At 42.8% G+C, this 144,179-nt stretch overlaps 4 protein-coding genes and 2 long non-coding RNA genes across 18 annotated transcripts; 4 read left to right on the top strand and 2 right to left on the bottom strand.

Annotated features, from left to right (window-relative positions):
• Positions 1-6,797: 6,797 nt before the first annotated feature.
• On the bottom strand, positions 6,798-90,839 carry SETD4 (SET domain containing 4). 13 transcript variants are annotated; one of them, XR_013368808.1, is made up of 12 exons: positions 90,126-90,276; positions 88,724-88,829; positions 81,882-81,977; positions 78,212-78,249; positions 76,014-76,102; positions 74,040-74,469; positions 71,935-72,109; positions 70,249-70,330; positions 69,091-69,171; positions 67,033-67,069; positions 66,058-66,181; positions 64,846-64,987 (listed from the first exon to the last, which is right to left on the bottom strand). XR_013368808.1 is itself a non-coding variant. In XM_077879136.1 (11 exons), exons 1-11 carry the CDS (start codon positions 90,138-90,140, stop codon positions 8,407-8,409), a joined length of 1,284 nt encoding a protein of 427 aa, XP_077735262.1. In that variant the 5' UTR covers positions 90,141-90,282; the 3' UTR covers positions 6,798-8,406. The 13 variants fall into 13 exon arrangements, 10 of the variants coding, with proteins under 10 accessions (XP_077735262.1, XP_077735260.1, XP_077735259.1 ...); XM_077879136.1 differs by lacking the exons at positions 64,846-64,987; positions 66,058-66,181; positions 67,033-67,069 and adding exons at positions 6,798-8,423; positions 17,256-17,410 and having other exon boundaries at positions 90,126-90,282; XM_077879132.1 differs by lacking the exon at positions 67,033-67,069 and having other exon boundaries at positions 64,724-64,987; positions 90,126-90,273.
• Positions 39,152-44,434, bottom strand: LOC144301904 (uncharacterized). Its single transcript, XR_013368807.1, has 2 exons — positions 42,958-44,434; positions 39,152-41,717 (listed from the first exon to the last, which is right to left on the bottom strand). It is a non-coding gene; the product is annotated as an uncharacterized LOC144301904 (long non-coding RNA).
• A 111-nt stretch (positions 90,840-90,950) lies between the features above and the next one.
• On the top strand, positions 90,951-93,210 carry LOC144301656 (uncharacterized). The gene is made up of 2 exons (XR_013368395.1): positions 90,951-91,161; positions 92,504-93,210. It is a non-coding gene; the product is annotated as an uncharacterized LOC144301656 (long non-coding RNA).
• A 5,056-nt stretch (positions 93,211-98,266) lies between these two features.
• On the top strand, positions 98,267-103,088 carry LOC144301906 (carbonyl reductase [NADPH] 1). Its single transcript, XM_077879142.1, has 3 exons — positions 98,267-98,608; positions 99,173-99,280; positions 102,365-103,088. The coding sequence occupies exons 1-3, from the start codon at positions 98,320-98,322 to the stop codon at positions 102,799-102,801; spliced, it is 834 nt and encodes a 277-aa protein (XP_077735268.1). The 5' UTR covers positions 98,267-98,319; the 3' UTR covers positions 102,802-103,088.
• A 1,337-nt stretch (positions 103,089-104,425) lies between these two features.
• LOC144301570 (carbonyl reductase [NADPH] 1-like) lies at positions 104,426-114,403 on the top strand (the record flags this gene model as incomplete). Its single annotated transcript, XM_077878684.1, has 3 exons — positions 104,426-104,999; positions 105,748-105,855; positions 113,495-114,403. Coding segments are annotated over 3 exons (984 nt in total), but the record flags the coding sequence as incomplete, so codon positions are not given.
• A 6,598-nt stretch (positions 114,404-121,001) lies between these two features.
• LOC144301907 (carbonyl reductase [NADPH] 1-like) lies at positions 121,002-133,802 on the top strand. The gene is made up of 3 exons (XM_077879143.1): positions 121,002-121,508; positions 122,050-122,157; positions 133,099-133,802. Exons 1-3 carry the CDS (start codon positions 121,220-121,222, stop codon positions 133,590-133,592), a joined length of 891 nt encoding a protein of 296 aa, XP_077735269.1. The 5' UTR covers positions 121,002-121,219; the 3' UTR covers positions 133,593-133,802.
• Positions 133,803-144,179: the final 10,377 nt, after the last annotated feature.

The raw sequence follows: 144,179 nt of genomic DNA on the forward strand, positions 1-144,179 counted from the left end.
TAACCAACTGCACCACCCAGGTGACCCACATCTCACTATTTTAATTACTATAAATTTAAATTCATTTTCACATCAAGGAAAGTACAAATATTCCCTATTTACTCTTTTTCAAAAGTTTTCTTGGCTCTTCTAGTGCATTTGCTTTTCCAGATTAACTTCAGAATCAAATCTAAAATAGTATCATCATATACATTCTACCTTAGAAGAATCCTTTCCCTCCTCCAACCAAAGTCCACAAAATATGCGTCTTCTTTATACTGCCCATGGTAGCTAGGGGCTCTTGCAATGGTCCCAAGCATCAGAGAACCCACGATCTAATAGATTATAAACTAATAATTAGTGAATTTCCACAGTATAATGTCATAGGGAAAATAAAGGATGCTGTGTATGCTCAAAGAAGTTCTAACCCCAACTTAAAGCTTCAGGAAAGGTTTCTACAGGAGGTACTACCTAAGCTTCAACATATATAATCACAGGAGTATCCAGAGAAAAACAAAAGAAGGAGAGTATATTAGGGAGGCAAAAGATCAAGAGAGTAGGTAAGAGAAGGCATGTTGAGTCAAAATACCCCAAAAATGTCTAATGTGACTGGACCATAGTCGTCAGGGAAAGAGGCCTAACATACTTTTTTCAGGAGTCTGTGTTTTTTCTCTAGACCATTGAGCTTCTGTCAAGTAGGTTTTGAATAGAAGAGAGTAAGAGAATGTGTCAGAGACGTTGAGTAATACTTAAGTACCTAAGCATCCCTCCCACTTCCTAGCCAAGTGGGGCACGTCATGTTGGGCAGTGCCATAGGATTAGTTCTGGCCAATGGGTTGGGAGTGGAAGTGATCTGTGACATAACATGCTGAAGCCTTTCAACACTGGTGCTTGACCTGGAAGCCCCATGCTAAAATGCTGGCTGCCCAAGGTGGAAGCAGGCTGGATCGCCAAGTCCTTATATGGGGGGCAACTGCCTTGAAGGCTCACCCAACCCATGTTGGAATTATCCCAAGCAAGAACGAAGTCTCTATGTGTAAGCTGTTGTGACCTTGAGACTTACTTATTGCTACAGTACAGCCTAGCACTAACCTGACTAGTAAAGTTTCCAAACATGATCCACCTTTTCAAAGCTCCACAACACCACTAAAAGTCCTTCTCTTCCATAGCTAAGCATACTCCTTCCTCTTTTGGAGAAAAAAGAGCTAATATAAACTCATGCCATTGCTATGCTTTCTCATGGGTTTACAAATTACTTCACTGATGAACACTTCGCTCTAGTGAACAGATGTGAGTTTCTTCCAACATAGGGAACTTTAATCTGTGGTTTTCCTCTCCCTTTCTTCATATTCTCACTTTCTTTTCTTAATTATTTGCCTCTTTGTTCTCTCAGCACTGGATTTTTTCCTATCTTTCTTCAGCAGTAGGATGGTTCTGGTTGATAACTCCAAGGTGACCATATGGTAGCTAGGGCCACACACAATGTCTTTGCTTCCGGCCTCCCTGTGCCTTCACAGGGAATAGACACACTCCATAGCATTGCTGATCTTGCTTCAGAGAAAACTTGCTTCCAACCCTGCCTGATCTCTCCTTCCTCATATGAACTTTGATAAGTCCCTTAACTCCTCTGAGATGTAGTTTCCTGTTCTGCAAAGTGAGGATACTAATTACTTACTTGAAAGTCTTATGGAGATTATGGGAAATACCAAAGATAAAGTTCTCAGCACAGTCCCTGGCACAGAGCATGAATTTCTTCAAAGTCTGTTTCTTTTTTTCTCTTTCCCTTGTTTCTGAAGGAGAAACTGGCTCCTCTCAGATCTTCACAATTTAATTCCACATTTATTTATCTAGGCCTTTTGATGGGCAAAATTCCATACTTAAGTCTGTGGAGGACACCAGTGACCAGACAAACTAGGCAGGGAGGCAAGATGTACTCCTGGGGGAAACTTAACAGGCTATAAATAAAATTTGTAAATACCCAGTGTTTAATATCAGGCATAAGCCCTAAAGAAATCCACAGAAGGAGCAAGTTGTCCAGGCTAAGGATTTAGCACAGGAGGTAGAAGACAGAAACTGCTCCTGCTTTCCCATCAGCCAGGACTCCCATGGCTCACTCAGGCACCGTCTCCAGTCCACAATCATCATCAGATTGACAGTTGTCCCAATGATGGCAGATGAAGAGAGATTTTTGGACAGGTTCTATCTACTCAAAGTAGATATTTAGATACTGTCTATTGGTTCAGGAAAATAAAACAAATATACTTCTGAATGAATGTGCCCACCCAACAAACCATCTTGGAAGGCGAGCTCTGGATAAGGCACAGAGTAGTTACCACAAAGGCTGTACTCAACACAGAAGGCTGAGGTTGTATCTGATGCCACTTTGCTTATCCTGAATCTAACACCAGAGAGCAGACACCAGCACCAGACACACAAAGGGTACTTACAGAAAGTCAGAAGATTATCCCACGGCCCTGTAAATATTGTCCACAAATGCTCTCAAACTTCTAACTGGGGCAGAGCCAGCTCCTTACTGAGATTAATGCCTTCAGCCTGTTGAACTGCTCGTGTGGCTGTGGCCTACACACACAGTCTGTTTCAAGTCTAACAAAGCTCCAGCCACCATTCCCAAAGGAGAACATGAACTTTATGTGATCCTATCACATTAAATACAAAAAAAAATATGCAAAGTTGCCTATCAACATAACATATCCACTTGCCTAAGACTCTAATATCAAATGTCCATTCAAAGGCCCTGATAAAAGCAAAACAAGTCAATAGTAACTAGGTCAACATTTTTGCTTCTGCTTCTTTCCAAACCCTCTGGTACATGGAAATGTAAATGAATAGGTGGTTGATTGCTCTTCAGACTTTAAGGTAAACGTGAGCCAATAGTGTGACACAGCTGCCAAAAAAATGAACAAGATCTTAGGATGGATGGATGAATAGAAGTATAGTGTCATGAACAAAGGAGTCAACAGATCCCCAAATATGAAGAACATATGTCTCCTCTCTTGATCAGAACTGGGGGACGCCTGCAGGAGGTGCCAGAGTGGTAACCAGTATTCTTTGAATCAGTGAGGACATTCAGACAGGGGACAATCAAACAGCAGAAACACTGTGTCATCTTTAAATGTTGCAAGAACCAGCGCAAAGACAGCTAGATTTTACCACATAGTCCCAAAAGCAGTGCCGAGACCAATAGAGAAAAGTGATGGAGATGGAATTTTTAACCAAATGTGAGGGAGAACTTTCAAACGATTAAAGCTTTTCAAAAACTGGAACAGTCCCATGATGTGGAGAGCATCCTGTCACTGATATATTCACACAATGGTGACTTTCCACTTTTCTTGGCTGTGTAGAACTTTAGAGGGGACATGAGGTTCTCTGGGCTTTATGTCAGGTTTTGTGGAAAGCGTCCCACAGGACACAGAGGTTAGGTTGGGTGGCCTCAAATGACTGCATATAAGGTAACCAGAAATTCTTGCTCCTCAGATATTTTCTCCTGTTACAAAGGTTAAAAATTTCCCAGGTCATATTCTGAATGGGCACCTAATCACATCAATAATGTTTCCAGTCCTTCTCTCCACCAGCAAGTCCCCTGCTCAGTGGCACCTGGGTGGCTTTCCCCCACTCCTCCTTAACCCCAAAGTCACACCCACACTCTTGCTAAAAGCGGTGGACTATATACACTTCATCATGTATAATGCAAAAAGGGAATCATTGATTTTGCTCTGATTAGTCATCATAATGCTTTTCTCTTCTATGTACTTAATCACCGTGGTTTCTCGGAGAATGGACAGCTTTCCTTTCTATAGAAGAATCTAAATAGCTCTCTAAACAGACACCAGCTGGGCAAACAGTGCAGAGAATTTCGGTGCAATGTGATGAGAACAACCACACCCACAGCCAAGGCCAAGAAGCCTCTCAACACAGCAGCCAAATTACAAAGAGCTGCAAAGGGGCTCTTTTTGATCTAACCGTAGGGCGCTTCCATTTCTTAAGAGAACCTTCCATCCAACTTTGTGGTTAGTCGCAAAGCCTGAAAATGATTAATGGACTGGAGCATCGGGCCAGTGTTTCCCTTCCAGGACTAGAACAGACTGGAGCCCGAGCAGCACCGGTGCAAGCAGGAAATAATAAGACAGCTGGTGGCCTGGCAGTGAGCCACACTGAAAGGCTTCCCTGTAGACCTCATTGCTCTGCAGCCTCCCCTTCCCGCCCTGCCCCTTCTCCTTGTGCCTGTCTCCACAGAGGGATAAGGCCTTCTGTGTCCATGTCTAAGGGCTGCTGGGGAAGTGAGCAATTCTAAACACATGAAACACAGAAGTTGGCATCCAAGAAAGTATGCTCTTCTCTACTCCAAAGGACAGTTCCCAGAAGTTAACAGGGCACAGACCCCACACCCCACCTACAGAATTGTTTGAGGCAGAATGAGATGGGGTGGGAAAAATGAATGACGAAACCATGAATTAATGACTTCTATAAGACTGCAGACTGTTAAAAAAAAAAACAGGTGGCAATCTCCCCTTAAGGAATGTTCTAGCAGGGAGAGGTAGGGACATGTGTAAGAAGCATAGCAGCCCACTCCTGTTCTAGGGGAACAGGAGAAAGGGGAAAGTCTCTCTCCTTTGAAGACAGGGCTAGTCAGGGCCTCTTGCAAAGAGAGAGGTCTCTTGAGGCTGGCTGGAGCTGGGAACTGTATCTCCAGCTAATGCACCAGGGGACATGGCAGCTGATGGAAGCGACAAACAGGAGGAGGGTCTTTAATGACTGACCCGAGACACAGTCATCCTCCAGGGTAGGCCGAATGAACTCCTTGGGCACAGGACCACCCAGCTTTTGCTCTGTTGGAAGAAGTATGAAGCCACATCTTCAATCTGTGTATCCTCATTAAGTGGAGTCAAGCCCTTTTGTATCCTCAGACTTTGTGGTTGCCTTGACTGGATAGCGTCCTTACATTGTGAATTTCCAAATTACCAGACACAAACACACTTTCATTTCTTTGCGATCTGTCTTCATACAACCTAGAAACACTCGGTGGAGGCTGAGCCACATCCTGAAAGAGCACACTGCCCCAGGTTGTGCCGAGCGCAGGCTACGGAACTGGACCACATTAGGAAAGTTGGCTCCACCTGGTCTGGGTCTCTACATTGAACATTGTCCAGGCTTTCCAATGCAAACTTGGGTGAAAAAGCTATTAGACCCTGCCTGTGAACTGAAAACTAAATTATATGTATGTTCATTGGCCTCAGAGTTGATGTGGGCATTAGTATGTCCACGTCTAAGAACTGTCATCAACAAGATGTTAATGTTAACAGGGTAAGGCCCAGGGTACTACTGATAGAACTATGTGCTCCTCCTCTCTCTCCTTTGAAGACAGGAAAGGCTCAGCCTAAGCTTGAGCAGTGTTCTGGAGAGACATGGGGAGGAAGAAAAGAAGGCAGGTGGAAGCTGTGCTACTGGTACAGAAAAGTGCATCCAAGCAGAGAGGGTGTCTGCCTGGAGCATGGGTGATGACTGTCCTATGCACACTGATGATGAAGGCAGCCTCCAGAATGAGCTCCTGCTCTCATGGGTGGGACTGTGGGCTCCGGCCTCACAGAACCCACTTCCCAGCTCCTCTCCATACTCTGCCCTCTTTCCCAACTTTATCTTCCTCTGGGAGCTTCCACTGAGAGGCAGCTGTGTTGCGGAGAGGTGTTGTAGCTCCTAGGGCCCGAGTCCCATCTCCAGATACAGGCTGGTGGCCTTTCTCTGCCCTGGGGCGAGGGCAAGCCTTGCGTGCCAGTTTTCACTTGCTCCACCCTGACAGCAGCCCCAGCACTCTGGACTGGATCTCTCCCCATGGTCTCTGCCCATCCTTTTCTGTGTTCTTGTTTCTGCAGGGCCTACATCCTACTAAGATGTCACTTTCTTTTTTTCAGGGACCTCACTCGGTGTCGTCTTATGAACTGCCCCAAGTTCCCTCTATATATTGATTACATACCTCCGTCAATGGTTTGGTTTTGTTTTGTTTTGTTTTGTTTTGTTTTGCAAAGCGTGGCTCTTCCTAAATTGATAAATGCTCACAGCCACTTTACTGAAGAACACAGGGGAAACATAGAACTCCCTGGCTCTAGTCTCTGTCCTCCACACTCTGTGGCAAGCACATTCTCTGCCACAGGGTGCTCCCTGCGTGTCACAGGCAAGGAACCCCTGACAAGAGGTGTTTCTCATTGGGTTCCAAGCACATGGAATCATGAACACCATGACACGTCCAGGACGACAAGTCAACAACAGCTGGTGATGAGATGTGAATTGGGGGAAGGATTCCTCAGTGACTCCCCAGCGATGAACGTGGATGACCAGGTAAATGGCAAATGAGGTGAGGAAGACCAAGCAGAAGGGGCATGGATGTGTATCCATGGTTAGATCTTCCCCCAAAGGTAACTGCTATCTGGAATGTTGCTCATCATCCCCTTGCTTTGTCATATATGCAGAGATGTGATGGTAAATGCTTAACAGCCACTCTCCCAAAATCAAATATCTGTGTGGGACCACATGTATATCCCTATATAAAATTTGTTAGACATTTTTCTTTTTTTTTTAATTTTTTTCTTTAATTATTTATGATAGTCACACAGAGAGAGAGAGAGAGAGAGAGAGAGAGGCAGAGACACAGGCAGAGGGAGAAGCAGGCTCCATGCACTGGGAGCCCGACGTGGGATTCGATCCCGGGTCTCCGGGATCGCGCCCTGGGCCAAAGGCAGGCGCCAAACCGCTGCGCCACCCAGGGATCCTGACATTTTTCGATACAAAGGACATCTAGCACACAATTTACAAACAATGATAAAATACATAATATCCTTTATTGTAAATCTGTGCAGTTAATTGATTCATACAGAACTTTTTTGTTGAATTTTGTCACACTTTCATAATTGTAGCCAACCCATGGTTTCAGTGAAGTTCCAGGATTAATGTTGGTAAATACTTTTGTTTACATTAACATGCAAGAAGAAAGTAAAATGACAAAAGTATATGGTAAAGAGTTACTTTCTCATCAATCACGTGAGCAACCTCTTTGTTGAATCAGACAATAGTTTTCAAATACTGGAAGACTATTTCCTCAATTCCTACGCTATTCACAATGTAATAGCCACAGACATGACCAACGTTTTAAGTTTAATCTGTTGATCATTATTAACATCTTTTTATGCCCACATGTGTATGTTGATATAAAATGATCAAGCCCTAGTTTGTAGCATTAGCCAATCTCTTTCATTTAAGTTATAAACTTACCCATTATGGCCTATTTCAAGCTTCCAAGGTGATGCCACCAAACACAGAGTTTGAAAGAGATCATAGTAGTAATATTGACAGTATATAGGATTTTCACCATACAGATATAATAGATATAAATAACCTCAAAAACATAAATAATAGTAAAATTCAGTAAAATAACTAGGTGATGAGTTTAGCATATTCATTAACATTGTCTTTAGTATAATTCATTTCATTGTAAATTTATATAATTTAATTTTTAATGTTGGCTATGCTTAACGACTGGCTTGCAAAGTTTCTGAAAATTTAATTATTGGATCTCACAAGCCAGGTCAAGCCAGGTCTAACACATCATTGTATACAAATGAGATCATGCTATATGGGATCTTCAGGAAGCTGTCTTATCAGATATCCTGTTATTCTTGTCTTTGACCCCCAGCATCATTCTACCCCTTCTTTGTTCTCAGCTCTGACACAGGATGTCAAGGCCTGAGAACAACTCACAGAATCCCTTGCCAACAAGGTTTCTATTCTATAATCAATGAGAGGTGGATGGAAGGACAAAGGCAAAGTTCATCATCCTCAGACAGTGATGGTATCAGAATCACATGGGCTCTGCAGTAGCAATAGGACTGCCTGCCACTTCTTGATCTGCAAGAAGCACCCCCACTCTTGGGTTTTGCCTCTTCCTCATTCATTTCAATATTTTTGTAGAACCTGATTTCCTGCATTCAACCGTTCCTGCTAAAAATATAAAGAATGGTTTCTGGTTTTCTAAATATAAGACGGGGATTTATCCATGTTCATGCAGGGAGCACAGTCCCACAATTTTCACTATGGTATAATATTCTACTCCAGGATAGTATAACATAGGATTCCCCACAATTAGGCTCCATTTATACCCTGCCTGCCCAGCCTTTGGTGCTTTGAATACAGCCAGTCTACCCAGATTATACTACCATGAGCAACAAGACGCTGTTCTGGTGCTTACCCAAATGGCTTTCATGCTTACCCATTAGACTAGTCATTCCTTGTTCTTATCACCTCTGCAGTGCCTTCTGGAGATGATCCAGCAGGGTTTCCTAGTCCATCAACTTTGGCCTAACATACTCTTCTAGTGCTGAAGAAGAGTCTACTGGGAGTAGAGAGACTTGTTCCTATGGGTCAGTATAAGCCCACAGCTGCAGCATGGGAAAAAATAATATAACAAAAATGTAGTTCACTGTCTCACAGCAAATTAAGGTTAAATGTAAATTTACAATATTGTAACATAATTGGCAACAGTCCACATATGCTCACTAGTTGATCAAATTCAGCCAGGACTTTTCTAGAATGTCCCCTGTCCTCACACAACCTGTGCTGAGATATGTACAGGAGAGAAGTTAATTTATTGTAAGGAAGAAAAGAGAAAACTTTTCTCCCATTGTCTGCAGGCTGAAGCCCTATTCACCCTTCAAAACCCAGTTCATATATCTCCTCCTCCATGAAGTCTTCTCAAACACTACCAATCTGAAATACCTTACTCTACATCCTCTGTGTCTTATACATAATTCTTTATACCCTTGAGGGATGAGGTAATGTCTTCCCCCCAAAGAAGAGATTTGCTTACCACTATTGTTAAGAGCATTGGAATACCTGAGTTCTGTGTTCTTCAGCTGTGATGCAAACCCACTGCATGCTTAATATCCACCTAGGCACCTTCATGTTGCCCGGCAAGGCTTAGGGGATAAAGGAAATCCATGCCAACAGGATACTCATTCCACTTGCTATACCATAAATAAAAAGTCCTTTGTCTCTGACCCAGGAGCCTTGTGCCTTTTGCTGGCATCCATAAAACAGTAACAGGCAAGTACTAGCTTGTAAGTAGAGCACAACCCCAGACCCTCCCGGACAGAGTCTGTGTCTTTTCATCCATTGAAACTCCAGAGTATAGCACAGGTCCTGATTAGTAGATGTTTGGAATTTAATCAAGTTGAATTGACTAAACCAAAGACAAGGAACTTTTCCTCTACTGAGAATCCTATAGCCCAGTGTTTCTCAACCTTGGTGCTACTGACATTGGGGCTAGATTATTCTTTGTTGTGGGGTACTGTCCTGTGCATTAGAGGATGTTTAGCAACATCCCTAGCCCCTACGCAGTTGATGCCACTTAACACCCACATTCCAATTGTGGCAACCAACAGTATCTCCAGATATTGCCAACTGTTCCCTGGGAAGGCAGTATCACTACCTCCAAGAACCACTGGAGTGGCCTATCCCTAGGATGCTGGTGACAGTTGGAAGAGCCAGGAAAAGGGCCATAATTAAATGATAATTTAGCATTAGTCTGAAATTTTAACTCATTTGGGAAAGATATAAAATATTGCATAGTCTATTATATCTCATAAAACTGGGGAGGAAATATTGTACTTAACTGTCTTTTCATAGCTAACAGTAAACATAGCTGTTGTAAGCACCTGTGGCATAGGTGCCATGCAGGGCCCATCAGGTAGATCACCTCATTTATACCCTCCAGCAATGCGGTGAAATAAGCATTTCACATTATAAGAAACTGGGGGACGGAGTGAGTAAGTGGCTCACCGAAGTGGAATAGTTTAGACTTGAATACAGAGCTATGAATCTCCAACACTCTTGCTCCTAATTATTAACCTTGTGTTATGATCCCACAAAGAAAGGAGGTGTCAGCCTGTCATGCCTGGAAGTCATGAAATAAGAAATCAAAAATCTATCTTCAGAAAAAAAAAAAATCAAACTCACATGTCAATACCAGTCTCTTAAGGGTTAAAAATACATAACTCTTTAGATATTTTAAGTGGGCGCATAAGTGCCAAAATCTGTAATAACATGTACTTTCATTCCTACATAAAATGCTAAAATACAGGCCCTCATATGTTGCTCTCTTTTCTGCATCCAAAAAAATGCCAACCATCCAATCCAGAAAGGAGAAAAGTGCCAAAACTTGTTTCAAGTCAAGGCCAACATGACTCTACTTCAGTGGAGTACCTTCTCCATCTGGTGGTGAGTTAAAGAATTGTTAAAGTCACCCAGTACTTGCCATGAATGCTCTGAATGAGTGCCCACCTCACTCCTAACTGAGTCAGACACATAGTGATGCGCCAAACTGACTGCTGGTCAATATCAGATTTTGGAAATTTGGAGAGCATAAAAATTACTAAATACCTATGGAATTACAAAGCTGAGTAACTCCTAAAGAAAAACACTGTTTCAACTTGATTTAAGTTTCCCTGAGAAGATAACAAACTCAAACACCTCACATCTTTACATAAATTTGGTCCACTCCAATGGATTTGGTCCATGAAGATTATTCTCTACATTCTTAATGCTCAGAAATATTTTAAATGCACTGTTGTGTTTCATCTTGGAGGCAGAGAGAGACAGCAAGGAAGAAAGAGGGTAAGAGAAAGAATGGAAGAGAGAGGAAATCTTATCTATATTCCAGAGGAACCAAAAACCATAATTCTATTAAAATATATACGGAGGGGGTTCTGGGGGACACAGTCATTTAAGCATCCAATTCTTGGTTTTCACTTGGGTTGAAATCTTAGGATCGTGGGATCAAGCCCCTCATCAGGCTCTACACTCAGCATGGAGTCTGCTTGAGATGTTCTCTCCCTCCCACTCATGCTCCCTCTCCCTCTCTCTCTAAAATAAAAAAAAAAAACTTTAAAAAAATATATATGTATATATATAAACATACAGGGACATTGATAACTCATTTGTTTCCAATATTATCTCATACCACCATTTCTCAAATCTTTAAACTGTTCTCTTTCTCTTTGCAGTAATATCACAGGAAAATCTATAATGCATTTTCATTAATCTGATAAATCTTTTATTGAGAACCTACTATATGCCAGGCATGGGGATATAACAGGGAACAGCTATGTCCTTTCCCCCAGGGGGCTTACACTCTAATGGGGGAACAGGCAATCCACAGGCTCCATACCAAGTGTGAGGCACCTTCTCATTTCATTTTCATAGCTCTGTGTAGTGGGTCTTATTATCCCTATCTCACACATGAGGAAACGGGCCTCAGAAAGGTGGAGCGATTTACCCAAAGACTCAGAGAAAAAGAGGCAGGAGCAGGATTCAAAATCATATATCTTCTCCAAATCCCAGCCCTTAAGCCCCATACCATCTGGCTACAAGTTTTCAACAGCAAAGCAGGCAGCATGCAGCACAAGCTGATATGTGTGGGGCACAATGCCAGGCCCTGGGAGGTATAGGGAGACTTGGCCCTGCCTCCAGGAACTGGAGCAGCATCTACCTGTAATGCTGCCAGGCCCAAGAACACACCCACCCATCCACCCACCAGCATTTGTGAACCATAACGAATTCCCCCAAACTTAAAAATTATAAAGTGAAATTCAACAAAAAGACTAACATCACAAGGATCATCAACAGATCCTGTGACTTCCCCATAGAGTTGGAGGATTGTTAAGTTGGGACAATAGATTTCATGGGGCCTTACCCTCCCCCCACTTATTCAATGATGGAGGCCAGTTACTGGAATTCTCAGGTGGCCAAATACAGAGATTGAAGGGGAGATCTTGCTTCTATAGAGTGTATTTTGAATGGCTCAGTGATGCAGAACATAGAATGAGGGATAAAAACTTACAAAGGACACTCCACTTGACCAGATGGAAAGTCTGTATATCATGTACCTCTTGATATCCTAATTCGAGACTGCATCTAACAAAAACCAGAGTTGACATCAGAGGAAAAACTCCATTGTAAACCCCACTGCTAAGACCCATTACTCCTGGCCCTTTCTGGCAAATCTTTGTTTCCCAATTCCTGTCTAAGCCACACTGTTTGCTTGGCAAAAGCCAGGAGACATGAGAACCTCCTACAGCAAATGTTGATATAAAGAAAATGTCCTAAGTGACCAGTGGTGTTTATCCAGGTATTATTTCTGCCACCTGTACCAAGTTTACCAAGTAGGTGCGGAGGGTCACTCTCTTGTGTGAGTTCAGCTTGAGTTGCCCAGCTACCACTTCTTGGATTTAACAGAGAATATAAATCTAATTGTCCCCGTCTTCACTTATACCATAAGGATCCCAAAGTAGGTCATTGTCTGTGAACCACATGAATGAACCTTGTACATTTGAACTCTCTATGTGGCTTGCCAAAGTGGCCCTCAGAAGTCAGAGGCAGCAAGTTTTACAATCAAGATGTTCTTGGGTCTTGTCAAACACAGCCAACACTCCAGAATTCTTCCCCTTGGCAGGCGTCCGTTTCTGCGTGCTCACTCCTACTTGCTGACAATACCAACGGGCAGGTCTCTGAGTTCTAATTCCCATTCTGCAGCCAAATTGCTGACTTCCATTAAAAACACCCTCATAAACTGCCATTTGTGGGCACAGCTGTCAGTGTCCATTCATCCCAGGACATACTTGGCTTCCACAGACCGCGGGGGGGGGCGGGGGGGAGCAAGAAATTTAACAAAAATAAGCCCAGAAAAGGACACAATTATAAATATATATAGGAGCAAACTTTAAAGCTGTAGCTACTCCAGAATCCTAGGCAAATCTTAGTATAAGATTTCTAAACATCATGGAAATTGTTAAGATTTCTCTCATGAAATCAACTTTTTTTTTTCATTTGGCTCTATTTTCTTTTCATAGCACTTATCACAGCTGTCATTAATGAATCATCTGCATAATTTCTAATTTAACGTCATTCTTCCTGGTTATTCTGTAACTCCCTCAGGGAAGGACCCAAGACTGATTTGTCTGCATTCCAGCTGCCCTGTGTATTGACTGGCACATAGCTCAAAAAAAATGTCAACACTATCTTTGCAATAGTGCCATGATTTCATTATTTCAATGTATCACCTGTTTCAAAAACACTAGGCTTCAGGTCCTAGTTTTGTCACCATGCTATAGTTATCAAGATGGTACGGAGGTGACAGGTATATATGGGACTTCCCTGTATATTTTTTTTTTGCAACTTCCTATGAATCTATGATTATTCAAAGTCTTCGATTTCACCTAAACAGTGAGACTTCCATTTTCCCTCATGTCCACACACCACATGATGCTCTTGGCTTGCTGGACTTCCCCAGTGTCTTCTCTGTCTTTTACCAGCTCTACTTCTAACAATCTGACTTCCTGTATCATAGGTCAGAAGCTCATCCTTTTTTCCCTTCCACCCTTGATAGAGCAGATCACTTTGTACAACAGTGACCCTCCTGAGACAGCCAGCTAAAATGCCAAGTATGAAGGCAATCTTCATACAATGTATCCCTCTGTCTTCTTCACAGGGACACCACCATGAGTTGTCACATGGCAGTAATTTTCAGCAAGAACTAGCTGGAATACCAAGGGTCAGGGATAGATGTTACGTTGATGAGCCAATCATTCCCTCAAGATGGTTGGTTGGCAATAAAATCCAGAATATGCGTCTCCAGGTTCACAGTCGATGAACCACACTCCAAAGTACTGTGTAACCACATCTGTGGCAGCCTCATATTACACAAAGAATCAGGCCAGCACCGGGCTGCCAAGAGCCTCAGAAAACTGCACAAAGTACATTAAAATCGACAGAAAGGCTGCCCATGTCACAATATTTGGATAACTTCCACCTCTCCCCCCCAAAAGCCACCACTGGCTGAGGTTTGACACTACTGGCTTGAATCACACAATCAGATTCAAACTTTTAAACAAACCACTGAACAGATATTAACTTCCCTGTAGGCCTGGGAATACAGCCCAGCCCTGCTGGACATAAAGAAAGATTCGGTCAGTAGGAGCAGAGTGGAATCAGGATTGCAGAGTGTTCTCAGAAAGTGAGTTTACCAGCGGCCCATACCATCCCCACACTCAGCCCACTCCTATGGTTCTTTGTCCTTCTAGTTGATGACCTCCTCCAGGGGAAAAAAATCCCCACTTTAACATTGACATCCGTCTCTGTAAGTCAGAACACAAGAGCTGTCTGGCTTCCTGATACTTTCACTGGCTCCCAGCATTACCTGCAGTGTACTCTTTTGTAAACATGAGGGTAAAAAGCAGAAATTCAAAGGGAAACAACTCTGAGAGCCTCTCTAAACAGTGAAGCTGGGCTACCAGGAAAGAGAAAAAGAAAAGAAAACTAATCTTCATTACCTCCTGGACAAAAGTGGCAGGGAGGGAGAGAGCCAAGAAAAGAGAAATGGTCTTCATTTAAAATGTTTTAATATAGCAACATGATCAAGACTTATTTTCCCACTGCCAGGCAGTGAGTCCAGAGAGAGCCAAATGGCCCATTCTCCCACACACTTTTTAGCAGAAAAGTAATGGCCCTTTGTATAGCATTTATGAGTCAATAAGGTACTTTTGCATATGGAAACTCAAAGTGACAGCAACCCTGAACGATTATACCTACTTCACAGATGACAAAACTAAGACTCATAGAAAGATAGTCAACTGGAAGTGGCAGAGACAGGAGTACATGCTCAACAGACACATGGAAGAAGCAGGGGAGAACCGCTATATTGTTCTTTGAGGAAAAGGAACAAAGCATAATCCCCACAGTTTATTTTTGCTTTTGCTTCCCTTGCCTTAGGAGACATATCTAGAAGAATGTTGCCACAGCCAATGTCAGAGAAAATATTGCCTTGTGCACTCTTCTAGGATTTTTGTGGTTTCATGTCTTTAATCCCTTCTGAATTTTATTTTTGTGTATAGTGCAAGAAAGTGGTCCATTTTCATTCTTTTGCATATTGCTGTCTAGTTTTTCTTGAATTGTTTTTTGAAGAGACTATCTTTCCCTCATCGTATATTCTTCCCTCCTTTGCCAAAGATTAGTTGACCATATCAACATGGGTTTATTTCTGGGCTCTTTGATTGATTCCATTGATCTATGTGTCTATTTTTGTGCAGTAATGGTACTGTTTTGGTTACTACATATTTGTAGTATATCCTGAAATCTGGAATTGTGACACCTCCAGGTTTGTTCTTCATTCTCAAGATCATTTTGGTTATTTGGGATTTTTTGCGGCACATAGAAATTTTAGTGTTAATTGTTCTAAGTTCTGGAAAATTGCTGTTGGCATTTTGATAGGGATTGTATTGAATCTGTAGATTGCATTGGATAGTATGGACATTTTAACAATATTGATTCTCCCAATCTGTGAGCAAGGAATATTTTTCCATTTGTTTGTGTCATCTTCAGTTTCTTTCATCAGTGTTTCATAGTCTTCTGAGTACAGGTCTTCTACCTCCTTGGTTAAGTTTATTCCTAGGTATTTTATTCTTTTTGATACAATCATAAGTGGAATTGTTTTTAAAATTTCTCTTTCTGCTACTTCATTATTAGTGCATAGAAAAGCTACCAATTTCTGAGTATTAATTTTGATGTATAGCAAAGGAAACCATAACAAACATAACAACATAACAAAAAGGCAACTTACTGAATAGGAGAAGATATTTACAAATTATATGTACAATAAGGAGTTAATTTCCAAAATATATAAGGAGTTTATAAAATTCAACACCAAACAAACAATCTGATTATAAAATAGGCAGATAAACTGAATAGACATTTTTCAAAGAAAGACATAGATAGCCAAGAGATACATAAAGAGATGTTCAAAATCACTAGTCATTGGGGAAATGCAAATCAAAGCCACAATGAGATATCACTTCATACATTTCAGAATGGCTAAAAACAAAGACAAGAAATAATAAGTATTGATCAGGATATGGAGAAAAAGGAATCCTGGTGCCCTGTTGGTGGGAATGTAAATTAGTACAACCATTGTGGGAAACAGTATGGAGGTTCCTCAAAATATTAAAAATGGAAATATCATATGATCCAACAATCTACTACTAGGTATCTACCCAAAGAAAGCAAAAACACAAATTCAAAATGATATATGCACCCCTGTGTTTATTGCAGCATTATTTATAATAGCCAAAATATGGAAGCAACTAGGTATCCAACAATAAACATACAAATAAGGAAGATGTGGTGTGTATACACATACACAAACACACACACTTGATGGAATATTGCACAGCCATAAAAAAGGATGGGATCTTGTCATTTGTGACAACATGGGTGGTCCTACAGGGTATTATGCTAAATGAAATAAATCAGACTGAGAAAGACAAGTAGCATATTATTTTACTCATATGTAGAATCTAAAAAAAATGAATAAACAAGCAAAAGGCAGAATCAGACCTACAAATACTGAAAACAAACTGATGGCTGCCAGAGGGAAAGGGATGGGAGGATGGGAGAAGTGGGTGAAGGGGAGTCAGAGGTACAGGCTCCCAGTTATAGAATGATAAGTCACAGGGATAAAAGGCACGGCATAGGAAATATAAGCAATGATATCCTAACAATGTTGCATGGTGACAGTCAGTAATTACACTTGTAGTGTCTATATCGACTTATCAAATTACTATATTCTACACTTGAAACTAATGCAACATTGTGTGTCAACACTCAAATGAAAATTTTTTTAAATAAAAAGTAAAAAAATAAAAAGAAAGCACAGTCCCAGGGATGTGAGGATTCCTGTCCATCTTTGTGGTGGGCCTAGGAAACTGCACTTCAGGGAGTTAACTTTTATTCTTATTCTGACAATTCAAAGAGAACAGTCCGTAAGCTAATAAATTCTCATTTCAAAGGTGATTCGTAGAACATTATCTCTAAAAAGAAATCCACTCAGAAACGTGAGATGAGAGAGCTGTAAACAAAGGGCTCCAGCTGTTAATTGAATCTGTCGGTGCCTCAAACGGGACAGCAGCTTAAGCCAAATATCAAAGGCGAGCAGCTCACCTTGAAGTCACTGTGCAATATGACCCCAGCGGCAGATGGAGACACTGGATCTGAGAGGCCAGGCCCACTGTGGCAGCAAGAGGTCAGGTCCACGACTCAAACTCCTGACTGCTTCTGACTCTGTGACAAGGCAGGCCAAGCAAAGCCACCCCCTCTGGTGCTGCCAGAGGCTCTCCCAAAGGCTTCACAGAGTCCCTGCATTTTGAAGACAGACACACACTCACCTGATTTCCACAGGTGGCCTTGGAGGCAGAGCAGTGAGGAGGGGAGTGAATGGTGCTGACCAGCGCTCCGCCCTCCAAGAGCATCCTTTCCCGTCGCCGCTGGGAAGAGAAGTGCTTGGCCTTGCTGCTGTGCCATTCCAACCCTCACCAGCACTCTGTGAATATATAAAGGTAAAAGCCTAGTGCCTGACCCCTGGGGGAAATGAGTTTGTGGTGAAACTCAACCTACTGTTGCATTTGGGATTCTTTGAGGAAGAAACCCTTTGCTTCATTTGGTGGAGCCACCTGCAGCCATGCGGTGTCTCTACAGGCCATTCCAGAGGTGGGCACCCTGCTCCGTTCAATTGTGCTGAAGCAGGTTGAGGCTTCCCCAGTGCTGCACCCGCGTGGCTGCATTTTTCCTCCCATTAGAGGATCCAGGAGCATCTATCTCATCCTGGGCAGACGCTGAGCAGAACAGAGTGTGTGCTCCCCAAGTGTTAGGACCTGAAATAAATCATGAGGCTGAAGAGAAGGGACTGGAGCAAGACCCAATCCACCAGCCAGGTCCCAGGGAGATCCCACCAAGCTTCCATCACTTAAGTGCTTCTCACTGCTCCCATTCCTGTTCAGTGCACCCCACACATGATCCTGGACCCCCACCATAAGGCCTAAGTGATCACAAAACCCCACTCTCACACACCGCAGCCCTCACACACTCCCAGCCCTCCCACACCAGCCCTCCCACACCCCAGCCTTCACATGCCCCAGCCCCACACCCGAACCCTCATACACCCCAACCTCCACACATCCCAGCCTTCACACACCCCAGCCCTCACATACCCCAGCCCTCACACACCCCACAACTCATACACCCTAATGCTCACACCCCAATCCTCACACCCCAGCCATTATACACCTTAACCATCACACACCCCAGCCCTCACACAGCCCAGACTTCACATACCCTAGACCCGTCAAAACCCCTTTTCTCTAGGGACTTCATGGAATGGCCTCCAGCATACACACAAAAACTGCAGCTACTTCTCAGCCTCAGGACATCATTCAGAGAGCTCCAGCATTTCCATTTCTGTCTCCCACCCTCTCTTAAGGGGCCATATACTTTTGAAAGCAAAATGCCTCCCACCTCTGCTGCCTCTACCATGTGAGCAAGGGCAGCTCCAGTTCTCAAGGACACAAAGCCCTACTCTCACTTTGGACAATGGAAGCAGGAAAAAACAAAAATTCCTGTAAATCATCCTGCACTATAAAGGTATAAAGGTTTTTGTGGAATAAAAGAAGGTGGGGGCACCTAAGTGGCTCAGTCAGTTAAGCATCTGACTCTTGCCTTTAGCTCAGCTTATGATCTCAAGGTTGTGGGATCGAGGGCTGAGCATAGAGCCTGCTTAGGAATTTCTTTCTGCTCCTTCCCCCTCTCCATCTCTAAAAAAAATAAATAAATAATAAAGGTTTTTACGTACTAACTCCAGCCTCTTTGGTCCTATTTTTATCACATTATTATTCACTTTGCATCCAAAAGGAGGACTAAAGTAGAAAAACACATTTGAAATATCCTAAGATTTTCCTGCTGTCTCTGGGGCATAGATGGTACAGAAAGCCTATGGAAAGAGCTTTTAGGGAAGGAAATGCGTTTGGAAACTGTTCTGTGGATTAGGCGGAAACAGGCTGTGCAAGTCTCATTCATGGCTGTATCCCCAGTAAAGACTGCAGGTATATTGTTGGTGCCTGACCAGTAACTATAAAATGAGTAAGTGAAGGAAAATTTAAAGTCAATGGGAAGTGAAGAGAGAGAATGGGTGCCCCTTTAGTACCCATCTTCACCTTAAATCAGTAAGGATAAAAAGGCTGCTTAGCAGAGGGAGCTTCAGGGAAACCTGGAATCGAGCCCAGTAGCTGTTTGCTCCTGGCTCGTCATAAGAGGTTGGGCTGAAGTGAAATTCACAGGCAGAGGACTCTGGGTGCACTGGCCTGGTTCACGGAGCTTACCCAGCATTCCTCTAAGCTGTGGCCAAAAGTAAGGACAACTTTAAAAGGACAAAAGTAATGAGAATTGCACAGATGCTCATTAACCAGGAAGGGCAGTCCAGTCTTTCTGGATTCTCTTGACAATGGGATACCTGCTGGAACAATAACAGAAAGTTGCTGCAAAGGTCAACCTTCCTGCTTTCCTGTTTCTGAGCTCTAGCCATCCCGCCAGGTGAATTCACCACTCACTGTGCCAGTAGGTAACCACTTCCTACTCAGGCAGTTCAAGAATCAGATGGTCAAAGTGGGAAAAAGAATGCTTTCCCATACCTTTTCAGGAAGACTAAGGAAAAAAAAATTTTCTACTGACAACATACATGTATTGACTGACTGTGTATTGACTGATTTTACAAAGCCTATGAATAGGTACAGCCACAGATTTGGACAAGATTTGGACACAAAACAAAATGACCCAGCTTCTGAGATCAGAGCTGCTTCTTATCAGGGCATTGAGGAACTCAAGTACCAATCAAGTTGATGATGAAGAAACCTGGCCAGACAAAAGACACGAACAGAAATCTCACAGAGGAACACATAGACATGGCCAACAAGCACATGAGAAAATGCTCTGCATCACTTGCCATCATGGAAATACAAATCAAAACCACAATGAGATACCACCTCACACCAGTGAGAATGGGGAAAATTAACAAGACAGGAAACAACAAATGTTGGAGAGGATGTGGAGAAAGAGGAACCCTCTTGCACTGTTGGTGGGAATGTGAACTGGTGCAGCCACTCTGGAAAACTGTGTGGAGGTTGCTCAAAGAGTTAAAAAATAGATCTGACCTATGCCCAGCAATTGCACTGCTGGGGATTTACCTCAAAGATACAGATGCAGTAAAACGTCGGGACACCTGCACCCCGATGTTTATAAGAGCAATGCACAATAGCCAAACTGTGGAAGGAGCCTCGGTGTCCATCGAAAGATGACTGGATAGAGAAGCTGTGGTCTATGTATACAATGGAATATTCCTCAGCCATTAGAAACGACAAAAACATTATATGGTCTCATTCATTTGGGGAATATAAAAAATAGTGAAAGGGAATAAAGGGGAAAGGAGAAAAAATGAGTGGGAAATATTAGAAAGGGAGACAGAACATGAGAGACTCCTAACTCTGGGAAATGAACTAGGGGTGGTGGAAGGGGAGGTGGGCGGGGGGTAAGGGTGACTGGGTGATGGGCACTGAGGGGGGCACTTGATGGGATGAGCACTGGGTGTTATTCTATATGTTGGCAAATTGAACACCAATAAAAAATAAATTTATATAAAAAAGAAAAAAAAAAAAGAAACCTGGTCAGAAACAGCAAAAAAGGTGTTCTCATTTGTCTCTGGTAGATGGACCCTTTTCTGCAACCAGTCTGCAGTTTTTGTCATTTGAACTAGTGCATTCAGTTATATCTCAAAAGAGCCCCACTCTGGATCCAGTGTACTTGAGCTTGATAAAGGAAGACTAGAACCCATCCTACCAAGAACCAAGAGATAATCTATAAGGAACACAAAGTTGTTGACTCATCTCATGTAGAAAGGGTCACTCTCAGTTTATTTAAAACACTAGAGGGATCCCTGGGTGGTGCAGCGGTTTAGCGCCTGCCTTTGGCCCGGGGCGTGATCCTGGAGACCCGGGATCGAATCCCACGTCGGGCTCCCGGTGCATGGAGCCTGCTTCTCCCTCTGCCTGTGTCTCTGCCTCTCTCTCTCTCTGTGACTAACATAAATAAATTAAAAAAATTAAAAAAAAAAGATTTCAAAAATAAATAAATAAATAAAATAAAAAATAAAACACTAGAGCAACTGTGGAAATAATTAAATGTAGTAAATATACTACTCCTCAGTTCAAACAACCTCTTCACAGCAACTGAGACTAGTAAAATCTGTCACTAAGGTTCATAAAGAAAAGAAAGGCATATCAGCATCAAGGCTTTGTGGTGAGCTGAGATGAAGTCTCCCTGGAGTTTGCTGGTTCTATCTCACCAAGCTACTTTCTCCCAACATGACTGTGGTTTGGTCTTCAAACAATCTGAAAGATAAGCAAATACCTTTCCTTCCAGCTTACATTTGACTGCCCTTGGTATCCAGTGTGTTTCACGAATGCCAACAATACAGTAGAAAGCCACAATTCACTCACACTCAACCACAGAACTCTCATCTAGAATACACCAGAACTGGGGCAGAGGAACCCATCCAAAGAACAGAATCAAATTTGATTGTAGGTGATGGAGTCTGCCTTTTTCAGCCACTGATCATTTTGAAGTGGGAGTGAAAGTTAGGGAAATCAGAGGAGTGATTCAAACCACTATAAAATCACAAATGATATCTTAGAACCAGAAACAAAAACTTTAGCATGGATTCACAGACTAAACACTACACTATCCAATTCAGTATCACTAGTGACATGTAGCTATTTAAATTTAATTTTCAACTAATTAAAATGAAATAAAATTTAAAATTCAGCTCTTCAGTCACACTAACCACACATTTCAAGGGCTCAGTTGCCACATGTGGTTAGTGGCCACCATATTGAACAGCACAGATACAGAATACTTCATCTTAGCAGAATGTTCTATTAGACAAAACAGGACTAAACACTAACAAAGGAAGAGGAAAGGGAGTTTAAAAAGAAATAAAAGAGTTCTTATCTAAAAAAAAAAAAAGAATCAGAAACCTAAGCATCAACCATGTACCTATCTTAATGCTTCCTGAAGATGTACTCAAACACAATGAACACGTAGATGACTCGATATGAGATTCTAGGACTGCATATACCAACGTTGTTCCATAAAAGGTAGTAATTGTATATGCACCATGGGTAATTATTATTACCATGGGTAATTATTTTTGTGACTTTCATAAATAAACTGAGAGCAACTCTTTCAACAAAAGCTTGGTTGGTGGCCCCATGCTCATTTTGGTGATCTATTCTTCTGATTTCTAGTGGAACAAGGTTTGATCTTTCTAAAATGGAACAGAAAAACATCCCACTTCCCACTTTTAAAACATATATATTTACTGGCTACCTTCTTTCCATAAATGCTCATCATAGATTAGGGGTTTGTTTGTTTGTTTCTTTGTTTCTTTGTTTTCAGGAATTTTCTTAGCAGAAGCTTTTGTTCCAAGACTGTACCAACTTTGTTCTGGAGCAATAGACATTGTTTTAGTAAAGGCTCTTTGCATAACAATAACAGAAATCAATCTGTGCTACCTTAATGAGAAAAGGAAATATGTCAGATGGAGTCCAGAATACTTCATGGAGCCTGAGGATACTGAGGCTTCATTGAGGACTTCTACCAATTCTTTCTGCCTCACATTTCTGCTTCCCTTTATCCAACTACATAATTGTTCACTCTCTTTAGACCTTCTTCCTTGTTATATTGCTCAAAAAAAAAAAGCAAATATTTTATAAGGAGATTAAAGTGTTAGCAGATGAATTGTTTCCAATATACTTTTTTTTATATATTTTTTCCTTTTTTTAATTTAAATTTAATTTGCCAACATATAGTAAACTTTAAAAGCTGAGATTGTTTATGCTTAAATTTCTGAATATATATACTTTCTTTGGAAAGGAAGTATAGTCATTTTTTATAGTTTATGTAATGTTTCTATAATAGTCTTTATTTTAGAGATATTCTATTAAGTTGCTTTTGTTACCAATTTTCTCCCTACATGTTTTCTCAGAGATACTAAATATTGGTATTCTTTGAAAGGTACTGAAGCAAAACAATAATAAAAGTCAAATTGTCATCTTTATATTTTCTCTGTGAAAAATTAAAAAAAAAAAGAAAGAAAGAAAGAAAGAAAGAAAGAAAGAAAGAAAGAAAGAAAGAAAGAAAGAAAGAAAGCTTATAGGTCAGCTCAGGTTTTTGGCAAACATTAACACTATACTTTAATTTTTGATAGTATTTGCCTAAATTTTTCATACCAAAAATTCATTTCTGAAGGACTACCTTTCCCTTGTATTGAAAAAAGGCATTTATTTCCATTTGTATCTTTTTATCAGATAATTTTTTTGTCCCTGGAGTTCCCAGAATAAAATAAAAATCAAGTCATTTAAAATGGAACTCATCATATCAGCCAGAATGGCCAAGGAAGTAGATGACAAGCTCAACCTGTATTTATTCCTTTGGCCCTTTATGTCTCATGTCCCATGCTTTCAAGATCTCCAGAAACCCACCCAGTTTTCCCTCTGTTCATAGCTAATGAGGTAACAGGAAAAACATATTTAAAGTCAAATACCATCAATAAGCTATATGATTTTGAGAAAATTATTTAATCACACAGAGCCTGGTTCCTCATCTGAAAATGAGATTAATAACAGAAATCTGATATGAAGATTGATATGAAGATTAAATAAATCAATGTGTGTGAAATATCTAACCTAGTCCTCAGCACACAATAATTATACCTATGTTAGTATTAGAATTATTATAGTTGTTGTCTTTCTCTCAGTGGCATGGGTTTTAATATGTACTATCTTCCTGAAAATGACCTTCTTTAGCTTGATCTTGAAAATCTCTCCTCTCCCATCCTCAGTTCCAGCCCTGGGATGCAGTTCAGTCTAGACACTGAAGCAAAGGAATAGCAAGACAAAAGCAGACTCAATTTATTTCAGAGTCTGAAACAAATATTGGTAAACCTCTGTAAGTCTGAATGAAGAAAAGAGAGAAGGCACGAATAAAAAGGATTGAGAATGAAAAACAAATAGAAATATGGATGCACAAATTAAAAAGAAAATTATGAACAACTCTTGCCAATAATCTGAGAACTTAATTGAAATAGGTAATTACCTAGAAAAATATTAATTCTCAAAAATGACTATAGAAGATATAGAAAACCTGAGTGGTCCTACACCATTTACAAAATTTAATCTCTAAAATTTTTCTCAGCTGAGTAAGTATGTGAGTTTATTATACTATCCATTTTTTATTATGAAAAATTTTAAGTATATGCAAAAGCAAAAATAATAACTTCTCATGTAAAAATGTTTTTGCAGGTAAGTTTTATCAAACATTCAGGGAAGAAGGATTCTAATACCTCATAAATTTTTTCAGAAATTAGGAAAAGAGAAAACAGTACAACTTACTTTTTATGCTAATATAATCTTGATGTCAAAACAGAATGAGATGAGAAAAGAAACCTTAGGCAAGAGAAAGCTATACTGGGAACTGGGGCATGTTGAACTTCATGGTGACTTTGCCTTTCAACTTAAAAAAAAAAAAAAAGGCTATATTTTACATAGAAAGTTTTTTATCGGGATCCCTGGGTGGCGCAGCGGTTTAGCGCCTGCCTTTGGCCCGGGGCGTGATCCTGGAGACCCAGGATCGAATCCCACGTTGGGCTCCCGGTGCATGGAGCCTGCTTCTCCCTCTGCCTATGTCTCTGCCTTTCCTCTCTCTCTGTGTGACTATCATAAATAAATTAAAAATTTAAAAAAAAAAAGAAAGTTTTTTATCAAAAAAAAAAGAAAGAAATTTTTTTTATCATCCTTCCCCTTTTATGTTGTAATTTATCTTAATTAAATCCCAATCCCTCCATTAATTTCTGATAAATCCACACACTTGCAGGGTGGTGTTGTACATGAATGTGAGGAATAAAGCCTGTCCTGTACCCACTGTCCTGGCTCCAAAGACCCAGAGAGTAGATGATAAGCCTCTAGTCCATGTGTCCCAGGAGAGAATCCTAAGAAGAGTGAACAGTGAGCATGTCTGTGACTCCTAATGATCTTGCTGCTCCCCTTCTCCAGGTGACTATTCCAAGAAATTATTTCATGTGACCAAATCTTATGAATCAGCCAGGTGTATCACACAGCACCCCTATGGCCACAGCTCAGGACAGGCTTATGCCTTTCTCCTGATCATGTCATTAGAAGTGAAGCTCATAACTTGATGCCCCTGTCCCTAAAGGTGTTACATCAAAAGCTGTCAGTTACTTTACTCCTATGGCCCTCCAGCCAGCAGTGTGGCCTCACTTGAGTCGTTAGCCCAACTATATACTATCTTGCTAAGTGAGACTAATTTTAGTAACTTCAGAAACTAAAATATTCTTACACCTGTCAACTTCACATTTTCTAAGGCTAGATCATTGCTAACAGAACCCAGTAAACAAGGATGGGTATGAAATATTGAAAAGACTATGAGATTATCTGCCTGATTGATGTGAAGAGTTCATTTGGAGAGTACTGAAAGGTAAGTTTGGTTATACCAAGCTAGACCAAGGTAAGAACGGTGTTACTTGTTTGAATAAATGGGAAGGGATGGAGGGTTCCAGCATTTCTTCAGCAGTAGAGTAATTTAAATGAATAAAATTGTATATAGTTCTTCAATATATAAAATTGATGAGATCAGAGCTGATCTTCTTATGGCCAGAGGATGGAGATTCAGAGGTTCATACACTTGACTTTCTCCTATCCTCTGAGTCAACCCCTATAGACCCTAGACCCCTCCTCTTCCACACTATGGGCCTTGGGCATACAACTCAAAATCTAATGCCATGTGACACTACAATTTCCACTTAAGTCCTGTGTCAGAGTCATCCATAATTCAGAGTTGGGAGGTTTATGTAAACCAAATCCTTTGTTTTGCTAATGAGATAACTGTGAGAGGAAGGGTCTTCCTTTTTTTAAAGATTTTATTTATTTATTCATGAGAGATAGAGAAAGGCAGAGACACAGGCAGAGGGAGAAGCAGGCTCCCTGTGGGGAGCCCGAAGGAAGGGTCTTCCTGACTAGTCCAAACTTCACATATATTCAAGGTGTGTGTGTGTGTGTGTGTGTGTGTGTATACCTTACATATATATATACCATATATATATATGTATATATATATATACCTTGATTCCTGCCTCCTATTTCCACCACACCCCACTGAAGTTTTCACCAATTAAATAGAATTAAATTATTGAACTTGCATCCACTACTGACTCCTGTATTATTAACTATTCCCATACTTCAATGACATGTGTACATATTTCTGCATGGTTCTAAGGATATGTGTAACAAAAGTCCTGGCTAGGGTATGGATGAGGCCTGCCACACACACATGGTATCCACTAAGTATCATGGTAGCCAGAAGCCTCCCAGGAATTACTTGAACATCTGTTGAGCCTGGGAGGCAGGTAGAACAGAGCCAAGTGAGAGGAATCAACATAAGGTAGGAATAGGGAGATTGTGGGGGTCCCTGGGAAAGAGCGTACTGTATGATATAAAAGAGTTGGATCTGATGAGTCAATCTCACCAACGGAACCTAAGGGATGGGAGAAACGGTGATTCCAGGTATGACAAATGCCTCCACCTAGATGCTTTCCCAAACTTGACCACATTGGCAGTGTGTACATAAGTTGGGAAAGAGAAGAGGTGTGGAATACAGACAATTTAAAAAGTTGTAAGCCCTATAGGAGCCAGCACCCAGCATCTCCACAGAGGATCCCCTTCCAAAAGAAATTAGAAAAGTATTTCCCTACAAGCAAGAGTAGGGGTAAAGCCTCAGGAGGCAACAGACACTGCCTTCTTCTCCCATTCCTACTCCCTATCCTCAAGCAAGTGTTAGCAGCCTAAAGGAATCTCAAAGCTCCAGGGGACTTGGGGGCTCCAAAAGCAAAGCAAGCCTTCCCTGTAAGTCCAATGCAGAAAACTACAGAAAATAACACTGAATGACCCTGCTTGTGTGACATGACAACTCCTGGGACCAATCACTACAGTAGGAAGGCTATGGTGCCATGAGTGGCATACCCAAGTCAGGCACCTATCCAGCCAGCCTCTCTTAACCATCCATGATGGGGGAGGAATGGCAGGACCCTAAAGGTGAAGAGAAGTGATGATACTGGAAGGAGGGGTCCTGAGCAGGGATCTACCACACTTGCTCAGCCCAAGAAATTTGTAAACTCTTACCTCAAAACAATCAAGAATAAAAAGGTTTTGGGGTACCTGAGTAGCTCAGTTGGTTAAATGTATCTGACTCTTGATTTCAGCTCAGGTCTTGATCTCAGGGTCATAAGTTCAAGCCCCAGTATGGAGCCTACCTAAAAAAAAATTTAAAAAATAAAAAAAAAATTAAAAAGAATAAAGGTGTGAATAAGCGGAAATCATTTTAGAGAGGAGTATCTGAAAAAGAAGGTGCAGAAGAGAATTTAGGAAGGTAACCATCATATCCAAGGGGATAATAAGGACAATGATAAGGAGCTAAGACAACCAAAGACTGAAGGATAAGAATGCAGAAGATAAAAGGAATAAAGTAATGATCAACAAAAGCTATCATACAGTCATGCCTCCCAGTGCTACATCTGTGGTTTCATTTTATCCTCCTCAACAGCCCTGCTTGACAAATTATCATCCCCCAGTAAGAGCTAAGAAATCTGGGTTTCACAAAATCAAATCAACCAAAGTCATTCATCTAGTTCCACATCAGAAATGGAAATCAAACCCAGGTTTGAAGGACCTCAAAACCTCTCCCACCCCTTCCATGTCTCTCTGCTCCCTCACCCCTACTCAGTCCCCTCCCACACCATACTGTCTCCCATGTTCCGCAGTTTTAAAGCCAAATCATTAGGATCGGAGCTGGTGCATTTTGAAACTATAAGAGCCATAATTAGAATTTAGTATATAAGAATTCAATACCTACTGAGAGTCTAACTGGAATGGAGAGAAGAGAATTGGAAAACCAATGAGGTATAAGGTCATGCTCCTTGGGTATTGATGCTGAAAGCATCTCTGGGTGCTTGTTAGAAGCACACTTCTAGGGGTGCCTGGCTGGCTCAGCCTCTGAAGCATGTGTCTCTTTATCTCAAGGTCATGAGTTCAAGCCCCACACTGGGTGTGGAGTCTACTAAAAATTTTTTAAAAATAATTTTTTTAATTACAGCTTCTAAGTTCTCATCCACAGAGATTCGGGGGGTTTTGGTGTGGGGTAAAGCCCAAGAATGGCAGCTCCAACAAGCATCAGTGATTCTGAGGTAGGCCACTGACAGACAAGCATTCAGAAACACTGGGGAGAAACCAAGACAATTAATAATAACAGGATGTGAAAAGAGTAGGAGAGGGGTGCCTGGGTGGCTCAGCGAGTTAAGTATTGAACTCTTGGTTTTGGCCCAGGTCATGCACTCAGGTCATGAGATCAAGCCCCATGTCAGGCTTCCACTTAGCAGGGAGTCTGTTTGGGATTCTCTCTCTCCCTCTCCGTCTGCCCCTCCCCCTGCTCATGCTCTCTCTCTCTCTCTCTCTCTCTCTCTCACACACACACACACACACAAATAAATAAATAAATCTTAAAAAAAAACAATAGGAGAGAGATGTATGTGCTCCAACATTGTGTGTACTGGAAAAGAGGAAAAAGAAATGTGTCAAAGGTGACCACTGAATCTACTTATCTACATTAGAGGAAGTTGTCTTTGTCTCAGAAAAAGAATATTCAGGAAAAACTAGGCAACTGGTAAAGGGGGAGGAGGGGGGAGTACCTCCTACATCACTAAGTGGCAAAGTACCAAACCTAAGCAAAGGCTTAAAATAATTATTAATACTTGATCTAAGGTTATAAAAGAGTAAGGAAAGAAAATAAGAGGAAAGAATGCACTAAGTCAATGTTATTGATTTACACTCTGAAAGAAATGCCAGAACTATTATTTAGATGTCAAAATAACTCCAAGAAGAGTACAAGGCTGTTTTGATCATTTGAAACCAAATACCTGCTTTCTCTGAGATGGGGCTTTCAGACATAGAGCCTCCTTAAATACCACTGCGATGCTCTGAACAGATCACATTTCCCCTTCAAAGGTTATACTATGTTAAATTATATGCAATTTCAAAAAGAACAAGTCGTTGTCCTACTTTGAGTCCCGTTCTCTTAAAAGCATGTTTTGACTAAGATTAATTTATAGCCCAAGGAGATTTGGGGAAAGGAAAGAAAAAAAAAAAAACAACCTTGAAATTGCAAGTAAAAATAACTAAGAATTCCGGTTGCTTCTTAAATATCAAGTGACGTTGTTTTGGGAATAGGAACAGATCTGCACAGAGCCACAGGTAAATGGACAGGCTTTGGGATTGGCAGGATCCAACAGACGCTTCAGGGGGAAAAAATCTAGCTGGATGCCACAGTTGTGGAGTAGCTATAATGGGAGTTCAACACAGGGCAATTTCCTCAGCTCCAACCAATGGAAAGTGGTACAGTAAGGAAAATGAGGGCAGAGATGCTCACCTACCTCACCACAGTGTTGTGAGGCTAATTAGTGAGTGCTCCTAAAGCACTGAACAGAGGATCCGCAAGGTGGCTCAGCACATTCAACTTCAGGTTTCTGTAAAACATGCTCATGTCGCATGACTGTGTCCTGACTATTCTATCACAATAGGTACAGACATGCTCATCTCTTTCTATGTTAAGACCTTTTATTTACTTAGCAATATTTCTCCATAATAATTTATCATTTGTGTTTCCTCTTTTTATTTTTATTTGTTAAGGTGGAGGAGGGGCAGCGGGAGAGAGAGAGAATCTTAAGCAGACTCCACGTCCCGCACAGAGCCCAACGTGAGGCTCCATCTCACAACCCTGAGATCATGACCTGAGCCAAAGTCAAGAGTCAGATGCTTAACCAACTGAGCCAACCAGGTATCTCATCTTCTTTTAAAAACAAACCAAAAAAAAAAAAAATCTCCTTGTGCTTTTTCATATTTTCTTCATATATGTTAGGAATATCTTTGTCAGTCATTTATATAACCTTTGCTCTATCAAATCAGTGTAACTCATCATTAACTGGATGGCCCCCAGGAGAGCCTAGGTGGCAGATAGTGCCAGGGTTCATTCACCCACCTAAGGAAGAAAAACTTCCTTATACTTCTCAGCTTTTGCATATAGTCACTTTGGTAATTACATTTCTGGCATTTTCTGGATTATTCAGATGCAATTTACCAAAGGGGAATGATATTTTCAATGTGATAGAGATTAAATATTTCCATTGTGGTTTTGATCTGTTGGGTATTTCCTGAGTCTTTGGATTTTAAACTCTGGCCCAATACTTACTTCCTTAGAGGATCTGTTAGTCTACTAGGACTACCAGGACGACATATCACAGGCCAACGAGCATCAACAGCAGACATTACTTCTCACCATCCTGGAGGCTGGAGTTCTAAGATCAAGGTGTCAGCTGGTCTGGTTTCTCCAGAGAGCTCTCTCCTTGGCTTGCATATGGATCTTCTCAATGAGTCCTCCCATGGCCTTTCTTCTGTGTGCACACATCTCTGGTGTCTTTACCTCTTCTTATAAGGAAACCAGTACTCTTGAAGTAGGGCCCCAGCCTCAGGGCTCCACTGTATTAGTTAGAATTCTCCAGAGAAGGAAACTTCCATAGGAATTGGTTCATGTGGTTTTGGAGGGCAGGAAGTCCCACAGTTTGCTGTCTGCAAGCTAGAGAACCAGGAAAGCCAGTGATAAATACAGTTCAAGGTCAAAGGCCTGAGAAACAGAGGCTGATGATCTAAATACCAAACTGAGTCTAAAAGCCTGAGAACCAGGACCATCATCAATGTTCAAGGGCTGGAGATGGATGTATCAGCTCCAGCAGAAGGAAAAGTCACCCTCGTCTGCCCTTTTGTTCTACTTGGGGCCTCAACAGATTGGATGATGCCCACTCACAATGGAGAGGGCCACCTGCCTTAGACAGTTCGCTAATTCGAACGTTAATCTCTTCCAAAAACACTCTCAAACACAGAAATAATGTTTTACCAACTATCTGGGAATCCTTTAACCCAGTCAAGTTCACATAAAATTCACCAATACTCTCATTTAAATCTAGTTAACTCTTCAAAGAGCCTGTCTCCAAATACAGTCACATTGAAGGTGAGAGCTCCAACACGAATTTGGAGGAACACAATTCAGGCCTTAACAGAGCATATGCCAGACACATTAACAGAACCAAATATAGAAACTCTGTAGAATGGTGAAGAAAGCTATTACTCTATTTTAACTTGACCCATAGCACCATCAGTATACAAATACTATGAGTTAAACCATCCTCCTGAAATAAATCAACTATCTATAGGATAAAAGCACTGGTTTAGGAGAAGGGTTTGGTCCTGCTGCTAATCTCTACCTTTTAATATGATTAAAAGGGGGTTCAACTCAACCAGAAACACTTAGACATTCTCTTCAGATCCAATGATGAAGTATGCCAAAATACAGATCTTGAAAACCATCTGTATTTAGCTTCTGGTGGGGGGAAAAACATGGTGGATATAGCCTTTAATAAATAAAAGAGGAGGGCTTTTTGCTCAATATCTTTAGGATCTGAGAAACTGGCACTGTTAAACTTAATAACCATTGCTATTTCAATAAACAGTGAGCACAACCCAGAAGGCACTTAATCCAAAATGTATAAAATCAATGCAAATCATCAAATGTGACTATTCAATGGGGGAGTTGGGCTTCTGGCACTTATTTACCACTGGCCCCTGGTATGTGTTCTTCTTCTTCACCCAAGATTCATGGCTCTACAAGTCCCTGAGCCCTGACAGATTATGTGTTGTGCATATCGTATAGCACGGCCAGGGGGCAGTTTATAACATGGGATCATTTAAAGGTAGGATAAGGTCCTGGAAACAGCCCTAGCTTATATTAAACAGCAGCTCCAAACAGATAAAACAAAAACCTACAAATAGATATTTCTGAACCTCAGAGTACCCAACCTTTTCTGGCAGCTCATGACATTTCTATCAGCTGCCCACACTTGACATCATCTAAGTGAAAATGTACTGGTGTCTTCTTGGCTCAACCAATACTATTAGCTCAAATTTCCAATTTATCTTTGCATTCTTTATCATTTTCTCCTTGTTTCCAGCACTGGGTTCTTCTTTTAAGCCCCAAATCCATACTACTTTAGATGCCTATATCTGTTTCCAGTGTGTCTGAACTCCCATGAAAGTTTTCTATTTAATTTTGCTAATGTTGGAGAGTTATGGCAATGAAGTCCTACTAATAATTATTAGCAAAGCATGATGGTAGGGGGGAAAGATGGAGTTGTGGGGGATACACAAGAATAAATAGCCCATAGAACAGACTTTCCTTTGCAGTAAATAAATCAGCATGTATATGGCATATTTTATCTTAAAGTGTCTGATTCAACACATCTATGGCTGGTAATGGCAGCAGGATTGGGAAAACACAGACAGGACCTATACTCTCCAAGTTCTTCTATGATTACTGTTCCCAAATTATGACCCCAAAAATAACATAGGAATAGTAGTTACATTGTCATGTTGCTATTCTACAGTAAATTGTATTTCACTTCAGGAAGGACTATTTTTTTTAAGTTTTATTTATTTATTCATGAGAGACACATAGAGAAGCAGAGATATAGGTAGAGGGAGAAGCAGGGTCCTTGTGGGGAGCCTAATGCAGGACTTGATCCCAGGACCTGGAATCATGACCTGAGCCAAAGGCAGACACTCAACCACTGAGCCACGTAAGTGCCCCAGGAAGGAGTAGAGTGAACAATATAAAAAACATTACAATCACATTAAATTCCCAAGAGGAAACCATCTAGTCACTTGGTTCAGAGTAACCAAGATGGCCTTAATGTTTGCCTCAACTTGACTAAACTTTAGACAGGTTTATTCCTGACCTTAGGCTCCCTTTCCTTAGAGCATTTTGTTTAGAATACTTGTAATTGTATATTCTCTGTCACTTTGAGGTCTATATAATCTTTTTTAAAGCTTCTTGCCAGTTTTATAGCCCAGGGATGTCTTTCTCAAGGACCTGGGAGCCTTTGCTTTAAATATAATCATCCAGACACCTGGGTGGCTCAGTGGTTAAGCATCTGCCTTTGGCCCAGGGCATGATCCTGGGGTTCTGGGATCATGTTCTGCATCGGGCTCCCTGTGAGGAGCCTGCTTCTCCCTCTGCCTATGTCTCTGCCTCTATCTCTGTCTCTCATGAATAAATAAATAAAATCTAAAATGTAGTCATCAAGGTAGATAGCACCCTTACCTCCCAGTCTCTGTGAGAAGGCAGGAGCCTCACATGATGACCAAATCACAGAGAAACATTTGCAAACTCAGGAAATAACCCAACGTGCTCTATACACCACATCAATCAATCTCCCACTAACATCCTCCACTAGCTCATTCCATCCCCTAAAAGCCCTTCTGCCCTTTGTTTCAGCAGAGTTGAGTTCAGACTCTATTCTAGTCTCTCCTCACTATTGTAACAGTCTTGAATAAGGTCATCCTTGACTATTTAACTTTGTTCACTGCAAGTTTTGCTTTGACAGGAGTTCATCATTCCTAGAACTCTGCTCTTCATAGAGAAAAGGGAAAAACTCCTTCTGTCTCAGGTTCAAAAAGTTACTTTCTTCACAATTAAGAGAAGGTCCATTATTTCTTCATGGTAAAATGTCTAGGAGACATCTGCTGTTAATTGCTGACACGCTGTTTGAGAATTCCATTTACATTTGTTGATAGGGAACTTTAAAGATATCATAGTTATCATCATTCATTCAACAAATATTTATTGGGTTTTGACCAAAAACTGTGCTTGGTCCTGGATAGGCACTGGCAAGCATGCAGACCCAGTCTCAACCTGCAAGAAACTTTAGTCCAACATCAGTGTTACAAGGGTAGCAGTTTGGAAAGCATTAATGTGCTTCTCTCTCTCTCTCTCTCTCTCTCTTGCCTTTCTCTTTGCTTTGATCTTTGGAGACATCCCTCTGTCTAGGCAGAAAATGAGGATTATAGAAGACATGCAAAGAGACAGACCAATGTAATGTTCACCTTATGTTCAAAGTGATGATTTTGCAGCAAGAGATGGCCCTTCAGGCTGGGCTATTGTCCCAAGAAAGGGCATCCAGCTTTCCTTGTCCCACCAATAGTATATCAGCAGCCAGGCTTGGAGGACTAAGCCATGGGGCCTTTATACTGGAGGCCTAAACAGGACCTGCTGCATTTTGGCCCTGGGTAAACTGGTGAAGAGAAGGAAGCCCAGAGGCAGGAGAACAAGACAAGTGCCTTCCTCCACTCTGGCTGCTATTTAAAAAATACCATATTGGGTGGCTTAGACAACACATTTTTCTCTTTTATAGTTCAGGAGGCTGGGTGGTCTGAGATCAGGGTGCCAGCTATGGTCAGGTTCTTGTGAGAGCTCTCTTCTTGCTGTGCAGATTTCCCACTCCTTGGTATATCCTCACATGGCAGAGGGAGACCAGGAGAAGGAGACCAGACTTCTTCTTCTTATAAGAGTACTAATCCGGGATCCCTGGGTGGCGCAGCGGTTTAGCGCCTGCCTTTGGCCCAGGGCGCTATCCTGGAGACCCGGGATCGAATCCAACGTCGGGCTCCCGGGGCATGGAGCCTGCTTCTCCCTCTGCCTATGTCTCTGCCTCTCTCTCTCTTTCTCTCTGTGACTATCATAAATAAATAAAAATTAAAAAACAAAAAACAAAAAAAAAAGGAAAGAGCTTCAACTTTCCATTTAAAAAAAAAAAAAAAGTACTAATCCTATTATAGGGGCTATACTCTCATGACCTCATCTAAACCTAACCACTTTTCAGAGGCCCCAAAACAATCACACTGGGGGGCTAAGGTTTCAACATACGAATGGGGGTGGGGGAGGAGAGAAACATGGAGTCTATAACAAAAGCCAACAGTGAACTATTTTTCAAGTGAGGCTATCCAGGACAGAGTGATGGCCATACTGTATGCAGCAGGTATAAAGGAGCTAGCTTACAGGCCATCCCACATTCCAGTTCACGAACAAGACATATCCTGCAAAATCTAGCAGCACAGAAAAGTATGGTCATTCCAGAGGATGCCTTGAAGATCAGCCATCCTGAGCGACATGGATTCCTGGCCTGGGACCAGGTAGAGAATCAGGCTCAGAAGTTTGCAGGTAGCAAACATCAGTAAGGGAGAAATAGTAGATGTGTCCTAGAGGCACTGCCTGGGACAGGCTGCAAGTTCACCAGTTACAGACAGAAAAATCAGCATGGGGAGGCTAGAACTATAAACATAAAACCCCTCCTCCCACCCATTGCCATTTTAGGGGAAGAAACATGGGAGGCTACTGGACCACATTTCTCTTTAGGCAATTGCCTAAAGAAGCTATTTAAATTCAATTGAGGCTTTTTAAATTAAATTGGATGAGATAAAATTTAAACTGAATGGGACTAAAAGCCAGATTTTACCCAGTAACCTGCGGGGTGGGCTCCGGGGAAAATTGGATCATGCAGCCACAAGGAAGGCATTACATTGTCTCTGTAGTATGAGTTAAATTCATGCCTCTGCAAAACAGCCAGCCTTGGTTGCATGCATGTTTTGAGGATGAGGGACATTTCATCCTCAAAACAGCCCCGGGAAATCAGTGTTCTGCTTGTCCCCATTTACAGATGAAGAAGGAGAGGCACAGGATGCATGATAAAAACTTTCCATGATCCCAGAACCAGTGAGTAATGTATCAGGACCCAAACCCAGATGAGATTTGGTCTAGAATCCATACTTATAACCCTTACCTTACACAGCCCCTGATCAGAAGACAGTTAAGCAGAAGGCCTCAATAATCAGGAAGGCCATTCAAGCAAACAGAAGATACCATATAAAACTTTCATCTCAAAGCATTAAGCAAAAATGCTCTACCAGCAAGCAAAGCCATGTGACTTCTTATGTCTTGTGTCTGGTGATACAATCTGCTCTCAAAATTAAAAAAAAAAAAAAAAAAAAGTTAAAAAGCAGCAGTAATAATTACAGATTAGATAAGAACAGTTAAGAGAAAGAAAAAGCGCAGTTGGAAGAGGTTCCCTGTGAGAGCTGTATTTTTAGGGAAAGAAAGACAGGAGAAGACTGATTTTTTTCTTCCCACGACTCTGGATCAAACTGAGGTTTGATTAAAGAATGACCTTGACCCAGAACAAGAATAATAAAAGACAATTTCCAGTAAGTATGCTAGCTCGAATTAATGATTTACTTTTTATTTTTAAACCAAATTCAGTAGAGATTTACATGCATTAGGTTACAATGATTAACATTTGAATTTTGACCTTGAAATAATCTTTACATTGTAAATTCTTAATGATCAAAACAATGTTCTCAGTGATTAAAACATATTAGTGATTAATTATTAAAGGAGAATAATTGCAAATACACATTCCTAAAATCTCAAGGCTTTTAAACTATTTGTACAAATGATTGGACATTTTTTTAAAATTTGCTTAAAAAAAAAAACCTCCATCTGATTCACATTTTCATCATCAATATAACACAAGAGAAAAGATACTTCTCACAAACTAGAAACATACACAACTACCTGTGATCCCATCAAAGCCAAAGAGAGAAAAGAAGATTGTTCTGTCAACCTGTTCTGTATCAACGAATTAATGTTAAGAAATAATCCAAGAACTTCTTAAATAAGGCTAATAAAAGGTCTGCAGTTTGATCATTTTTCTTTAAGAAATCATTTTATCAGTTTTGTTATCTATAACATAGAGTCAGACATGATCTTAGTGCTATACCTAACATGTCCAAGCTGAGAACATGACAAGTGATGCTACCGAGCAAACTAGATTTGCCTGAACAATTTTTACTGAGTAAGAAGGTTTCAATAAATGACTATACCCCATACCATAGAGAAATAATACTCAACCAGATGCTAGCCTCATGAATTTTAAGCCATCTTTCCCAATGCCATAGTTCTTCTTAACTTGGATGCACTTGCCTGGAGTAGGTTTCCTCTGGACAGAGGGAACCCCAGAGTATGTACAAGCTGGGGCTGACTATGGCGTCCCAGGGTTAAGGCTGTCCCAGGGCCAGGACAAGGACCTCTCAGGGGCACCAACCTCCTGACAACTGAACACAACTGGCCAACTCCTTGGGGAAAGACACAAAAGCATTCCCTACGATCTCCCCAAATCTGCCCCTTGTCTGTGGGATCCCATCAGAAGTGACAACATTTAATAGAAAAAGAGAAAAAAAAAGAAAAGGCAATTTGCTAAGGAATTGATCTATGTGATTTTCTGAGTGGTCAAACATTACTTTTCACAATTTATTCTATGTTGATCATTGATCTATTTTTTCAATATAAAGGAATGATATTTGAAATTTTACCTATATTAATTTTCTATTGCTGCATAACAAATTACCACAAACTTAGTGGCTTAAAGCAATAATACTACTTTATTAATTTCATAGTTTCTGGATGCTAGGACTCCAGCACATTTTTAACTGGGTTCCTTGTACTGGGTTTGGACTAAATGTTTGTATTACCCCAAATTCATATGCTGAAGCCCTAATCATCAATGTACTGGAAACTTTAGGAATTAATTAGCCTTGGATGAGGTCATGAGGGTGAGTCCCCACAATGAGAAAAGTGCCTTATAAGAAAAGGAAGAGACTGGAGTTCACTTGCTCTCTCTGCCATATGAAGACAGCAAGAACGCGGCCATCTGCAAATGAGGAAAAGGGTGCTCACCAGGCACCCAACCTGCCAGCACACTGATAAGATCTCAGAAAGGGAGAAATAAACGCCTGTTGGTTAAGCCACTTGGTCTATGGTACTTCTGTTATAGTAGCCTGAGAAGACTAAGACAGTCTCACAAGGCTGAAATCAACTTGTTAGCCAAGTACATCATCATTCAGAGGCTCAGTGAGGGAAGATCTACTTCCAAAGAGCTTCAAGTTAAAAAAATAATAGTAAAATAAAATAAAAAGAGCTTCAAGTTGTTGACAGATTTTATTTCCTTGGGGCTGAGGTATGACTAAGGTCCCTATTTTCTTGCTAGCTGTCACCTGGGGACCACTCTGAGCTACTAGAGGGTGCTTTCAAGCCCTTGCTCCATGGCCTTCCCCAGAGCCCCCTCACTCTTCAAACCTATCTCTTCAGAAGGCACTCAGTCCCTTTCAATGGCTCACCTGATTAGGCCAGGCCCACTTAAGATAACCTCTCATTTGATAAACTCAAATTCAAGTGATTTGGAACCTTAATTATATCTGAAAAACCCGTTCACTTATGCCCCTTAACTTACCTTAATCATTGTGTTCACAGTCCCATCACACTCAAGGAAAGGGAAGGACATAGGGTGTGTGTACCAGGGGGCAGAAATGTGGGGCCAGTTGTACTGACCTGGTTCCTCTCGGGAGCCCAGAATAATACACATGGTGATTCTCCAAGTTATAATTCAGGCTCCACTGTATGTCTCTCCAAACCCAATCTGTCCTTTATTTTACTTGCTTTCAGGCAAGGAGAAAAATGGTAAGCCTCTTAAGGATTTTGAATGTTCAGGGCAGCCTACAGGGTCCCAGCAAAGGTGTATTATTCCATGCAATCTTGAGGCTGTACTTGGTCTGCTTTACACAGAAGCCAATGACTGTCTAGTCCCCTTGATGCTACTTTTCTGCCGGCACAATTTGTATCCCCTTAGCCTAATGACATAGAAAGTGGGAGACAAAAAGAAAACAGTGAGTGTCTCCCTCTCTGATTTCTTCCCATTCAGTTTTCCCTCCCTTCCCCTATGATCCTCTCTCTTATATTCCATATAGGAGTAAAACCATATGCTAATTCTCTTTCTCTGACTGACTTATTTCACTCAGTATAATACCCTCCAGTTCCATCCATGTCGATGTAAATGGTAAGATTTCATCCTTTCTAATGGCTGAGTAATATTCCATTGTGTATATAGACCACATCTTCTTTATCCATTCCTTTGTCAATGGATATATGGGCTCTTTCCATAGTTTGGCTATTGTGGACATTGCTGCTATAAACATTGGGTTGCTGGAGGGGAGGTGGGTGGGAAGATGGGGAATTGGGTGATGGGCATTAGGAGGGAACATGTTATTATGAACACAGGGTGCTATGTGCAACTGATGAATTACTGAATTCTACATCTGAAACTAATGATTAGCTAACTACATGTTAGCTAATTGAATTTAAATTAAAAAAATAAAACAGGGAATACTCTTTTGCACAGGATTCAATAATCACTCAGATATTTTTAGCTGTACATAACTGAAAACTTAACAAAAAGGAGCTTAAACAATAATAAAGACATGAATTACTTCACATAGCAAGAGATCTGGGATCGGGGAGAGGGGAAAGAGAGAGAGGGAGGCTCCAGGGTTGATTATTCAGTTGCTCATAAAGAACTTTCCCCGTTTCTTCTTACCTTCTTTCTACTCTGTCATCCTCAGGGTATGGATTTAGGATGACTCCCCTCATAGTCCCAAAGAGGCTGCCAAAGGTCCGGGCATCACACAGAAATGACAACATCTAGAAGCACAAAGGTACTATTCCTTCTCACTTCCCTCTTTTTACATTACAGAATAGAGCATGAGGAGACCTACATTATGCTACAAAATACAGTGAAAAAACACCAATACTTCACAAACCCTTCCAAAGAAGAGGAAAAACTTCCAAACTTATTTCATGAGGTAAGATTATCTAATTACTCTAATACCAAAACCAGACAAGGCTATTAAAAGAAAAGCATAGACCAATATCCTTTATGAACATAGATGCAAAAATTAGCAACAACATATTAAGAAACCCAATCCAACAACATATAAAAAGGATTATGCTCCATGACCAAATGGGATTTGTCCCAGGATGCAACATTGGTTGATATGAAAATCAATCAGTGTAATATATTTTATTAAGAAAATAAAGGACAAAAACCACATGATAAGACACAGAAAAGGCATTTGGCAAACTCCTATACCCTTTTATGATTAAAAAAATTCAATAAAGTAGGAATAGAAGGGAACTTTTTCAATGTGATAAAGGGCATCTGCCAAAACCCATGGCTAACATTATACTTAATGTGAAAGACCAAAAGTTTTCCCACTAATAGCAGGAAGAAGACAAAAATAAGAGAGTTGACTGCACTTATTGAGGTGAGCACTGAGCAAAGGATAGAATTTGCAGATCCCTATGTTATACAGCTGAAACGAATATAACATTATATGTAGTACATGATTGCTAAATAATCTGTGGAATACAGAAGGGGAACAAAATCATTACTCCTTTAAGAAATAATTTATTCCTTACATTTTAAAAATATTTTCAGTGACTACATTAGCAATATTAATTTTATCTGTAAAATGACTATTTTTTGAGAACTTTACATGGCTGCTTCACTCAATAGGTGGATAAATGTGGTTATAAAAGTCACCAAAAAGAGCAGTGTCATTTGCCTTATTTCTCTACAAGATTGTTTCTATTTTCCAAAATTCTGAGTCCATTCCCAGGATATGTGTTTATGTTAGATGTATAAACATCTAACAGATGTACATGCAGCATGGTTGTAAATGCCATCCATTGTATGTTGTAGTGTGTTGAATGGAGTTGAAATGAATCAGAATATGCTACCCCAAAATATGTCACTTTAGCATAGGGCTTTTTGGGCTGCAGGCAATTGAGAAACAGTAGACGCAAAAGGAACACTCTGCCCTCTTTCCTGCTGACTAAAATCAGGGCATAAATTTCTATTTGTAAAGATGTTCCTCCCCCAGCCCCTATACGAAGAATTCTTAACCACCAAAGTCTCCTATCACTGGAGATTGCCAACTTTAGTCTGCATAACAACCCCTACTAAATGGCCCTTCTTTTCCCTTAGTTTCCCCATATATTTACTTTCCCAAAATTTACCCTCTTCCCAGAAGCCCAAACCCCTTTTCCTTTGTCACTTCTCTACATTTATTACCTTTTTAAAAATGGTATATAAAGTCTCAAGCCTAACTATTTCTTTGGATTCTGTTTTCTATGTAGCCCCTATGTGCATACAAAATAAATGTTTTCTCCTACTGATCTTTTGGAAGTTTAATTCACAGGCCCCTGTCACTGAACCTAAGAGAGTAGAGAAAAAAGTTTTTCCTCCCCAACAGTGTCCCCTCACCCACCTACTCACCACCAGAAGAAATGTCCAGGTCATCAGCCCCAGTACCTTTGAATGTAACCTTATTTGGAAATGAGGTTTCTACGGATGTAATTAAGTGAAGGATTTGAAGATGAGCTCATCCTAGATCAGCCAGATGCACCCTAAATCCAATGACAAGTCCTTTTTTAAAATATTTTATTTCTTTGAAAGAGAGGGAGAGAGAGAGACTTCGAGTGCAATCAGAGGCAGAGGGAGAAAATCTTGAGCAGACTCCATGCTGAGCACAGAGCCCATTGTGGGGACCAACCCCATGACCCCAAGATCATGACCAAGAGCTGGACACTTAACTAACTAAGCCCCCCCAGGGACCCCCCCAATGACAAGTCCTTTTAAGAGAAAAGGAAAAACATACAGAGAGAGACAGAAAGAAAGTGATGTGACCATGGAGGCAGAGATGATGCAGTCACAAGCCAAGGAATCCTAAGGACTGCCAGAAACTAGGAGGAAGGTGTGAGATGGATTCTTCCTTACAGCATCCAGAAGGAACCAACTTTGCTGACACCTTGATTGTAGACTTCCAGCCTCCAGGACTGCTATTGTTTTGCTGAATGAATGAATGAATGAATGAATGAATGAATGAATATATATTTATTTATTCATTTTAGAGTGAGCAAGAGAGTGTAAGCCAGGGGAGGGGCAGAGGAGGGGGAGAGAGAGACAGATAATCTCCAGCAGACTCTGCACTGAGCATGAGCCTGACACGGGACTTGATCTCACAACTCTGAGATCATGACTGAGCTAAAACCAAAAGTGTCACTTGACTGACTGAGCCACCCAGGTGCCCCTAAAATGCTTACTGTTCTAAGCCACCAAGTTTGTCATAATTTGTTATGGCAGCCCTAGGAAAGCAGTACATATGTGCTAAGGCAGGAAAAGAAAATGTTACCATAATACAGACCTGGTACTTCATCGTTGTCAGTCAAGCCCGTGGGAGGTGAGCAGATGTATTACAGCCAAAAAAATCTATGATTGGAGCATGCTGGGTGTGATTGCTTTGTGTATACCAAAACACCAGGCAAATAACTAGGCCCAATTCAAAGCCAGTGACCAAGAGAAGTAACTCTCCAACAGAACCACCAAAGAAAGTATATATTCCATTAGATCTAGAGCAGGAGTCAGCACACTTTTCCAGTAAAGATCCAGAGAGTTAATATTTTCAGATTTGTGAGCTGTATGATCTCTGTCAACAGCTACTCAACTCTCCTGTTGTGAGAGGAAATAGCCGTAGACATTGATAAACAAATAGACATGGGTGTATTACAATAAAACGTGATTTACACCCTTTGGGTATACACCCAAAGAAACTGAAAGCTAAGACTCAAACAGGGTTATTTGTACACCCATGTTCATAGCAGCATTATTCTCAATAGCCAAGAGGTAGAAACATCCCAAGTGTCCACCGTCTATGTTACATACATAGATGAGGATGTTATTCAGCCATAAAAGAGAAGGAAATCCTGTCACATGCTATGAAATGGATAAACCTTAAGGACATTATGCTAAGTGAAATAAGTCTGTCGGAAAAGGACAAATGCTATATGATTCCACCCCTGGGAGGTATCTAAAGGAGTCAAACTGTGAGAAGCAAAAAGTAGAATGGTAGTTCCCAGGGGCAAAGGGGAGAGGGGAGGTATTATTCAATGTATATCGAGTTTACGTTTTGCAAGATGAAAAAGTTCTAGAGATCTGTCATACAGCAGTATGAATATAGTTAAACTACTGAGCTGTACGTTTAAAAATGGTTAAGCTAAAAAAAATGGTTAAGATAGCAAATTTTAGGGTACCTGAGTAGCTCAGCAGTTGAGCCTCTGCCTCCAGCTCAAGTCATGATCCTGGGGTCCTGGGATCAAGTTCCGCATCGGGCTACCCACAGGAAGCCTGCTTCTCCCTCTGCCTATGTCTCTGCCTCTCTGTGTCTCTTGTGAATAAATAAATAAAATCTTTATTTAAAAAAGGTAACAAATTTTATGTTGTTTTTATCACAAAGGAAAAAAAAAGCAGCAATGTAAGAAGAGTAAATTCTGGAGATCTAATGTCCAATGCTTGCCTATAGTTAATAGTACGATTTTGTATACCCAAAATCTGCTAAGAGGGTAGATCTTAAGTGTTTTCATCACAAAGAAAAAAAAAAAATATATATATATATGGTAACTATGTGAGGTGATGAGTATGTTAATTAGCTTGATTGTCGTGATTATTTCATAATGTAAAAATGTCAGATCATCACATCATATACCTTAAATATATATCATGTTTAATTGTTAATTAAACTTCAACAAAGCCAAGAAGGAGCAATGAATCCATGATATGTGCCACATCATGGATGAACCTCAAAAACACAATGCTAAGTTAAATATTGGACAAAAAGAACACATAATATATGATTCCACCTTTCTGAAATATCTAGGATAGGCAAAATATAGAGACAGAAAGTAGAAGAGAAGCGACCAGGTGCTGCGGAATGGGGAGGAAAGGGGAGCTACTGATTAATGGACACAGAGTTTCCATTTGGGGTGATGAAGTTTTGGAAATAGACCATGATGATGTTTGCACAACAGCATACTCAATGCCACTAAACTGTACGCTTAAAAATGGTTAAGATGGCAAATTTTATGTTATGCATATTTTACCAAAATTTTTTTAAGATTTGCATTTAGAAAAAAACAACTTTATTTACAAAAATAGGGAGTGGCTATAGTTTGCTGACCATTGATCTAGAGTCTCTATCACACTGAGAGGACTCTATGGTCTTACTCCAGAGCTACCCCAGTGTAGTAGCTATAAGGTAGTAAGTACTTGCCAGGAGCTCTGAGATCCTGTGCTATTTCCTTATTAGGACATACATGTACACATCTGGAACACGGTGTGTTTCTGCTAGGATGGTGTGTTTCTATTAGGTTGTGTGATATGAAAAAGCTTCCAAACCCTGTCACATAACTGCGCTGTGTATCTAGAAGAAAAAATCGCAGAGGGACTGTCTGGCGGAGTGTGCAGACCAGTTCAGAACACCCAGTCCCAGTTTACTGCATTATTGTTAGTCACATCACTTCTGCTTGTGACCTCAATTTGATCCAATGATTCTAACTGGCTGGCTGTAGGATGTCCTGTATCCAAAAGCACGTCGCTTACAACCAAGACCAAGTGAGAGGACACTACACATTTGCAGATGGCTGCCACCATCCTTAGGTGTGTTTTCATCCAGAAGAATAAAGGTCCTCGTAGAAACAGACATGAAACGTGAGGCTCGAAGACATAATTCAATGTATAACAACCTGCAAACCAGCACAGGTTTATTAGACGGCTAATAAAAATAAATCATGGAGGTGTTTTTAAAATGACTTCCCATGTGTTGTGGTTACTTCTCGAGCATACTGTAAATTAACTGTGAAGTGCTACTTCCTGCAGGGATTTTTTTTCTTTCAGATATAAAGGGGTTATAAGGCTAAAGAATGCAGACACGCATCATGTCTGCAGAAATCATAAAAAAAGATCAAATGTAATATTTTCTTTCAACATGGGCGACTGCTTTGAGATTTTCCATTCAAGCAGCCTTGAACACAGCCTCCAGCGTTTGCCAATTACTCCTGACAAATACCATTTGGGCCTGAGTGATGTTGTAAGTGAAATAAAACAGTGGGAGGGAAAAACCAGAACATGATAAAAGGCATTTTTTTTTTGGTCTGCTGAGAACTTACTGTAAGTTATACATTCACGAGGGAAGGCCTTGCTTCCTGCCAGTGACGGACCCCATGTGATTTTGAGTTCTAAGGTGACTTTTGTTTGACAGTAATAGGAAGGGAAGACAAAACTCAGTTTTCATGTCCCTTAAAAGGGAGTCAGCTCTTTTTTTCCCCTCACAAAGAAAAAAAAAATGTATATAAACAAAAGAAGGGATACCAGGCACTGTTCCCCATCATTCCACATAAATATGAGCTAATGCGCGGAAACAATGCCGTGAAATCAGCCTGGCCAGAACGCCCTCGGCTGCCAGCAGCTCCGCCTGGCTCAATCTGTGAGCTAGGAGCATGTCAGAACCCGCTGAGGGTAACCAAAGCCACAAGAAAGGAAAGGCACAGCCAGGATTCAGTGTGTAGTTGTCTGCCCTCACCCCCACCCCCAGAAACCCATGGATGGCCTGAAGCAAATAAGTCTGCCCCCAACCCCACTGCCTCATTCTTTAAAAGTCCAACCAAACTCATCCCTACTCTTACTCTCAGTTTTACAGGAAACCAGGGAGCAGTCCACAGAAATGACCTGAAAGAAGTTGTGTGGCTATAAAGACCACAGGGCATCAAGCAGACCAGGGCTCGTTTCAGCCCAGTCTGCCTTCTTGGGCAAGGAAGGGACTTTACCTAGTGACCCTACTCAGCTGGGCCTTCTTCATCTATCAGAGAATAGTACATGGTGAGGATGGAATCAATTCACAGATGGCACCCATCTGGTACCGTGCAGGCCCCTCGTAGCTAGGTAGTAGCTGGCCCCTGGAAATGCTAAGTAAACACATGGCCACTCCAAAGGTCCCTGGATTCTTCCAGTTAAGGCCCACCAGTGATAATGCATCTATAGTAGCTCGGTGACTTCATAACAACACTGCTGCATTGGCATCTATTTTTTCCCTGTGAAGGTGAACCTCAGAAATGTGTTAAGGAGACTAGGGTTCCATAGCCAACCACCCAGCAGCTCCCCAGCATGGAGTGTAGATGAGAAACTGGCAGCAGCTGCTATGGGGTCACCAGGTACTGTGGAGGGAATGCGGAACAGCCATGGCCCAAAGTTAAAGGGGCAAAACCATGATAATTGCTCTCATAATCTGGCCTCGCAGCAGAACCCGCAGCTCTGCTCCACTCTCTACAGATGAGCCATCTCCAATGGCGCCTTTGTCAAGGACCAGCATCCCCCAGCTAAGCTATACAGATTGCTGAGGTCAGACAGACTGGCCCAGGAGACTGGTAATACTCAACGAAACCCAGTCCCTAGAGCTAGACACACTCCTGAGACACAGCTCTTCTATCTTTCATGGGAGCACAGGGCTTGTGACAGTGCAGACGCTGATTCAGTAAGGTCTGGCGGGTAGGGCCTGAGACTCTGCATTCCTAATAAATACTCCCAGGGGTATTGATACTATTGATCTGAGTTTCAACCTTTGAGGAGCAGTGTTCTATGTGACCCCAATAAAAGATGCTAACACCACTTAGCCTGCTGAGGGACAGCTTTTGATGGCCCTGGCCTCCCGTATAGACTCCTGCCACTAATAAACCATAAAAGAAAGAAGAGAGGTTCTAACAGTTGCCCATTGCCAGTGTTTGCTCCTACTGGTACCAGAGACACTGCCTTCTGAATAAAGAAACAATATTTCATCCTTCACGCAATTTCTGCTGATGACTGTGTCCATATGAGCCATGGCTCCCAACCTAGGCTTTGCTGTGGCTACCTGCTCTGAATATTGACCCACGACAATTAAAAAGAGCTTGTTATCCCAACCTGAGTACTCTTAAGCAAGATCTGTTTCCCAAACAGGCAGCCGCCATGAGTAAGGCAACTCCAATCAGATAAAGTCATTTGCAGTTTTCTCTACCCTTTCAATTATAGGGGGGAAAGTCAATACTGTAGTAAGGGCCTCCTCAATCAGGTCTTGCCAGCACACTCTAGATGAAATGCCAAAGAGGAAACAAGGATCCACTCAAAGCAAAGTCAGAGCATGTATCAAAAGCAAGAGGTATAGAAGAAGAGTAATCGAAAGGAAATAGACGTGACAGGAGCTCCCCCATTTGCAAGTTGATTTAGTCTTGATCTAAGGACAGGTAATGGAGGCACAAAGGAAGTACAACAGACCAAAGAAATCATTTAAAATAAGACCGCCTGCACAGTCACTATGTGATGCTGTGCTAGGTCACTTCACATCATCAGCAGTTTGGGATCTGGAGGCTGTCAGCTGCCTGTGGACGAGGAAACCCAAGGACACCCTGACATTTTCACTCTACTTGAAGCTCTGTCTTCAGATCAAACGCACATCTCTAAAGACAGTTGGGCCAGCCCTCCCATCAGACGAAAGAAATGGCTTCTTTCCAGCTCTCTCCACAAAATGCACCATTTTCTACTTCCAGAAACATCTGGCAAGAGACAAGTCAGAGAACTAGACCCCTTCCTTTGTGAAGGTGGTCATTTTAAACTCCTTTAAAAGTGACTCTTCCACTGTTTGCCTGCATGTCAGGACCTGAGTCTACCCGCTATCAATGCTGTTAGAAATGAAAACTGCTATCTGGTGGGAGAAATTGTTTCTTTCTCAAAAGAAAGTGGTAAGTATCTACATTTATTTATGGCTTGTCTGTGGGCAGAGACAGGGCAGTTTCTGCATCTTTTCAAACCCCCACCCCCACCCCAGACCCTTCCTCTGAACTCAACACACCTGGTCCCTTGTCTGGCAGCTGTCACCTTGAACTAATGTTTATCTGCCTGTGTTTCTCACCCAAGGAGACCCAACACCCCACAGAGAACATGAATCTCTGCATTTTATCCCAGTAGCAACACACAGAGTTGTTTTTGCCTTGTTTGGATCCTACAAACATCTGAAAAAAATGACACTCTGTTTGTTGCCTTATTTTGACAGTGCCTTGAGGACCGGAGTTAGCATCCTCAGCTTGGCCGGTCTTCTTGTGCCATCTAGTGTACAAAGATAGAAATGTCTCAACTCATGGCAAAGTCCCACGAAGATTCAGAGATCCACTTTGTATTTTTCAGGCATCAATCCAAACACTGGGACACTTACAGGCATAACTTGTATTTTTAAAAAGAGTTGCATGAGGGGCGCCTGGATGGCTCAGTTGGTTAAGTGTCTGCCTTCAAATCAGGTCAATCCCCAGGTCCTGGGATTGAACCCCATGTCTGGCTCCCCACTCAATGGGGAGTCAGCTTCTCCCTCTTCCTCTCCCCTTGTTCATGCTCTCTCTCTCTCAAATAAATAAGTAAAATCTTTAAAAAAAAGAGTTGCATGAAAAGAACTAAAATGCACTGAGCATCTGTTGTGCCTGGCCACCTATACTTAAAAGTACTCACTGAACAAAATGTTAAAGCATTTGAGCTTTGGATTAATCTGTATCAGTATGGATTGGAACCATTTAAAAGACTAATTTAAGTAGCACAAAGTTATGTAGCAATGGGCACTCTGTTTTCTGCCTCCCAAACTATTGTCATTGTAGGCACTGGAAAACCAGAGTGTTCCAGCTGGGACTAGTTAAAGCACCTTGTTCCTATAGTGCAGAGGCTCAGAAGGGGGACTGTGACATATATCAGAGTCACCTGGGAGGTTTTGGGCCCCCAATATCCTGGCACACCCCAGACCAACTAAATCAGAGCCTATGGGGTGAGACCCCAGGCTCAGTAGTTTTTAAAGCTCTGCCTTGTGCAAGGGAGGTGACATCAATCAGTAAGATGGAGGGCTAGGGGGTCCCAATGCTCATCTCTGCCCAGAAGAAAACAACAAAAATAGTTAATAAACAACTATAAACCAATGAAGATAACTCAGGGAAAGTTCTGGACTACAATTTAAAAAAAAGCAAAAACCCTGCAGAGCTTAAAATCCAAGAATGGTCACATAGAAGAAGACAGGAAGTATTTTACCCACATCTCCCCATCATCAAGTCAAAAGAAGCTTGGAGCACGAGGGATCCACTCAGGGGAAGCTCCTTTCAGGGGGTAAAGAAGATCAGAACCCCAGCAAGCCACAGCACTGTGGATGTTTGCAGCCTTTGCTACCGTGGCCTCCCACAGTCTACACCAATGCTGATCCCAGCTGATGGAACTCCCAGACTCCCCACCACTGAGTCCTCTTCTCATAGCTCAAGCTGTCATTGCAATAATATCTACCCTCAGGAACCCTGTCACTGCTGTGCCCAGCTCTTTGAGATCAAGACTTCAAGGTGTTTCACCATATACAAGATGAGAGCTGCCACTGCCCTGAGCCCTGCCCTCAACTAAGGTTGCTTTATCCCATTACAGGAGCTACTCTGAACCCCACCCCCAGGTCCCAGGTTGTGGCTGTGAACCTTCACTGATGGGGCTGTGCTGCCACTGCTCTGACCCTCCACCACCCAGGTTCCAGGTTGCTGCTCTGAACCATCATTGCCAGGTGACACTACCACTGCTCTGATCCCTATCCCTAGGTTCCAGATCAAAGCCCTGAACTGCCATTGTCAGGGGCACTGCTGTTGCCCTGAGTCTTGCTCCCTGGATATTAACATGTGGCTTTGACAGGCCATCACTAGAGATGTCCTTCTGCTACCCTGAAACTTCCCCTGAGGCCAAAGTTGGGACTTTGACTCATCACTATCCACAGGCTGTACTGCTACTGTACCCTGCCCCCTAGACCCAAGCCACTGCTATGCCTTGCCATCCTGGGGCCTGTGGCTCCATTATCTACCTGGCCAAAATCACTACATGACCCAGAGCCCCAGACCCTGGTTTCACAGGATTCTACACATACCCACACCTTCGACATGAGTGCCACTGCTACAGCAAGTGCACCTGTGCCCCCAGGACCCAGGCACTGTGGTAGTTCCACATGCACCTGAGTCCAAGATTCCAGTTCTATGAGTTCACTCATTGCTCTGAGCGCTAGCATTCCAGACTATATGCCAAGAGGGGATCCCCTTTGCTATAACTTTTTCCAACAGGCAAAAATAGAAGAACAGAAAATCCTGGCAACCTTCACCTTGAATATCCCAACAGCCTTAATTAGGCACCATGCCATCCACAGTCTTGGTCACAGAATAAAACCACAAATCTTTGCCTACACTGACCTCAGCTGATGGAGTTTCATGGAGATTACACGGCTGTGCCTTCCAAGAATGAAAGACGCAGCATCCTACTCAGCTGGTGCCCTTGCAGCCACCTTCCGGTGAGAGTCTTTCCCCACCAAAGCCAGTTCAGATGTCTGGAAGAAGTGAATGCACCATCGATTGTGCAAACATCAACACAAAGCCATCAGAAACATGAAAAGGCAAACATGACACTATCAAAGGAACATGATTTTCCAGGAACCAAATCCCAAAGAAATGCAGATCTGTGAGTTACCTGAAAAAGAATATAAAATAATCATTTTAAGGAAGCTCAGTGAGATTCAAGAGAACACAGACAATTTAATGAACTCAGGAAAACAATATATGAACAAAATGAGAAGTACAACAGAGACATAAATCATAGGAAAAAAACTGAGACTCTGAGCTGAAAGAATACAATGAATGAAATTAAAAATACAATAGAAAGCTTCACCTTAGGCTCAATCAGGCAGAAAAAAGAATCTGGAAACATGAAGACAGATCAAGTTGAAATTATCCATTCAGAGAAGAAAAATGAAATTAGAATGAAAAAAAATAAAGAAAATCCATGTGAATTATAGGATAGGATACAGCCAGTGAAATAGTATCTGCACTATGGATGACCCAGAAGGAGAAGAGACAGAGAAAGGAACAGAAAACGTAAGAATGGTTGAACACTTACTAAATCTGGGGAAAGTATGGCCATCCAAGTACATGAAGCTCAAAGGCCCCCAAACAGATACAACCCAAAGAGATCTTCACCAAGACTCAAAATCAAAGACAAAAAGATAATTTTGAAAATAACAAGAGAAAAAAAAAAGATTAATCACATACATGGGAATCCTAATAAGTCTATCAGCAGATTTCTAGCAGAAACCTTACAGGCTAGGAAAGGAGATAACATATTCAAAGTACTCAAGGAAAAAAAAAAACTGCCAACCAAGAATACTTTACACAGCAAAGTTGTCCTTAAGAAGTAAAGGAGAGGGCAGCCCAGTTGGCTCAGTGGTTTAGTGCCACCTTTGGCCCAGGGCCTGATCCTGGAGACCCGGAATTGGGTCCTGCATTGGGTTTCCTACATGGAGCCTGCTTCTCCCTCTGCCTGTGTCTCTGCCTCTCTCTCTCTCTCTCTCTGTCTCTCATGAATAAATAAAATCTTAAAAAAAAAGAAGTAAAGGAGAAATAAAAACTCTCACAAACAAATATTGAGGGAATTTGTCACCACCATACCTGCCTTACAAAAAATGCTAAAAGGAGTTATTGAGGCTGACACACCAAAAAACAGTAATTAGCAACATGAAAACAGATGGAAGTATAAATTCACTAGTAAAGGAAAACATATCATCAAATTCAAAATACTCTAATACTGCAAAGGTAGTATGTAAATCACTTTGAACTCCAACCTACAGATTAAGAGACAAAAATAGTAAAAATAACTCTAGCAACAATATTTTGTTAATGGATAGATAATATAAAAAGATGTAACTTGGGACATCAACAATATAAACTGTGTAAGCATGTAAATGTTTGGAAGATTTTTATGCAATTGAAGTTATCAGCTCAAAATAGTCATAATTAAAAAATGTATTCTAAAAGTTTCATGATAACCACAAAGCAAAAATCTGTAACAGATACACAAATGATAAAGAGAACAGTATCAAAGCATACTACTATAAAAAATCATCAGCTCACAAAAAAAGACAGCAAAAGAAGAAGAAAGCAAGAAAGGAACTACAAAAAAATCAGAAAAAGCATTTAACAGGATGGTGATAGTAAGTCCTTACCTATCAGTAATTATTCTAAATGTAAATGGTTTAAATTATCTAATTAAAAGAAAAGAATAGACAAAAAACACATTCAAAAAAAAACAAAACCCAACTAAATGCTACTTACAAGAGACTTGAGTTTTAAGGACACTTAGAAGCTGAGAGTAAAGGGAGGAAAGATATTCTGTGCAAATGAAAAACAAAAGAGGGCAGGGATAGAAATACTCAGATCAGACAAAATAGATTTTAAGTCAAAATCTGCAACAGAGACAAAGAAGCATTTATAATGATGAAGGGGTTGATTCACCAAAAGGATAAACATCTACATACCCAATATTGGAAAACCTATACATATTAAACAAGTATTAATAGATATGAAGGCAAAAATAGACAGCAATGCAACAATAGTAGGAAACTTCAATACCTCACTTTCAACAGATCATTCAGAGAGAAAATCAGTAAAATAATAACAATAATAATAATAATAATAATAATAATGGATTTGAATGACACTTTAGACCAAATGTACCTAACAGACATATACCGAGTACTCTATCCAACAGCAGGAGAAATCACATTCTTCTCAAGGACACATGAAACATTCTCCAGAATAAATCATATGTTAGGTCACAAGATAAGCATTAAGAAATTTAAGAACATTGAAATCCTATCAAGTATCTTTTCCGGGGATCCCTGGGTGGCGCAGCGGTTTGGCACCTGCCTTTGGCTCAGGGCGCGATCCTGGAGACCCGGGATTGAATCCCACATCGGGCTCCCGGTGCATGGAGCCTGCTTCTCTCTCTGCCTGTGTCTCTGCCTCTCTCTCTCTCTCTGTGTGTGACTATCGTAAATAAATAAATAAATAAATTTTTTTAAAAAAGTATCTTTTCCAACAGCAGTGATTTGAGACTGGAAATCAGTAACAAGAAGAAAGCTGGAAATTTACAAATATGTGCAAATTCAACCACACACTTAGCAACCAATGGATCAACAAAGAAATAAAAAAATATCTAGACACAAACAAAAATGGAAACACAACACACCAAAACTTATGGAATGCAGTCAAAGCAGTTCAAAGAGGAATATTTATAGTAATAAATGTTTACAATAAGAAAAAAAATCTCAAATAAACAACTTAACCTTATACCTCAAGGAACTGGATAAAGAAAAACAAAGCCCAAAATTAGCAGAAAGAAGGAAAGAATAAAGATTAGACCAGAAATAAATGAAATATAGAGAGGGGAATCTGGGTGGCTCAGTCAGATAAGCATCTGCCTTCGGCTCAGGATGTGATCTCAGAGTCCTGGGATCAAGCCTCAGGTCAGGCTCCCTGCTCAGTGAGGAGTCTGCTTCTCCTTCTTGTTCCTGCTTTCTATCACTCTCTCAAGCAGATAAATAAATAGTCTTTTTTTAAAAAAGACTAGGGAAACAATAGAAAATATGAACAAAAGTAGGAATGGGCTTTTTGAAAAAATAAACACAATTGACAAATATGTAGCTAGACTAAGCAGAAAAAGATGACTACATAAAAACAAATGAAAGAAGAGATATTACAAGTGATACCACAAAAATTCTAAAGATCATAAGAGACAGACAGCTATGGACCATTATATGCCAACAAATTATATAATTCAGAAGAAATTGATAAATTCATAGAAACACACAACTTACCAAGACTGATCATGAAATAATAGAAAATTTGAACAGACCAATAATAAGCAAGGAAATTGAATTAGTAATCAAAAATCTCCCAACAAATAAAAGCCCAGGACCAGATGGCTCCACAGGTGAATTCACCAAACATTTAAAGAAAAATTAATACCAATCTTTTATAAACTCTTCTAAAAAATTGCAAAGAAAGGAACACTTCCAAACACATTTTATGAAGCATTACCCTGGTAACTGAAGGCAGTCCAGGATACTACAGGCAATGAAAATTACAAGCCAGGGATCCCTGGGTGGCTCAGCACTTTGGTGCCTGCCTTCAGCCGAGGGCGTGGTCCTGGAGTCCCAGGATCGAGTCCCATATCGGGCTCCCTGCATGGAGCCTGCTTCTCCCTCTGCCTGTGTCTCTGCTTCTCTCTCTCTGTGTCTCTCATGAATAAATAAATAAAATCTTAAAAAAAAAAAGAAAGAAAGAAAATTACAAGCCAACATCCCTGGTGAACCCAAATGCAAAAATCCTCAACAAAATACTAGCAAACCAAATTCAAGAACACACTGAAATGATCACACACCAGGATCAAGACGGATTCATCCATAGGATGCAAGGATGTGATATACTACATTAATAAATGTGATTAACTAAATTAACAAGATAAAGGATAACAATCGTATGATCATTTTAACAGATGCAGAAAAAACATTTGAAAAAATTCAATGTCCTTTCATAATAAAATTCTCAACAAATTAGATATAGAGGAAATGTTCCTCAGAATAATAGAAGGGCAGCCCAAGTGGCTCAGCGGTTTAGCGCTGCCTTCAGCCTGGGGAGTGATCCTCGAGACCCAGGATCGAGTCCCATATTGGGCTCCCTGCATGGAGCCTGCTTCTCCCTCTGCCTGTGTCTCTGCCTCTCTCTCCCTCTCTCTCTCTCCTCTCTGTGTATTCTCATGAATAAATAAATAAAATCTTTAAAAAAAAAAGAATAATAGAAGTCATATACAACAAACCCACAGCTACATTATATATATTGGTGGAAAGTTAGAAGCCTTTCCTCTAAAATCAAGAGTAAGACAGGGATGCCCACTCCTACCATATCCATTCAATATAGTACCGGAAGTCCCAGCCACAGTAATTAGTTAAGAATAAGAAATAAAGGCATCCAAATCAGAAAGGAAGATGTGAATTACCTATTCATAAAGATGTTCATACTACCCAAAGTGATCTACAGATTCAATCCAATCTCTATCAAAATCCTAATGGCATCCTTCACAGAAATAGGAAAAAAAGTATTCGAAAATTTGTATGGAATTACAAAAGACCCCAAACAGCCAAAGTGATACTGGAAAAAAAAAAAAAAAAAAAGAACAAAGTTGGAGGCATCACACTCCTGATTTCAAGCTATATTTACAAAGCTAGAGTAATCAGAACAGTATGGTACTGGCATAAAAACCATCATATGGAAGAGAATAGAGAGCCCAGATGTAAACCCACACATACAAGGTCAACTAAATTTTGACAAGGGCCCCAACAACACACAATGGGGAAAGGATAATCTCTTCAATAAATGGTTCTGGGGAACCCAAATATCCACATGCAAAAGAGTAAAACTGGATCCCTATAGTACTGCCACTCACAAAAACTAACTCAAAAGAGATCAAAGATTTAAATATAAGACCTGAAACCATAAAACTCCTAGAAGAAAACATAGGGGAAAAGATCCTTGATAAAGGCCTTGGCAATGATTTCTTGGATAAGACATCAAAGGTACAGGTAAAAAAGTTGTAAATAAAAAATAAAAAAATAAACAAGTGGGACTGCATCAAACTAGAGAGCTTCTGTGCGGCATGGAAACAATGAGTTGAAAAGGCAGCCCACAGGATGGGTGAAAATATTTGCAAAATATATATATCGTAAGGGGTTGTTATACAAATGTACAAAGAACTCATACACTTCAATAGCAAGAAAAGCAAATAATACAATTTTAAAATGGGTGCAGGACCTGAATAGACATTAAAAAAAAAAAAAGACATAGGGACGCCTGAGCAGTGGAGCATCTGCCTTCAGCTCAGGGCATGATCCTGGAGTCCTGGAATTGAGTCCCACACCGGGCTCCCTGCATGGAGTCTGCCTCTCTCTGCCTACATCTCTGCCTCTGTGTGTGTGTGTGTCTTTCATGAATAAATAAATAAATAATCTTAAAAAAAAAAAGACATACAAGAGATATATGAAAAGATGCTTCACATCCCTGATCCTCAGGAAAGTGCAAATCAGAGCCACCATGAGATAACATCTAGTAAGATGGCTGTTGAAAAAATGAGAGATATCAATGTTGGTGAGGATGTGGAAAAAAGGACACTTAGACACTGTTGGTGGTAATATATATTGGTAAAGCCATTATGGAAAGCAGTATAATGGTTCCTCAAAAAAAAAAAACTTATAATTGATCCAAAGGAGTTGAAATCAGAATCTTGAAGAGATATCTGCACACTCATATTCATTACAGCATTAATCAAAATACCCAAGATACAGAAACAGTGTAAAGTGCCCTTCAACAGATGAATGAGTAAAGAAAACGTGGTACATACAAACAATGGAATATTATTCAGCCATAAAAAAGGAAATCCTGCCAATGCAATTGCATGGAGCAATTTGGAAGGCATTTTGCTAAGTGGAATAAGCCAGACTGAGAAAGACAAATGCTGTCTGATATCAGCTACATGGAATATTAAGGTGGAAAATAAGCCAGTTTCATAGAAACGGAGAATAGAACAGTGGTTGCCAGGGGCTGGAAATATGGGACAATGCTGCAGCATTGGTCAATGGGTGCAATTTTTCAGTTGTTAAGAAGAATAAGTTCAGAAGAACTACTGTACAGCATCATCAGTTAATACTACGGTATTGTTTACTTGAAAGTAAACTTGAAAGATTCGCTGAGAGCAAACCGTAAGCATTCCCAAAACAGAAAGAAATAAAAGTTAACTACGTTAACTATGTGAGCTAATGGTCGTGTTCATTATCTTGATCTCCGCAATCATTCTATAATGTAGAGGTATATCAAATCATCATGTGTACACTTTGCCTTTTTTTAAGATTGATTGATTGAAGAGAGAGAGAGAGAGAGAGAGAGGAAGAGAGAGCATGAGCAGGGGAAGAGGCAGAGGGAGAAGCAGACTCCTCGCTGAGCAGGGAGCCTGATGCAGGACTCGATCTCAGGACCCCAGAATCATGACCTGAATCTAAGGCAGATGCTTAACCAACTGACCCGCCCAGGTGCCCCTGTACACTTTAAGTCTATTCAAATATATTTGCTAATTACTCCTCAATAAAATTTTTAAAAATGCTTCGTCCGTGGTTCCCATAAACAGCTAAGGCTTGGAATGGCTGCTGCCACCCTTACTATCTGAGGCTTGGGAGGACCTGAGAAGCAAAGATCTATGCTGCCTGCAACAGACACAGCCTTACACTGGACCCCTGTCATGAACGACACCCTGAATTCCCTTTTATCTTAGACATTTTGAGGTCTCCCTAGGTGCCCCTGACAGGGACAAAGTTAGAGCTGGAATTATTTACTGTCCTCATAATTGCTAAGTAGACCCTGCACAGTCCTGGTTTTTTGCCTTATCTTCTGGCTCGAGGCAACAGCAGAAGGCTTTTAAATCCCTATGGCCAGAGCTGCGTAACCAGACAGGGACCCTTGAGATCGAAAGGAGAGTCCCCCACCTGCAGGACAAGTTCCTCTGAAACGGGACAAGGCTGCCTTTTGGGATCACTCGCCCCTGCTCGCCCCTCTGCCCTTTATGGGATGTATAGGTGTCACTGTGACAGGGAGGGAGCTTGGCCCACAGGGACCCCCTGGGAAGGCCCTCTTTCTCCTGGCACCTGGGTGCTGCTGGCTCTTTGTTGCCAGTCTGCACAATGATTTTGAGGAAGCTGCCTGTTAGAACATGAAAAGGAGACAAAACAAACAAACCGTGCTAAGGGGGCCTATCCCCACCCTGCACTGTAGGCTGCCCATCTTTGGAGGCAGAAATAGGTCTGATGAGTAATGGACTTGAATTTGGAGACTCCTGGGTTCTAATCTGAAATGTACAATGTGGGCAAGTGACTCAACCCCTCTATTCCTCCGTTTTTTCTTCATCTCTGGTAAAACATGGAATACTTGCCCCACAGAGCTGCTATGAAAATAAGATGGGAACACGGAATGAGAACAGAAAGGCCAAAGATGGGAGGGACTTGGTCCATGTTAGTGTCTTCTCCACCCTTCCCTGGGCTGGGGCTCCCACCTCCCTCTCTCCTCCAACTGCCTCACTCCCACTCTGATTTTTCTTCAGAAGAATACAGTCCAGAAAGTCCATTTGTGAGAACGTCTAGATGTTATACTACGGAAGGAGAATGCAGGACACTGTGACGTCCACAGGAATCAGAAAGAAAATGTGGATTCTGCTATGCCAGATCCAGGGTCCAGAGCAAGCTCCTCCATCTCTCAGGGTCTCAACCACAAAATGAAGGGGTCTGAGTGGACCATCTCAAGGACCTCTCACCCCAACCCTCTGACAGTACACGTATTCTGAGGCCTGATCTCAGAGTCACACAATCTGGGGTCTGCCTAATGCATCACATCAGGAGTCATGAAAGGACCCAACTACAACCCAGGGACCCTCAGAGGGCACTCCTCCATCGGAATCTCTAGATTGGTGGTTCACAAACAATGGGCACAGAAGTCACCCAGAGGCTCACTGAAAATACATATTCCTGCACCTACCTCCCAGAGATTGATTCTGTGGGCTTGGGATGAGCTCATAGTACCTGGCAGTTTCTGATGTCATGGTCAGGGGCCCACAGACTGACACACATGCTCTTAATAAAGGCTTCAACTACCTGTGACCAAAGGTAGCTCCACCTGTACCCTATGTGGCCCGGTGTTCACCTGCTGAATGCCCTCAGCCACATCACTTCCCTTCTCTGCACCTGTTTGCTCTTCTATACTATGTGGCTACTAACACCCTCTCTCAGGGAATGGGTTGTCATTTTTGAAGGTGGGTTCCTTGGGCCATGAGTCTGCTCTTCCATATATTAGGGAGTCTCTTTGCTCATCAAAAGGATTTTTTTTAAAGATTTTATTTATTCATGAGAGACAGAGAGAGAGGCAGAGACACAGGCAGAGGGAGAAGCAGGCTCCCTGCAGGGACCCCGATGCAGGACTTGATCCCGAAACTCCAGGATCACACCCTGGGCCCAAGGCAGGCGCTAAACCACTGAGCCACCCAGGGATCCCAAGAGAACAGATTTAAACAGGCAAGGCTGTGGTGTCTCAGCACTCCACATGTTCTTCCAAGGATGGCCAATCCAGCAGCACTTTAATTTTACAGAGTCCTGATCAGGTGAGATCAGATCAGGTGCCTCCCTAAGCCTGTCTGCACCTTTCACAAACACAATCTTTGTGGTATGAACATTATAAGCACAGCGTCTGGAGGATGACTGAGGTCTGAATCCTAGCTCTGCCACTTAGCAGCTATGGGACCTCAGCAATAAATAACTTCACATTTACAAAATCAAGAAAGCGTTACCTCAACATTTCATGGTAAGGATTAACAAGGTGATAAATGTAATGATGGGTACTTACTGATGTTGTCAGATTGATAGACTCTGGACCTTCCTGGAAAAAGTGTTAGCAGCAAGTGAGAAGAGACGTAGAATCCTCATTAATTAGGCACTAGCCTTACTTTAAAAAAAAAAGTTTCTTGCCATGTAACTCATAGGCCATACATACCACTGACCCATTTAAGTGCACAATCTGATGGGCTTCAGTATTTATGCAGAGCCACGTAGCCATCACGACTCGAGAGCACTTCTGTTGCCCCAAATGAGACCCTATGTTCTAGCCCTTGCCACCCAATCCCAGCAGCACCCCAGCCCGAAACACGGCAACCACTCGTCTACTTCCCATCGCTCTAGATTTGCCAATTCTGCACATTTCATATAAATACAGTTATATGTGGTCTCTTGTGATTGGGTTCTTTCATTTAGCATGTTTCTAAGGCTCATCCCTGTTGTCGCATATACGAGTACTTTGTTCCTTTCTGTGCCTAAATAATATTCCATTTTATGGCAAAATCTCATTTTATTTATCCATTCGCCCACAGATAACATTTGCATTGGGGCTGTTACGAGTAACTGTTATGCAAACTGCTACAAACATTCACATTCAAGTTTTTGCCTGGACATGTTTTCAAGTCTTGGGTAACGAACCTAGGAGGGAAACTGCTGGGTCAGAAAATCTATACTGTTGGAGGAAGGGCCAGACTGTTGATCAAAGCAGCTGCACCATTGGACTTCTCCCTCAGCGGTGTAAGAGGGCTCCAATTTCTCCGCATCCTTAACACTTTATCTTCTTGATTACAGCTGTCCTGGAGGGTGGGAAGTGGTGACTCTGCATTTTTATTAAATTCCATTATATTGTTGTTTTTAGAAATTTACTCACAGCCTAATGTTAAAACTATGGGATAGTTTAACCATGAATAGAAGGAAATTAAACAAGAAAATATCCCAAGGAAAGGTTATAACAGAATGATATAGAAAGGTGTCCTCTGAAAGGTGAAAGAGAACAGCACCAGAGAGTACACAGCATTGTTGTTATGTGGCACACAGGCATGTGGCATGCTGGAATGCTGTATGTGGTACACCGGTATTGTATTGACACACTAGCATGCTGTGTTGGCACACGGGCATGCTGTATTGGCACATTGGTATTGTACTGACACACTACCATGTTGTGTTGGCACACTGGCAGGTGGCACACTGGCATGTTGTATGTGGTACACTGGTATTGTATTGAGACACTAGCGTGTTGGCACACTGGCATGTGGCACACTGGCATGTTGTATGTGACACACCGGTATTGTATTGACACACTGGCATGTTGTGTTGGCACACTGGCATGTGGCACACTAGCATGTTGTACGTGGTACCGTTATTGTATTGACACACTGGCATGTTGTGTTGGCTCATGGGCATGCTGTATGTGGTACACCGGCATGCTGTATTGGCACACCGGCATGTTGCATGTGGCAAATGGGCATGCTGTATGTGGCACAGTGGTACTGTATTGACACAGTTGCATGTTGTGTTGGCACACTGGCATGCTGTGTTGGCAAATGGGCATGCTGTATGTGGCACACGGGATTGTATTGACACACTAGCCTGTTGTGTTGGCACACTGGCATGCGGCACACTGGCATGTTGTATGTGGTACACTGATATTGTGTTGACACACTGGCATGTTGTATGTGGCACAGTGGTATTGTATTGACACACTAGCATGTTGTGTTGGCACACGGGCATGCTGTGTTGGCATGTGGGCATGTTGTATGTGGCACACTGGTATTATATTGACCCACTAGCACGTTGTGTTGGCACACTGGCATGGGGCACGCTGGCATGTTGTATGTGGTACACTGGTATTGTATTGACACACTGGCATGTGTTGGCACACTGGCATGCTGTGTTGGCAAATGGGCATGCTGCATGTGGCACACTGGGATTGTATTGACACACTAGCCTGTTGTGTTGGCACACTGGCATGTGGCACACTGGCATGTTGTATGTGGTACACTGATATTGTGTTGACACACTGGCATGTTGTATGTGGCACAGTGGTATTGTATTGACACACTAGCATGTTGTGTTGGCACACTGGCATGGGGCACGCTGGCATGTTGTATGTGGTACACTGGTATTGTACTGACACACTGGCATGTTGTGTTGGCTCACTGGCATGTTGTATAAGGTTCTTGGCTTTGTTGTATGCAGTACGCTGGCAAAGTTATAGAAAGATGCTTCAGGCCCACTTCTTCCCTCTTAATGTTCCATTCCCTGTAATTTACAAATGACTCTCTGGATCTGTTCACAAAAAAGCCCTTTTCCAACTGAACCAACATGGCTGCATTCCTGACAAACCTCTACATTCAAATGTCAGCTGACAAACTGATTTTTGTTATACTTTAGTCCTCTGGACAAAACCTACTGCCCAACATTAATCTGTCACACCGAATGTGATTGCTGTTTGCCAAATGAAGAGCTATTATAGTAAGTTTCCTCCTATTTCTGTACCTTGATGGCTCTCAGGGTGGTGTCTAAGTGCTTCAGTGAAAGCTGTTTTCTTAGAATTAACAGCTCTGGTTTCCTGTGTCATTACCTGTCTCCACCTTCAGGCAGAAGCACTTAATGCCCCCAGTCTGAGGAGTGCCTTTTCTGTTTTTAGTTCGAAATATTTGAGGTATGCCTCAAATAGCCCTTAACTTCCAGGTGTCTGTCCTTCAGGCCAAGTCAGCCCTCGGGACACTTACCACCCACAAACTGTAACCAGAGAGCAACAAGGGGTGAGTGTGCTTGGAACCTCAGCCATGTCCAAGGTGCCAGTGAGGAGAAAACAGAAAAGGAAGAAGATGGAAATGGTGCGAGAGGAAAGAAGAGGGAAACAGTGGTGCTCAGAGATCAGCTCAGGCTGTCCCTCCTGTCTTGGCAGAGATGGGTTTTGCAGGTCCTTGCAAATCACTGCAAGGACAAGCCAAAGGAGGCCGCGTTGTCTCTATCGACAGTGGTTTACCCCGTGGGTCAGGCTGCCCTGCAGGAGCCACAGATTTCTCACATGCATTGTCTACGAATGGAAAAGTCTTATTCAGATGTTTTTCAAATATGCACAGATCGGGTGTGGATGATGAAACACTTCTCATTTGTAAATGTATAGACTTTTGTCACGTCTATTTTTTTTTCTAAGCACGGGACAACCGAAGCACAACTATTACCACACAGGTCTGTGAAGTTTTTCATGTTAAGGGAGAGGGGGGGCTTTTTTTTTCAAAGGTATATGGCACCTTCAAGTAGGAGCTCATGTCCTATGTATTATATATATATATATAATTATACATATATTAATATAGTTAGGTCCTAAATGTCCACAAATAGGGGACAGAAAAATAAGTATGGATTAGCACAAGGGTCAGTGAACCATGGCCCATGAACTGTCTCTGTAGTCTTACTGGAACACAGCCATGCAACTTGTTTGCATATTGTCTGTACACTGTACAATATGGTTGGGACAAAGACCGTATGGCTCAGAGAGCTTAAAATATTTACTATCTGCCTCTTTAAAGTTTGCAGATCCCTAGTACAGCATATCCTAAAACACACTGCAACTATTTAAAAACAAAGTCAACACCAACTATATACAGGAATGGGGAAAGCTGTCTAGACACTCTGCCTTCTGAAAAGAGCAGGCCCCATCTGCTTGTTTGGGTTGTATTCCACAAGAGCAGGATTTCCAGCACTGGGGAAGAATGCAAACCTGGGAGGGAAAACCAGACCTAGGCACCCATGCCCCTGTCCATCCCCAACCTTGCAGAGGCCCAGTGGTTCCTCCAAGACTCCACCCCCTGCATGGTTTATCCAGGGGGTCCCCTGAGGCCAAGGACTAGTGAGAGCTGAGGAGGGAGCATCCCTTCTTCCCTCCCTGGTTCTGAAAATGATAAAGAGGAAAAGAGCAAGAATGGAAGCTCACATATGACTGTGGCTTTAGGGCAGTTTATCTACATGGAGCCCTATAATCAAGCAGACCTCCCCACTGTGCTGCAGCTGCGCCAGGCTCCCTGACTGGCATGTGTGGATGCCCACTGAAATGGAGGTGACAGGCCCATACAGGTGTACTACATCCCTTTGTCAGGACAGCACAGTAAATCCTGAACACAAACACGCCCAAGCTGGGGACCCTGGGCCCTCTGAGGGCAGGGTGAGTGGGCATTTTTACTGTAGCACACACTGGGTATATAATGTTAGGCAAGTTCTCTTCCTTTTTATTTATAACAGGGTTAAGTATGAGGATTAAATAAAACACTGCATGCCAAGGCCTGAGCACAGTACCTCACATTCAGCAATGCTAATATTTAATAAATGTCTTGTGTTTCGACAGTAGTCCAGTTTTTATGACATGTCCCTATCTGCTTCTGTGATGTATAACACCTGCTAACTCCCTCGCAGTCGTTCTGATTGTTGACTGACAGGCATGAGAATGCTATGAAAACTGTAAATTCTGAGCCAAGAGTTTTAAAAAGTACGAATTAGGGAAGCCCAGGGTGGCTCGGTGGTTTAGCGCCCCCTTCAGCTGAGGGTGTGGTCCGGAGACCCGGGATCGAGTCCCATGTCAGGCTCCCTGCACAGAGCCTGCTTCTCCCTCTGCCTGTGTCTCTGCCTCTCTCTCCCTCGCTCTGTGTCTCTCTCATGAGTAAATAAATAAAATCTTTAAAAAATAAAAAAATAAAAAGTACTAATTAGTACACACTTTACATAAAAAACCATACTCACAGGGAAGTCTATAGTCTAAAATGCTTTTATTAAAAAAAAAAAAAAAAAGGAAGGTAAAGACTCAGAATTCAAAATCGCCAACTGAGCACATATATTTATCTCCTATTCCTCCCAAACCTCAGTCACTAAAATGACAAAAAAGCAGAATACAAGGGTTAAACACCCACCACAAAGAATGGAAAAGGGACATGTCTGACAAGAAATTCAAAATCCAAACACATTCCAGAAAACTGCAAACAGATGGTGGTCCTGTATTTAATGACCGAACTTCCATTCAATAAAAATCACAGACAGCACCCCAACCGTCTCTCCTACACCCAATTCCCTAGTTCCTAATGAGAAAGGCCAAGAAAGGGAGAGGCAGCAACACCTGGGGCCTCGGCCGGCCTCGTGTCCCAGTCCTTCTGTTGACCGGGGGCTCAGGGCTGATGCATTGGACATCCACCCCCATTCCAGCCCAACAATCTCCTTTTCAGATTGGAAATCAGAAGCAAAAAATGTGGCATGGTTTGCTCCAGCTCAGTGCAGCTCAGGGTGAAGGCCAGCAGAGACCTAGGCCTGCCCCACACTCCTCCACCCTCCCCACCCAAAGGCACCCACCACCAGCCCATCCCTAAACCCAAGGGTATCAGAACATGATCAAAGTACAACTTCTTGCCCTTCCTTTTACAAGTGCTGAGTCACAGGGGAAGTAGACAACCAGTGAAAGGCCACACACAGAGCCCCTCACAGCCCCTCTCTCCTTACAGTGCAGGGCTTTCCTCCTACTTCTTCCTGCAGGACTGTGGTCTATTTTGAGAATATCAGAGGTGCTGTGAGGATGGCACATCCAACTTCTACTTCTAGCTTCAGAATCCGCAGAGTCTGCCCTGCCCGCCCCCCAGATACCCTCCAGCGTCAGAGCAAGCCACCGCTCCATCCCATCAACAAAGAAAGCAAAAGGAGTAGGATTTGGTATACAACTGTTTAATAGAAACCATTCATTGACTGTAAATGCTTCTATACAAAATAAATCTTTGTTTAAACCTGTTTAAGAAGTCACACCCACCATAGGAGGTGATCAAATGCATTAGGTGAAGTTACCTAAAAGGTGTTTGCAAGCTGTTTAGAATCTCAGCAGAGGCCTGCAGAATCTTTAGCTCTTCTGTCCACAATGTTTCTACTAAAGTTAGTTGGTTTAGCAAAGTCACTTCTTCATCTTTCATATGAGAAATCTGGAAGGTATTTTAAAATTAATTTTGTTTTACTGTAGTAAAATATACATAAACATAAAATTTAACATTCTGGCCACTTTGCAGGGATAGTTCAATGGCATTAAGTTATGCTCACAGTGTCCTGTACCTGTAACCACTTTGTCTCCCCAGGATCCCTCCCTCCATCGTCTCTAACAGAAACTCTGCACCCATTACACAGGAACTCCCTGTTCCCCCCACCTCTAGCCCCTGGTAACCATAACTCTACTTTCTGTTTCGAGGAGTTTGCCTATGCTGGATAACTCATATAAGTGGAATTACACAATATTTGTCTTTTTGTATTCTGGATTATTTCACTTAGCATAATGTCTTGAAGGTTCATTAAAATTATTTTTCAATCCCAGTAATGTTTTCATTAAAGTGAGCTGATTTCTCAGGGCATCTGGGTGGCTCACGTGGTTAAGTTTCTGCCTGCCTTCAGCTCAGATCATGATCCTGGGGTCCTGGGATACAGCCTCACGTCAGGCTCCCTGCTCCATGGGGAAGTCTGCTTCTCCCTCTGTCCCTCCCCCTTGCTCATTCTCTCTCTCTCTCTTTCTCTCTCTCTCAAACAAATAAAATCTTTTTTTTTGTTTTTAAAGATTTTATTTATTTATTCACGAGAGACACAGAGAGAAAGGCAGAGACACAGGCAGAGGGAGGAGAAGCAGGCTCCATGCAGGGAGCCCAATGTAGGACTCGATCCCAGGACTCCAGGATCACACCCTGAGCCAAAGGCAGACGCTCAACCACTGAGCCACCCAGGCGTCCCAATAAAATCTTTTCTTAAAAAATGAGCTGATTTCCCATTTCACTAAAACATTTACTAAACAGAAATATTTTTAAAAGAGTACTTGAAAATTCATCCAATAATTTTACCTATCGAAAATATAAACACAATGTTAACAGACAAAAATCCCAGAAATTACATCAACATTCATCTATTTTAAGGCATCAAACAATGCCCTAACAAGGTGTAACATGTACAAAGCAAGTAACTTCTTAATCAAAATATGTCTTTAATAAAAGAATGCAATGTTCTAGAAACATACCTTTCGAAGCATAGCATTGGTCTCTTCTATGAAATACTGGCATATTTTCTGAGCTATGACCAAACTTGTCTTCTCATTTGTATCTGAAATGACTTCCCCAAGAAGTACTTTTTTCCAGCACGTACTAGAACCAAATTGTTCAGTAAGGTAATGTCAGCAGGCTCTCAAAAAGTAAAGAAGGCTTTTTACACTTCAATACAACAAACTCTTCTCCTATTTTTCCAGAAGCATTAATAAACTCACTCCACTAGCAGATTCCCTAAAACCTCCCACCACATGTAGTTCCTGTGCTGAAGCAGACAAGGTACAGAAGAAGGAGGAAGAGCTGAGAATAAGAATCAAGGGGACTGACGCTCTTTGCAGGGAGGGACTGAACTCTATTATCACTGCAATCCTGTGTCTGGCACATAAGTTGAGTCACGCCCACCAGCCATGGGAATAGGGAGGTGACTCGCAGCCCAAAGGACTAAGGGCTAAGGAGCAAAGGCAGTAGAACTTTCCTTCTCTTCAAGTGACAGTCTTTCCTAAACTATGGCAAACTGAACAGATCATGTTTCACAAGGTAAAATGCTCTGGAGATGGAAGGAGGAACCTATAGCGAAGCCCTTCTGTACAGGCAGGTCATTCCCATTTTATACAATGAAAATACATGGAAATGGGGCTCAAGGGGGCAAGTGGAGCCAACTTCCTGCAGGCAGAGAAGTGTAAGTGTTTCAGGATAAGCAAGAGGGAGCTACAGCAGGACGCTGAGCCGGAAGGTGGCAGAACCAAATCTCCATGACAGCAAGAAGCACTAAGCAGAAAGGAGGAGGGTGGAGGAACACTGTGGATGCAGAGAATCCAAAGCAGAATGGCTAAGGAGGGGAAAGGTAAAGTGACAACTGCCACATCAGAGTGTAAGTATACCGAAGTCACTGAGAAATTCAGAACAGCTGACAAGATTGTCACACGGAAGAAAGTCTTAAATGTCTTCACCTTTAGAGACAACCGAAACCTCAGGAATAGCCACAGTCTCAGGAAAGAAAAGAAAGAAGGAAATCACTACACACCAGGCACAGTGTTTCATATAAAACAATCTTCTAATCTAATCTAATCTTCACAATTTCCTAGCAAAGAAAGCATTTATTTTTTTTAATATTTTATTTATTTATTTATTCATGACTCACACACAGAGAGAGAGAGAGGCAGAGACACAGACACAGGCTCCCATGCGGGGAGCCTCATGTGGGACTTGATCCCAGGACCCCAGGATCACGCCCGGGGCTGAAGGCGGAGCTAAACTGCTGAGCCCCCCAGGGATCCCACAAAGAAAGCATTTAGTGTTCCCATGTTAGACATAAAGAAACTAAGATCAGGAACAGTAAAGAACTCACCCTATTGACAGCACTAATGAGAGACGGGAAGAGCATGCAAACATCCAGCTGGATCCCCACCACACACCACATCTGTCCTGCCACACCACCCAGACCATTAGGAACAACTCAAAGGGAGGAAAAAAGGCCTCAGGTGACCTCTGGGAAATAGCCTGTTTCATTTAATTTGAGGTACGTGCCTAAGAAGGACTCCTACCTTTTCTACAAAGGGCCTGAAGACACTTATATGGACACACATGAGATGAAATAAAAGGTAAGATGAATGGACAGTGAAAACAAGACAAGGGAAAGGTGAAAGGAGGAGGGATAAGATACAACCAGGATACATTGCATGCCTTAAAAATCCTGCACATTTGGACGGGCTACACATTTGTCCTGAGTTTTCTAGCAAACAATAAAGAGAAGGAAATGTATCAGATACAGAATCAACAGTGACTGTAAGATAAAAACACAACATGTGCTGAGAATAAACACATCTATTGGTGTTGAGATCAGGGAGTAATTTTTCCCCAGAGTCCCTACAGAAAAAGAAGTAAGCGATATCCTGACAGGAGTCACTGAATGAGCATCAACTACTTGAAGGCATCTCTATACATTATCCCCTTTAGTCTTCCCAACCACTCGCGGATGGGGTCACCATCTTAGGCAAGTCCACTCCTCATATGGTTTCTCTCATCTGAGCTTTTGCTAAGCTAAGCAGTGGATCCAGGCTGACAAAGGTCCCTGCACTGGACAGTCTTTTCCATGCTGGGCGGGGGGGGAGGGGGGACTGGCAGCCTCAAAGTAATGAGTCTACACCGAGGGCCCCTTCTACCTGCCTCCTCCATGAAATATCCAGGCCTCTCCTTTACCAAGCGGCTGGACGTGTGCCCCAGGATAGAACCAGGTGGGAAGAGTTGTTTGCCCCCAGGAAAAAACAATTCCTCAGGGACTTCAGGGACAATACTCAGGGACTTCACTATAAAGTGCCAATGCTCATATTTTTTAAAATATTTACTCTAAGGAGTGCCTGGATGGTTCAGCCAGTTGACCGTCTCTCAATTTTGGCTCAGGTCATGCATGATCTCAAGGTCCTGAGATGGACCCCCGTGTCAGGCTCCACGTGCAGCACAGTCTGCTTGAGATTCTCTCTTTCCCTCTCCTGCCCTTGTGACACTCACATGCACATGATCGCGTGCATGCGCACTCTCTTAAGTAAGTAAATAAATAAATAAATAAATAAATAAATAAATAAATAAATAAAATCTTTTAAAAACATACACAACTTGATGGGATGAACACTGGGTGTTATGCTATATGTTGGCGAATCAAACTCTAATAAAAAAATTTTTTTTAAAGATGAAAAAAATATATATATATATACACACACATACTCTAAACAACCAGCTGCAGGTCACCAGGGAAAAATACCTGAGAATAAAAAGTTCTCAGGCCCATGTACTCTGATTACAACTCTAAAACCAGAATTCCAGAAATGGTGAAAACTTAGTATTAAATCGCTCACAGCACGGGCAAGTTCCATAGAGGCTAAGCCTCCTGGTATACAATGTCATTCCTTCCTCCCCCTCCCAGAATGGGTATTTGAATGTAAGCCAGGAGAAGCCCCAAGGTTACCTCCAGGTTGTAACTACAGTTCACGACCAACATACATGAAACTTACAATTCTTCGGCTTCCAGACATAACAACTTAAGAGCTGTGAGCAACCTCCAAGATGGTCCATCCCATCCAAATGTCAAATTTCTAAAGCATAAAAACAAATAACAACACACCTGTCATTCCAATATTTCATGACCACGGCAAATGGCTGAAGAGCCAACTATTTTCTGAAGGGGCTAAACATTATGTAACTTGTATCTTGGTCACAAAGGCAAAAGAGAAAAATAAGTCTGCAAATACTTAAGAATAAAGCCAGAGTTTAAAAAAAAAAAAAATCTTACTTTCTGTTTAAAAAAAAATAGTAAAAGGGGCACGTGAGTGGCTCAGTTGGTTCAGCATCTGCTTTCGGCTCAGTTCAGGATCCCAGGGTTCTGGGATCGAGCCCCACATTAGGATCCCTGCTCACCAGGGAGTCTGCTTCTCCCTTCCTCTCTGACCCTCCCCCTTGCTCATGCTCTCTTTGCTCATTCTCTCCCCAAAATAAATAAATCATTAAAAAAAAAAAAAGGTAAAAAACTTTCCAATTAATTTTGATAAGGAACTGAATGTGGATGAGGAAGCCAGAGGAAAAGGGCCAGTGTCATGGGTCCTAGTGAGATGAAAGATGAAGAATCAGCATTTCCCTGGGCATCAAATGGCAGCCACAGCAGCCAGATTGCCCTCACACTGCTCCTGGACCACTTAAAACTTAGTTTTATTTACAGAAGAAAATCTGAAAGGAAGAGCCTCAAACCCTATTTATCCCACCTGGCGGAGAATCACCTGGCCAAAGCTCCTAGCCCGGTGCCCTAAGTGCTTGCGCCACATTGCTGGGTGACTGAGGCCAGCCTGGTCTGCAGTAGCTCAATGCCATTCCACTGCACCCTGTGTTGGAGACAAACACTGGACTACCAATCTAGATCAACAGGGCTTTCTGTTAGTATAATAACCCTTCCAGTTTGTATCTCATGTCCCCTAAAATAAGTTTCTTGAAAAGTATCTTATACCCCTTGTGAGCCCCACATCAAGCACAATTTACTACACACAGGAAATGCTTGATAAACACCTACCTGTCAACTTGTACAAGTCAGGAGGTATCCTGTACCTAGAGAAATGCAACCCTCAATCTTCTCATCAAAGTTTCCTGAAGGAATAGTTTTAAGAGACAGAGAAAACACTTACTCTATAAAGTCATGATCCTTCAAAATGGAAATCTTCTTGTTCATCTGTTTGTCTGTTGTTGGAAGGTATTTAACAAGTATATCTACATTAAAAAAAAAAAAAAGATAGGAATGAAATAAATTTAGGGTACCATAAGACAAAAGTGTGGACCTTCTACAGTTCCTCTCCCACCCATCAATGATCAAGACTTGTGTAAACAGTTTTACCTAATTCACACCAAAAAAGCACCACTTGGGTTCAATTCAATGAGATCTTTATTTAGCCCCTGAAAAGCTAGAGGAATTCCAGGGCAGGGGAGAAAATATCCACAACCTCAACACATGTCCCCACTAAGCAAATCAATTCACAGAACCAGGTAATTAAGACAGTGGCAGGAGGATGGAAGTTACAGCCACCAAAAGTACAGGAGCTGTACAAACATGAGGAATTGTTTATAACTGTGAATTTTCAAACGCCAGAATTCAAAACTGGGTATAAGGAATTGAAAGTCAACAGGTAAAAATTAGCAAAGCTTTTTGGGGTAGCAGTATAATGACTGATTTTTCTATTTTTAAAATTTCTTTTTTATAGTTCTATGTTTTGATTTTATTATATTTATAATATTTATTTTAAATGCAAAAATTACTAAAATGTAAATTTTGCTCAAACTGTTTGCAAATCAGTATTTCATGGTCATTAATATTGAAGTGATTCTGATAACAGGAGGCTAATCTCAAAGCTAGTTTTCTCAGAGACCCAGCAAGGCCCAGTTTTTGCTTTTTAATTTCTATGTTGAGAAGTAACATTATTATTCTGCCTATAGGATGGTGTAGTTTCATCTTGAACAAGTTCTATTTCCACTACAACTTATATTAAAACTACCCCAAATTATATAGTCGGTAAACCTCTGGCCACATTTCTTCATGGCCTACAAAACTATTTCTCTGCTGCTTCAGGAAGAGGGGGAAAGAACCATTTTTCTATGTACTGTTATTAATACTGTATTTGGAATTTCCATGGCATCAATTTAATAGCTAAATTATTTTTTTAAGAATTTATTTATTCATAAAAGAGAGAGGCAGAAACACAGGCAGAGGGAGAAGCAGGCTCCCTGCAGGGAGCCCGATTGGGACTCCATCCCATGACACCAGGATCACGAGCTGAGCCAAAGACAGACGCTCAACCACTGAGCCACCCAAGTGCCTCTAAATTATTATTTTTAAGAACAGTAATACCAATGATGGCTAGTTAGTAGGTCACAGAAAAAATAACTGAGATCAACATTTTATCATGGCATTAAACCCCCAAAACTATGTAATATTTGTATCCATTATTAGCACAGTGCCTCAGACAGTAGGTGCTTAAATATTTATTTTTTGTTCTCAAATCCATCCTGTATTTAGTAACAGTGACAAGGTCTCAGCACAAAAATTTCCATTTCTTCCCAACTTTTTAATATTCTATTCATTTACTTAGTGGCCTTACTATTTTTTCGGAGTTATTCCAATCCTCAGTACTGACCAGAGCTTTTGTTGTTTTTCACTTCAACACTCAAATCACATGGTCAGTGAGAGTATTTTCCCTTAGGTAGGGGAAAATAAATGATACACATTTTAAGGTTTTGCCACTTTTACTAAAACTTAAAAGAAACACACCCCCCGATGGGGAAAAGAAATTGTAAATTCTTAGAACAAAGTTGATTCCAACCTTCTGAGACATAAACACAAGCATGAGGATTATGGATGGAAACAAATCCATACTCCAGGAGCAGCCGTTGGTTATCATGAGGGCCATAGCAGATGAACACCTCTTCGTGTTTCCTACAATTTGAAGCCGTTCTAATTTCGTAACAGCGAGTTTCCTCATTAAATGCTCCTTTTACCTAGAAAAAAAAAATTAACGATTTTTTTGTTTAAAGCCAAGCGTGAAACTGCAAATATTAAGTTTACTGTATTAAAGTCAGGTGTAGCTTTCAAACACTCATCACTGAATTTAACTACGTGTGGGGAAAAAGCACTTGGGCCTGCACTTGGGCCTGTTTTGCCTCCACGTCATCCCTCGTGAGGGAAGGGGTCCTGCCTCGGGTTCTCAGGATGGCCAAAGTGGACAGGTATGACAGAGAACAGTTTTCTAGCTACATGTATACCCTGGTGGAAAGGACACCCCAGCCATGCAGGGGCTACACAGGAAGCAGGCTTTAGAGTAACAAGAGGTGAAACCCTGGTTCCTGTGGGGAGATGTGAGAGCTCGTTGGAAGAGGCTGGCAGGGAGCGGAAACCATCAGGCTATGGACCAGGCAGAGTGTCGCTAGTCCTGCTGATGGGGTCTTTCCCTCTGGGTGGGAGCATATCCAGTGAGAGCAGAGGAACTCACAGGCCCCTGGGGCCCTGCGAGACCTAAAGATGTCAAGGCAACACACGAATTTCAGGTCTCACCATACACAGCCTTAGAGCAGCAGGATGACCTACTGCTCTCCACACTAAGGCGTGTGTACAAGTGCTGAGGCTGCCACACTACACAGTAAACCCCAGCAATGACAGGGAAAGGATGAGTAACAGGGCTGAAATCCCCAGCTTGCACCACCAACAGATTATGGCCATGGTTTCGAGTTACATGCCAAGAGCCAGCTACAACACGCTTTAGACCAAGGATCAACAATCTTTTTTCCATAAAGGGCCAGAGAGCAAGTATTTTAGGTTTTGCCAGGGCCCTTGGTCACAGGCTGTAATTTGTGGGGCCTCTATGATGGCTGTAAAATCACTGGCTTAAAGCACAAAGGCACTAACAGCCCAATAAAAATAAAGTCACCCCAGTGAGGTTCCTGTGTCCAGCACCCTATTATATGTATGCCCCAAACATTACTTCAATATCAATCACAGAAACAGCCATAGAACTTCTAGCTCCTTTGCTTAATACTGTCACAAATGCATCTTTCTAAAAAAGTTACAAGCAGACAGACAAGAAGATTGCCTCTGCTTGAGAAAGCACAGTACAGGCTTTCCTATGCTGCCCTCTCACCAGCACGTGGGCTAGCCAAGTGTCAAGGATCCTCTCCAAGTGCGGTGGAGTATGAAGTGAACTACACGAGCAGAGGCCCAGCCAGTGTACCTCCCAGTGTACCCTGAACAGGTTACAGGTAAGCCAACATATGGACACCTTTGCCCTCAAAGTCAGGCACTTAGCCCACCATGCCTACAAGTATTGTCATCTGCTTTTTGTGCCATAGGGGAAAAAGGCTGGGGATGAGATCTAGGACTATCTCCCAAAGAGGGATTCTTTAATATTTCTCAGACTCCTTTTCCCCACAAATACCCATCCATTCAGTAAAGGTTTATCAAATGCCTACCATGTGACTGGCCCTGCACTGGGTTACAGGGAGAAATAAGGCATAGCCCACATCCTTAAACAGCTCAGAGAGGGAGAGAGCAAGTAAATCAAGGGATCACAGCAAAGATAAACACTGACAGCAATGCCACCAGGTGTCAGGAAAGCATTCTAGACTTTAGTCCCCATATTGGCAGGAGGAAAGAGGACTCTGACCCCAAGCTGGGAAATACAAGTGCTGCTGGTTAAGGCCACTCAGGGGGATAGAACACTAAGCTCTGAGGGCCTGGAGAGCAGGTAGGAAAACACAGAGGGGGTGGGGAACATACCAGGAAGGAAAAGGGGTCTGGGAGAAAAGATAAAAAATACCTGGTGGCAGGCAGGTTTACCTAAAGCCAGCAACACCTCTGTCTATAGTTTTAAAGTCATGTTCTATACATCACAGACATTCCTGTCAAAACAGAACATGTATGCTCTCAACTTCTCACCTGGACTTCGGGGCTATGATTCAGCAGATCCAAGTATGGGGCAAGAGCGTAGGTGTTTGGCTCCGTGGAGAAGCATTGCCTCTGCCTGTGCTTCACGTACACAGCTCTGGTGTTGACCGTGCACCAAGCCCACAGGAGGGCCCTGTAGCTAAAGATGCTCTCAACAGCCTCAGAAAACAGGGGCTGCAGGGAAGAGAAAAAGTCTCTGGAGGAAGAAAAGAACTCCTGCACACGGGCTCTTTGCTCTTCGGCCTTTGCTTTCAAAGGTTTGGGGAAAAGATTCACCACTTCCGGCTCCAAACACACAGGGCAGGTGTAGGCCTGCGGCAAAATCTCCAGGTAAGGCTTCCAGAGAGACTGGTCCCCAGCATGCTTTTCTGAAACTAAAAAGGTGCACAGAGCCAGCAGAGGAGATGGGGGAGGCTGCCACCTATTCAAAACACAAGCCAGATCAAAGAATTACTTTTATCTAATATAGAACAAGCCAGATAGATAAAAAGATATCCTAGTGGTTTGTTCTGCTCCCAGAGGGACTGTGGCCAATCTATCAGGATCCTCCAAGCTTATTCAAATGCAGCCAAGGTTTTGCTTCCTCAAGAATTTCCTCTGCAGAAAGTAAATGCTGATGTAAATGCTCTAAACAAGTCACACTGACTAGTGACGAGAACGGTCTCACTAACCCATGTTCCAGCTTTGCAACAGTCCTTTTGGCAAACAACCTCTGCTTCCAACTTGGTTCTCCAGTTTTAAAGCTGCTGCTCCAAGTTCACTTATTTCACTCGGATAAAGGTATCAAACTTGGTGGGGAGAAAACTAGTGGAAAGAACCTAGAGACTGGCCACATCCAATACAATAACCACTGGGTCCATATAATTATTTCAATTTTAGTTATTTAAAGTTAATATTTAAAATTCAATTCCTCAGTCATGTAGCCCACATTTCAAGCGCTCAATAGGCCTAAGTGGCTAACAACGACCATACTAAACAATGCAGAATGAAATATTTCTATCACTGCAGAAAGTTTTACTGTAGGACACTAACCTACACAGAAAACTACATCAGCTCATTATATATATTTGCTCAAGTTCTAAAAATTTAATCCCTAAATTTACCCAGTCTATTACAAACTATATATTGCAGTATTTTTATTTGTTAGCAATAAAAAGATCTCATGTTGTGTGAATGTATTTAGAGGTTTCATTAATCCTTCAAAATCCAGATCCCTATATTACCAAATATCCTACTCAAATTTTCAGAATGATATAGAAAATATTAATACTAAGAGCAACCCTGCTTCTACTCAGGCCAATAAAGATACATTTGCCCTCATAAAAACATGCCAAGGAGATTTAAGTCCAGAGCTCAGATCCTGAGTTAAGAAACAATACAATCATATAACCCTCATTATTTAGAAACCCCTTCTGCTACAGGTCCCATTCACTCTGTCCTCAGAAAGCCCACCCCAACAAAGGCCCACTATACCAACAGGCAGCAAACAGTCCTCTCCTAACTTGGCCTCCTCTCTTCTATGCTAAACAAACCACTCTTTCATAATGTCAACAGCTCTTTGCAGCTGAAGGAGAATTCAAGCAAGTACAGTAAGGGTAAAATTAAGAGTAACATCTGTCGAGACCTACTATCATAAAGAACAGGCTAGGAGGAGTCAAGGTCCTCAGAATGATGGATATCTGTTCTCCCGCTTTATCTTCATTTTCTAGTACGTGATAGGTCAGGATTCAAACCCATATCCCAGGCAGCCTACTAAAACCCTTAAAAATGCAGCTTAAAATGAATTAAGAACAAACTTCAAGAACAGAATAAACCCTTTCAATCATTTCAAATATGTAAAATATGTATTAGGCGTACACAGAGGCTGGTCCTAATGAACTATGCCTTAGAGGACATTATTCGCCAATGCTGCGGACTTTAAAAGACAAGCACCTGCACCGGACGAGCATGTGTGCGGTCACTTACTTAGCAATGTATGTCCCTAAGTAGCTTCTAATCACTGTGTCCGTGGTGATCAGGCAACTCTCAGGCAACGAAATAATCATCTGCCCCTCCTTACCAAAAAGAAAGTAAAGTTTAGAACACTCGTGCTCTGGGAAGGTCCTGTGTCCCTGGGTCCACAATCATCGTCCACTAAGAACCCAGGGTACCCCACTCACAGACCCAAAGTGCCCACCAATCATCTGGCTCCCTAGTCCCTGAGTCAGCGGGTGCAGGCAAGACTGCTCCAGTAGCAGGTACTACAACCCCAACAAGAATTAAAGGTGAATTATGTGACTGGCATCCACTAGCAGTTAGCCCTTCACCAGAAAGGAATGTGGAAACTGTCTGACAACTCAAATCATACTGCTCCTTCACATTCTTATACCGGGACACAGTGTTATGGGAAACGGGCAGAAACCGCTGAGAACAACTCTATCTGGTGAAATCCGTGTGTCTGGCGACTATTCCCAGTAATGGCCTCTTCTCCATACATATAACCTGTGGCAACCAGACTAAGAAAAGGGCAGCCCAGCCACCACAAGGGGTTCATCTTACCACCTGCAAAAGTATAGTTTTCAGTTCCTCCCACGGAGATAGAAATATAAAAAGAAAAAATTAGGATGTCAAGTCACAGACACCAGAAGCAAAGCACCAAGAAGCCTGATGTTAATTAAGATCCTGGCTTTCGTTGTAACTGGCATCTAAGCTGGTTAAAGATCTCAGGCCAAAAGCTTCTGGGTTCAATTTCTGGTTTTCTCATCTGTAAATCAAGATCAAGCTGGACAATCATGACAGTCCCTTCCTGTTCCAACATGCTACAATTTTCTGATTTAAAAAAAGCCCACTTAATAAAATGTTCTATATCTTGACAGAGTAAATCTCTTCATCAACACTTACGAAACTGGACACTTAAAAGTGCATTTCACTTAAGAGTGCATTTCACTCTGTGTAACTTATGTCCCAATTTTCAAAAAGTTTAACCAAAGGTTGTATTTGAAAGCAGAGGTGAAGAAATGGCCAATTATTATTTCGTAATCTAAACAAAGACTACCTACATTTACTGCCATATACATGAGAAGTGTATCTCTCCTCCCAAAATAGCAGAAACACAATTATATGTTCCTTTAAAACATAAAAAAATTGTGCAATGTGACTGCACTTAATATCACTGATCTATACTTAAAAACAGCTAAGATGGTAAATTCTGTCATATATATCTTACAATTAAAATTTTTTAAATAAAAAAAGTAGCAAAAGAGAATTACAACATTAAAAAGGACCATTCTTTAGGCTAAACGTGTATGCACGTAGGTGGATTTTATAATTAAGGAACTAAAAATAAACTAAGGAATTAATTTCTAGCTTCACAAAAAACCATGCATTAGATATCCTTTAAGTAACATGGAAAAAAATACAATAGACCCTAGAGATCCTCTGTGTCATTTACCTCCTCGTTGCCAGGTAAGGAGAGGAGCTAACCGGGTCCCACCACTAGCTGTAGGCAGTCCAGAGCCAGGCTCTGAGGCTCTGCCCTCTGCTGACTCACGCACCCTCTCAGACGAGAGCAGCTCCCTCCCCAGGTACATTTATCATACATACGGGCTGCTCTGTACAATTTGCTGTGGCAGAGATGGCTAGCTGCCAACCCAACACGTCCCTTCTCCTCCAGCCATTCGTGCAATCCTATCAGGAGGTCACTATGCCAGGGAAAGGACACAAATTGCCGCCCTCACAGCCAGCTAGGGCTGTGTACCTGGTCTATGGGAGAGGGCTAGAATTTTCTTAAAAGAAGGAAACCTGCCCTCCCTCACCCCCTTGTTCCATCTTGCTGCTCCAGCTCCAGGAACTATTCCCTGGACCTGAGGGTGAAGGGCTTCTCCGAGAATGTGGACAGAGAGCTGGAAGGAGTCTGAGCCTCTCACAGCTATGGGATCACCACACAAGCCCAGGTCTGCCCATCCAGGCCTGTTTACTTGAGAGCAAAATAAACTTCTGCTCTGTTACTTTGGGTTTGTCAGTCTATGCAGCAAACTTAAAGCTAACTGACACAATTACATTCAAACCTACCATTAGGTAAAAAATAGCTATGTGTCTGAAATATTTTTCATTCACCTGATTTGAACCACAAAAACAAAGGAACAAAATCTACATTAGGTTTCAAGGATAACAGAAATTCTTACCCGCAGGGATGTTTTGCTCATCAGCCCTCTTCCTGTACCTAAGACACAAAAAAGAAAAAAGGGTAAATCCTATGGTATCAAAACAAAACAACAACAACAACAACAAAATCCTGTGTCTTCAAGATATTAAGGATATCATTTTGAGTAGAAAATGCAATTGAACGGGGCACCTGAATGGCTCAGTCAGTAAGCATCCAACTCTTGGTTTCAGCTCAGGTCATGATCTCAGGGTCGTGGGATGCGCATCAAGCATCAGTTGGGCTCTGTGCTCAGTGGGGAGTCTGTTTGAAGATTCTCTCCCTTAGCAACCCCCCTCCTCTGGCTTGCTCATATGCCTGAGTTCTCTTTTGCTCTCTCTCCCAAATAAATAAATAAAGCTTTTTAAAAACATGCAAATAAACCTCAAAATTACACACACTGAAGTTCTCTCATCCTTTGACTCCCAGGGGAAACAGAGGATCAAGAAGCTCCTTCTAGATAATATCCTGACCTCCTTTTGGGTTTATGACCCTTGAAGAGCAGAGTCAAGATCTAAAGATCATCGACTTTATATGGATCTGCTCCTGGGTGTCTAATAGGACCCTTCAAGCTGGACCCTCTCCCCTGGGCCCTACCAGCTGTGCTGGGGGCCTACTCCTGAAGCCCACCCAACCAGAGAGGCTGGACCTTCAAGCCACTTTTACTCATTACCAGAGCCAGCCTTCCCAGTGAGGAGGCTTCTTTGACTGGCTGACCAATAAACCCATTCAGGTCCCACAAAGCCTTCAGACCACGCCCTACCCTCTCTGACCAGGAAAGTCATTAGACTCTCCTTGACTGGGTGAGCTCAACAGGGGAGATCCAGGGCCAGCTCCTCCTGATTAGCCAAGGCCTCGACCAGAGCAGTCACAGCAAGTAACTTCACCAGCTGCATGGTCAACACCACTACCACCCCGAAGTGTACCGTTCTAAGCCCAAGGCTCTGTCCCTCTAACAGTCAGTAGCTTTCCCAGCAGGCCTACATACACTCTGACCTATAACTACTACACAAGGTGTAGAATATTCATCTTTTCAAATTCATAATTCTTGATCTTTTTCTCTCAACTAGTAGGGAATATATTCAGCAAAGTCAATCCCTGCAGGACTAGTGGGAGCTCCTAGTTCATGGAGGGAACTCCTGCCTTGATCCTAGATCAGAAGTCTGGCAAGTCTTATTTGATGAGTCCTAACTCATCTCTCTACCCAGAAGCATACTGTGTGCTCAGACACATGGTTTTGGTTTCAAAAACTGATTTAATTTCTTCCATGTGTCTCATGGCAGAGTTAATTATCCCTGTGGGCCAGAACCCTGGAACCAACTACTAGTGGAAGGATTTTTTTCTATGGAGTCATCCTTTAAAAAATTATTTTGCTAAGCTAAGTGGAAATTTCTCTTCAAACTGCATATGTGAATAGAACTTAGTATATGGAATAACCCTGGAAAATACTTCACCTGTATTTCTACAATACAGTGTTCAGTATCAGAAAACAAACGACAGTAACCTGCACTTACTAAGGCAAGGTAGGAAGTGGCCATTAGGATCTTATAAAAGGAAAGCTTATTATAGGCTTCTCGGCACCTGAAAATTTCTGCTATCATTAAGTCCACCTAGGAGACTCATATGTGGCCAGTGCTTTTGGTGGCAAAAACAAATACTGGGGTCAATTCCCAAAGCATGAATCAGGTGAGAGTCTGAAGACTGTGAACCCTGCTTGCAACTTAGGAATCTTGTTCTTGCACCTCCACAAACTAAGATTAATTCCCCAGAATTTTGGACATTCTGATAGACTCCTATACACGTCCCCTCCTGTCAGATTAAGGTATATAAAGCACTTAGGGAAGGTATGTTGAAATCCCAACCCCCAGTGTGATGGCATTAGGAGGTGGGAAACGTTTGGTAAGTGCTTAGACCATGAGGACGGAGCCCTCATGAATGGGATTTAGTGCCTACTGCACCCCTAAGAAGAGACCAGAAAGCCGGTCCCGCTCTTGAATCTCCCGTCATGTGAGGACCCAACTAGAAGATGGCAATTTGCAAACCTGGCTTCACTCCACACCCGACCCTGAATCTGCGCCCACCATGATACTGGACTTCCCAGGCCCCAAGATTGTGAGGAGGGAATCAGTTATGTTACCCAGTCTACAGTAATTTGTTATAGCAGCTCGAACTGCCTAAGACAGAAGGCTCCTTGGCCCCAGAACTGTAAGTAGTGGGCTGTGACCATTACTGAACCATTCTGCTTCAGCCTCTCTGTGACAGTGAATCTGGAGATGAGCCCAGAAAGACTTGTTGCACTAAAACTGGTTCACTCTCCACTGTTCCAAATGATAGATTATTTTTCAGACATTCCACCTAAACATATGCCAATCCCTGCTTGATAATTTTAATCCTATCCTTCTCAAGGCCAAGTGACAGCTGAGGCACAGGTAGGCCAAAGGCACAGTCCACTCCTAACACTATTTTTTCTAGATCGTCTTGTAAAGAACTCCATCCAATAAAAAAAGTGTGTGGCTTTCCCTGTTTTTGTGCTTCTTCACACACAAAAACAGAAAGTTAAACCTGTCAGAAGTTGACAAAACTGGTTTACCATCTTCAAGAGGAGCAGCCCTAACAGGTAATGGCTCAAAGCAAATATTTTAGCCCAAAGCCATCCTGATGTGTAGGAAACAACTTTACACACATCACCTCATTCAAGCATGGCCACATCATTTATTTTGATGATGTATAAAGAAGTCAATTTGCTCAAAGTTAAATTACCTAGTGGGTATTTAATTATTTCAGTGTCCCAAAGGAGCACCCAGAGGCATATGATTTACTTTTCTGTACGGTAAAAAAAGATCTGCACCTGCTCTGTGATGTAGACTTTCAAGGCCCTGATTGTACAACTGTCTCTATTCTACAGCAGCTGAGCGTCTGCCTTTGGCTCAGATTGTGATCCCAGGATCCAGGGATCAAGTCCTGCATCAGGCTCCCCACAGAGAGCCTACCTCTCCTACCTCTCCGTCTGCCTATGTCTCTGCCTCTCTCTGAAGGTCTCTCAGAAATAAAATCTTTAAAAAAAAAAATCTATTTCAACTCACCTGAGCTATGGGATAATCTCATCAGCCTGCATGGTTTGAAAAATCCCACGAAACCACTATGAGTATGACGATAAGGACACCAGTCATATTATATAAACGTCTTCATTGGGAAGGTCTAAGTTCAGGAATACCTGCACTTTGCTGAGTAAACAAGTTAGTTTTGCTTACAGAACATAAAGACTCAGGTAACTGATCATATAAATTGGCCATTGGAAGGATAGTCAAATTTGTGGCTGAACAGGAATACAACAAGATTTTAGAATTATGGCTTTTATATGTATTATCCTTATGCCATCTTCATCTTATTTTTCTATTCTCACTTTCCCTTTTTTAATTTTTAGTATTATTTTTACCATTTTGGAATTTCTCCCAAGCCACTTCAATTTATTTTAAGAACAAAGTATAAATAAATATTAATAGCTACAAAGTAGGAAGTCTGACACACAACAGAAGATGTGCTCCAAAGGAGAATACAGCCCACCTTCAAGAACTGTCCCTGCTTTCCCATCACCTGGGCCCACATGTCTCTCATGTGAGCAAAGTCCTGAGAGATGATGCTAGAGACCTTACCTGGAAAACAAGCAGGTATTAAGTTTGTATCTTCAAACTTCCTATCTTTCAGCCACTTCTTAAGCTCTATAAATTCAGGCTTGTAACTCTCATTCACTAACCAGGAAAACAAAGATAAAATGGTGACAAAAATCACTATATAATCACAGTACCATTTATAAAAAATAACTGTCTCAGGGACACCTTGAGTGGCTCAGTCAGTTAAGCATCTGACTCCTGATTTCAGCTCAGGTCATGATCTCAAGGTCATGAGATCAAGCACCTCATCGGACTCCATCCCTGGCTTAAGATTTTTTTCTCTCTCCCCTCTGCCTGTCTCCCCAACCCATTCTTACTATCTCAAAAAAATAATAAAAAGTAACGTCTCAGACAGATGGTCATGTCATAAATGAGAATAAGTAGTACCTAAATAATGTAAACTAAGAGAAAAACCATATGATCAACTCAAAGATGAAGGAAAAGCATTTGATAAAACCTAACATTCATTCCTGATAAATAACACCAACAAGCAAGATAGAAGAGAACAAGATAGAAGAGAACTTCCTCAACCTGATAGACTAACAAAAAACCTACAACTGACATAATTATGAAAAATTGAGTGCTTTCCCTCTAAGATCAGGAACAAGACACTTGCAGTCAACCTTGCACTAGTGGTTCTAGCCAACATAAATGAAAGAAAAATAAATAAAAGGTACCAATGGGCTGAACTGTGTGCACCCAAAATTCTACGTTGAAGTCCTAACCCCAGTGCCTCAGAATATAACCTTATTCAGAAATAGGGTCTTCACCGAAGTAATCAAGTTAAAAGGTAGTTATTTAGGGTGGCCCCTATTCCAACAGGACTAGTGTCATAAAAAGGAAAAATTTGGACATGGGAATAGAGGGAAGATGACAGAAGAGACACTGGGGGAAGAGAGCCATCTACAAGCCAAGGAGAGAAGCCTGGAACAGATGGTTCCCTCACAGCCCTGGGAAGAAACCAATCCTGCTGACACCTTGATTTTGGACTTCTGGCTTCTACAACTGTGAGACAGGGAAATTTACAGCTATAAAGGCCTATATGAAAAAAGACCTAGGGCGTCTGGGTGGTTCAATCACTTGGGCATCTGCCTTTGGCTCAGGTTGTGATCCCAGGGTCCTGGGATCAAGCCCTGCATCAGGCTAGAGGCTGCTTCTCCCCTCCCTCTGCCGCTCCCCTGCTTGTGCTCTCTCACTCTTGTGCTATCTCAAATAAATGGATAAAATCTTAAAAAGAAAAGAAAGAAAAAGAAAAAAGAAGACCCAATTAAAAAAAAAAAAAACAAGCAAATAAATAAGTGAATAATAAATAATATAAAAAGCAAAAAACAGGCAAAGGACTTGAAGAGACATTTCCCCAACGATAGTATATAAATGGTAACCGAGTATGTTAAAAAAAAGCTCATCATTAACCGCTAGGAAAATGCAAATCAAGACTACAATGTGGGGGATCCCTGGGTGGCGCAGCGGTTTAGCGCCTGCCTTTGGCCCAGGGAGCGATCCTGGAGACCCGGGATCAAGTCCCACGTCGGGCTCCCGGTGCATGGAGCCTGCTTCTCCCTCTGCCTATGTCTCTGCCTCTCTCTCTGCGACTACCATAAATAAATAAAAATTAAAAAAAAAAAAAGACTACAATGTGTATCATCCCATATCCATTAGGATGGCTACTACCAAAAAAATACAAAATGAAGTGTTGCCAAAGGAAAAACTGAAACTCTTGAGCACTGCTGGTGGGAATGTAAAATGGTACAGCTACCATGGAAAACCATGGAAAACAGAAAACAGGTAAGTCCTCAAAAAATTAAGAAAAGAACTGACCCCGCAACTCCAGGATATATATCCAGAATAGAAAGCAAGATCTCAAAGAGACATTTGCCCATGTTCATAGCATTACTCAAAAATGGCCAAGAGGTAGCAAAAAAACTAAGTATCTATCAACAGACAAAGAAAATGTGGCATCTATATGATGGATTATTCAGCCTTAAAAAGGAAGGAAATTGTGACACATGCTACAACATAGATGAATCTTGTGGGCCTTATGCTAAGTGCCATAAGCCAGTCACAAAAAGACAAATACTGTATGACTCCATGACTCCATGACATGACTCCATGTATACAAGCTACCTAGAACGGTCAAATTCACCAAAAACAGAGAGCAAAATGGTATCTGCTAGGGGCTAGAGAAAGAGCGGAATGAGAAGTCACTATTTAATGGAAATAGAGTACCAGTTCTGCAAGATGAAAAGAGTTCCAGTGATTCGTTGGACAACAATGTGAATGTATTTAACGCTTCTGAACTACACTTAAAAATGTCACAATAGTTCAGTTTTACCTTATGTGTATTTTATCACAAAAAAATTTTTTAAAGATCTATAGTCAATAACCTGAATAAATGGAGAAATATGCTTGTTTAGGGGTTGGCAGATTCAACACTGTTAAGGCATCAAATTCTACCCAAAGGGATCTATAGATTCAATATGATCCAAATCAGAATTCAAGCAGACTTTTTGTAAAAAACTGACAAAATGATTCTAAAACCTATGTGGAAATGCAAAGGACCTACAATAGTCAAAACCACTTTGAAATACTGATTTCAGGGACACCTGGGTGGCTCAGAGGTTGAGCGTCTGCCTTTGGCCCAGGGCATGATCCTGAAGTCCTGGGATCAAGTCCCACATCGGGCTCCCTGCATGGAGACTGCTTCTCTCTCTGCCTGCGTCTCTGCCTCTCTCTCTCTCTCTCTATCATGAATAAATTTTTAAAAAATACTCATTTCAAAACTCATTATAAAGCTACAGTAACCAAGATTATGTAACACTGTCATCAAGACTAGCAAAAAGAAATCAATGGAACAGAGCAGAAAGTCCAAAAAAAGGACCCAGACACATATAAATAGTTGAGGGTTTTTGTTTTGTTTTGTTTTGTTTGTTGGTTGGATTTTTTTTTTTTTTTTTTTAAGAGTTGAGGTTTCTACAAAGGTCCAAAAGCAATTCAGTGGGAAAGGACAGTTTTTTCAATAAATGTTGCTAGGACAACTGGATCTACCTACGCAAAAAAAAAGAAAGAAAAAAAGTATTCCTATCTTGTACAACATATAAAAATTAATCCAAAATTGGGGTGCCTGCCTATGTCTCTGCCTCTCTCTCTCATGAATAAATATAATCTTTTTAAAAAAATTAATCACAGACTTAAATATAAAGTCTAAAACTATAAAGCTCCTAGAAGAAAACATAGAAAACCTTTGCAACCTTGAGTTATGCAAATTTCTTAGGTAACACCACCAAAAGGAAGATCTTTAAAACAACAAACTGACAAATAAGACTATCAAAATTTTAAATTTCTGTTCTTCAGAAGAAAGACACTGTTAAGGGCATGAAAAGAAAAGCCACGGAATGATTGAAAGTATTTGCAAAACACCTATCTTATAAAAGAATCAGTAAATCAAGAAAAATAAAGTTGTCAAGAAAAATAAAACAGACATTTTTTCAAAGATGAAAACACAGATGGCTAACAGACACATCAAAAGATGCTGAACAACTCATCATCAGAGAAATGCAAATCAAAACCATGATGAGATCAACTCACACCTGTCAGGCTACAATCAAAAACACAAGAAACAAGCATTGGCAAGGAATGGAGTGAAAGAAACCTTTATGCACCATTGGTGGGAATGCAAACTGGTACAGCCACTGTGGAAATCAGTAAGGAGCTTCCTCAAAAAATTAAAAATAGAATTACCATATTATCCAATAATTCCACTACTGGGTATTTATCCAAAGAATACAAAAACACTAATTCCAAAAGATATGTGTACCCCTATGTATATGGCAGTATTATTTACGATAACCAAGATATGAATGACAGGTATCGACAGATGAATAGAATATTAGTCAGCCAAAAAAAGGATGAAATCTTGCCATTTATATGGATGGATCCAGAAATTATAACGCTAAGTGAAATCAGTCAGAGAAAGACAAATACTATATGATTTTACTCATATATGGAATTTAAGAAACAAGCATAAAAAGAAAAAAAAGATAAAAAACAAATTCTCAAATAGAGAGAACAAACAATGGTTGCCAGAGGTGAAGTGGGTGGGGAGACAGATGAAAGAGGCAAAGAGTGAAGAGTTCACTTATCCTGATGAACACTGGGTAATGTAGAGAACTGCTCAATCACTGTATTTCACACGTGAATCTAGGAGAACACTGTATATTAACTGTACCGAAATTCTAAAAATTAAGTAAGTCATAAACAAATAAATAAGAATTAGCATTTTCAGCTCAAAAAAGTGCAAAAAACATATAGAAAAGAACTTACTAGGATAGTGCAGTAAAAAAACAGATGTGTAGAAATCAATAGCCAAAAGTACAAATAGAACCAGAAAGATGTAATTGAAAGTAATGTCTTGCTTACCATAACCACACAAAATTTAAAAAAAAGAAAAAAGAAAAAAGAAAACCGACTAATAAAAACATGGGCAAAAGATCTACACAGTCAACCACAGAAAACCTATATAAATGGCAAATAAGCACACCAATCATTAGGAAAATACAAATCAAAATCATAGTGAGATAGTACTTCACCCATTAAAATGGCTAGAGTCAAAAGGGCAATGAGAAGTCAGCAAAAATGTGGAGCAACTAGAACTCTCACAAACTGCTGGAAAAAATGTGAGATTATACAATCACTCCTGAAACACAGTTTGGCAGTTTATTTAAAAGCTTAACCTACACTGAAACTATGGTAAGTAAAAGAAGCCAAATACTATGTTATTATTATATCTTATGATACACTATAGGATCATATAATACTATGAAATGCAAATAAATCAATAGTGACAGAAAGCACGTCAGTGCTGGCCTGGATGGTGGGGGCGGGGGGCAGGATACAGTTAAAGAGAGGCAAAAGGAAAGGGTTACAAGGGGAAACAAGGAAACTTTTTGAGATGGATGGACATGTTCATTATCTTAATTGTGGTGATAGCTTCCTGTGTGAACATACATGTCAAAATCTATCAAATTAATACACTTTAATATTGACATTCATTGTATGACAATTATACCTCAATAAAACTTTTTTAAAAACATGACCCAAGATAATAAGGTTTCCAAAATATGTCACCATAAACTAGAGAATAGATTTTACAGTAGCAGCATTTAATCAGTGAGCATTTAATGAGCAACTACTATGCACACAGTACTATGTTTTTTATATTTTTTTTTATTTTTTTTTTTATTTATTTATGATAGTCACAGAAAGAGAGAGAGAGAGAGGCAGAGACACAGGCAGAGGGAGAAGCAGGCTCCACGCACCGGGAGCCCGACGTGGGACCCGATCCCGGGTCTCCAGGATCGCGCCCTGGGCCAAAGGCAGGCGCCAAACCGCTGCGCCACCCAGGGATCCCTCACACAGTACTATGTTAACCACAGTGGGGAATGTTCAACATGTTCTTCAACTTCAAAAGTTAACTTAGCTAGGAAATAACACTTCCATAAGAAACAACTAAAAAGTCATAGGTCCTTAAGAATAACACCCAAAAAGCATCATAACAAAGGATGACTTTAGTGAAAACTGAAAATGGCATTACCAAAAACACAAGACCTCAGCTCAGTTTTAAAGACCAGAGAAAAACTGAAAAGGCAGGGAGAAGGAAAACAGGTGTTCTAGATTGAAGGATCATCAGGAATGTGTGGGTTGCGCGCAGGGAACAGCATGGAGGGAACATGCTTCTGGTACAGGAGGGACAGGATGGAGCCCACAGATATCATGCAAAAGGGAATGAAAGAAAATCCCTGGAGGCTTTTAAACCGAAAAGGCAACATGTGAGCTGTCCCTTGGGAAAGTGAGACTCACAGCAACAAATGGAATAACAAGCAGGGAAGAAAAACAAGGGTGTAGGTAAACCAGCAGAGCCGCCTGAAATCATCTTCCAGTAGTAAAACAGACAGAGAAGCTTATGGAAGAAAAACTAGATGACATTTTGCAGGACACTGGCCACAGAGCGCAAAGAAGGAAATAGTAAGACAGCCTCAAATGGTGCTGACAGGCTTGGGGCCAACTAGGAGGAGTTTTATTAATTTTTCTTAAAAATAACAACTGCATTTACGTAGTACTTTCCCATTGGCCAAGCACTTCCACATACAATGTCTTGTTCAGACTCCGTTACACTGAATCTGAAATGACAAATTTATACCCAAACACTGATATTCTACAGGTAGCTGGAGGTCAGGAGAAAGATCAGGCCTGGAAGCAGAAACCTAGGAGTCATCCCAAGAGAAGACATAGTTGAAGCAATGAGAACTATATTCACAGTCCCACAAGGATTTAAAAAGACATAGTGACACTATTAAAAAGAGTATTTTTTTTTTTAATTTTCAAGTTTTTTTCCAACTCCAGTGAATTAAAATACAAAATTACCATTACTTTCAGGGGTAGAATTCAGTGATTCTACACTGCCCTACATTACATGGTGCTCATCACAACTGTCCTCTTTAGTCCCTGTCACACATTAGACCCGACCCCACGCCCATCTCCCCTCTACTAAACCTCGGTTTGGTCTCTGTAGTTAGGAGTCTTTTTGATGGTTTGCCCCACTTCCCCCCACTCTCCCGCCACGTTCATCAGTTTTGTTTTGTTTTTTATACTATATGTTGGCAAATTGAACTCTGATAAAAAAAAAATATAAAAAAGAGTATTCTTTAAGAAATATTCTCTTTGAACATCGCCCATCTGCCTTTGAGAAAAGCTATGTGTATCTGTTAACGCTACTCAACCAAGGATTCCTTTCTTTCATCACTGGCACCAAAAGATCAAAACTGTACCTCCTCTTGATACAGAACATCTGAAGAGTTTCCGTCTTCTGATCCGGCTCGTTCTTCCTCCACCCTTCTTCATCCTAAAATTGCAGTTTCTGTTCAGTTGCCCAACCTAAAACAAAAAAAGCATTTTCTTTGCCTTTCTTCCCATTTGTATGATAATCACCATTCTTCGTACCTACAAGGATTTAAAAACACAGACTCCTGTTATTTATTAAACCGTTTCTCTTAAGTGTCTTTGTACACAAGGCATTTATACTGTGAGCAAAGCCGTGATTCCTTGTGCAGGAAGGAAATATCCATTATACCGGTCCTTGTGAAATAGTTTTATCTTGAAGTCCTATTAAATGCTGATTAATCATCAAAATCCTCATAACTGACTTGACAACTGTGTGCTTTGGTGACTTACATAACTCAGTGCTAATCCACATTCACTAAGCACCAATATGCTTTAAAAGAACCAGAGCATCCCTGGTGGCTCAGCGGTTTAGGGCCGGCTTCAGCCCAGGGTGTGACCCTGGAGATCCAGGATCGAGTCCCACCTCAGGCTCCCTGCATGGAGCCTGCTTCTCCCTCTGCCTCTCTCTCTCTCTCATGAAAAAAATAAAATCTTTAAAAAGACAAAACCAACAAAAAAAAAAAAAACAAAAAAAACAACACAGTAGCCATGGAGCCCCCATCAGCTAGAAAGTCTTAGAAGAATAAAAATCCTTTTTTAATACGAAGGAAATACGGATTTGTTCTTAGAACCAGGATACTGAAATCAATGTAAGTAAATGGAGGTTTGCAACAGATTAGGGAGGGAATGAGAGCCAAGAAATCAGACAACACAAAAAGATGATCATAAAATTTAAAATTACTATCGTAGTCTCTAACCTGATGAGATCCGTGAACCACACCAGGGCGACAGACAATGGACATGAACCCACTATGCAGCCACTGACAGGAAGGAGGTACGTGCCAAGGTGTCCCCATGTTCAAGATATCTTTTTTTTTTTTAATTTTTATTTATTTATGATAGTCTCAGAGAGAGAGAGAGAGGCAGAGACACAGGCAGAGGGAGAAGCAGGCTCCATGCACCGGGAGCCCGACGTGGGATTCGATCCCGGGTCTCCAGGATCGCGCCCTGGGCCGAAGGCAGGCGCCAAACCGCTGCGCCACCCAGGGATCCCCCCCATGTTCAAGATATCTTAAGTGAAAAGGTTGCAGGACGTTTAATGATTCCTTTTGGGTTTGCTTTTGACATAGTCCGTTGTGTTCATAAAACAGAATTTAAGGCAGGATATTCAAACCCGTGCCTGAAGAGGAAGCTTTTACTATTACGTGTACGTACATCCTCCTATTCTGGGACTTATAAACGCAGGAGCGCGTAAGGGCCACAACACGGACATCCCGTAGGTGCACGTACCTGCATTCTGGCCATACTCCTGGCTTTAAAAATCCACTACTGATGAGCACTGGGCGGAAACGAGTGACAAGCCAGGCACCGTTACCACCCCGCTGCAGCCGCGGAAGCTCCGCGACCTACCCAAAGCCTGCGAGCCGGGTCCCCGAGGGCACGGACCCCGCCGGCATCCGGGGCCCCGGTGACAGCAGGTCGGACCCCCTCCCCCCGCCCCGGCCTCGCTCCCCCCTCCCTCCTCCCCCCTGCGGCTGAGCCTGAGCCTCGGTACCCCGGAGGGACCAACTCCCGGCCACAGGCTCCGGCGCATCCCCCGACCCCCGCGGCTCAGGGGCGACGTCCGCGGAAGGACGTGCGGGCCTCGGGACCCTGCGGCGCGCGGCCCACGGAGGGGGCGGTGCGGGCCGAGCGGTGCTGTTCACACCAACAGGGAAAGGGGAAGGAAAGCTCCGGGCCCCGGGCGGCCCGCGTCCCCAGCCGCCCTCACGCCGAAGCCCCTCTGGCTCACCTGGGCGCGGCGGCGGGCTAGCGCTCCAGGACACCCGGACTAGGGGCCCAGGTGACAGGGAGTTAAGGCGCCGGCCCACGCAGCGGAGGGACACGCGAATCATCAGTCGCGCCCGCCTCCACGCTTCACCAACCCCCGGCCTCGGCCGCCGGGCGGAAGCTTCGCTGTGCGGGGGCTTCCACTCCTGGCGTGCGTCTGCGCGTGCGTCTGCGTCTGCGCGTGCGTCTGCGCGTGCGTCTGCGCGTGCGTCTGCGCGTGCGCCTAGTTTCCCCGGAAGCGCTGCGCCGGCCCCCCCCCCCCCCCCACACACCCCCCACCGCCGGCGTCAGGGATAGATAAACGCAAGCTGCGCGGGAGACCAGGCTGCGCTCCCGGGACTGGCTCTGGGCGGTCTCTCCCAAACTGGAAGCAAGCGGGGAAGGGCCTTCTGGGCGCGCACCCCGGCTCCGCCTGGCCCCTGCAGCAGCCAGCTCCCCGCCTGCTCCCGCCAACCCCTGGCCTCCGCCTCGCCCTCGGGCCCAGCAGCCCTGGCAGGTAGCGTCCGGCCCTACCAGGCAACCTTTCCTTGCCCCCACTTCGTCCCACCTCCCCCCACCTCCCTCCGCCCCGTCCCACGTCTCCTCACCTTCCTCCACCTCGTCCCACCTCCCCCCACCTTCCTCCACCCCATCGCACGTCTCCCCACCTTCCTCCACCTCGTCCCACCTCCCCCCACCTCCCTCCGCCCCATCACACGTCTCCCCACCTTCCTCCACCTCGTCCCACGTCTCCCCACCTCGTCCCACCTCCCCCCACCTCCCTCCGCCCGGTCCCACGTCTCCCCACCTTCCTCCACCTCGTCCCACCTCCCCCCACCTCCCTCCGCCCGGTCCCACGTCTCCCCACCTTCCTCCACCTTGTCCCACCTCCCCCCACCTCCCTCCGCCCGGTCCCACGTCTCCCCACCTTCCTCCACCTTGTCCCACCTCCCCCCACCTCCCTCCGCCCCGTCCCACGTCTCCCCACCTTCCTCCACCTCGTCCCACCTCCCCCCACCTCCCTCCGCCCCGTCCCACGTCTCCCCACCTTCCTCCACCTCGTCCCACCTCCCCCCACCTCCCTCCGCCCGGTCCCACGTCTCCCCACCTTCCTCCACCTCGTCCCACCTCCCCCCACCTCCCTCCGCCCGGTCCCACGTCTCCCCACCTTCCTCCACCTCGTCCCACCTCCCCCCACCTCCCTCCGCCCGGTCCCACGTCTCCCCACCTTCCTCCACCTCGTCCCACCTCCCCCTACCTCCCTCCGCCCCGTCCCACGTCTCCCCACCTTCCTCCACCTCGTCCCACCTCCCCCCACCTCCCTCCGCCGGTCCCACGTCTCCCCACCTTCCTCCACCTCGTCCCACCTACCCCCACCTCCCTCCGCCCCGTCCCACGTCTCCCCACCTTCCTCCACCTCGTCCCACCTACCCCCACCTTCCTCCACCTCGTCCCACGTCTCCCCACCTCGTCCCACGTCCCCCCACCTCCCTCCGCTCCGTCGCACATCTCCTCACCTTCCTCCACCTCGTCCCACCTCCCCCCACCTTTCTCCACCCCATCGCACGTCTCCCCACCTTCCTCCACCTCGTCCCACGTCTCCCCACCTCGTCCCACCTCCCTCCACCTCCCCCCACCTTTGCCTCCACCCCATCTCCTCCCATCTTCTCTCACCTGTTCCTTGCCCCACCTCGCCCCTCCCCACCCCTCTCTTCTTCCGCAGGCCGGCCTCCACCCCTTTGCCCCATAACCCCCACCCCACTTCTCCTGCTGGAGCCTGGCTATCCCAGATCCCCAGAATTCCAAACCTCCCTGGATCTAAAGCTCAGCTTCTGCCCCCACCTCCCCACTCCACTTAGTGACTCGCTTCCAAAGTGTACAAGATGGAAGGGGGAGAAAGTCACCTCCAGCGGAGAAACCTGGCGGATACTGCCTTGGTCAGGTGATGAGGGTTAACGGTGATCGATGAAGTCCATAGCCTGTTACCCAGATACAAGAAGGGTTCGCCACCTCTATGGTCTTCTTCCCCAAAACCCGTAACTCCAGTTCTTATTGAAAAACATCAAGACAAACCGAAAAACACGTCGACCATGTACTTTGACAAAATCTGTCCCTAATTCATGGGGGAAAAAAAGCAAACTTAGAATCTCTCATAAACCATAGAAAACGAAGAAGATGTGACAGTTACGTGTAATGTGGTACTCTGGAAGGCATCCTGGAGTAGAAGAGAGATATTAGGGGGAAAGCTAGTAAAATCCAAATAAAGCATGGAGCTTAGTTAATACTAATGTTCCATGTTGCTTTTTTTTTTTTTTTTTTTTTTTTTTTTTTTACTTGTAACAGATAATAGTAAGTTGTTAATAATGGAATTTGAGGGGATCCCTGGATGGCTCAGTGGTTTAGCACCACCTTTGGCCCGGGGCTGGATCCTGGAGTGCCCAGATAGAGTCCCACGTCCGGCTCCTTGCATGGAGCCTGCTTCTCCCTCTACCTGTGTCTCTGCTTCTCTCTGTATTTGTCTCTCATGAATAAATAAAATCTTTTAAAAAATAATGGAATTTGATAAGGAGTATATGGGAATTCTCTATTGCAACTTTTCAGTAAATATATCCTAAAATTAAGTTTATTGAAAAGTAAAGGGGGGTAGGGGCCCCCCAGGAGGGAACTCCATTAAGCGTCTGACTCTTGATTTCCACGTAGGTCATGATCTCAGAGTGGTGAGATTAAGCCCTGCGTTGGGCTCTGCACTGAGCATGGAGCCTGCTTGAGATTCTCTCTCTCTCTCTCTGCCCACCTGCACCACTCCGGCACACTTTGCTCTCTAAAAGAAAAATAACAAGGGAAGAACGAAAAGTAAAGAGGGGGCTGGAAATAGTTGGTTCCAGATTTAGACCTATGATTCAATGCTGTTATGGAGGATCAAGGCTCTAATTTTCCACAATGTCATTCTTAGGGAGTTAGCTACTCACCTGTTAGTTTATTTCCTTATGGTGTTGCTGCGGCTCCAAGCCTCACATTCTCACACAAATGCATTCAAGACAAGAAGAAAAGGATAGGATGAAACAAGTATTTTCCTTTTATGAGGGAGGAAAATAAAGCATACTCCCATTTTCTAGATGGGAATTGACAAGGATTCTCTCCTTAAGCAAACTCTAATCAGGCTCTTCTGACCTTTCCTCTCAACTAGACCTCAGTCTTGGCCTGTAAAATATACAAACTCAGCATGACTGATTTCATCCTCTCCCCCCTACACACACACACACACACACAAATTATACTTTTAAAAAGCAAACACTAGGGACATCTGGGTGGCTCAGTCAGTTAAGCATCTGTCTTCAGCTCAGGTCATGATCCCAGGATCCTGGGATCAAGTCTCACCTAGGCTCCTCACTCAGTGGAGACTCTTGTCCCTCTCCCTCTGCCACTCCCTCTATTTGTTCTCTCTCTTTCTCTCTCTCTTTCTCTCTCTCTCTCTCTCTCTCACACACACACACACACACACACACACAAATAAGATCAGAAAGAAAGGAAGAAAAGAGAGAGAAAGGCAACTAACATAGTTCTGATAGCTCAAAGCTGCATCCCTAAGATGACCCTAGCTATCTTTAAAATACTCAAGGCTGCCAAAAAGAATTTAAAATTTGTTCTAGCCAACAACTGATAATAGGCCCTTCACCACCATTTGTTAGAGCATTTGCTAAAAGGGATTTACAATTTGTAAGTCCCTCCTCTCTGCAATTGAGGTGTGTATCTCCTATAAATCAGTAGAGTCTCAAGGACTTGAAAGCCATCCCTTTGAAATGTAATCATCAGAAAAAAATAGGAGTCTGTCTCCCCATCTCTGTGTAGCCCACACAGCTGGCCTAATAATTATACCGACCTGTCATTTTGTCATTTATCATTTCCCTGACTCATATTTCTGTCTTTTCATTCTCCCTCCCTACTCCCTCCTTCTCCCTTTAAAACACTCAGCCACCTCTGTACAAATTCAAGCTGAATTTGGTTCAGGCTGGACCCCTTCCCTAATTCAATAATATATTACCGATTAAAATCTGTTCTTAGCACCTTAAAATGTATCCAGCATTGCTTATCTTTGACAAACTTAAATAGATATAGCCTAGAGTTACATAACTACTAAACAGCTCAGCCACAATTTGATTCTGGGACTCTAAATCCATGCTCCACCTTGTTGACCGTTCCAAACAGGCATAATATGTCGGAAGAAAAGCCAGTGCCAAGTAGAATCAGATGAGTGTAAATAATCATGGGCAAGAGAAGACCCTGAGAACTTAATAATTTGTCATTCCACAGTACAGCTTTCCTACATCTTTTATGTTAACCAACACCATAGAACTGGGTACATTTGGGCAAGTAAAATAACTGCTTTGAACCAGTGGATAGTAAAGATGTGAGTTTATTCCACAAGTGAAAAGATGTGATAAAATTCTTTCTCCATTTAGCAGCCAGGATGATCTCAGAGTTCACTAATGACTAAGGAATATCTTCCAAGCTAGCCGGTACTAACAGAGATCTGGAGACTCCATCTTTACTCTTTTGTTTCATTTCTCAAGTTGTTCGGAAGTCAGACAAAGTGCTATGTATGGAAAATGATAGGGACCTCACAAACACCCAGCCAAGGTCAAGACCCAAATTTGACAGGGGAAATAATATATTAAAAATCATCCCAGAGTTAGGAGTCTTTCATGTTCTGTCTCCCTCCCTGATACTTCCCACTCATTCTCCTTTCCCCTTTATGGAAATATTAGAAAGGGAGACAGAACATGAGAGACTCCTAACTCTGGGAAACGAACTAGGGGTGGTGGAAGGGGAGGTGGGCAGGGGTGGGGGTGACTGGGTGACGGGCACTAAGAGGGGCACTTGATGGGATGAGCGCTGGGTGTTATTCTATATGTTGGCAAATTGAACACCAATAAAAAATAAATTTATTAAAAAAAACTATAAAACAATGACAGAAATTTTAAAAAAAATCATCCCAAAGAGCTTAATTCACTGACTTTAAATCAGCATGCTTTTCAAAAAACATTTCCCATACTCAAATCTGCCCTTTCCTTTGTGATTCTTCCCCTGATCTGCTTACAAAGTCTTTTTCCCACAAATTTTAGTTACATTTTCTTATACTTCTTTTATGGTTGCATATATAAAACTGTATAAGTGAGAAAGCACTTTTTTCTCTTTTTAGAAATTAATTGATGTGCATTATGCAATTATCACTCCCTTTCTCCAATACCATTTTTGGAATAATTCTTACTCCCATAATTGTTCATGCCACTTTCATCATATGCTAAATTCTTATTTCCATGTGATATTTTATGTATTGTATTTTCTTGAGCCTCCTGCCTTATTGACCTGTCCAGTCTTGCTCTGGGACCAGTTCTAAAAGGATAAAGAAATCACGCAGAAAACACGTTCATGGCCCTCCTGGAATGTGCTCTTTGAAATAGCCCTTCCCATGTCCAAAGTTTCCTGCATACCATGTGCTGTGAATGGCCCTCTTAATGAACTTAATTCATCCTACTTCCATATAACGCTGGTTCACCACAGCTATAGAAGAAAGTAGTGAAAAAAAAAGAAGAAGAAGAAAGTAGTGAGTGGTGTGGAGAGAGTTCAGCAAATGACAGACCAGGTATACACTTGGATAAAAGAGAAAAATCAAAACAAAGATCTTGGTCATCTCTAGTGAAAAAAAGAAAAATCCCCAGTGGTTACACTACACAACTCTATCTACCTAACATTTTTAAAACAATAAAATTTTTAAAATGAGGAACAGATTACTGGTTCCAAGGAAATGGAGAGGTGGTGGGCAAGAGAGAAATGTTTAGCTATAAAAAAGCAACACTGCAGGTCCTTGTGCTGATGGAAATGTTTTACATCTTGACTGCAGTGGTGGACAGAAAACCTTCACTTGATAAGATTGTATAGATCCAAATATATAAATAAGTAAAACTGAGGAAATCTGAATATGATTGGTGGATTGTTTTGATGTCAATATCTTCATTATTGATATTGTAATGTAGCAAAATATTACCATAGAGGATAACTGAGTAAAGTATAAGGAATCTCTCTGCTCTTCTTTTACTACTGCATGTAAATCTGCAATTATCTCAATAAAAATTTAGGTCAAAGAATGCTAAGGCCTTCCCAGATTGTTTTGTTTTGTTTTTTTGTAACTGCTTGGAAAGGCACCTTGAAATTGCAACATCATTGGAATCTCTCTAAAGCATTGCTTGTAACTTTCTGTTATGATGGAAATACTGTAGATCTGCACTGTCCAATACAGTGGCCACTAACACGTGACTCCTGAGCACTTGAAATATGGCTAATGCAACTAAACACTGAATTTTAAATTGTGTTATTTCAATTAAATTTACATTTAAATAGCTACTTGTGGTGTGGCTCCCATATGGGGACAGTACACAAATGAGATTCGCTTTTATAATCCCCTATTCCTCTGTTGTAAGTTGGAAATAAGAAGAAAAATCAATTTCCCAAAAATGAACTAATTTACAAACTTTGTGTGAGGACCCATTCCCTCACTTTAAAGTGTGGAAAATAGGGGGATCCCTGCGTGGCTCAGAGATTTAGCGCCTGCCTTCCGCCCAGGGCATGATCCTGGGGTCCCGGGATCCAGTCCCCCATCCCTGTATGGAGCCTGCTTCTCCCTCTGCCCGTGTCTCTCATGAATAAATAAATAAAATCTTTTAAAAATAATAAAAAATAATAAAATGTGGAAAATAAGATGCATCCTGACGAGTTAGAGTGTGAGCAAGGGCTTCAAAAACCTCCCTCCCACCTGTACACTGCAGTACCTGGATACAAGTAACCTGATGCCCCTGCAAGAGGCCACCCTGTGACATTTCAGTGAACTCTCCCCATTATGTAAAAACCAACCAAGGATTAGCCACTAGGTTTGCTTTCACATACTTAGGGAAGAAAACAACACACACTCAAACCCTTGCCATGTTACTGCCAGCTTATTCCACAACTAGAGTTACCAAGGCTTTAGTTCAAGAGATTTTTTTATTTTTATTTATTTATTTTTTTAGGGGCACCTGGGTGGCTGAGTTGGTTCCGCGTCTGCCTTCCACTCAGGTCATGATCTCAAAGGTCCTAGGATCAAGCCCCACGTTAGGCTCCCTGCTCTGCAGGGAGGGAGCCTGCTTCCCGCTCTCCTTCCGTTGCTCCCCCTGCTTCTGCGCTCTCACTATCACTGTCAAATAAATAAAATCTGTTTTATTTTTTTTTTCAAATAAAATCTGTTTTAATAGGGAGTTTAAAAAAAAAAAAAAAAAAAAAACACCGGAAAGCAAAACCTGTGCAAACACCCCATTCTTCGTCTGCACACGCCAACAGTTTAATAGTTGCGTAAATACGAGGGAAAAAAATCACGGAGAACCAAGGATAAAAGCTCCGTTTCGACATGCTGAGCGACACGGGCATTGGAGGACGGGGCAGCCGCGAGGTCAGGCCAGGCCACACCCCCGCGGGTGCCGCGGACCGGCCCAGGGCCCGGGACGACCTCCTCGGGAAGCCACGCCCAGGCCACGCCCCTAGCCACGCCCCTAGCCACGCCCCTGGCCACGCCCGCCCTGCGCCTGCGTAGAAAGGGCGCGGCGCGGAGCAAACACGCCCTTGCAGGTGCGCCCCGGCCGCAGCCATGTCTGCAGCCTCCCGCGTGGCGCTGGTGACCGGGGCCAACAAGGGCATCGGCTTCGCCATCGCGCGCGAGCTGTGCCGGCAGTTCTCGGGGGACGTGGTGCTCACGGCGCGGGACGAGGCGCGGGGCCGGGCGGCCGTGCAGCAGCTGCAGGCCGAGGGCCTGAGCCCGCGCTTCCACCTGCTGGACATCGACGACCTGCAGAGCATCCGCGCCCTGCGCGACTTCCTGCGCAAGGAGTACGGGGGCCTCGACGTGCTGGTCAACAACGCGGGCATCGCCTTCAAGAGTAAGGGGATGGGAGCTAGGAGGGGAGGTGCCCCCGGGCTCCTAAGCCAGCGTGGGCTGCATCCGTCGAGGGACCCCTGGGGTCAGGCCCGCAGCGCCCCGACATCCAGAATGGCTCCCTAATGTAGGACGAGGGGTGGAGGCCCGGGGAGGCGCTGGAGCAGAGCCCGGCAGCGGTTGCAGTGCTTTCCAACCAGAGAGACCGTTGTGATTCCTCTGATTCCTTGGGACACTTTTTCCAGATTATCAGAGTTTCTCTGGCATTGGACTTCAGGGCAGTTGGGTGGATTTTTATTGGTTTCGTAATAAGCAAGACAATCGCACACGTTGGTTGACCAGACTTCCCCTGTGAGCACCACCCTTCACCCAGCCTCCGCCAACCTGCCGTCCTGTAACACCACATAGTATCATAAGAGAATCGTGACTGATGCCGGTTTTACACAACATTCACTAGATTTCACATGCACCTTTGTGCTATGTATGGTTCTCTGGAATTTTACCAAATGGACGCTAGTAATGCTATTCTCTTTCTCTCCTCCCCCCACCAACCCCTCCCCCCCCCAAGCTAATGATCCCACGCCGTTTCACATTCAAGCAGAGGTGACCATGAAAACAAACTTCTTTGGAACCCGAGATGTGTGCACAGAACTGCTGCCTCTAATGAAACCCCAAGGTGAGCCTGATGAGGAACCCAAGCTGTCGTGTTTCTAGCAGGATCTGACCCCTGCCTCTCTGGTCTCATCTACGTGCCCTGGCCCCTTTCCCTGCTCAGCCACACTGGCCTCCTTGCTGTGCCTCCCCCGGGACTCTGTTGCTCTGCCTCATGACTCTTAAAATTACCTGTGAGTCAGCAGTGCCCTGTGTTATGCTTTCATCTGAGGCTCTGTCTTAACCTTCGTGTCTTCAGAACTCTCTTCAGGAGGCCATTTATTGGCTCCATGCCACTCACAGATGCAGTTGACTGAGAATTCCTTTCTGGACCCTTTCTTCACTCTCTCCTCTCTCTGAGCGATTTTATTCAGACCAGTGGACTCCACGACACAAACTTTTCTGGCTCCTCGAAAATCTTATCACCTGCCTAGAACATTTCCAGAGCTCCAGACACACATGGTTCTCTTCCTGTCTCTCCTCCTCACCATGCCCTCCCACGGCCTGTCCAGCTGGGTACAGACCCCTCCCCATGGCCTCCTGAAGACCTGCACACTCACATGTGGCCATAGCTGCTGATAACCAGTGGTGTGTCTCCAGCAGATGGGGCAGGTGTACTGCCCCGCCAGGCTGTTGCCACCCTCTGCAGGCCAGCCTGGGAGCTGCCATGGTAAAGCCAAGGCCACCAGGATGTGAGACGTGCCATCCTGGAGCTCGCCAATTCCACCCCAGGTATCCCTGTCCGGCCTTCCTGCCTATGTTTGGATTCTTTTCCATGACCATATGGACAACTGTACATATATTTTCTCTACCTTGTGATTTTCTTAGTGACATACACTGAGGGCCAGCTAAATCCACTTCTTCATCAGGGTAGTCATTTTCCATCAGGACTACATCCTGAGGAGGCTTGACTCAGTCTTCCATCAATATCACTATCAACATGAGATTCATGGATAAATGCTGGTTGAGTAGGGCTCATTAGCCTGGTGTGACACCTCATCACACTACCGTGGCACACCTAACCTGAAAACAAGAATCAAGAGATGCTGGCACATATCTAGAGTCCCACTCAGTGACTAACAGTATGTTCTGTTCGTCACCATATCACATGGCCATATCTCCCATAGTGGTGCCACTCAATTGCTCAGGCTTATGTTCAGCCTAGTCAGCTCCCAAAAACACAAGTGGGCTTGGCAACATGTAGGCTTCACCCTTTGGGGCATCTGGTAGAATTGAGCTAAGAGATGTTATCCTCTCCTCAGAGCAGTGAGTTTCTCGAGGCACCTGTGTATTGTTGGATGCCTCTTATTGCAAGACCCATTATTCGTGCCTTTACCCTCATTCCTCCTCCTCCTTGTTATCCCCATTCACCTTGAAGGAGACATAAAGGTCAACATCTGTGCTGGTCCCGATGACCTGCAATGATACTACTCAATCTAGTGCCTTCCCTCCTGCCCACTCCCATTCCTATAGGTCAGGGCTGCATAGGTCTAGACGAGTGGGCTGGCACAACCACTCTGCAATACAGCTATGTTGACTGTCAGTCCTGTTTTGCCACACAGGGGAAGGCACCGTCCACTCCATTATGTCCTTAGGAATTCTGACATCAAGATTTAAAGCTATAGCTACACAGTTTCTTGCTTAGACATTATCCTTGCTTCTTATTTCCACAGTTGCAGCCCTGGTCCCAGGACCATGGTGTGAGCAGGAAGCAAAGGAAGTTGAGATGGTGTGGGGAAGAATTGTAAGGTCAAGGCAGCATCCTCCCAAACCCCCTCTTCCCCACATTCCCCAGTGAAGCAGAAGAATCTGCCCAGTGGGGAAAGTCCCTTGCCCCCCGCCCATGTTGAGTGTGAATACATGCTCATGAATGTGTGTAAGCCCTACATACTTTTCATCTGGTGTTTGAGACAAGCAAGGATTGAGATGCCTGTTCCAGTTCTCTGTGGAACCACTCCATGCAGAGGAAAATGTGTTGCTTGGCCTGCAGAAATGTAACTCGTTAGGCTAAATTGTCGCACTATCTTCTGTTCTCATCCTCCTATACTGCTTGAACATTGGCATCTTCCTCTAGGTTTACTCAAAGTTTGGTCCAGAAATAGGGTCTTTACGTGTCTGGACCCATTTGGAACCTCCAGGGCTACTACCTTCCATGCAACTTGACAGCCATGTGCTTGGCCGCCCCTTTGGGAAATCACTCCCATAACCGCCTCCAGTCTTTGTCTCTTTTGCTGAGAAGTACAAGAGTCCTTCACATGTGTTTGACTCACAGGGTGCAAGAGTCTAAGTCGACAATAACCCCAGCTCTGCATTGCTGCCATGGCCCCATTTCCACTCATCTCAGGGACAGTAGGGCCATGTCATACAAGCACACCAGGATATCCACTTGCTGGTTCCAGTCCCACTCCAATCCTGAAAGTGGTTCTTCTGCTGGGCATTGACATATCCTACTTTATCCCTTAAATTGCCATAGTGGACTCCACAGGGCCACTATGCCCTATATGGAAGTCCTTCAGTCCTCCGGCTTTCCAGTGCCTCTCTTCATGTCTGTATTCTCAGGCCATAACATACTCCCAAGTTCATAAAATCCCTATCATAGACAAATCACCATGCAAGCCATGCAACCCTATTAATTTGTTTCTACCATCCTTGAACAGTAAAGCAGCCTTCCAAACCAGATGGAACTGCCCACCTTAAACCAATCAGCTCTCTGATGGTCAGTAGAGGCCTGTTTGTAGAGTACTCCCCCAGTGACCATAAGATCCTCAGTAGGTCCCAAAAGCAGCCTTAGGGAGAAGGAGGTAATCCACTCTTGAATACAATGAGTGTCTAACTCTCTCCTTAGCAGGTTCTTGTATAAACCATTTCCATTTTCCTATGGAACATCTCAGGGCCCACCTTGTAGAATGTTGGTAGACATCATCAGATACCTTAAGGGTGTAACAAGTTTCAAGACCTTATCATACCCTTCACTCATACAAGCAGTCTTTATTATGCTCCTTGTAAACTAAAAAGATCTCAAGAGGAAATTTTCTAGAACAAAATCTGAGTAAAATTGGTATCCATCAATCTTGTGCCTTTCTATGTAACATTTTGCCTTGTATTTTAGGCAGAGTGGTGAATGTGTCTAGCGTGGTGAGTGTCCGAGCCCTTAAAAGCTGCAGCCCAGAACTACAGCAGAAGTTTAGAAGTGAGGCCATCACAGAGGAGGAGTTGGTGGGGCTCATGAACAAGTTCGTGGAAGACACAAAGAAAGGCGTGCACAGAAATGAGGGCTGGCCTGATAATGCCTATGGAGTGACAAAAATCGGTGTCACTGTCCTGTCCAGAATCCATGCCAGGAAGCTGAGTGAGCAGAGGAGAGATGACAAGATCCTCCTGAATGCCTGCTGCCCTGGGTGGGTGAGAACAGACATGGCAGGACCTAGAGCCCCTAAGAGCCCAGAAGAAGGAGCAGAGACCCCTGTCTACTTGGCCCTGTTGCCCTCAGATGCTGAGGGGCCTCATGGAGAGTTTCTTATGGAGAAAAAAGTTGAACAATGGTGAGCTTAATTTAGGCCTTCATCCACGGAACCCTTTAGGATAACCCCCCTCCTTTGACCAAAAGGATTCTTCCATTTTCAATAATAAGCCTTTCCACAGCAAAAAAAAAAACAAAAACAAAAACAGAAAAGAAAGAAAGAAAAAGAAAATGTATAACATATCCCTATTAAGCATGGAGTTGTAATAGGCTACTAATTGTGTGAAGGTATTTTTGATTTCTTCTGTAATACAGGGACAGAAAACATGAAATCATGAACCTAGAGATGAATAAATATTCATTTATAAATGCCTCTTTGCAGCCTCTATATGGTGAACCGGCTGAGAAATCTGCTACACCTAAGATATCAAGAGATCTTGATCATGAGATCAAGAGAAGTTAGAATTTCACTCAAGGGTGAGCAAACATTATGCAAAGGGGCAGGGAGTAATATGTTTATCTTTGCAGGCCACACACTCCTCCCTGTTGCATTTACTCAGATCTGCTGCCGTAGCATGAAAGTAACCACAGACAGTATGCAAACCAATGAGCATGGCTGGGTGTGGCATGCAGCCTATTTTACCAGCCTGTAGAAGAGCATGGACAACACCATGAGGGGAAGACACCCCCTGTGGTCTCTGAATATCAGACTCCTTGGGAAAATAACAATTGCCAAGTGTGAAATGGCAGTGGCCATGTAAGATACATCTATTGGACAATTTGAGACAATGGGGAAGATTGAGTAGAGATTGGGTTCCGATAACAAGTCCCCGGGAGTGGGGCCCAAGACACCGGTGTGACCAAAGATTCTTACTGTCCCATCTAAGCCCTTGGTATCCCTGTGGGGCTGACTGAACATCCCCCACATGCTTCCCTTCACAGGAGCATGAATGTTGCAAAGATGCCTGTACTCTACTGATTACTCTTTACTCTTCACAGGGATTTTCAGGCTTACCCAAACCATAGGTGATACACCCTGAAAGCAAGGTTAGGGTCCTTATGTTAAAAGTATTTCACTTTTTCACATCAAAAGAGCTGAAAAATTACCATTATTTTTCATTTGTAAATGGACATATGAGGAATATTAATGTATAGGAAAAAACCATAGTATCCTACTACCAATTTCCAAAAATAACTGGTGCCACAAAGGTCTTTCCTTCTTTATACCTTAACATTGAATTATATAGAACATTTTTTAATTGTGACCTTAAACAAAAAATAGGCACTTTAGGGAAACGGAGTTATGTAACCATTAAACATCTAATCAATATACCTTGGCCCATAGATTCATAGACCTCCTGTCCCACGTGAGGATCCCTGGAATCACCCAAAGGGGGAACCCTGCCCACACCCAAGTCTGAGCACGGGACCCAACCCTCTTTCGCCCTCTTAAGTTTCTCCTAAGAAAGTAAGGGTTCCGGGTCCTCAGAAGCACTTTCCCTGTGCCAGCAATTTCACTGCATCTTAGAAGAACCCAAAGATTCCCATTCTACAGAGGGAGGACTCTTCCCAAGAAAATATCCAATACTCCTTTTTTTTTTTCTGTTGAGGTTTTCCCAAAATTTAGTTCAACTACCATGATTCTCTAGCTCCTTATACTCCATCACGAACCACCTTTCTTTTGGGGAACATGTCAGTCCAACCTGAACCATATCTGGGTTCAGAAAAGTGACCCTAAGAGGGCAGAGTCCTGTTTGTGTTCAGGGTTCACAGGAGACATACCTTGTACAGGTCATTAGGAAATCTGGAACATTTGGCTCCTCCTTTGATGGAGGGACTGAAGCTCCTCTAGGAGCCTACTGCTCGATAACAGACACATTTCTACTGGCATCTCTTGACTGTGGCCAAGGCTCTGGAACACCACCTCCCTCCCCGTGGCCAAAGCATCAATCATTCACCACACAGGCTGGTGCTTGCACTCCATGCAACCATGTCGTCATACCCCATGAGGCGGTAGTGACTGGAGCTAACAAGAGCCTTGACTTCGCCACCTCAAGGGACCTGTGCCGGAATTTCCCTGGGGACGTGGTGCTCACTGTGAGAGACCAGACACGGGGACGGGGACGGGCAGCCAGGCAGCATCTCAAAGCTGAGGGCCTGAGCCTGCACTTCCACCTGCTGGCCATTGACAACCTGCAGAGCATCCGCACCCTGCGTGACTTCCTGTGGGAGGAGTTTGGAGGCCTGGATGTACTGGTCAACAATGCAGGCATCACCTTCAAGTGTAAGAACATGGGAACACTTAGAACAGGGGATCTCCGTTAGGGAACCACACAGAGTGGGTTGGGGATGATGCCTGAGCCACTACTATGGGGTCTAGAAGGGCTTCCCTGGGGAAGGAGGTCAGACTGCAGGCACAGAGAGACAGAAGCCTCTGGGGGGTAAGTCTTAGAGTCACAGTGCCTTGGTATCCCCATGGAAAAATAAGGGACCTGACCTAGTTATTTGGGTGTTTTTTTTTTTTTTCCTCAATTTGGATCTGAGCCATTTGGTGAATACTTACCCCATTTTGTAAGAAACAACAAATTGCAAACAGAGGTAAACAGAAATCCCATTGTGCACACTTCCCTAGCCTCCCCAAATGATGCCAGCTTACACAGCTACACGGCATCAGCACAACCGATAAACCACCTTGAGACCATACAGTCCACTAACCTAGACGTTGCTGAGATTTCAATAGAATGAACATGAAAACTAAAAGAATGTATTTGTTGGGGATCCCTGGGTGGCGCAGCAGTTTAGCACCTGCCTTTGGCCCAGGGAAGAATCCTGGAGACCCGGGATCGAATCCCACGTCAGGCTACTGGTGCATGGAGCCTGCTTTTCCCTCTGCCTATGTCTCTGCCTCTCTCTCTCTCTCTCTGTGTGACTATCATAAATAAATAAAAACTTTTAAAAAATGTATTTGTCATATCCTGGAATCCTCTCAGATGGCTACTATTTATTAATCTTCTCTGCTTCTCCCCTAATAGCTGATGATCCCACACCCCTACATATTCAAGCAGAAGTGACCCTGAAGACAAACTTCTTTGGCACCCGAGATATATGCACAGAACTGCTGCCTCTAGTGAAACCCCAAGGTGAGCCTGATGAAGGGCCCAAGCTGTGCTGCTTCTGGCATGATCCGGCCCCTGAACTCTGGCCTCATCCAGAAGACCCTGGCCCTGCTCAGCCAGGGCCTGGCCTCCTTGCGGTACCTCCCCCGGGAGAGGTGTCCTCAGGACTCTGACACACTTGCCCTGCAGTCAGCAATGTCCTCTATCCCTCTACTCTTCCACTAGAGGCACTGACTGTCCTATCCTTCAAGTCTTCATTCAGAACTCTCCTCAGAGAAGCCCTTTGCTTCCTCCATGCCCCTCACAATGCACTTCCCTGGGATTCCTCTCTGGACCCTTTCTTCTCCCTCTCCCTCTCTCTGACAGATTTTATTCAGACCAATGGACTCTGCTATCCAAATGTCTCTGCTCCCCGCCAACATCTGTCGCCCCCTAGAACATTCCCAGAGCTCCACACACACATACTTCCACACCCAAATCCTGCCCCTCCAGCCCTCAACTCTCCCTCATTTAAACATCTACATTATCACAGCACTTACCATTTTCAAAAAAAAAAAAATCCTGCTCACATAGCCCACAATCCCCCAATCATGAATAATGTGGTCACTGTGCCCAGCTCCTGATTATCAGGGACCAGGTCTTAAGAGTGGTCCTATGGGTTTTGTCCTCTGCATTTTTCTGCAGGCCTCTCCTCCATCCCAGCTCTACAACAGATACTCAGCTATCATTTCTGGATCATTCCAACTTTCCTAAGAGACCCTACTTCTGAGTCTTTTACTCTGAGGTCATTCTCTGTACCTTCTGGGTGCTCACTGTCTCCCAAAATTCCTTCAGGAGCAAAGCCCAAGCTCTGAGCATCATTTGTAGGGATCTCTGTCATCAGACCTGCCAAAGACCAGGCCCATGGATTCCCCTTCACTTTCTGCAATGCTCTGCACAAGACAGACTGCCATCATTCCTTGGTTGTAAACTACTGTAATCCTTACCCCATGTGAATGTGATGGGGGAGCCACCACCCATGTACTACACTAATTAAGATAAGCTGATACTTTTAGAATGATTAGGATGTCTCCCTTGAAAAGAGTACATGCAGGTACATTTGACTCCCCGTTCTGCCCCCATTTCCTCTTCTGTCCTGGAAAGTTCTCGTACTTTTTGCGACACTTCCTTCACTGGCATGTGGCAGGGCAGCTCTCAGATGTCACCTGTCTCCTTTACTCACCACAAACCTTGAAGATGGGATGAATTTACTTGTGCCACCCCCACACATCATACAGGTGCTCCCCTTAGAAGGCAAAATGACTTCTGGCTGAGGTTGGATCTCACTTACCTCAACAGTGTTGCTTATTGCTGCCTTGTTGGCCTTGGACCAGAATGAGGAGTGAGTGCTCTCCTGGATTTGCTAAAGCAGGTTCTAATCAAACTCTACTGATCTTAACTTGGGGAACCTGGACTGCATGGACATGGACAGGCAAGCTCTATTCTCCTTGTGAAAGTAGGATTTTCTTGCCTATTGCAAGAGGAGACTTCTTCCCTTATTTGGGGGGATGGCAGCCACAGTGTTTCCTGTGACCAGCACTTTCTTTGGAGATTCTATTTGAGATAAATCTTAGCTAGGATAACCAAAAGCAAATATTGTCCCTCCTCTCCCATACTGCAGAAACTAGGATACAAAGAACAGTCTTGAATGACTTCACCAGATCTCTGTGGTTACAGAACAAATTCCAAAGACTGGTTTCTGCTCTATTGGCTCTGTTTTTTTGGCGTGAAAGAGCAAAACTAAAGAGAATTGTGACATTAAAGACATTGAGGAATAGGAGGTGCTGCTATTTCATATTTTTAATCCTTTCTTCAAAAAGAGTTTTACGGAAATAATTTAGCCATTAAAAAAAGATAAGAATCTACCCAACCAGGTGGCCACCACCGATCTTAACCAGGCAATCGGTATCTAGGCCATGAACATCCCTTCCCACATCCATTGCTTTTCCCTCCCATTCCCTTGAATTTGTATTCCTTTGAATCATTTGAATGATCCACTCTTTAAAGTGCTAAACTTCTATTCTTCTTTTTTTTCTCTTTTAATCTATATGTACTTATTTAAAAAAATATTAAGTTATACCCATGTTGAAGGAAGTGAGCAAAAGTTTGAAATTTGAAAACTCCTGTTCATCAGATATTAGCTAAAGTACTAGGAGAAAATACAGACTTGTAAGGCTACCCTTACGAAGGAAACCTTATCAAAAGGATTCATAATCTTCATTTGAGAAGATCTAGTATAAAAGGTAACTCTCCCTCAATCTTACATACACACACACACACTGACATACTGTTGTCCTTGAAAGGATTGGTGGCTAGATGGAATATTTATATATTATCCCCATTCAGAAATGGAAGAATAATGGCTCTCAAGGACACAATCACAGCTGATTGCAGACTGAGGTCATGTGGCATCCTAACTAATGATTTTTCAAACTACACAAGCACCTCAAATATTTGCCACTGGAGCACCTCTCCAAACGACGCCTTATCCAATAAGGCAAAACAAACAGAAAATCAAAGGACTCTGCTGATTGGGACCAAGGTCTTCCTCACTGCAGGCCTTCAGGCACCTCATGGAAAACAACTGGAGGCACATTTAAAACCCTGAAGTATTCTGTGAAAAATCCCTTATCACTCCAGACACTTAATACTGCTAACCTTGTTATGAAAAAAAGATGAATCCTCGAGGGAAAATGATGAATGTTGAATCATAAAAGGTCATGGGAATTGGCTGTGGACTTAATGCCCCTTGAATAGGCTTGAATATCAAGGAATACACTTGAAGTGGTGACCGCAGAGGAGAGGATGTCTAAACCGTGTTACACACTACGTCACACACACTGTCACACACTCATGCAGTCACACTCACATTCACATACAGTCCCTGTCTCTCACACACTCACCCACATCTCACACACTCAAATGCACTCACACACCCTTTGCACAAGGACATTCGGATGGCCCATATACTTCCTAGCCCATATACCTGCCATGTGTATTCAAGTTCAGAGTCTCTAAAATGACCCTCAAAATCCATGAATACACTTGAAGACAAAAACGTTTACATCAGAGTCCTTGCTATGGAAGCTCCACAAGTTCCTGCACCTGTGTTTCCTGTCCTGAGCTGTCAGACCACAAGGATCTACAGTCTCACTCAGTTCCTACGAGAAGCCCCCAAGTGGCCACCCTGTTCCCTTGGGGATGTGGTCAGTGGGTGGACAGGCCTGGGGAACAGTGACTAGCAGAGGCACCCACATCTAGCAATTTACCTACAAAACCATTCTACTGCCCGTCAGACCTCCTTCATTACACAGGTCAGTATTTTCATAGCTAATCCTAGACCCCCTGAGATGGACAACACAGAATAGAAAAGATGTCATCACTTCATTACAAACAGCCTACGGAAATTTAGTAGTTTCTCCTCCTGCTGTTAATGCTACAGGTATGTAAGAAAATGGTCCTGAGCCCCTGTGAGTAAAGACAGCTGCCTTTCTGGTATACCAGTTACCCCGTGTGGCTTCCTCAGGCTTTGTCTTCCCTTTGTCCTGCCCTTTATTGCACACACTTGTGTGTTTTTGCAATTTTGAATCATGAATATGTATTATTTCAATTGTGAAAAAGGCAGGTAATATTTTTAAAAATAAATTCTTTGAGGATTTTATCGATTTGAGAGAGAGTTGGAAAGTGAGAGAGAGAGATAGAGAAAGAAAGCAAGCATGAATGAGAACATGAGGAGGAGCAGGGGGAAGGGCATAGGGAGAGACAGGAGTAGACTCCCTGCTGAGCAGCGAGCCCCAGGCAGGGCTTAAGCCCAGGATCATGACCTGCGCTGAAGGTAGAAGCTTCACTTACTAAGCCACCCAGATGCCCCTGAAGGAAATTTAACTAGTTATAAGTAATATATATTTGAGAAGTACTCACTAAACTTTTTAAAAATTTATTTCACGTTAGTGTAGAATTAGTTTCAGGAATAGGATTCCATGTTTCATCAGTTACATATAACAATCAGGGCTCTTCCCAACAATTGCCCTCCTTAATGCCCATCCCTCATTGAGCCCACCTTCCACCGTCCTGCCCTCCAGCAACCCTCAGTTTGTTTCTACAATTAACGGTCTCTTATGCTCTGCCTCCCTCTCTTTTTTCATCTTATTTTATTTTTCCTTTCCTTCCCCTATGTTCATATGTGTCTTAAATTCCACATAGTGAAATCATACGATATTTCTATTTCTCTGGCTGACTCATTTGGTTTAGCATAATACACTCTAGCTCCATCCATGTTGTCGCAAATGGCAAGTTTCCATTCCTTTTGATAACTGAGTAATATTCCATTATATATGTATATATATCACATTCTCTTTATCCATTCATCAATCGATAGACACTTGGGCTGTGTCAATAATTTTGCTATTGTTAATAGTGCTACTCTAAGCATTGAGGGATACATGTGCCCCTTTGAATCACTATGTTTGTATCCTTTGGATAAATACCTAGTAGTGCAATTGCTGGGTCATAAGGTGGCTCTATTGTTAACATTTTAATGAACCTCCATACTGTTTCCTAGAGTGTCTGCACCAGTTTGCATTCCCAGCAGCAGTGCAAAAGAGGTCACGCCCCCTCCCCATCAATGACAACATCTGTGGTCTCATGAGTGGTTAATTTTAGAATTCCATACAGATATGAGGTGGTATCTCATTGTGGTTTTGATTTATATTTCACTGATGATGAGTGATGTTGAGCATCTTTTCGTGTATCTATTAGCCATCTGGATATCTTCTATGGAAAATCATCTTTTCACATCTCTGCCCATTTGTATGAACATATGTATTTTTTGGGTGTGGAGTTTAATACGGTCTCTCTAGATTTTAGATACTAACCGTTTATCAGATATGTCGTTTGCAAATATCTTTCCCTGCCCCATCATTGCCTTTTAGGTTTTTTTTTTTAAGATTTTATTTATTTATTCATGAGAGACACAGAGAGAGGCAAAGACACAGGCAGAGGAAGAAGCAGGCTCCATGTAAGGAGCACGATGTGGGACTTGATCCCAGGACCCCAGGATCACGCCCTGGGCGGGAGGCAGGGGCTAACCCGTTGAGCCACCCAGGGATACCTCCTTTTAGTTTTTTTATTGTTTCCTTTGATGTGTGAAAGTTTTATCTTGATGAGGTTCCAAAAGGTCATGTTTGCTTTTGTTTCCCCTGCCTCAGGAGATATATCCAGTAAGAAGTTGCTATGGCTCTGGTCAAAAAGTTTGCTGCCAACTTTCTCCTCTAGGATTTGGAGGATTTCCCATATCAAATGAGGGTCTTTCATCCTTTTTTACTTTATTTTTGTGTATGGTGTAGGAAAGTGGTCCAGTTTCATTCTTCTGCATGTGGCTGTCCAGGTGTCCCAATACCATTTATTGAAGAAAGTCCCTTATTTCCATTGGATATTCTTTCCTGTTTGGTTGAAGATTAGTTGACATACACTTGTGGGTCCATCTCTGGGTCCTCTATTCTGTTCCATTGATCTGTGTGTCCGGTTTTGTGCCTGTGCCTTACTGCTCGATGACTACAGCTTTACAATATAGTTTGAAGTCCAGAATGCTGTTGGCTCCTGCTTTGATTTCCTTTTTTCAGCATTACTTTGGCTATTCGTGATCTTTTCTGGTTCCATGCAAATTTTAGGATTGTTTCTTCTAGCTCTATGAAAAAGCTGGTATTATTTTGATAGGGAAATCATTGAATATGTCGATTCCTTGGGTAGTGCAGACATTTTAACAATATATGTTCTTCCAAACCTGAGCATGAAAGTTTTCCCATTTCTTTCTGTCTTCTTTGGTTTCTTCCATAAGTATTCTCCAGTTTTCAGCGGTACTCACTAAAACATTTGACAAATAGTTTCCACTAACATTACACTTAACATGTTATTGATGAAATAAAGTACTTGAGTAAAAGAGCCCTTTCTAAAAGGTATTCCTCTTAGAAGACTGACACATGAAGAACATAGTTTTTACAATTCATTTTAATTTTCTCTCAACTTAATTTTCTCTCAATTTCTCTCTATAAGAGTCAGAGTGCCATCCATGCATCATCTCTTCCACTGAACTTTTTTGGCCCTGCCATTCCTCAGTGGGAGGAAACTCAGATTTAAGTGGCAATGACTTTCATTCCAGGATATTTATATTAAGAAAAGAAAAGTTTCCTAATTTTCTTGATCTCCCACTGTAGGTATGATCTCATGACCTTTCTATAATGATAAAAAGACTCATTTAAATATAAAAATAGGGGTTCCTGGGTGGCTCAGTCCATTAAGCTAGTCAGTCCATTAAGTCAGTACATTACTGACTCTTGGTATCACCTGACTCAGGTCATGATCTCAGGGTTATGTGATGGAGCCCTGGGTCAGGCTCTGCAATCTGAGGGGAGTCTATTTGGGATTCTCTCTATTCCTCTCCCTCTTCTTTGGACGCTCATCTTTTCATATCTCCCACTTGCTAACGCCAGCTCATGAACTCTCACTCTTCCCTAAAATAAATAAAATTTTAAATAAATATAAAAATATGAGATTAATTACTTATAGATGTCTATTAAGTTCATTGTTTAAATACTAACTACTTTTTCAGAAAAGAGTTAGTGAGAAATATGTCAGTGCTTTATACTTCTAACAGCTTTATTGAGATACAATTCACCTATCGTACACTTCACCCATTTCAGGAATCCAACTCCGTAGATTTTAGCAAATGGGCAGTGTTGTGGAACCATCACTGAGTCAAGATTAGCACATTGTCATCACCCCAACAGTTTCTGGACCCTTATCTATGAGCCCTCTGTTCCCCACCTGCCCCAAGCAACCACCAATCTACTTTCTGTCCCTACTTTTTTTTCCCCTGGACATCCCATATATGGAGAATCATATAATGAGTGGTCTCCTGTGACTGGCTTCTTTATTTCAATGATGTTATCAAGGTTCATCCATGGTGTAGCATGGACCTCATTTCTTTTTAGAGCATCTCTTTATAACATGTCACTTTTCCACTGCCCCTTTCCATGACCATACGGCCAGGCATTTTGTCACTGCTCCTGAGAGGATGATATCCCAAACCTAGAGAAAACATCATACAACTCAGCCCACTGAGGTGATTTGCTTTTAGCTGGCCACAGCACAGTGAAAAGTAACTTATCCCAACGTAGTCTGTTCACCTTCAAAAGGCCATCTTTAAACTCAGAAACTGATTGTGAGCTACTAAACACTTGTTCATAGAGCACTGCTCAGGTGACTATAATAAGGTCTCCAGGCAGTCCCAGAGGGGACCTATGAGGAAAAGTGGCTCTCTACCCATGATGGCAGGGAGTGCCTTCTTACACTGTACTTGCCATGTTCCTGTATAGGGCACTCTCTCTTCTTTGTGGAACATCTGGGCACTACTCAGTCCCTTTAGATCATTTCTGTCACATCACCAGAGACATTATGGGTAAAACAAGGTTCAAGACTGCAGCATGTCCTCGAGTTACAGAGGCAGTCTTCATTAACCCTCATAGCAAACTAGAAATTGTCTCCCAAATGGACAAAATACTAGCAATATTGGTATTCACCATTCTCACGCATGCCATTCTTTGTGACTCTTTGTGTTGTATTTTAGGCAGAGTGGTGAATGTGTCTAGCGTAATGGGCTTCGTAACCCTTAAACAGTGCAGCCCAGAACTGCAACAGAAGTTTACAAGTGAGGCCATCACAGAGGAGGAGCTGGGGATGCTCATGGACAAGTTTGTGGAAGACGTAAAGAATGGAGTGCACAAGAAGGAGGGCTGGCCTGATATGAAACTAGTCACCTATGGAATATCAAAGATGGGTATCACCATTCTGTCCAGAATCCATGCCAGGAAACTGAGTGAGCAGAGGAGAGATGACAAGATCCTCCTGAATGCCTGCTGCCCTGGGTGAGTGAGAACAGACATGGGTGGAGCAGATGCCATCAAAAGCCCAGAAGATGGAGCAGAGACGCCTGTCTACTTAGCCCTTTTGCCCTCAGATGCTGAGGGGCCTCATGGCGAGTTTGTCATGGAAAAGCAAGTTGAACAATAGGGACTCCCCTTTCGGTGCCCTTTGTGGTTCCTTACTATAATCTCCTCATGACTGACCAAAAAGACTGCTATCCTGTCAGCAGTATTCTTATAAAAAAATGAAAGAGGGGCAGCCCTGGTGGTGCAGCGGTTTGGCGCTGCCTGCAGCCTGGGGTGTGATCCTGGGGACCGGGATCGAGTCCCACATGGGGCTCTCTGCATGGAGCCTGCTTCTCCCTCTGCCTGTGTCTCTGCCTCTCTCTTCTGTGTGTGTGTCTATGAATAAATAAATAAAAATCTTAAAAACAATAAAAATAAAAAATAAATAAAAGAGGGTTGAGGGAATCACTATTGCTATTGAGGACTCACACTGAATTGCCTACTAATTCTGTGAAGTTTCTGTGATTTCTTCTGTGATATGGAAGAAAAAATGGAGTGGATGACAATAATAAATGAACATTACATGCGAATAAACAATTCTAAGTCAATGTCTATGTGTGCAGATTGTTTCATGCCAACCAGCCCAAAACTCTAACAGACTCTGAACTAGGTCAAGAGAAAGGACAGTTAAACTCAAGGCTTGGTAAACATTAGTGAAAGAGCCAGAAAATTAGTATTTGCTTATTTGCATGCCAGTGGTCTCTGTTGGACCTACTCAAATCTGCCGTTATAGCTGAACCTTACCATGGGTCATATATAAATCCCTGAATTGGGCTGGGTTTCCCTTGCCAGCATACTTTAGCAGCCCCTACTTTGACATGGACAACCCCATGAATGTTAGATATCTTCTCTGGACTCTAAAAATATCAAATTCGGGATCCCTGGGTGGCGCAGCGGTTTAGCGCCTGCCTTTGGCCCAGGGCGCGATCCTGGAGACCCGGGATCGAATCCCACGTCAGGCTCCCGGTGCATGGAGCCTGCTTCTCCCTCTGCCTGTGTCTCTGCCTCTCTCTCTTTCTCTCTGTATGACTATCATAAATAAGTAATAATAAAAAAAATGTTTAAAAAAATAAAAAATAAAAATATCAAATTCACTGGGTAAAAAAGCAATTGTCCAGTGCGAAATGGGAGTGAGTGCTTATGACACATCCATAAGACTATCTGAGACAGGGGCACCTGGGTGGTCAGTGGTTGCCTTTGGCTCAGGTCGTGATCCCTGGATCCTGGGATATGGTCTTGCATCAGAGAGCCTGCTTCTCCCTCTGCCTATGTCTCCACCTCTCTCTCTCTCTCTCTCTCTCTCTCTCTCTCTCTCTGTGTGTGTGTGTAACTCATGAATAAATAAATAAAAATCTACCTTAAAAAAACCAACACAAGACTACTTGAGACAAAGAGGAAAAGTGAGTATGGATTGGCATCAATGGATATGAAAGAATTATTGTCAGATCTCCTCAAGGTGAATGTGTTACTCATGTACAGACAAAGGGTCACCGAGCGGTAACATGAACATGGTTCAGCAAAATACCGACAAAAGGTAAACACATACTAATAGTAAAGTTGTCATCATTGTGGAGCCTACCTTGGTGAATACATGAGTGTCCACAATACTTTTCTTTCCTATTTCCTCTTTCCTCTTTGAAAGCTCTCAACACAAACACCTGGGAAACAAAAGGCCCTGGCTCTGCCGCCTTACTGGATGACCTTAAGCAAAATCCTGCATGTTGCTGTATGTCAGTCTCCTCAAGCGTCCAATGGGGGAACCGTCATAGGATTCCTGTGACGAGGAAGTGAACTCATGCAGGGAGACAGGCTGAAAACAGTGATGGTGCTAAGTGTCCTCCACCATGAGTTCCTGTAGTGGGACCCGAGATACCCGCAGCCCCAAAGGGAAACTTCTTCTGCCCTGCCCCAAACCTGGCTCCCCATAGGCTCCATGAATGCCCACCACCTCCACACCCCCGCCCCCCTCCACCTCCACACAGAAGCATCCAGGTTGTACAGACTCTTCTCCTCTCATGACCATTTTCACTCTTCACCAGGGGTCTTCTACTGTCAGAAATGAAACCTGAAGGCCCATGCAAGAAAGGGTAGGGTCCATGCTTTAGAAGCTTCTCCCTTTGAAGGGGCTATTAATTTTCTCTCTGTTATTTGGCTTTTCTCAACTAACCTATGAAGACTTTCAATGTCTAGGACAAAGAAATACCATCTCTCCTTCTAGCTTGAACATAAAGTCAGTATTGGAAAGATCTTTTTTCCTTGATACTTTAAAAATAACACGTCATTAGGAGCACCTGGGGGTCTCAGTTGGTTAAGTGTCAGACCTTCATTTCAGCTAATTTCATGATATGGGGATTCTAAAATCAAGCTGAGATGGCTCCAGCTCAGTGGAGAATCCGCTTGAGATTATCTCTCACCCAATCCGAATGTCCCTTCCCAGGTCACATTCCTTTTGTCTCTGTCTTTTCTAAGTAAATAAATGAATAGATAAAATCATTTTTAAAAAATAGCACCCTGGAGCCCCTGGGTGGCTCATAAGTTAAGCCTCTGCATTCAGCTCAGGTCATGATCTCAGGGTCCTGGTACCAAGCCCAGTGTTGGTTTCCCTGCTACTTGGAGAGCCTGCTTCTCCCTCTACCTCTTTCCATCATCCTGCTCGCTCTCTCTCTCTCTCCCCCTCTCTCTCTCTTTCTCTCACTTTCAGATAAATAAAAGCTTGTTAAATAAATAGATAAAAGTTTAAAAAGCACCTATTGTATATAACACTTTAAATGTGTCCTTAAATGAAACGAAAAACTAAGCATTTTAACATACACTGGATAATGTAACCATCAAATGAAACATCCAATACCTTCACCCACAGTGAGCTTCATAAACATCTGTTGCACTCCGGGATCCCTGGAATCACACAGAGGGAGAGCCCTGCCCACAGCCAAGTCTCAGCAAGGACTGAATCTCTACTTCTCCCTCTTGAGTTTCTTCAAAGGAGGTAAGAGGATTTGTGTCCTCAGAAGCACTTCCCCTGTGCCAGCAATTTTTTACTATTTTTTAATTTTTATTTAAATACATGAGTTAAATTTCATTTGCCAACATATAACACCGAGTACTCATCCCATAAACTGCCCTTCTCCAACCTTTTCTTTGTTTTTCAAAGTTAGGAGTCTTTCATGGATCATCTTCCTCTCCAATGGTTCCCCATTCAGTTTCCCTCCTTTCCCTTGCACTCCCTTTCACTATTTTTCATATTCCACATGAGTGACACCATATGAAGATGGTCTTCCTTCAATTGGTTTATTTCACTCAGCATAATACCGTCCAGTTCCACCCAAGTTGAAGCAAATGATAGATATTTGTCATTTCTGATGGCTGAGTAATATTCCATTGTATACATAGACTATATCTTCTGGACTACTAGTATGTTGAACAGCAGTGGTGAGCATGGACTTCTCTGTCTTGTTCCTCATCTTAGGGTAAAGGATCTAGTTTTTCCCCATTGACAATGATATTTGCTGGGGGCTTTTCATTCATGGCTTTTATTATATTGTGAAATATTCCCTCATCCCTACACTTTGAAGAGTTTTAATCAGGAAGGGATGCTCTATTTTCTCAAATGCTTTCTCTGCATCCAGAGGTCATATCGTTCTTGGCTTTTCTTTTATTGACGTGGTCTATCACGTCGATTGTCTTATGAATGTTGAACTTCCCTTGCATCCCAGAAATAAATCCCACTTGGTCGTGGTGAATAGTCCTCTTAATGTACTGTTGGATCCTATTGGCTAGTATCTCGGTGAGAATTTTTGCATCCATTTTCATCAGGGATATTGGTCTGTAATTCTCCTTTTTGGTGGGGTCTTTGTCTGGTTTTGGGATCAAGGTAATGCTGGCCTCAAAGAACAACTTTGAAAGTATTCCCTCCATTTCTATCTTTGAAACAGCTTTAGTAAAATAGGTATTATTTCTTCTTGAAATGTTTGGTAGAATTCCCTGGGAAGCCATCTGGCCCTGGTTTGGTTATGCGTAGGTTTCCAGGAATGCATCCATTTCCCCAGGTTGCCTAACTTCTTGGCATAGAGTTCTTTGTAATACAATTTTTAAATCATTTCTATTTCCTTGGTATTAGTTATGATCTCTCATCTTTTGATGTTGATTTTACTCAGTTGAATCTTCTCTTTTGGGATGTCTGGGTGGCTCAGCAGTTTGGCGCCTGCCTTTGGTCCAGGGCATGATCCTGGAGTCATAGGATCGAGATCTGCATCCGGTTCCCTGCATGGAGCCTGCTTCTCCCTCTGCCTGTGTCTCTGCCTGTGTCTCTGCCTCTCTCTCTCTCTGTCTCTCTCTCTCTGTCTCTTTGTCTCTCATGAATAAATAAATAAATAAATAAAATCTTTAAAAAAAAGAATCTTCTCTTTTCCCTTGAATAAGTCTGTGTAGGAATTTATCAATCTAACTATTTCTTTCAAAGATCAAGGTCCTGCTTTCCATCATCCATTCTGCAGTCCTTATCATCTATATTTCATTGAGTTCTGTTCAAATTCTTATTATCTCTCTTCTTCTGCTTGGTATAGGCTTTACTTGCTGTTCTTTCTCCACTTCCTGTAAGTGGAAGGCAGCTTGTGTACCCTAGATTCTTCCAATATTTTGAGCGACACTTTTATTGCAATGTATTTCTGTCTTCAGAATGTCTTGCTGTATCCCAAGGATTTTGAGAGTTGTGCTTTCAGTTTCATTAGTTTCCCTGATTCTTTTTAATTCTTCTCTAATTTCCTGGTTGTCCCATTCATCTTTTAGTAGGATGCTCTTTAATCTCCAAGTGTCTGAGTTCCTTCCAAACATCCTATGGTGATTGAGTTCTCATTTCAAAGCATTATGGTCTGAAAATATGCAAAAGATAGTCCCAATTTTAGCTATCAGTTGAGACCTGATTTGTGACCCAGTATGTGGTCTATTCTGGAGGAAGTTCCATGTGCACTTGAGAAGCATGTGTTTTCTGTTGCATTAGGATGGAAGGTTCTATATCTATCCATGAAGCCCATCTGGTCAGTATGCTTTTTTCAAGAGCCAACAATACTTCTATAATCCTACTCCTGGATTGTATCTCTGACATGTTACATAAATACATATCCATTAGGTCTGTGGCAGAGAATATTCTGGTTCTCATTGTGCTGAATTCCTCTGTTAGTCATTTTGTCCAGTGAAGAAGGGTTAAAGGAGCAAGCAGAGTCAAAAATATCAACCATGACCTAAGTAAAATACACCCTAGACAATTCCAAGGAAATCAGGGACGAGAAAATAAAAGAAAGAGAAGAAAAAGAAAAAAAAAAAAAAGACCATGACACTGAAAAACAAACATAAAAAAAGTAAAAATTTAAAAAATTTAAAAATGGTGGGAAGGATGTGGTTGGGAGACAAAATATAGGCTCACGGAGTGGTGATTCTCTTGGTTCCAAACTTATATAAAGCAGCAAAACTTATATAGAGACACACAAGCAACCCCGAAAACAGAAACACGTTGAAACAGTGGGGCGACTGGGGCGATTGGAGTGGAAGAAAGAATATGACCTCACAGAATGGACCAACATGGTGTACCACTAGGTCTATATATGAGGTACTAACTTGCACAATTATAAAACAAAACAAGAGTGATAAAATCCCCGTAACTTATATGTTTAAAAAATTAAATGGAATATGTGGAAAGCAATCCAAAAACGAACAATATATCTAAACATGGAATTGTAAAAATATGAAAGTCAAAAAGGAAAACTCTTAAAAATGAAGAGTCGATAAAATATTGTAGTTATAGCAGAAAAAGAGAAAAATATTGGCAATTTTTAACCTGAAAGTTAAATGAATCATAAAGGAAAAAACCTTGGGGGGGAAAGAAAACCCTCAAGTTCTATATACTCTTTCTCCCAGCCCTGGAGCTTAGTAGTGGTGCTCCATCAGTAAACTGGCTCTCCCCCTGTTCTTCCAGCTGGTCTTCTGGGGGAGGGGCCTGCTGCACTGATGACCAGGTATTTGTGTCTGGGAGGAGATACCCCACCCCTTGCCAAGTGGCCAGAATCCATAAAGCTGTTTGCCCTGAGAGGCCCTTGTTCCCTGGAGGCCTCACCTCTCCCAGGTGAAAGGAGAAACAAAGAATGGCAGCGGCCAGATCTCCAGCCCCAGAGCCAAGAGCTCCCCACGTGCACCAAACCCCAGTCTGCACACTGGCCTAGATGCTCCCATGGGCATCCTAGGGGGAAGTGAGCTGCACAAAGGGCAGGGCGCCAAGCTGCAGGAGGGCGGTGCTGTCTCGAGCAGGCCCCAGTTCCGCCTGTCCAGGGTGAATGGAGGACAGCCCACTTCGGCTTCTGCTGGGCTCCTGGGTAAAGAGAGTTCTGGTGCCAGCCTTTGTAACCCGGAGGGTTGCGGACCTCCAGCCCTGTACCCCAATCTGACCGTGGTTTGAGGTGAGCTTCCCCACAGGCACCCCTATTCTTACTGGGCCTCCGGGAATATTGAGACTTCACTGCCCCTCCTGTGATGCTGTCCTATGTCCCCAATGAGCACTTTCAGTCAGGGAAGACACTTTCAGGGGCAGATTTTAAAGTTCCCAGTAGTCCACTGACCTGCTTTCCTGAAGCAGTTTACCAGGACTCGCTCCTCCGCCTCTTATCATTCCATATATCCCCTCTGATCCTCTTGTCCCCCCTCTTACCCTGTCAGAAGCAATCGCTTTTGTCCCTGTGGCATTGCAGCTGTTCTCTCTTTATATCTCAGACTGAATTCATAGCTGTTCAGGGTGGTTTGAAAGTTATGTAGGTAGGTTTGGGGGACCAGATGAAACAGGAACCCCTACTCTTCCACTATCATGCCTCTAAATCCCTGTGCCAGCAATCTCAGTGCATCTTGGAAGAGCCCAACCATTCTCATTTCCTAGAGGAAGGACTCCTTCCCAACACAATCTCACTACTTTGTTCCTGTTGAGATTTTCCCAAAATTATTTTAGTTCAACTACCATGATTCTCTAGCTCCCTATACTGTATCACCAACCACCTCTCTTTTGAGGAACATGTCAGTCCAACCTGAACCATATCTGGGTTCACAAGAGTGACCCTAAGAGGCCAGAGTCCTGTTTGTGTTCAGGGTGTAGCCCCACAGGGGACACACCTCGTACAAGTCATTAGGAAATTTTCCAGAACATTTGGCCCCTCCTTTGATGGAGGGACTGAGGCGGGGCCTTTGGCTCTAGTAGCCACACTGCTTGATAACAGACTCATTTCTACTGGCATCTCTGACTGTGGCCAGGGCTCTGCAACACCAGCCCTCCCTGTGGCCAAAGCATCACCCATTCACCACACAGGCTGGTGCTTGCACTCCATGCAACCATGTCATTGGCCCTCCGTGTAGCGGTAGTGACTGGAGCTAACAAGGGCCTTGGCTTCGCCATCACGAGGGACCTGTGCCGGAATTTCCCTGGGGACGTGATACTCACCTCGAGGGATGAGGCGCGGGGCCGGGCAGCTGTGCAGCATCTCAAGGCTGAGGGCCTGAGCCCACGCTTCCACCTGCTGGACATTGACAACCTGCAGAGCATCCGCGCCCTGCGTGACTTCCTGTGGGAGGAGTATGGGGGCCTGGACGTACTGGTCAACAATGCAGGCATCGTCTTCACACGTAAGAACACGGGAACACTTAGAGCAGGGGATCTCCGTTAGGGAACCACACAGAGTGGGTTGGGGATGATGCCTGAACCACTACTATGGGGTCTAGAAGGGTTTCCCTGGGGAAGGAGGTCAGACTGCAGGCACAGAGAGACAGAAGCCTCTGGGGGGTAAGTCTTATAGCCACAGTGCCTTGGTATTGCCATGGAAAAATCTCAGGGACCTGACCTAGTTTTTTGTTTTTCTCTCAGTTTGGATCTGAGCCATTTAGTGAATACTTTACCTATTTTGTAAGAAACAACAAATTACAAACGGAGGTAAACAGAAATCCCATTGTGCACACTTCCCTAGCCTCCCCAAATGATGCCAGCTTACACAGCTACACGGCATCAGCACAACCGATAAACCACCTTGAGACCATACAGTCCACTAACCCAGATGTTGCTGAGATTTCAATAGAATGAACATGAAAACTAAAAGAATGTATTTGTCATATCCTGGAATCCTCTCAGATGGCTACTATTTATTAATCTTCTCTGCTTCTCCCCTAATAGCTGATGATCCCACACCCCTACATATTCAAGCAGAAGTGACCCTGAAGACAAACTTCTTTGGCACCCGAGATATATGCACAGAACTGCTGCCTCTAGTGAAACCCCAAGGTGAGCCTGATGAAGGGCCCAAGCTGTGCTGCTTCTGGCATGATCCGGCCCCTGAACTCTGGCCTCATCCAGAAGACCCTGGCCCTGCTCAGCCAGGGCCTGGCCTCCTTGCGGTACCTCCCCCGGGAGAGGTGTCCTCAGGACTCTGACACACTTGCCCTGCAGTCAGCAATGTCCTCTATCCCTCTACTCTTCCACTAGAGGCACTGACTGTCCTATCCTTCAAGTCTTCATTCAGAACTCTCCTCAGAGAAGCCCTTTGCTTCCTCCATGCCCCTCACAATGCACTTCCCTGGGATTCCTCTCTGGACCCTTTCTTCTCCCTCTCCCTCTCTCTGACAGATTTTATTTTATTTTTTTTAATTTATTTTTTATTGGTGTTCAATTTACTAACATACAGAATAACCCCCAGTGCCCATCACCCATTCACTCCCACCCCCCGCCCTCCTCCCCTTCTACCACCCCTAGTTCGTTTCCCAGAGTTAGCAGTCTTTACGTTCTGTCTCCCTTTCTGATATTTCCCACACATTTCTTCTTCCTTCCCTTATATTCCCTTTCACTATTATTTATATTCCCCAAAGGAATGAGAACATATAATGTTTGTCCTTCTCCGACTGACTTACTTCACTCAGCATAATACCCTCCAGTTCCATCCACGTTGAAGCAAATGGTGGGTATTTGTCATTTCTAATAGCTGAGTAATATTCCATTGTATACATAAACCACATCTTCTTTATCCATTCATCTTTCGTTGGACACCGAGGCTCCTTCCACAGTTTGGCTATCGTGGCCATTGCTGCTATAAACATCGGGGTGCAGGTGTCCCGGCGTTTCATTGCATTTGTATCTTTGGGGTAAATCCCCAACAGTGCAATTGCTGGGTCGTAGGGCAGGTCTATTTTTAACTGTTTGAGGAACCTCCACACAGTTTTCCAGAGTGGCTGCACCAGTTCACATTCCCACCAACAGTGTAAGAGGGTTCCCTTTTCTCCGCATCCTCTCCAACATTTGTTGTTTCCTGCCTTGTTAATTTGCCCCATTCTCACTGGTGTGAGGTGGTATCTCATTGTGGTTTTGATTTGTATTTCCCTGATGGCAAGTGATGCAGAGCATTTTCTCATGTGCATGTTGGCCATGTCTATGTCTTCCTCTGTGAGATTTCTGTTCATGTCTTTTGCCCATTTCATGATTGGATTGTTTGTTTCTTTGGTGTTGAGTTTAAGAAGTTCTTTATAGATCTTGGAAACTAGCCCTTTATCTGATGTATCATTTGCAAATATCTTCTCCCATTCTGTAGGTTGTCTTTTAGTTTTGTTGACTGTATCCTTTGCTGTGCAAAAGCTTCTTATCTTGATGAAGTCCCAATAGTTCATTTTTGCTTTTGTTTCTTTTGCCTTCGTGGATGTATCTTGCAAGAAGTTACTATGGCCGAGTTCAAAAAGGGTGTTGCCTGTGTTCTTCTCTAGGATTTTGATGGAATCTTGTCTCACATTTAGATCTTTCATCCATTTTGAGTTTATCTTTGTGTATGGTGAAAGAGAGTGGTCTAGTTTCATTCTTCTGCATGTGGATGTCCAATTTTCCCAGCACCACTTATTGAAGAGACTGTCTTTCTTCCAATGGATAGTCTTTCCTCCTTTATCGAAGAAACCATACCTATTCTCCTAAAGCTGTTTGGAAAGATAGAAAGAGATGGAGTACTTCCAAATTCGTTCTATGAGGCCAGCATCACCTTAATTCCAAAACCAGACAAAGACCCCACCAAAAAGGAGAATTACAGACCAATATCCCTGATGAACATGGATGCAAAAATTCTCAACAAGATACTGGCCGATAGGATCCAACAGTACATTAAGAAAATTATTCACCATGACCAAGTAGGATTTATCCCTGGGACACAAGGCTGGTTCCACACCCGTCAAACAATCAATGTGATTCATCATATCAGCAAGAGAAAAACCAAGAACCATATGATCCTCTCATTAGATGCAGAGAAAGCATTTGACAAAATACAGCATCCATTCCTGATCAAAACTCTTCAGAGTGTAGGGATAGAGGGAACATTCCTCGACATCTTAAAAGCCATCTATGAAAAGCCCACAGCAAATATCATTCTCAATGGGGAAGCACTGGGAGCCTTTCCCCTAAGATCAGGAACAAGACAGGGATGTCCACTCTCACCACTGCTGTTCAACATAGTACTGGAAGTCCTAGCCTCAGCAATCAGGCAACAAAAAGACATTAAAGGCATTCAAATTGGCAAAGAAGAAGTCAAACTCTCCCTCTTCGCCGATGACATGATACTCTACATAGAAAACTCAAAAGTCTCCACCCCAAGATTGCTAGAACTCATACAGCAATTCGGTAGCGTGGCAGGATACAAAATCAATGCCCAGAAATCAGTGGCATTTCTATACACTAACAATGAGACTGAAGAAAGAGAAATTAAGGAGTCAATCCCATTTACAATTGCACCCAAAAGCATAAGATACCTAGGAATAAACCTAACCAAAGAGGTAAAGGATCTATACCCTCAAAACTATAGAACACTTCTGAAAGAAATTGAGGAAGACACAAAGAGATGGAAAAATATTCCATGCTCATGGATTGGCAGAATTAATATTGTGAAAATGTCAATGTTACCCAGGGCAATATACACGTTTAATGCAATCCCTATCAAAATACCATGGACTTTCTTCAGAGAGTTAGAACAAATTATTTTAAGATTTGTGTGGAATCAGAAAAGACTCTGAATAGCCAGGGGAATTTTAAAAAAGAAAACCATATCTGGGGGCATCACAATGCCAGATTTCAGGTTGTACTACAAAGCTGTGGTCATCAAGACAGTGTGGTACTGGCACAAAAACAGACACATAGATCAATGGAACAGAATAGAGAATCCAGAAGTGGACCCTGAACTTTATGGTCTGACAGATTTTATTCAGACCAATGGACTCTGCTATCCAAATGTCTCTGCTCCCCGCCAACATCTGTCACCTGCCTAGAACATTCCCAGAGCTCCACACACACATACTTCCACACCCAAATCCTGCTCCTCCAGCCCTCAACTCTCCCTCATTTAAATATCTACATTATCACAGCACTTAATCATTTTCAAAAAAAAAAAAATCTTGCTCACATAGCCCACAATCCCCCAATCATGAATAATGTGGTCACTGTGCCCAGCTCCTGATTATCAGGGACCAGGTCTTAAGAGTGGTCCTATGGGTTTTGTCCTCTGCATTTTTCTGCAGGCCTCTCCTCCATCCCAGCTCTACAACAGATACTCAGCTATCATTTCTGGATCATTCCAACTTTCCTAAGAGACCCTACTTCTGAGTCTTTTACTCTGAGGTCATTCTCTGTACCTTCTGGGTGCTCACTGTCTCCCAAAATTCCTTCAGGAGCAAAGCCCAAGCTCTGAGCATCATTTGTAGGGATCTCTGTCATCAGACCTGCCAAAGACCAGGCCCATGGATTCCCCTTCACTTTCTGCAATGCTCTGCACAAGACAGACTGCCATCATTCCTTGGTTGTAAACTACTGTAATCCTTACCCCATGTGAATGTGATGGGGGAGCCACCACCCATGTACTACACTAATTAAGATAAGCTGATACTTTTAGAATGATTAGGATGTCTCCCTTGAAAAGAGTACATGCAGGTACATTTGACTCCCCGTTCTGCCCCCATTTCCTCTTCTGTCCTGGAAAGTTCTCGTACTTTTTGCGACACTTCCTTCACTGGCATGTGGCAGGGCAGCTCTCAGATGTCACCTGTCTCCTTTACTCACCACAAACCTTGAAGATGGGATGAATTTACTTGTGCCACCCCCACACATCATACAGGTGCTCCCCTTAGAAGGCAAAATGACTTCTGGCTGAGGTTGGATCTCACTTACCTCAACAGTGTTGCTTATTGCTGCCTTGTTGGCCTTGGACCAGAATGAGGAGTGAGTGCTCTCCTGGATTTGCTAAAGCAGGTTCTAATCAAACTCTACTGATCTTAACTTGGGGAACCTGGACTGCATGGACATGGACAGGCAAGCTCTATTCTCCTTGTGAAAGTAGGGTTTTCTTGCCTATTGCAAGAGGAGACTTCTTCCCTTATTTGGGGGGATGGCAGCCACAGTGTTTCCTGTGACCAGCACTTTCTTTGGAGATTCTATTTGAGATAAATCTTAGCTAGGATAACCAAAAGCAAATATTGTCCCTCCTCTCCCATAATGCAGAAACTAGGATACAAAGAACAGTCTTGAATGATTTCACCAGATATCTGTGGTTAAAGAACAAAGTCCAAGGGCCCATTTCTGCTCATTGGCTCTGTTTTGTTGGCGTGAAAGAACAAAAGAGAATTGTGACATTAAAGACATTGAGGAGGGCAGTCCCCGTGGCTCAGTGGTTTAGCAATGCCTTCAGCCCAGGGCGTGATCCTGGAACCCCGGGATCCAGTCCCATGTTGGGCTCCCTGCATGGAGCCTGCTTCTCCCTCTGCCTGTATCTCTCTGTCTCTCTCTCTCTCTGTCTCGAATAAACAAATAAAATCTTTAAAAGAAATACATTGAGGAATAGAAGATGCTGAGTTTTCATATTTGTAATGCTTTCTTCAAAAAGAGTTTTACAGAAATAATTTAGCCACACACACGAAAAAAAGATAAGAATCTACCCAACCAGGTGGCCACCACCAATCTTAACCAGGCAATCCATATCTAGGCCATGAACATCCCTTCCCACATCCATTGCTTTTCCCTCCCATTCCCTTGAATTCATATTCCTTTATTTGAATGATCCTCTCTTTAAAGTGTTAAACGTCTATTATTCTTTTTTCTCTCTAAATCGATACGTACTTATTTTTTTAAAAATTACGGCATATCCAAGTTGAAGGATTTGAGCAAAAGTTTGAAATTTGAAAACTCTTGTTCATCAGATATTAGCTAAAGTATTAGCAGAAAATACAGACTTGTAAGGCTACACTTACCAAGGAAATGTTATAGAAGGGGTCCTAAATCTTCATTTAAGAAAGTACAGTATAAAAGGTAACTCCCTCTGTCTCTCTCTGTCTCTCTCTTACTCTCTCTCTCTCTCTCTCTCTCTCTCTCTCACACACACACACACACACTGACATACTGTTGTCCTCAAAAGGATAGGTGGCTAGATGGAATATTTATATATTAGCCCCATTCAGAAATGGAAGAATAATGACTCTCAATATCACAAGCACAGCTGGTTGCAGACTGAGGTCATGTGGCATCTAAACTAATCGTGTTTCCCACTACTCAAGGTCCTCAAGTATTTGCCACTGGAGCACCTCTCCAAATGAAGCCTTATCCAAAAAGGCAAGACAAACAGAAAATCAAAGGACTCTGCTGATTGGGACCAAGGTCTTCCTCGCTGCAGGGCCTCAGGCACCTCTAGGAAAACCACTGAAAATCACTGAAAAAAGGCACATTTAAAACCCTGAAGTGTTGTGAAAAAAAATCCATTATCACTCCAGACACTTAACATTGCTAACCTTGATATGAGAAAAGGTGAACCTTCAAGGAAAAGGGATGAATGTTAAACCATAAAAAGTCATGAGAAATGGCTGTGGACTTAGTGCCCGTTGAATAGGCTTGAGAATCAAGGAATGCACTTGAAGTGGTGACCCCAGAGGAGAGGATGTCTAAACTATCCATCTCACTATGGCTCTGCTTAAGAAAGTGAGATTTGGAGACAGAGATTTCCTAAAAATACATCCCTTGCCACTTGCAGAGTAATGGTCTGGATGAACTGCCCCAGCCCCACCAGTGCAAGAGTCCTTTCTTACCTGAGGGACTACTTTTCACAGTGACTCTGAAACACTGAATCCTATTCCTGAAACCAATTCTACAGTAACTTGAAATAAGTTTTTTAAAAGTTTAGTGAGTACTTCTCAAATATATATTACTTACAACTAGTTAAATATTCTTCAGGGGCGTCTGGGTGGCTTAGTAAGTGAAGCTTCTGCCTTCAGCTCAGGTCATGATCCTGGGCTTCTGGGCCCCATCCCTGCATGGGGCTCGCTGCTCAGCAGGGAGTCTACTCCTCTCTCTCTATGCCCTTCCCCCTGCTCCTGCTCCTGTTCTCACCCATGCTTGCTTTCTTTCTTTCTCTCTATCTCTCTTTTAAACTCTCTCTCAAATAGATAAAATCCTCAAAAAAAATATTTTTAAAAATATTACCTTTTTCACAATTGAAATAATACATATTCATGATTTAAAACTGCAAAACAGAAGTGTGTGCAATAAAGGGCAGGACAAAGGGAAGACAAGGCCCAAGGAAGCCACATGGGGTAACTGGTATACCAGAAAGGCAGCCATCTTTACTCACAGGGGCTCAGGACCATTTTCTTACACACCTATAGAAACATACCGTTTTACACACTATGTCACACACAGTGTCACACACTCATGCAGTCACACTCACATTCACATACAGTCCCTGTCTCTCACACACTCATCCACATCTCACACACTCAAATGCAGTCACACACCCTTTGCACAAGGACATTCGGATGGCCCATACACTTCCTAGCCCATATGCCTGCCATGTGTATTCCAGTTCAGAGTCTCTAAAATGACCCTCAAAATCCATGGATACACTTGAAGACAAAAATGTGTACATCAGCGTCCTTGCTATGGAAGCTCCACAAGTTCCTGCACCTGTGTTTCCTGTCCTGAGCTGTCAAACCACAAGGATCTGGTGGCCACCCTGCCCCCTTGGGGATGTGGTCAGTGGGTGGACAGGCCTGGGGAACAGGGACTAGCAGAGGCACCCACATCTAGCAATTTACCTACAAAACCATTCTACTGCCCGTCAGACCTCCTTCATTACACAGGTCAGTATTTTCACAGCTAATCCTAGACCCCCTGAGACAGACAACACAGAATAGAAAAGATGTCATCACTTCATTACAAACAGCCTACGGAAATTTAGTAGAGTTTCTCCTTCTGCTGTCAATGCTACAGGTATGTAAGAAAATGGTCCTGAGCCCCTGTGAGTAAAGACGGCTGCCTTTCTGGTATACCAGTTACCCTGTGTGGCTTCCTCAGGCCTTGTCTTCCCTTTATGTCCTCCCCTTAATTGCACACACTTCTGTGTTTTTGCAATTTTGAATCACGAATAGGTATTATTTCAATTGTGAAAAAGGCAGGTAATATTTTTAAAATAAATTTTTTTGAGGATTTTATCTACTTGAGAGACAGAAAGTGAGAGAGAGAGAGAAAGAAAGAAAGAAAGAAAGAAAGAAAGAAAGAAAGAAAGAAAGATTGAAAGCATGAGTGAGAACAAGAGCAGGTGCAGGGGGAAGGGCATAGGGAGAGAGAGGAGTAGACTCCCTGCTGAGCAGTGAGCCCCATGCAGAGCTTGAGCCCAGAAGCCCAGGATCATGACCTGAGCTGAAGGCAGAAGCTACACCTACTGAGCCACCCAGACACCCCTTGAAGGAAATTGAACTAGTTGTAAGTAATATATATTTGAGAAGTACTCACTAAACTTTTAAAAATTTTATTTCACATTAGTGTAGAATTGGTTTCAGGAATAGGATTCCATGTTTCATCAGTTACATATAACAATCAGGGCTCTTCCCAACAATTGCCCTCCTTAATGCCCATCCCTCATTGAGCCCACCTTCCACCGTCCTGCCCTCCAGCAACCCTCAGTTTGTTTCTACAATTAACAGTCTCTTATGCTCTGCCTCCCTCTCTTTTTTCATCTTATTTTATTTTTCCTTTCCTTCCCCTATGTTCATATGTGTCTTAAATTCCACATAGTGAAATCATACGATATTTCTATTTCTCTGGCTGACTCATTTGGTTTAGCATAATACACTCTAGCTCCATCCATGTTGTCGCAAATGGCAAGTTTCCATTCCTTTTGATAACTGAGTAATATTCCATTATATATGTATATATATCACATTCTCTTTATCCATTCATCAATCGATAGACACTTGGGCTGTGTCAATAATTTTGCTATTGTTAATAGTGCTACTCTAAGCATTGAGGGATACATGTGCCCCTTTGAATCACTATGTTTGTATCCTTTGGATAAATACCTAGTAGTGCAATTGCTGGGTCATAAGGTGGCTCTATTGTTAACATTTTAATGAACCTCCATACTGTTTCCTAGAGTGTCTGCACCAGTTTGCATTCCCAGCAGCAGTGCAAAAGAGGTCACGCCCCCTCCCCATCAATGACAACATCTGTGGTCTTATGAGTGGTTAATTTTGGAATTCCATACAGATATGAGGTGGTATCTCATTGTGGTTTTGATTTATATTTCACTGATGATGAGTGATGTTGAATATCTTTTCGTGTATCTATTAGCCATCTGGATATCTTCTCTGGAAAGTCATCTTTTCACATCTCTGCCCATTTATATAAACATATGTATTTTTTGGGTGTGGAGTTTAATAGGGTCTCTCTAGATTTTGGATACTAACCCTTTATCAGATATGTCATTTGCAAATATCTTTCCCTGCCCTGTCATTGCATTTAGTTTTTTGCTTATTTCCTTTGATATGGGGAAGTTTTATCTTGATGAGTTTCCAAAGTTCATGTTTTCTTTTGTTTCCCTTGCCTCAGGAAATATATCTAGTAAGAAGTTGCTATGGCCCAGGTCAAAAAGGTTGCTGCCATCTTTCTCTTCTAGGATTGGACGATTCGTATCTCAAATGTACGTCTTTCATCCTTTTTTACTTTATTTTTGTGTATGTTATAAAAAAGTGATCCAGTTTCATTCTTCTGCATGTGGCTGTCCAGGTTTCCCAACACCATTTGTTGAAAAACTCCCTTATTTCCATTGGATTTTCTTTTCTGCTTTGTTGAAGATTAGTTGACATAAACTCATGGGTTCATTTCTGGGTCCTCTATTCTGTTCCATTGATCTGTGTGTCCAGTTTTGTGCCTGTGCCATACTGCTCGATGACTACAGCTTTACAATATAGTTTGAAGTCCAGAATGCTGATGGCTCCTGCTTTGATTTCCTTTTTTCAGCATTACTTTGGCTATTCGTGATCTTTTCTGGTTCCATGCAAATTTTAGGATTGTTTCTTCTAGCTCTATGAAAAAGCTGGTATTATTTTGATAGGGAAATCATTGAATATGTCGATTCCTTGGGTAGTGCAGACATTTTAACAATATATGTTCTTCCAAACCTGAGCATGAAAGTTTTCCCATTTCTTTCTGTCTTCTTTGGTTTCCTCCATAAGTATTCTCTAGTTTTCAGCAGTACTCACGAAAACTTTTGACAAATAGGTCCCATTAATGTTACACTTAACATGTTCTTGATGAAATAAAGTACCGGAGTAAAAGACCCCTCTCTAAAAGGTGTTTGTCATAGAAGACTGATACATGAAGAATATAGTTTCTACAGCTCATTTTCATTCTCTCTAAACACTGCATCATGAGAGTCAGAGTACCATCCATGCATCATGTCCTCACTGAACTTTTTTGACACTGCCACTCCTATTGGGAGAAAGCTTCGAGTTAAGTGACCATAACTTTCATTCATGAATATATACACTAAAAAGAGAAAATTTCCTAATTTTATTGAATCCTTGACTGTAGGTATGATCTCATGACCTTTCAATAATACTAAAAAGACTAATTGAAATATAAAAATATAGGTGCCTAATGGCTCCATCTATGAAGTTGCTGACCCTTGGTATCACCTGACTCAGGTCATGATCTCAGGCTTATGTGATGGAGCCCTGAGTTAGGCTCTGCATTCTGCGGGGAGTCTATTTGTGATTCTCTCTATTCCTCTCCCTCTGCCCTTCTCCCACTTGCTAACACCAGCTCATGCCCTCTCACTCTCCCTAAATAAATAAACTTTAAATAAATAAATGTAAAAATATGAAATTAATTACTTATAGATGTCTATTAAGTTCATTGTTTAAATACTAACTACATTTTCAGAAAATAGTTAGTGAGAAATGTGTCAGTGCATTACACTTCTAATAGCTTTATTGAGATTCACCTATCGTACACTTCACCCATTTCAGGAATCCAACTCAGTAGATTTAGCAAATGGGCAGTGTTGTGGAACCATCACTGAGTCAAGATTAGCACATTGTCATCACCCAACAGTTTCTGGACCCTTATCTATGAGCCCTCTGTTCCCCACCTGCCCCAAGCAACCACCAATCTACTTTCTGTCCCTACTTTTTTTCCCCCTGGACATCCCATATATGGAGATTCATATAATGAGTGGTCTCCTGTGACTGGCTTCTTTACTTCAATGATGTTATCAAGGTTCATCCATGGTGTAGCATGGACTTCATTTCTTTTTAGAGCATCTCTTTACAACATGTCACTTTTCCACTGCCCTTTTCCATGACCATACAGCCAGGCATTTGGTTACTGCTCCTGAGAGAATGATATCCCAAACCTAGAGAAAACATCATGCAACTCAGCCCACTGAGGTGATTTGCTTTTAGCTGGCCACAGCACAGTGAAAAGCAACTTATCCCAACGTAGTCTGTTCACCTTCAAAAGGCCGTCTTTAAACTCAGAAGCTGATTGTGAGCTACTAAACACTTGTTCATAGAGCACTGCTCAGGTGACTATAATAAGGTCTCCAGGCAGTCTCAGAGGGGACCTATGAGGAAAAGTGGCTCTCTACCCGTGATGGCAGGGTGTGCCTTCTTACACTGTACTTGCCATGTTCCTGTATAGGGCACTCTTCTTTGTGGAACATCTGGGCACTACTCATCCCTTTAGATCATTTCTGTCACATCACCAGAGACATTATGGGTAAAACAAGGTTCAAGACTGCAGCATGTCCTCGAGTTACAGAGGCAGTCTTCATTAACCCTCATAGCAATCTAGAAATTGTCTCCCAAATGGACAAAATACTAGCAATATTGGTATTCACCATTCTCACGCATGCCATTCTTTGTGACTCTTTGTGTTGTATTTTAGGCAGAGTGGTGAATGTGTCTAGCATAATGAGCTTTCTAGCACTTAAACAGTGCAGCCCAGAACTGCAACAGAAGTTTACAAGTGAGACCATCACAGAGGAGGAGCTGGGGATGCTCATGAACAAGTTTCTGGAAGACGTAAAGAATGGAGTGCACAAGAAGGAGGGCTGGCCTGATATCAAAATAGCAGCCTATTCAGTGTCAAAAATGGGTGTCACCGTTCTGTCCAGAATCCATGCCAGGAAACTGAGTGAGCAGAGGAGAGATGACAAGATCCTCCTGAATGCCTGCTGCCCTGGGTGGGTGAGAACAGACATGGGTGGACCAAAAGGCATCAAAAGCCCAGAGGAAGGAGCAGAGTCGCCTGTCTACTTAGCCCTTTTGCCCTCAGATGCTGAGGGGCCTCATGGCGAGTTTGTTATGGAAAAGAAAGTTGAACAATGGGGACTCCCCTTTCAGTTCCCTTCATGGTTCCTTACTATAATCTCCTCATGACTGACCAAAAAGACTGCTATCCTGTCAGCAGTATTCTTATAAAAAAATAAAAGATTGTTGAGGGAATCACTATTCCTATTGAGGACCCACACTGAATTGCCCACTAATTCTGTTAATTTTCTGTGATTTCTTCTGTGATATAGAGGGAAAAAATGGAATTGATGACAAAAATAAATGAACATTACATGCGAATAAACATTTCTAAGTCAATGTGCATTTGTGCAGATTGTTTCATGAAACCAGCCTGAAACTCTAACAAACACTGAACTAGGTCAAGAGAAAGGACAGTTAAACTCAACCTTGGTAAACATCAGTGAAAGAGCCAAGTGATAAGTATTTGCTTATTTGCAGGCCATTGGTCTCTGTTGGACCTACTCAAATCTGCTGTTATAGCTGAACCCACCATGAACTGGGCTGGATTTCCTTGCCAGCATACTTTAACACTTTCTACTTTGACATGGACAACCCCATGAATGTTAGATATCTCCTCTGGACTCTATAAATATCAAATTCACTGGGTAAAAAAGCAATTGTCCAGTGTGAAATGGGAGTGGGTGCTTATGACACATCCATAAGACTATCTGAGACAGGGGCACCTGGGTGGTCAGTGGTTGCCTTTGGCTCAGGTCGTGATCCCTGGGTCCTGGGATGTGGTCTTGCATCAGAGAGCCTGCTTCTCCCTCTGCCTATGTCTCCACCTCTCTCTCTCTCTCTCTCTCTCTCTCTGTGTGTGTGTGTGTGTGTAACTCATGAATAAATAAATAAAAATCTACCTTAAAAAAACCAACACAAGACTACTTGAGACAAAGAGGAAAAGTGAGTATGGATTGGCATCAATGGATATGAAAGAATTATTGTCAGATCTCCTCAAGGTGAATGTGTTACTCATGTACAGACAAAGGGTCACCGAGCGGTAACATGAACATGGTTCAGCAAAATACCGACAAAAGGTAAACACATACTAATAGTAAAGTTGTCATCATTGTGGAGCCTACCTTGGTGAATACATGAGTGTCCACAATACTTTTCTTTCCTATTTCCTCTTTCCTCTTTGAAAGCTCTCAACACAAACACCTGGGAAACAAAAGGCCCTGGCTCTGCCGCCTTACTGGATGACCTTAAGCAAAATCCTGCATGTTGCTGTATGTCAGTCTCCTCAAGCGTCCAATGGGGGAACCGTCATAGGATTCCTGTGACGAGGAAGTGAACTCATGCAGGGAGACAGGCTGAAAACAGTGATGGTGCTAAGTGTCCTCCACCATGAGTTCCTGTAGTGGGACCCGAGATACCCGCAGCCCCAAAGGGAAACTTCTTCTGCCCTGCCCCAAACCTGGCTCCCCATAGGCTCCATGAATGCCCACCACCTCCGCACCCCCGCCCCCCTCCACCTCCACACAGAAGCATCCAGGTTGTACAGACTCCTCTCCTCTCATGACCATTTTCACTCTTCGCCAGGGGTCTTCTACTGTCAGAAATGAAACCTGAAGGCCCATGCAAGAAAGGGTAGGGTCCATGCTTTAGAAGCTTCTCCCTTTGAAGGGGCTATTAATTTTCTCTCTGTTATTTGGCTTTTCTCAACTAACCTATGAAGACTTTCAATGTCTAGGACAAAGAAATACCATCTCTCCTTCTAGCTTGAACATAAAGTCAGTATTGGAAAGATCTTTTTTCCTTGATACTTTAATAATAACACCTAATTAGAAGCACCTGGGGGTCTCAGTTGGTTAAGTGTCAGACCTCCATTTCAGCTAATTTCATGGTATGGGGATTCTAAAATCAAGCTGAGATGGCTCCAGCTCAGTGGAGAATCTGCTTGAGATTATCTCTCACCCAATCTGAATGCCCCTCCCCAGCCCACACTCCTGTGTCTCTTCTAAATAAATAAATGAATAAATAAGATCAGTTATTAAAAATAGCACTCTGGAGCCCCTGGGTGGCTCATCAGTTAAGCTTCTGCATTCAGCTCAGGACATGATCTCAGAGTCCTGGTATGGAGCCCCACATTGGTTTCCCTTCTCAGTCGGGAGGCTGCTTCTCCCTCTACCTCTGTCCATTGTCCTGCTTCTGCTTGCTCTCTCTCTCTCTTTCACTTTCAAATAAATAAATAACATAATTTGTTAAGTAGATAAATAAAATTTTAAAAGCACTTATTATACATAACACTTGTTAAATATGTCTTTAAATGAAACAAAAGACTACGCACTTTATCATACACTGGATAATGTAACCATCAAATAAAACATCCAATCAATACCTTCACCCAAAGTGAGCTTCATAAACATCTGCTGCACTCAGGGACCCCTGGAATCACACAGAGGGAGAGCCCTGCACACAGCCAAGTCTCAGCAAGGACCGAATCTCTACTTCTCCCTCTTGAGTTTCTTCAAAGAAATTAAGAGGTTCTGTGTCCTCTGAAGCACTTCTCCTGTGCCGCCAATTTTTTATTATTTTTAAAATTTTTATTTATATATAGGAATGCATTGAATGTGTAAATTGCTCTGGGAGGCATAGACATTTTCACAATATTTTTTCTTCTGCTCTAAGAGCATGGGATGTTTTTCCATCTCTTTATATCTTCCTCAATTTCTTTCAGAAGTCTTCTGTAGTTTGTAGAGTATAGATCCTTTACTTCTTTTGTTAGGTTTATTCCTATCTTATGGTTTTGGGTCAATTTTAAAGGGGACAGATCCCTTCTTTTCTCTTCCTTCAGTCTCATTGTTAGTGTATAGAAATGCCACTGATTTCTGCATGTTGATTTTGTATCCTGCCACATTGCTGAATTGCTGCTGTATGAGTTGTAGCAATCTTGGGGTGGAGTCCTCTGGGTTTTCTGCATAGAGGACCATGTCATCCATGAAGAGGAGGAGTTTGACTTCTTCTTTGATAATTTGAATGCCTTTTATTTCCTTTTGTTGTCTGATTGCTGAGGCTAGGACTTCTAGTATTATTTGAGCAGCAGTGTGATTGTGGACATCCCTTTCTCGTTCCTGATCTTAGGGGAAAGGATCTAGTTTTTCCCCATTGACAATGATATTCGCTGGGGGCTTTTCATGCATGGCCTTTATGGTATTGAGAAATACTCCCTCTATCCCTACTCTTTGAAGAGTTTTAATCAGGAAGGGATGCTCTATTTTCTCAAATGCTTTCTCTGCATCTAGAGGATCTTATGGTTCTTGGCTTTTCTTTTATTGACATGGTCTATCACCTTGATTGTGTTATGAATGTTGAACTGCCCTTGTATCCTAGAAATAAATCCCACTTGGTCGTGGTGAATAGTCTTCTTAATGTACTGTTGGATCCTATTGGCTAGTATCTTGGTGAGAATCCATGTTCATCAGGGATATTAGTCTGTAATTCTCCTTTTTGGTGGGGTCTTTGGTTTTGGGATCAAGGTAATGCTGGCCTCATAGAATGACTTTGGAAGTATTCCCTCCATTTCTATCCTTCAAAACAGCTTTAGTAGAATAGATATTATTTCTTCTTGAAATGTTTGGTAGAATTCCCTGGGAAGCCATCTGGCCCCGGACTTTTGTTTCTTGGGAGGTATTTGATGACTGATTCAATTTCCTTGCTGGTGATTGGCATGTTCAGGTTTTCTATTTCTTCCTGGTTCGGCTTTGGTTATGCATAGGTTTCCAGGAATGCATCCATTTCCCCAGTTTGCCTAACTTCTTGGCATAGACTTGCTCGTAATACATTTTTTAAAATAATTTCTATTTCCTTGGTATTGGTTATGATCTCTCCTCTTTTGATCATGATTTTATTAGAGTCTTCTCTTATCCTTTCAGTAAGTCTGGCTAGGAATTAATCTAACTTATTAATGCTTGAAGAACCAGCTCCTGCTTTTGATGATCTGTTCTACAGTTCTTATGGTCTCTATTTCATTGAGTTCTGCTCTAATCTTTATTATCTCTCTTCTTCTGCTTGGATAGGCTTTATTTGCTGTTCTATCTCCAGTTCCTTTAGTTGCAAGGTTAGCTTGTGTATTTCAGATTTTTCCAATTTTTCAGGGAGGCCTTTATTGCAATGTATTTCCCTCTTAGGACGGCCTTTGCTGGATCCCAAAGATTTTGAACAGCTGTGCTTTCATTTTTGTTAATTTCCCTGAATCTTTTTAATTCTTCTCTAATTTCCTGACTGACTCATTCCTTTTTTTAGTAGGATTCTAACTACAAGTGTCTGAGTTCCTTCCGAATTTCTTCCTGTTATTGAGCTCTAGTTTCAAAGTATTGTGGTCTGAAAATATGCAAGAGATAATTCCAATTTTTGCTATATGTTGAGACCTGATTTGTGACGCAGTGTGTGGTCTATTCTGGAGAAAGTTCCATGGGCACTTGAGAAGAATGTGTATTCTGTTGCATTAGGATGGGAGGTGTGTAAATATCCATGAAGCCAATCTGGTCAGTATGCTTTTTTCAAGAGCCAACAATACTTCTATAATCCTACTCCTGGATTGTATCTCTGACATGGTACATAAATACATATCCATTAGGTCTGTGGCAGAGATAATTACTTCTGGTTCTTTCATTTGTGGTGAATTCTTCTGTTAGTCATTTTGTCCAGTGCAGAAGGGCTAAAGGAGCAAGCAGAGTCAAAAATATCAACCATGGGGATCCCTGGGTGGCGCAGCGGTTTAGCGCCTGCCTTTGGCCCAGGGCACGATCCTGGAGACCCGGGATCGAATCCCACGTCGGGCTCCCGGTGCATGGAGCCTGCTTCTCCCTCTGCCTGTGTCTCTGCCTCTCTCTCTCTCTCTCTCTCTCTGTGACTATCATAAATAAATTAAAAAATTAAAAAAAATATATCAACCATGACCTAAGTAAAATACACCCTAGACAATTCCAAAGAAATCAGGGATGAGAAAGTAAAAGAAAGAGAAGAAAAAGGAAAAAAAAAAGACCATAACGGTGAAAAACAAATTTTTTTAAAAAGCAAAAATTTAAAAATGGTGGGGAGGATGTGATTGGAGAATATAGACTCACAGAGTGGACCAAAAGGGTGATTCTCTTGATTCCAAATTTATATAAAGCAGCAAAACTTATATAAAGACACAATAGCAACCCCGAAAACAGAAACAAGAGGGGGGTGGATTGGGAAGGAGAAAGACCATAACCTCACAGAATGGGCCAACACAGTGCTCCACTTGGTTCAGAGTCTTTTTTGGTCCATATGTTAGAAGATACTAACTCGCACAATTATAAAACAAAACAAGAGAAATAAATACTGCATAACTTATACATTTACAAAAATTAATTGAATATGGGGAAAGGATTCCAAAAATGAACAATATATCTAAGACATGTACTTGTAAAACTATGAAAGTCATAAAGGAAAAATCTTAAAAAAGAAGAGTTGATAAAATATTGTAGTTAAGGCAGAAAAAGAGAAAAATATTGGCAATTTTTAACCTGAAAGTTAAATCAATCATAAAGAAAAAAAGCCTTAAGTTCTATGTACTATTTCCCCCCAGCCCTGGAGCTTAGTAGTGGTGCTCCATCAGTAAACTGGCTCTCCCCCTGTTCTTCCAGCTGGTCTTCTGGGGGAGGGTCCTGCTGCACTGATAACCAGGTGTTTGTGTCTGAGCGGAGATACCCCACCCCTTGCCAAGTGGCCAGAATCCATGTAAAGCTGTTTGCTCTGAGACGCCTTTGTTCCCTGGAGGCCTCACTTCTCCCAGGTGAAAGGAGGGGGAAAACTGGCAGCGGCCAGATCTCCAGCCCCAGAGCCAAGAGCTCCTCATATGTACCAAACCACAGTCTCCCAGTGTACACTGGCCTAGATGTTCCTGGGGGCATCCTAGGAGGAAATGATCTGTACAAATGGAAGGGTGCCAGCCACAGGAGGACCTTGCTGTCTTGAGCAGTCCCCAGTTCCGCCTGCCCGAGAGGGAATGAAGGACGCCCCCACCTTGCTACCCTGTGTACAGAGGAGTGACCTTAAGAGGGCAGGGTCCTGGTTGGGCTCAGGGTGCAGCCCCACTAGGGACAGACCTTGTACTGGACATTAGAAAATCTTCTGAAAAAAAAAAAAAAAAGAAAAAGAAAGAAAGAAAATCTTCTGGAACATTTGGCCCCTCCCTTGATGAAGGGACTGAGCCGGGGCCTTGGGCTCCAGGAGCCACACTGGTGCTGGATCCTAGAACACAGTTCTACTGGCATCTCTGGCTGTGGCCAGGCCTCTGCACCACGAGCCCTAGGTGTGGCCCACAAAGGATTTATTCATCACACAGGGCCACACTTGACATGCATGCAGCCTTGTCATCAGCCACCTGAGAGGCTCTGGTGACGAGAGCCAGAAAAGACCTCAGCTTTACCTTTGAGAACAACCTGTCCAGGCAGTACTCTGGGGACATGGTCTTATGGCACAGGACAAGGTGTGGGGCCAGGCAGCCAGGCAGCAGCTCCAGGACTGAGCCCATTCTTCCACCTGCTGGAGATCAACGACGTGCAGAACATCTCTGCCCTACGCAACTTCCTGCAAAAGTACTGGAGCCCCAACGTGTTGGTCAACAGTGCAGGCATCACCTTCAAGAGTAACAATATGGGAACACTTACGGCCGGAGACCTCCATTAGGGGATCACCCAGGGTGGATTGGAGATGATGCCTGACCACTACTGTGGGGCCCACAGCTCCTATGGGACCTAGAAGGGCTTCCCTGGGGAAGGAGGTCAGACTGGAGGCACAGAGGGAACAGGAGCCTCTGGGAGGGTATGTCTTTCCAGCCACAGCACTTTGGCATTGCCATGGATCAGATTCTCAGGGACCTGACCAAGATTTTTGCAAGTTTCTTTCCCTTAAGAAAGCAAGAGGATCTGTATCCTCAGAAGCCATTTCTCCGTACAGACAATTTCACTGTATTTTAGAGGAAAGCAAACATTCCCATTTTGTAGATGAAGGCCACATCCCAAGACAACTACTGCATTCTCTTTTTCTCCCTCTGAGATTCTCTTAAAATATTTCACTTGAACCCAAGAATCTCTAGTGCTCTATTAAGCCATCACCCACCACCTTTTTGGGGGGGAAACACATTAGTACTCCCCAAACCATTGCTTGGCTCAGAATCGAGATCCAAAGAGGGAAAAGGACTAGTTGGTCTCAGAGTACAGCCCCAGAAAGGATGGATCTGTACAGTGCCATAAGGAACTTTCTGGAACATTTGGCCTCTCCTTTGATGGAGGGATTGTGATAGGGCCTTGAACTCTAGGATCTATAATGCTGGATCCTAGAACACAGTTCTACTGGCATCTCTGACTGTGGCCAGTCTTCTATACCATGAGTCCTAAGTGTGGCCCACAAAGATGGCCTCACAGAGGACCATGCTTGACATGCATGCAGCCTAGTCATCAGCCATCTGAGAGGCTCTGGTGTTGAGGGCCAAAAAGGGCCTCAGCTTCACTTTTGAGCCCGACCTGTATGGAAGTTCTCTGGAGATGTGGTGCTCATGGCATGGGATGAGGCTTAGAGTCGGGCAGCCGTGCAGCAGCTCCAGGCTGAGGGCCTGAGCACCCGCTTTCACCTGCTGGACATCGACGAAATACAGAGCATCCCTGCCCTGGATGACTTCCTGCACAAGGAGTACGGGGGCCTGGACGTGCTGGTCAACAACGCAGGCATCGCCTTCAAGTGTAAGAACACAGGAATGCTTAAGGGCCGGAGACCTCACTTAAGGGACCACCCAGGGTGGGTTGGGGAAAATGCCTAAACCACTACTGTGGGCCCCACAGCTCCTATGGGGCCTAGAAGGGCTTCCCTGGGGAAGGAGGTCAGCCAGGAGGCACAGAGAGACAGAAGCCTCTGGGAGGGTAACCCTTTCCAGCCACAAGGCCTTAGCATCGCCATGGATCAGACTCTCAGGGACCTGACCAAAATTTTTGCTTCTCTCTTGTTTGGATCTGAGCCATTTGGTAAATGTTAACTTATTTTGCAATAAACAAAAAAAATGGCAAAGACACACAAAAATCTCATGTGCACTCTTCTCAAAGCCTCCCCCAAATAACACTAACTTACAAAGCCACACAATTGCAACTCACCAGAAAAATAATTGGGACAATATTGTTCACTAACCCAGACATTACTGAGAATTGACCAGATTGCACATGCAAAAAAAAAAAAAAAAGTTACTATCCCTTCATGGACTTTCTCAAATGACTACTCCTTACTAATCTATTCTCCTCCACCCTTAATGGCTGATGATCCAACTTTTCTATATTCAGGCAGAAGTGACCATGAAAACAAACTTCTTTGGCACCCAAGATGTGGGCACAGAGCTGCTGCCTCTAGTGAAAGCCCAAGGTGAGCCTGATGAGGGGGCTAAGCTGTGGTGTGTCTGGCATGATCTGGTCCCTGACTCTCTGTTCTCATCTGTAGACCGCTGGCCCCTGACCCTGCTCAGCCACACTGGCCTCCTTGCTGTGCCTCCCCCAGAAGAAGTGTCCCTCTGCCTCAGGGCTCTGACACACTTGTCCTGCAGTCAGCAATGTCCTCTATCCCTCTGCTCTTTCACCAGAGGCACTGTCTTATCCTTCAAGTCTTCATTCAAAACTCTCCCCAGAGAGCCCTTTGCTCCCTCCATGCCCCTCACAATGTACTTCCCTGGGATTCCGCCCTGGACCCTTTCTTTTCCCTCTCCTCTGAATGAGTTTATTCAGACCAGTGGACTCCACTACACAAACTTTTCTGGCCCCTCGAAAATCTTATCACCTGCCTCGAACATTTCCAGAGCTCCAGACACACATCGTTCTCTTCCTGTCTCTCCTCCTCACCATGCCCTCCCATGGCCTGTCCGGCTGGGTACAGACCCCTCCCCATGGCCTCCAGGAGACCTGCACACTCACATGTGGCCATAGCTGCTGATGGCCGGTGGTGTGTCTCCAGCAGATGGGGCAGGTGTACTGCCCCGCCAGGCTGTTGCCACCCTCTGCAGGCCAGCCTGGGAGCTGCCATGGTAAAGCCAAGGCCACCAGGATGTGAGACGTGCCATCCTGGAGCTCGCCAATTCCACCCCAGGTACCCCTGTCCGGCCTTCCTGCCTATGTTTGGATTCTTTTCCATGACCATATGGACAACTGTACATATATTTTCTCTACCTTGTGATTTTCTTAGTGACATTTTCTTTTCTCTAGCTTCCTTTTTCTAAGAATACAGCATACAGTAGTACATAGACAACATATGAGTTCATCAACTCTTTCTGTCAGCATTTAAGCCTTCTGGTAAAAATCAAGCTATTGGTAAAGTGTTGGGGGAATCAAAAGATACATGTGGATTTTCTACTGCATGGGGTCAGTGCACCTAACCCCCGTGTTATTCAAGGTTCACCTGCTTTTGGATCAGGAAGCAGGAATACAGTGGTAGTTAGGAGTGCTTAAAGGGCATGTGCTCAGGAAAAAGCTATTAGGGAGCAAAAACAGAATTAAAGTAACAAAATTATTGATTGGCTATAACACCAAGCCTGCTTGCCTGTTTGGGATCAGTGGTCCTGTAGCTTCAGTTTTGTAACTGTGATCATTTACAAGCTTAGATTTTGGTTTGCTACACAGCCCACCTTGTTATTAGAGCCACGTCAGTCAGATGGCCTCCTTGTTTCATTCATTTAACACTATAGAAATACACTGAGGGCCAGCTAAATCCACTTCTTCATCAGGCTAGTCATTTTCCATCAGGACTACATCCTGAGGAGGCTTGACTCAGTCTTCCATCAATATCACTATCAACATGAGATTCATGGATAAATGCTGGTTGAGTAGGGCTCATTAGCCTGGTGTGACACCTCATCACACTACCGTGGCACACCTAACCTGAAAACAAGAATCAAGAGATGCTGGCACATATCTAGAGTCCCACTCAGTGACTAACAGTATGTTCTGTTCGTCACCATATCACATGGCCATATCTCCCATAGTGGTGCCACTCAATTGCTCAGGCTTATGTTCAGCCTAGTCAGCTCCCAAAAACACAAGTGGGCTTGGCAACATGTAGGCTTCACCCTTTGGGGCATCTGGTAGAATTGAGCTAAGAGATGTTATCCTCTCCTCAGAGCAGTGAGTTTCTCGAGGCACCTGTGTATTGTTGGATGCCTCTTATTGCAAGACCCATTATTCGTGCCTTTACCCTCATTCCTCCTCCTCCTTGTTATCCCCATTCACCTTGAAGGAGACATAAAGGTCAACATCTGTGCTGGTCCCGATGACCTGCAATGATACTACTCAATCTAGTGCCTTCCCTCCTGCCCACTCCCATTCCTATAGGTCAGGGCTGCATAGGTCTAGACGAGTGGGCTGGCACAACCACTCTGCAATACAGCTATGTTGACTGTCAGTCCTGTTTTGCCACACAGGGGAAGGCACCGTCCACTCCATTATGTCCTTAGGAATTCTGACATCAAGATTTAAAGCTATAGCTACACAGTTTCTTGCTTAGACATTATCCTTGCTTCTTATTTCCACAGTTGCAGCCCTGGTCCCAGGACCATGGTGTGAGCAGGAAGCAAAGGAAGTTGAGATGGTGTGGGGAAGAATTGTAAGGTCAAGGCAGCATCCTCCCAAACCCCCTCTTCCCCACATTCCCCAGTGAAGCAGAAGAATCTGCCCA

This window comes from Canis aureus, chromosome 30 (assembly GCF_053574225.1).
Source record: "Canis aureus isolate CA01 chromosome 30, VMU_Caureus_v.1.0, whole genome shotgun sequence".
Classification (NCBI taxonomy): domain Eukaryota; kingdom Metazoa; phylum Chordata; class Mammalia; order Carnivora; family Canidae; genus Canis; species Canis aureus.

Excerpts from the sequence above, each read along its gene's own strand:
- SETD4 (XM_077879131.1), bottom strand. Across the intron at positions 78,250-81,881 it reads AATACCTGCTTGTTTTCCAG|GTACAGGAAGAGGGCTGATG; the intron begins GTAAGGTCTCTA and ends TTTGTGTCTTAG. Across the intron at positions 17,411-69,090 it reads TGTCTGGAAGCCGAAGAATT|AGTGCTGGTGAGGGTTGGAA; the intron begins GTAAGTTTCATG and ends ATATATTCACAG.
- LOC144301906 (XM_077879142.1), top strand. The coding sequence starts at position 98,320 with ATGTCTGCAGCCTCCCGCGTGGCGCTGGTGACCGGGGCCAACAAGGGC. Across the intron at positions 98,609-99,172 it reads CGCGGGCATCGCCTTCAAGA|CTAATGATCCCACGCCGTTT; the intron begins GTAAGGGGATGG and ends CCCCCCCCCAAG. Across the intron at positions 99,281-102,364 it reads GCCTCTAATGAAACCCCAAG|GCAGAGTGGTGAATGTGTCT; the intron begins GTGAGCCTGATG and ends CTTGTATTTTAG.
- LOC144301907 (XM_077879143.1), top strand. The coding sequence starts at position 121,220 with ATGTCATTGGCCCTCCGTGTAGCGGTAGTGACTGGAGCTAACAAGGGC. Across the intron at positions 121,509-122,049 it reads TGCAGGCATCGTCTTCACAC|CTGATGATCCCACACCCCTA; the intron begins GTAAGAACACGG and ends CTCCCCTAATAG. Across the intron at positions 122,158-133,098 it reads GCCTCTAGTGAAACCCCAAG|GCAGAGTGGTGAATGTGTCT; the intron begins GTGAGCCTGATG and ends GTTGTATTTTAG.